Genomic DNA, 144,179 nt, shown 5'->3' with positions numbered 1-144,179 from the left:
TAAATCTGTATGTAGTGATCTCCCTCTAGTGGTGACTGTATAAATCTGTATGTAGTGAGCTCCATCTAGTGGTAGCTGTATAAATCTGTATGTCGTGAGCTCCCCCTAGTGGTGACTGTATAAATCTGTATGTAGTGAGCTCCCTCTAGTGGTGACTGTATAAATCTGTATGTAGTGAGCTCCCCCTAGTGGTGGCTGTATATACCTGTATGTAGTGATCTCTCCCTTGTGGTGCCTGTATAAATCTGTATGTAGTGTTCTCCCCCTAGTGGTGACTGTATAAATCTGTATGTAGTGAGCTCCCCCTAGTGGTGACTGTATAAATCTGTATGTAGTGAGCTCCCTCTAGTGGTGACTGTATAAATCTGTATGTAGTGATCTCTCCCTTGTGGTGACTGTATAAATCTGTATGTAGTGAGCTCCCCCTAGTGGTGGCTGTATAAATCTGTATGTAGTGAGCTCCCCCTAGTGGTGACTGTATAAATCTGTATGTAGTGATCTCTCCCTTGTGGTGACTGTATAATTCTGTATGTAGTGAGCTCCCCCTAGTGGTGACTGTATAAATCTGTATGTAGTGATCTCTCCCTTGTGGTGACTGTATAAATCTGTATGTAGTGAGCTCCCCCTAGTGATGGCTGTATAAATCTGTATGCAGTGAGCTCCCTCTAGTGGTGACTGTATAAATGTATATGTAGTGAGCTCCCTCTAGTGGTGGCTGTATAAATCTGTATGTAGTGAGCTCCCTCTTGTGGTGACTGTATAAATGTATATGTAGTGAGCTCCCTCTAGTGGTGGCTGTATAAATCTGTATGTAGTGAGATCCCTCTAGTGGTGGCTGTATAAATCTGTATGTAGTGAGCTGCCCCCTAGTGGTGGCTGTATAAATCAGTATGTAGTGAGCTCCCTCTAGTGGTGACTGTATAAATCTGTATGTAGTGAGCTCCCTCTAGTGGTGACTGTATAAATCTGTATGTAGTGAGCTCCCTCTAGTGGTAGCTGTATAGATCTGTATGTAGTGATCTCCCCCCTAGTGGTGGCTGTATTATACTGTATGTAGTGAGCTCCCCGTAGTGGTGGCTGTATAAATCTGTATGTAGTGATTTCTCCCTTGTGGTGACTGTGTAAATCTGCATGTAGTGAGCTCCCCCTAGTGGTGACTGTATAAATCTGTATGTAGTGATCTCTCCCTTGTGGTGACTGTATCAATCTGTATGTAGTGAGCTCCCCATAGTGGTGACTGTATAAATCTGTATGTAGTGAGCTCCCCCTCGTGGTGACTGTATAAATCTGTATGTAAAGAGCTCCTTCCAGTGGTAGCTGTATAAATCTGTATGTAGTGAGCTCCTCCTAGTGGTGGCTGTATAAATCTGCATGTAGTGAGCTCCTCCTAGTGGTGGCTGTATAAATCTGTATGTAGTGAGCTCCCTCTAGTGGTGGCTGTATAAATCTGTATGTAGTGAGCTCCTCCTAGTGGTGACTGTATAAATCTGTATATAGTGATCTCCCCCTAGTGGTGGCTGTATAAATCTGTATGTAGTGAGCTCCCTTTAGTGGTGGCTGTAAAAATCTGCATGTAGTGAGCTTCCTCTAGTGGTGGCTGTATAAATCTGTATGCAGTGAGCTCCTCCTAGTGGTGGCTGTATAAATCTGTATGTAGTAAGCTCCCTTTAGTGGTGGCTGTATAAATCTGTATGTAGTGAGCTCCCCCTAGTGGTGACTGTATAAATCTGTATGTAGTGAGCTCCTATTAGTGGTGACTGTATAAATCTATATGCAGTGAGCTCCCCCTAGTGGTGACTGTATAAATCTATATGTAGTGATCTCTCCCTTGTGCTGACAGTATAAATCTGTATGTAGCGATCTCTCCCTTGTGGTGGCTGTATAAATCTGTATGTAGTGAGCTCCCTCTAGTGGTGACTGGATAAATCTGTATGTAATGAGCTCCCCCTAGTGGTGGCTGTGTAAATCTGCATGTAGAGAGCTCCCCCTAGTGGTGACTGTATAAATCTGTATGTAGTGATCTCTCCCTTGTGGTGACTGTATCAATCTGTATGTAGTGAGCTCCCCATAGTGGTGACTGTATAAATCTGTATGTAGTGAGCTCCCCCTCGTGGTGACTGTATAAATCTGTATGTAGTGAGCTCCCCCTAGTGGTGACTGTATAAATCTGTATGTAGTGAACTCCCCCTAGTGGTGACTGTATAAATCTGTATGTAGTGATCTCTCCCTTGTGGTGGCTGTATAAATCTGTGTGTATTGAGCTCCCTCTAGTGGTGGCTGTATAAATCTGTATGTAGTGAGCTCCCTCTAGTGGTGGCTGTATAAATCTGTATGTAGCGAGCTCCCTCTAGTGGTGGCTGTATAAATCTGTATGTAGTGAGCTCCCCCCTAGTGGTGGCTATATAAATCAGTATGTAGTGAGCTCCCTCTAGTGGTGACTGTATAAATCTGTATGTAGTGAGCTCCCTCTAGTAGTGACTGTATAAATCTGTATGTAGTGAGCTCCCTCTAGTGGTAGCTGTATAGATCTGTATGTAGTGATCTCCCCCCTAGTGGTGGCTGTATTAATCTGTATGTAGTGAGCTCCCCCTAGTGGTGACTGTATAAATCTGTATGTAGTGATTTCTCCCTTGTGGTGACTGTGTAAATCTATATGTAGTGAGCTCCCCCTAGTGGTGACTGTATAAATCTGTATGTAGTGATCTCTCCCTTGTGGTGACTGTATCAATCTGTATGCAGTGAGCTCCCCCTAGTGGTGACTGTATAAATCTGTATGTAGTGAGCTCCCCCTAGTAGTGACTGTATAAATCTGTATGTAGTGAGCTCCCCCTAGTGGTGACTGTATAAATCTGTATGTAGTGAGCTCCCCCTAGTGGTGACTGTATAAATCTGTATGTAGTGATCTCTCCCTTGTGGTGACTGTATCAATCTGTATGTAGTGAGCTCCCCCTAGTGGTGACTGTATAAATCTGTATGTAGTGAGCTCCCCCTAGTGGTGACTGTATAAATCTGTATGTAGTGAGCTCCCCCTAGTGGTGACTGTATAAATCTGTATGTAGTGAGCTCCCCCTAGTGGTGACTGTATAAATCTGTATGTAGTGATCTCTCCCTTGTGGTGGCTCTATAAATCTGTATGTAGTGAGCTCTCCCTAGTGGTTGCTGTATAAATCTGTATGTAGTGAGCTCCCCCTAGTGGTGGCTGTATAAATCTGTATGTAGTAAGCTCCCTCTAGTGGTGGCTGTATAAATCTGTATGTAGTAAGCTCCCTCTAGTGGTGGCTGTATAAATCTGTATGTAGTGAGCTCCCTCTAGTGGTGGCTGTATAAATCTGTATGTAGTGAGCTCCCCCCTAGTGGTGGCTGTATAAATCAGTATGTAGTGAGCTCCCTCTAGTGGTGACTGTATAAATCTGTATGTAGTGAGCTCCCTCTAGTGGTGACTGTATAAATCTGTATGTAGTGAGCTCCCTCTAGTGGTAGCTGTATAGATCTGTATGTAGTGATCTCCCCCCTAGTGGTGGCTGTATTAATCTGTATGTAGTGAGCTCCCCCTAGTGGTGGCTGTATAAATCTGTATGTAGTGATTTCTCCCTTGTGGTGACTGTGTAAATCTGTATGTAGTGAGCTCCCCCTAGTGTTGACTGTATAAATCTGTATGTAGTGATCTCTCCCTTGTGGTGACTGTATCAATCTGTATGTAGTGAGCTCCCCCTAGTGGTGACTGTATAAATCTGTATGTAGTGAGCTCCCCCTAGTGGTGACAGTATAAATCTGTATGTAGCGAGCTCTCCCTAGTGGTGGCTGTATAAATCTGTATGTAGAGAGCTCCTTCTAGTGGTGGCTGTATTAATCTGTATGTAGTGAGCTCCTCCTAGTGGTGGCTGTATAAATCTGTATGTAGTGAGCTCCTCCTAGTGGTGGCTGTATAAATCTGTATGTAGTGAGCTCCTACTAGTGGTGACTGTATAAATCTGTATATAGTGATCTCCCCCTAGTGGTGGCTGTTATGTTCTGCTACCAGAGCTAAGGAAAGAGAGGAGATCTGTCCCTACGATAGAACTCAGCTGAATCCCTACGATGTAACAGGGAACCTGATCCTGCGATCAGACCTTCTAAAGTCCTAAGCTAGTCTGTACGGAGACCTATAGATGTGGGGAAGGAATCCCTACAAGTACTATGGACTGGGAGGAAAATGGGACACCTCCTAACAGAAATAGTAGCAGACAGACGAACAAACAAAATATATAGAACATAGAGGTCCGTAGACCAAGCAAACTAACAGAGTTAGATACAGAGCACAGGCTAGCTAGAAAGTAGTTATACAATGAAGTCCAGCAAAGCCAGAAGGGCGGAGCAGGATTAAATAGGCCAACAAGGTCATGTGACCAGCAAAGGAAAAAACCTAAGAGCAAGGTTCTAACAGTGGCTGTATAAATCTGTATGTAGTGAGCTCCCCTTAGTGGTGGCTGTATAAATCTGTATGTAGTGTGCTCCCTCTAGTGGTGGCTGTATAAATCTGTATGCAGTGAGCTCCTACTAGTGGTGGCTGTATAAATCTGTATGTAGTGATCTCTCCCTAGTGGTGGCTGTATAAATCTGTATGTAGTGACCTCCTCCTAATGGTGGTTGTATAAATCTGTATGTAGTGATCTCTCCCTAGTGGTGACTGTATAAATCTGTATGTAAAGAGCTCCTTCCAGTGGTAGCTGTATAAATCTGTATGTAGTGAGCTACTCTTAGTGGTGGCTGTATAAATATGCATGTAGTGAGCTCCTCCTAGTGGTGGCTGTATAAATCTGTATGTAGTGAGCTCCCTCTAGTGGTGGCTGTATAAATCTGTATGTAGTGAGCTCCTCCTAGTGGTGACTGTATAAATCTGTATATAGTGATCTCCCCCTAGTGGTGGCTGTATAAATCTGTATGTAGTGAGCTCCCTTTAGTGGTGGCTGTATAAATCTGCATGTAGTGAGCTCCCTCTAGTGGTGGCTGTATAAATCTGTATGCAGTGAGCTCCTCCTAGTGGTGGCTGTATAAATCTGTATGTAGTGAGCTCCCTTTAGTGGTGGCTGTATAAATCTGTATGTAGTGAGCTCCCCCTAGTGGTGACTGTATAAATCTGTATGTAGTGAGCTCCTATTAGTGGTGACTGTATAAATCTATATGCAGTGAGCTCCCCCTAGTGGTGACTGTATAAATCTATATGTAGTGATCTCTCCCTTGTGCTGACAGTATAAATCTGTATGTAGCGATCTCTCCCTTGTGGTGGCTGTATAAATCTGTATGTAGTGAGCTCCCTCTAGTGGTGACTGGATAAATCTGTATGTAATGAGCTCCCCCTAGTGGTGGCTGTATAAATTTGTATGTAGTGATCTCCCTCTAGTGGTGACTGTATAAATCTGTATGTAGTGAGCTCCCTCTAGTGGTGGCTGTATAAATCTGTATGTAGTGAGCTCCCCCTAGTGGTGGCTGTATATATCTGTATGTAGTGAGTTCCCATTTTGGTGACTGTATAAATCTGTATGTAGGGAGCTCCCCTAGTGGTGACAGTATAAATCTGTATGTAGTGATCTCTCCCTTGTGGTGACTGTATAAGTCTGTATGTAGTGAGCTCCCCCTAGTGGTGGCTGTATAAATCTGTATGTAGTGATCTCTCCCTTGTGGTGGCTGTATAAATCTGTATGTTTTGATCTCTCCCTTGTGGTGGCTGTATAAATCTGTATGTAGTGATCTCCCCCTAGTGGTGGCTGTTTAAATCTGTATGTAGTGAGCTCCCCCTAGTGGTGGCTGTATAAATCTGTATGTAGTGATCTCCCTCTAGTGGTGACTGTATAAATCTGTATGTAGTGAGCTCCATCTAGTGGTAGCTGTATAAATCTGTATGTACTGAGCTCCCCTCTAGTGGTGACTGTATAAATCTGTATGTAGTGAGCTCCATCTAGTGGTGCCTGTATAAATCTGTATGTAGTGATCTCCCCCTAGTGGTGACTGTATAAATCTGTATGTAGTGAGCTCCCCCTAGTGGTGACTGTATAAATCTGTATGTAGTGAGCTCCCTCTAGTGGTGACTGTATAAATCTGTATGTAGTGAGCTCCCTCTAGTGGTGACTGTATAAATCTGTATGTAGTGATCTCTCCCTTGTGGTGACTGTATAAATCTGTATGTAGTGAGCTCCCCCTAGTGGTGGCTGTATAAATCTGTATGTAGTGAGCTCCCCCTAGTGGTGACTGTATAAATCTGTATGTAGTGATCTCTCCCTTGTGGTGACTGTATAATTCTGTATGTAGTGAGCTCCCCCTAGTGGTGACTGTATAAATCTGTATGTAGTGATCTCTCCCTTGTGGTGACTGTATAAATCTGTATGTAGTGAGCTCCCCCTAGTGATGGCTGTTTAAATCTGTATGTAGTGAGCTCCCTCTAGTGGTGACTGTATAAATGTATATGTAGTGAGCTCCCTCTAGTGGTGGCTGTATAAATCTGTATGTAGTGAGCTCCCTCTAGTGGTGACTGTATAAATGTGTATGTAGTGAGCTCCCTCTAGTGGTGGCTGTATAAATCTGTTTGTAGTGAGATCCCTCTAGTGGTGGCTGTATAAATCTGTATGTAGTGAGCTGCCCCCTAGTGGTGGCTGTATAAATCAGTATGTAGTGAGCTCCCTCTAGTGGTAGCTGTATAGATCTGTATGTAGTGATCTCCCCCCTAGTGGTGGCTGTATTAATCTGTATGTAGTGAGCTCCCCCTAGTGGTGGCTGTATAAATCTGTATGTAGTGATTTCTCCCTTGTGGTGACTGTGTAAATCTGCATGTAGTGAGCTCCCCCTAGTGGTGACTGTATAAATCTGTATGTAGTGATCTCTCCCTTGTGGTGACTGTATCAATCTGTATGTAGTGAGATCCCCCTAGTGGTGACTGTATAAATCTGTATGTAGTGAGCTCCCCCTAGTGGTGACTGTATATATCTGTATGTAGTGAACTCCCCCTAGTGGTGACTGTATAAATCTGTATGTAGTGATCTCTCCCTTGTGGTGGCTGTATAAATCTGTGTGTATTGAGCTCCCTCTAGTGGTGGCTGTATAAATCTGTATGTAGTGAGCTCCCTCTAGTGGTGGCTGTATAAATCTGTATGTAGCGAGCTCCCTCTAGTGGTGGCTGTATAAATCTGTATGTAGTGAGCTCCCCCTAGTGGTGACTGTATAAATCTGTATGTAGTGAACTCCCCCTAGTGGTGACTGTATAAATCTGTATGTAGTGATCTCTCCCTTGTGGTGGCTGTATAAATCTGTGTGTATTGAGCTCCCTCTAGTGGTGGCTGTATAAATCTGTATGTAGTGAGCTCCCTCTAGTGGTGGCTGTATAAATCTGTATGTAGCGAGCTCCCTCTAGTGGTGGCTGTATAAATCTGTATGTAGTGAGCTCCCCCCTAGTGGTGGCTGTATAAATCAGTATGTAGTGATCTCCCCCCTAGTGGTGGCTGTATTAATCTGTAGTGAGCTCCACTAGTGGTGACCGTATAAATCTGTATGTAGTGATTTCTCCCTTGTGGTGACTGTGTAAATCTATATGTAGTGAGCTCCCCCTAGTGGTGACTGTATAAATCTGTATGTAGTGATCTCTCCCTTGTGGTGACTGTATCAATCTGTATGTAGTGAGCTCCCCCTAGTGGTGACTGTATAAATCTGTATGCAGTGAGCTCCCCCTAGTAGTGACTGTATAAATCTGTATGTAGTGAGCTCCCCCTAGTGGTGACTGTATAAATCTGTATGTAGTGAGCTCCCCCTAGTGGTGACTGTATAAATCTGTATGTAGTGATCTCTCCCTTGTGGTGACTGTATCAATCTGTATGTAGTGAGCTCCCCCTAGTGGTGACTGTATAAATCTGTATGCAGTGAGCTCCCCCTAGTGGTGACTGTATAAATCTGTATGTAGTGAGCTCCCCCTAGTGGTGACTGTATAAATCTGTATGTAGTGAGCTCCCCCTAGTGGTGACTGTATAAATCTGTATGTAGTGATCTCTCCCTTGTGGTGGCTCTATAAATCTGTATGTAGTGAGCTCTCCCTAGTGGTTGCTGTATAAATCTGTATGTAGTGAGCTCCCCCTAGTGGTGGCTGTATAAATCTGTATGTAGAAAGCTCCATCTAGTGGTGGCTGTATAAATCTGTATGTAGTAAGCTCCCTCTAGTGGTGGCTGTATAAATCTGTATGTAGTGAACTCCCTCTAGTGGTGGCTGTATAAATCTGTATGTAGTGAGCTCCCCCCTAGTGGTGGCTGTATAAATCAGTATGTAGTGAGCTCCCTCTAGTGGTGACTGTATAAATCTGTATGTAGTGAGCTCCCTCTAGTGGTGACTGTATAAATCTGTATGTAGTGAGCTCCCTCTAGTGGTAGCTGTATAGATCTGTATGTAGTGATCTCCCCCCTAGTGGTGGCTGTATTAATCTGTATGTAGTGAGCTCCCCTTAGTGGTGGCTGTATAAATCTGTATGTAGTGATTTCTCCCTTGTGGTGACTGTGTAAATCTGTATGTAGTGAGCTCCCCCTAGTATTGACTGTATAAATCTGTATGTAGTTATCTCTCCCTTGTGGTGACTGTATCAATCTGTATGTAGTGAGCTCCCCCTAGTGTTGACTGTATAAATCTGTATGTAGTGAGCTCCCCCTAGTGGTGACTGTATAAATCTGTATGTAGTGAGCTCCCCCTAGTGGTGACTGTATAAATCTGTATGTAGTGAGCTCCCCCTAGTGGTGGCTGTATAAATCTGTATGCAGTGAGCTCCCACTAGTGGTGGCTGTATAAATCTGTATGCAGTGAGCTCCCACTAGTGGTGGCTGTATAAATCTGTATGTAGTGAGCTCCCACTAGTGGTGGCTGTATAAATCTGTATGCAGTGAGCTTCCCTAGTGGTTGCTGTATAAATCTGTATGTAGTGAGCTCCCCCTAGTGGTGGCTGTATAAATCTGTATGTAGTGAGCTCCCTCTAGTGGTGGTTGCATAAATCGGTATGTAGTGAGCTTCCCCTAGTGGTGGCTGTATAAATCTGTATGTAGTGATCTCCCCCTAGTGGTGACTGTATAAATCTGTATGTAGTGAGCTCCCTCTAGTGGTGGCTGTATAAATCTGTATGTAGTGAGCTCTCCCTAGTGGTGGCTGTATAAATCTGTATGCAGTGAGCTCCCACTAGTGGTGGCTGTATAAATCTGTATGCAGTGAGCTCCCACTAGTGGTGGCTGTATAAATCTGTATGTAGTGAGCTCCCACTAGTGGTGGCTGTATAAATCTGTATGCAGTGAGTTTCCCTAGTGGTTGCTGTATAAATCTGTATGTAGTGAGCTCCCCCTAGTGGTGGCTGTATAAATCTGTATGTAGTGAGCTCCCTCTAGTGGTGGTTGCATAAATCGGTATGTAGTGAGCTTCCCCTAGTGGTGGCTGTATAAATCTGTATGTAGTGATCTCCCCCTAGTGGTGACTGTATAAATCTGTATGTAGTGAGCTCCCCCTAGTGGTGGCAGTATAAATCTGTATGTAGTGAGATCCCTCTAGTGGTGACTGCATAAATCTTTGTGTAGTGAGCTCCCCCTAGTGGTGGCTGTATAAATCTGTATGTAGTGAGCTCTCCCTTGTGGTGGCTGTATAAATCTGTATGTAGTGAGCTGCCTCTAGTGGTGACTGTATAAATCTGTATGTAGTGAGCTCCCTCTAGTAGTGGCTGTATAGATCTGTATGTAGTGAGCTCCCCCTAGTGGTGACTGTATAAATCTGTATGTAGTGATCTCTCCCTTGTGGTGACTGTATAAATCTGTATGTAGTGATCTCCCCCTGGTGGTGACTGTATAAATCTGTATGTAGTGATCTCTCCCTTGTGGTAGCTGTATAAATCTGTATGTAGTGAGCTCCCTCTAGTGGTGCCTGTATAAATCTGTATGTAGTGATGTCTCCCTTGTGGTGACTGTATAAGTCTGTACGTAGTGAGCTCCCCCTAGTGTTGGCTGTATAAATCTGTATGTAGTGAGCTTCCACTAGTGGTGACTGTATAAATCTGTATGTAGTGATCTCCCCCTGGTGGTGACTGTATAAATCTGTATGTAGTCATCTCTCCCTTGTGGTGGCTGTATAAATCTGTATGTAGTGAGCTCCCCCTAGTGGTGGCTGTATAAATCTGTATGTAGTGAGCTCCCTCTAGTGGTGACTGCATAAATCTTTATGTAGTGAGCTCCCCCTAGTGGTGGCTGTATAAATCTGTATGTAGTGAGCTCTCCCTTGTGGTGGCAGTATAAATCTGTATGTAGTGAGCTCCCTCTAGTGGTGACTGTATAAATCTGTATGTAGTGAGCTCCCTCTAGTGGTGGCTGTATAGATCTGTATGTAGTGAGCTCCCAATAGTGGTGACTGTATAAATCTGTATGTAGTGATCTCCCTCTAGTGGTGACTGTATAAATCTGTATGTAGTGAGCTCCCTCTAGTGGTGACTGTATAAATCTGTATGTAGTGAGCTCCCTCTAGTGGTGGCTGTATAAATCTGTATGTAGTGAGCTCCCCCTAGTGGTGACTGTATAAATCTATATGCAGTGAGCTCCCCCTAGTGGTGACTGTATAAATCTATATGCAGTGATCTCTCCCTAGTGGTGACTGTATAAATCTGTATGTAGCGATCTCTCCCTTGTGGTGGCTGTATAAATCTGTATGTAGTGAGCTCCCCCTAGTGGTGACTGTATAAATCTGTATGTAGCGATCTCTCCCTTGTGGTGGCTGTATAAATCTGTATGTAGTGAGCTCCCTCTAGTGGTGACTGTATAAATCTGTATGTAGTGAGCTCCCCCTAGTGGTGACTGTATAAATCTGTATGTAGTGATCTCTCCCTTGTGGTGGCTGTATAAATCTGTATGTAGTGAGCTCCCTCTATTGGTGGCTGTATAAATCTGTATGTAGTGATCTCTCCCTTGTGGTGGCTGTATAAATCTGTATGTAGTGAGCTCCCTGTAGTGGTGACTGTATAAATCTGTATGTAGTGATCTCTCCCATGTGGTGGCTGTATAAATCTGTATATAGTGAGCTCCCTCTAGTGGTGACTGTATAAATCTGTATGTAGTGGGCTCCCCCTAGTGGTGACTGTATAAATCTGTATGTAGTGATTTCTCCCTTGTGGTGGCTGTATAAATCTGTATGTAGTGAGCTCCCTCTATTGGTGGCTGTATAAATCTGTATGTAGTGAGCTCCTTCTAGTGGTGGCTGTATAAATCTGTATGTAGTGAGCTCCCCCTAGTGGTGGCTGTATATATCTGTATGTAGTGAGCTCCCCCTAGTGGTGACTGTATAAATCTGTATGTAGTGATCTCTCCCTTTTGGTGACTGTATAAATCTGTATGTAGTGAGCTCCACCTAGTGGTGGCTGTATAAATCTGTATGTAGTGAGCTCCCTCTAGTGGTGGCTGTATGAATCTGTATGTAGTGATCTCTCCCTTGTGGTGACTGTATAAATCTGCATGTAGTGAGCTCCCCCTAGTGGTGGCTGTATAAATCTGTATGTAGTGATCTCTCCCTAGTGGTGGCTGTATAAATCTGTGTGTAGTGAGCTCCCTCTAGTGGTGATTGTATAAATCTGCATGTAGTGAGCTCTCTCTAGTGGTGGCTGTATAAATCTGTACATAGTGAGCTCCCCCTAGTGCTGGCTGTATAAATCAGTATGTAGTGAGCTCCCTCTAGTGGTGGCTGTATAAATCTGTATGTAGTGAGCTCCTCCTAGTGGTGACTGTACAAATCTGTATGTAGTGAGCTCTCCCTTGTGGTGGCTGTATAATTCTGTATGTAGTGAGCTCCCTCTAGTGGTGACTGTATAAATAAGTATATAGTGAGCTCCCTCTAGTGGTGGCTGTATAGATCTGTATGTAGTAAGCTCCCCCTAGTGGTGACAGTATAAATCTGTATGTAGTGAGCTAAACCTAGTGGTGACTGTGTAAATCTGTATGTAGTGATCTCTCCCTTGTGGTGACAGTATAAATCTGTATGTAGTGAGCTCAACCTATTGGTGACTGTGTAAATCTGTATGTAGTGATCTCTCCCTTGTGGTGACTGTATAAATCTGTATGTAATGAGCTCCCCCTAGTGGTGGCTGTATTAATCCGTATGTAGTGAGCTCCCCCTTGTGGTGACTGTATAAATCTGTATGTAGTGAGCTCCTATTAGTGTTGACTGTATAAATCTGTATGTAGTGAGCTCCTCCTAGTGGTGACCGTATAAATCTGTATGTATTGAGCTCCCCTTGTGGTGGCTGTATAAATCTGTATGTAGTGAGCTCCCCCTAGTGGTAACTGTATAAATCTGTATGTAGTGAGCTCCGGCTAGTGGTGGCTGTGTAAAACTGTATGTAGTGAGCTCCCTCTAGTGGTGGCTGTATAAATCTGTATGTAGTGAGCTCTCCCTTGTGGTGGCTGTATAAATCTGTATGTAGTGAGCTCCCTCTAGTGGTGACTGTAAAAATCTGTATGTAGTGAGCTCCCTCTAGGGGAGGCTGTATAGATCTGCATGTAGTTAGCTTCCCCTAGTGGTGACTGTATAAATCTGTATGTAGTGAGCTACCTCTAGTGGTGACTGTATAAATCTGTATGTAGTGAGCTTCCCCTAGTGGTGGATGTATAAATCTGTATGTAGTGAGCTCCCTCTAGTGGTGACTGTATAAATCTGTATGTAGTGAGCTCCCTCTAGTGGTGGCTGTATAAATCTGTATGTAGTGAGCTCCCCCTAGTGGTGACTGTATAAATCAATATGCAGTGTTCTCTCCCTAGTGGTGACTGTATAAATCTGTATGTAGCGATCTCTCCCTTGTGGTGGCTGTATAAATCTGTATGTAGTGAGCTCCCTCTAGTGGTGACTGTATAAATCTGTATGTAGTGATCTCCCCCTAGTGGTGACTGTATAAATCTGTATGTAGTGATCTCTCCCTTGTGGTGGCTGTATAAATCTGTATGTAGTGAGCTCCCTCTAGTGGTGGCTGTATAAATCTGTATGTAGTGAGCTCCCCCTAGTGTTGGCTGTATATATCTGTATGTAGTGAGTTACCGTTTTGGTGACTGTACAAATCTGTATGTAGTGATCTCCCTCTAGTGGTGACTGTATAAATCTGTATGTAGTGAGCTCCCTCTAGTGGTGGCTGTATAATTCTGTATGTAGTGATCTCTCCCTTGTAGTGACTGTATAAGTCTGTATGTAGTGAGCTCCCTCTAGTGGTGACTGTATAAATGTATATGTAGTGAGCTCCCTCTAGTGGTGGCTGTATAAATCTGTATGTAGTAAGCTTCCTCTAGTGGTGGCTGTATAAATCTGTATGTAGTGAGCTCCCTCTAGTGGTGGCTGTATAAATCTGTATGTAGTGAGCTCCCTCTAGCGGTGGCTGTATAAATCAGTATGTAGTGAGCTCCCCCTAGTGGTGGCTGTATAAATCTGTATGTAGTGAGCTCCCTCTAGTGGTGACTGTATAAATTTGCATGTAGTGAGCTCCCTCTAGTGGTGACTGTATAAATCTGAATGTAGTGAGCTACCCCTAGTGATGGCTGTATAAATCTGTATGTAGTGAGCTCCCCCTAGTGGTGACTGTATAAATCAATATGCAGTGATCTCTCCCTAGTGGTGACTGTATAAATCTGTATGTAGCGATCTCTCCCTTGTGGTGGCTGTATAAATCTGTATGTAGTGAGCTCCCTCTAGTGGTGACTGTATAAATCGGTATGTAGTGATCTCCCCCTAGTGGTGACTGTATAAATCTGTATGTAGTGATCTCTCCCTTGTGGTGGCTGTATAAATCTGTATGTAGTGAGCTCCCTCTAGTGGTGACTGTATAAATCTGTATGTAGTGAGCTCCCTCTAGCGGTGGCTGTATAAATCAGTATGTAGTGAGCTCCCCCTAGTGGTGGCTGTATAAATCTGTATGTAGTGAGCTCCCTCTAGTGGTGACTGTATAAATTTGTATGTAGTGAGCTCCCTCTAGTGGTAGCTGTATAGATCTGTATGTAGTGATCTCCCCCCTAGTGGTGGCTGTATTAATCTGTATGTAGTGATTTCTCCCTTGTGGTGACTGTTTAAATCTGTATGTAGTGAGCTCCCCCTAGTGGTGACTGTATAAATCTGTATGTAGTGATCTCTCCCTTGTGGTGACTGTATCAATCTGTATATAGTGAGCTCCCCCTAGTGGTGACTGTATAAATCTGTATGTAGTGAGCTCCCTCTAGTGGTGACTGTATAAATCTGTATGTAGTGAGCTCCCTCTAGTGGTGGCTGTATAAATCTGTATGTGGTGATCTCCCCCCTAGTGGTGGCTGTATTAATCTGTATGTAGTGAGCTCCCCCTAGTGGTGGCTGTATAAATCTGTATGTAGTGATCTCTCCCTTGTTGTGACTGTATCAATCTGTATGTAGTGAGCTCCCCCTAGTGGTGACTGTATAAATCTGTATGTAGTGATCTCCCTCTAGTGGTGACTGTATAAATCTGTATGTAGTGAGCTCCCTCTAGTGGTGACTGTATAAATCTGTATGTAGTGAGCTCCCTCTAGTGGTGGCTGTATAAATCTGTATGTAGTGAGCTCCCCCTACTGGTGACTGTATAAATCTATATGCAGTGAGCTCCCCCTAGTGGTGACTGTATAAATCTATATGCAGTGATCTCTCCCTAGTGGTGACTGTATAAATCTGTATGTAGTGAGCTCCCTCTAGTGGTGACTGTATAAATCTGTATGTAGTGAGCTCCCCCTAGTGGTGACTGTATAAATCTGTATGTAGCGATCTCTCCCTTGTGGTGGCTGTATAAATCTCTATGTAGTGAGTTCCCTCTAGTGGTGACTGTATAAATCTGTATGTAGTGAGCTCCCCCTAGTGGTGACTGTATAAATCTGTATGTAGTGATCTCTCCCTTGTGGTGGCTGTATAAATCTGTATGTAGTGAGCTCCCTGTAGTGGTGACTGTATAAATCTGTATGTGGTGATCTCTCCCTTGTGGTGGCTGTATAAATCTGTATATAGTGAGCTCCCTCTAGTGGTGACTGTATAAATCTGTATGTAGTGAGCTCCCCCTAGTGGTGACTGTATAAATCTGTATGTAGTGATCTCTCCCTTGTGGTGGCTGTATAAATCTGTATGTAGTGAGCTCCCTCTATTGGTGGCTGTATAAATCTGTATGTAGTGAGCTCCTTCTAGTGGTGGCTGTATAAATCTGTATGTAGTGAGCTCCCCATAGTGGTGGCTGTATATATCTGTATGTAGTGAGCTCCCCCTAGTGGTGACTGTATAAATCTGTATGTAGTGATCTCTCCCTTTTGGTGACTGTATAAATCTGTATGTAGTGAGCTCCACCTAGTGGTGGCTGTATAAATCTGTATGTAGTGAGCTCCCTCTAGTGGTGGCTGTATGAATCTGTATGTAGTGATCTCTCCCTTGTGGTGGCTGTATAAATCTGTATGTAGTGAGCTCCCTCTAGTGGTGGCTGTATAAATCTGCATGTAGTGAGCTCCCCCTAGTGGTGGCTGTATAAATCTGTATGTAGTGATCTCTCCCTAGTGGTGGCTGTATAAATCTGTGTGTAGTGAGCTCCCTCTAGTGGTGATTGTATAAATCTGCATGTAGTGAGCTCCCTCTAGTGGTGGCTGTATAAATCTGTACATAGTGAGTTCCCCCTAGTGCTGGCTGTATAAATCAGTATGTAGTGAGCTCCCCCTAGTGGTGGCTGTATAAATCTGTATGTAGTGAGCTCCCCCTAGTGGTGACTGTACAAATCTGTATGTAGTGATCTCTCCCTTGTGGTGGCTGTATAATTCTGTATGTAGTGAGCTCCCTCTAGTGGTGACTGTATAAATAAGTATATAGTGAGCTCCCTCTAGTGGTGGCTGTATAGATCTGTATGTAGTGAGCTCCCCCTAGTGGTGACTGTATAAATTTGTATGTAGTGATCTCTCCCTTGTGGTGACTGTATAAATCTGTATGTAGTGAGCTCCCCCTAGTGGTGACTGTGTAAATCTGTATGTAGTGATCTCTCCCTTGTGGTGACTGTATAAATCTGTATGTAATGAGCTCCCCCTAGTGGTGACTGTATAAATCTGTATGTAATGAGCTCCCCCTAGTGGTGGCTGTATTAATCCGTATGTAGTGAGCCCCCCCTTGTGGTGACTGTATAAATCTGTATGTAGTGAGCTCCTATTAGTGTTGACTGTATAAATCTGTATGTAGTGAGCTCCCCCTAGTGGTGCCTGTATAAATCTGTATGTAGTGAGCTCCTCCTAGTGGTGACCGTATAAATCTGTATGTATTGAGCTCCCCTTGTGGTGGCTGTATAAATCTGTATGTAGTGAGCTCCCCCTAGTGGTAACTGTATAAATCTGTATGTAGTGAGCTCCCCCTAGTGGTGGCTGTGTAAATCTGTATGTAGTGAGCTCCCTCTAGTGGTGGCTGCATAAATCTGTATGTAGTGAGCTCTCCCTTGTGGTGGCTGTATAAATCTGTATGTAGTGAGCTCCCTCTAGTGGTGACTGTATAAATCTGTATGTAGTGAGCTCCCTCTAGGGGAGACTGTATAGATCTGCATGTAGTGAGCTTCCCCTAGTGGTGACTGTATAAATCTGTATGTAGTGAGCTACCTCTAGTGGTGACTGTATAAATCTGTATGTAGTGAGCTCCCCCTAGTGGTGGATGTATAAATCTGTATGTAGTGAGCTCCCTCTAGTGGTGACTGTATAAATCTGTATGTAGTGAGCTCCCTCTAGTGGTGGCTGTATAAATCTGTATGTAGTGAGCTCCCCCTAGTGGTGACTGTAAAAATCAATATGCAGTGATCTCTCCCTAGTGGTGACTGTATAAATCTGTATGTAGCGATCTCTCCCTTGTGGTGGCTGTATAAATCTGTATGTAGTGAGCTCCCTCTAGTGGTGACTGTATAAATCTGTATGTAGTGATCTCCCCCTAGTGGTGACTGTATAAATCTGTATGTAGTGATCTCTCCCTTGTTGTGGCTGTATAAATCTGTATGTAGTGAGCTCCCTCTAGTGGTGACTGTATAAATCTGTATGTAGTGAGCTCCCTCTAGTGGTGGCTGTATATATCTGTATGTAGTGAGTTACCGTTTTGGTGACTGTATAAATCTGTATGTAGTGATCTCCCTCTAGTGGTGACTGTATAAATCTGTATGTAGTGAGCTCCCTCTAGTGGTGGCTGTATAATTCTGTATGTAGTGATCTCTCCCTTGTGGTGACTGTATAAGTCTGTATGTAGTGAGCTCCCTCTAGTGGTGGCTGTATAAATCTGTATGTAGTAAGCTCCCTCTAGTGGTGGCTGTATAAATCTGTATGCAGTGAGCTCCCTCTAGTGGTGGCTGTATAAATCTGTATGTAGTGAGCTCCCTCTAGCGGTGGCTGTATGAATCAGTATGTAGTGAGCTCCCCCTAGTGGTGGCTGTATAAATCTGTATGTAGTGAGCTCCCTCTAGTGGTGACTGTATAAATTTGTATGTAGTGAGCTCCCTCTAGTGGTGACTGTATAAATCAATATGCAGTGATCTCTCCCTCGTGGTGACTGTATAAATCTGTATGTAGCGATCTCTCCCTTGTGGTGGCTGTATAAATCTGTATGTAGTGAGCTCCCTCTAGTGGTGACTGTATAAATCTGTATGTAGTGATCTCCCCCTAGTGGTGACTGTATAAATCTGTATGTAGTGATCTCTCCCTTGTGGTGGCTGTATAAATCTGTATGTAGTGAGCTCCCTCTAGTGGTGGCTGTATAAATCTGTATGTAGTGAGCTCCCCCTAGTGGTGGCTGTATAATTCTGTATGTAGTGATCTCTCCCTTGTGGTGACTGTATAAGTCTGTATGTAGTGAGCTCCCTCTAGTGGTGACTGTATAAATGTATATGTAGTGAGCTCCCTCTAGTGGTGGCTGTATAAATCTGTATGTAGTAAGCTCCCTCTAGTGGTGGCTGTATAAATCTGTATGTAGTGAGCTCCCTCTAGTGGTGGCTGTATAAATCTGTATGTAGTGAGCTCCCTCTAGCGGTGGCTGTATAAATCAGCATGTAGTGAGCTCCCCCTAGTGGTGGCTGTATAAATCTGTATGTAGTGAGCTCCCTCTAGTGGTGACTGTATAAATTTGTATGTAGTGAGCTCCCTCTAGTGGTAGCTGTATAGATCTGTATGTAGTGATCTCCCCCCTAGTGGTGGCTGTATTAATCTGTATGTAGTGATTTCTCCCTTGTGGTGACTGTTTAAATCTGTATGTAGTGAGCTCCCCCTAGTGGTGACTGTATAAATCTGTATGTAGTGATCTCTCCCTTGTGGTGACTGTATCAATCTGTATGTAGTGAGCTCCCCCTAGTGGTGACTGTATAAATCTGTATGTAGTGAGCTCCCTCTAGTGGTGACTGTATAAATCTGTATGTAGTGAGCTCCCTCTAGTGATAGCTGTATAGATCTGTATGTAGTGATCTCCCCCCTAGTGGTGGCTGTATTAATCTGTATGTAGTGAGCTCCCCCTAGTGGTGGCTGTATAAATCTGTATGTAGTGATCTCTCCCTTGTGATGACTGTATCAATCTGTATGTAGTGAGCTCCCCCTAGTGGTGACTGTATAAATCTGTATGTAGTGAGCTCCCCCTAGTGGTGACTGTATAAATCTGTATGTAGTGAGCTCCCCCTAGTGGTGACTGTATAAATCTGTATGTAGTGATCTCTCCCTTGTGGTGGCTGTATAAATCTGTATGTAGTGAGCTCCCCCTAGTGGTGGCTGTATAAATCTGTATGTAGTGATCTCTCCCTTGTGGTGACTGTATAAATCTGTATGTAGTGAGCTCTCTCTAGTGGTGACTGTATAAATCTGTATGCAGTTATCTCTCCCTTGTGGTGACTGTGTAAATCTGTATGTAGTGAGCTCCCCCTAGTGGTGACTGTATAAAACTGTATGTAGTGAGCTCCCTCTAGTGGTGGCTGTATAAATCTGTATGTAGTGATCTCCCCCTAGTGGTGACTGTATAAATCTGTATGTAGTGAGCTCCCCCTAGTGGTGGCTGTATAAATCTGTATGTAGTGATCTCCCCCTGGTGCTGAGTGTATAAATCTGTATGTAGTGAGCTTCCCCTAGTGGTAGCTGTATCAATCTGTATGTAGTGAGCTCCCTCTAGTGGTGACTGTATAAATCTGTATGTAGTGATCTCCTCTAGTGGTGACTGTATAAATCTGTATGTAGTGAGCCCCTCCTAGTGGTGGCTGTATAAATCTGTATGTAGTGAGCTTCCCCTAGTGGTGGCTGTATAAATCTGTATGTAGTGAGCTCCCTCTACTGGTGGCTGTATAAATCTGTATGTAGTGAGCTCCCCCTAGTGGTGCCTGTATAAATCTGTATGTAGTGATCTCCCTCTAGTGGTGACTGTATAAATCTGAATGTAGTGAGCTACCCCTAGTGATGGCTGTATAAATCTGTATGTAGTGAGCTCCCCCTAGTGGTGGCTGTATAAATCTGTATGTAGTGATCTCTCCCTTGTGGTGGCTGTATAAATCTATATGTAGTGAGCTCCCTCTAGTGGTGGCTGTATAAATCTGTATGCAGTGAGCTCCCTTTAGTGGTGGCTGTATAAATCTGTATGTAGTGAGCTCCCTTTAGTGGTGGCTGTATAAATCTGTATGTAGTGAGCTCCCTCTAGTGGTGGCTGTATAAATCTGTATGCAGTGAGCTCCTCCTAGTGGTGGCTGTATAAATCTGTATGTAGTGAGCTCCCTTCAGTGGTGGCTGTATAAATTTGTATGTAGTGAGCTCCCCCTAGTGGTGACTGTATAAATCTGTATGTAGTGAGCTCCTATTAGTGGTGACTGTATAAATCTATATGCAGTGAGCTCCCCCTAGTGGTGACTGTATAAATCTATATGTAGTGATCTCTCCCTTGTGGTGACAGTATAAATCTGTATGTAGCGATCTCTCACTTGTGGTGGCTGTATAAATCTGTATGTAGTGAGCTCCCTCTAGTGGTGACTGTATAAATCTGTAAGTAGTGAGCTCCCCCTAGTGGTGACTGTATGAATCTGTATGTAGTGATCTCTCCCTTGTGGTGGCTGTATAAATCTGTATGTAGTGAGCTCCCTCTAGTGGTGACTGTATAAATCTGTATGTAGTGAGCTCCCCCTAGTGGTGGCTGTATATATCTGTATGTAGTGAGTTCCCCTTTTGGTAACTGTATAAATCTGTATGTAGTGAGCTCCCCTAGTGGTGACAGTATAAATCTGTATGTAGTGATCTCCCTCTAGTGGTGACTGTATAAATCTGTATGTAGTGAGCTCCCTCTAGTGGTGGCTGTATAAATCTGTATGCAGTGAGCTCCCCCTAGTGGTGGCTGTATATATCTGTATGTAGTGAGTTCCCCTTTTGGTGACTGTATAAATCTGTATGTAGGGAGCTCCCCTAGTGGTGACAGTATAAATCTGTATGTAGTGATCTCTCCCTTGTGGTGACTGTATAAGTCTGTATGTAGTGAGCTCCCCCTAGTGGTGGCTGTATAAATCTGTATGTAGTGATCTCTCCCTTGTGGTGGCTGTATAAATCTGTATGTAGTGATCTCTCCCTTGTGGTGGCTGTATAAATCTGTATGTAGTGATCTCCCCCTAGTGGTGGCTGTATAAATCTGTATGTAGTGAGCTCCCCCTAGTGGTGGCTGTATAAATCTGTATGTAGTGATCTCCCTCTAGTGGTGACTGTATAAATCTGTATGTAGTGAGCTCCCTCTAGTGGTAGCTGTATAAATCTGTATGTAGTGAGCTCCCCCTAGTGGTGACTGTATAAATCTGTATGTAGTGAGCTCCCTCTAGTGGTGACTGTATAAATCTGTATGTAGTGAGCTCCCCCTAGTGGTGGCTGTATATACCTGTATGTAGTGATCTCTCCCTTGTGGTGCCTGTATAAATCTGTATGTAGTGATCTCCCCCTAGTGGTGACTGTATAAATCTGTATGTAGTGAGCTCCCCCTAGTGGTGACTGTATAAATCTGTATGTAGTGAGCTCCCTCTAGTGGTGTCTGTATAAATCTGTATGTAGTGAGCTCCCTCTAGTGGTGACTGTATAAATCTGTATGTAGTGATCTCTCCCTTGTGGTGACTGTATAAATCTGTATGTAGTGAGCTCCCCCTAGTGGTGGCTGTATAAATCTGTATGTAGTGAGCTCCCCCTAGTGGTGACTGTATAAATCTGTATGTAGTGATCTCTCCCTTGTGGTGACTGTATAATTCTGTATGTAGTGAGCTCCCCCTAGTGGTGACTGTATAAATCTGTATGTAGTGATCTCTCCCTTGTGGTGACTGTATAAATCTGTATGTAGTGAGCTCCCCCTAGTGATGGCTGTATAAATTTGTAGGTAGTGAGCTCCCTCTAGTGGTGACTGTATAAATGTATATGCAGTGAGCTCCCTCTAGTGGTGGCTGTATAAATCTGTATGTAGTGAGCTCCCTCTAGTGGTGACTGTATAAATGTATATGTAGTGAGCTCCCTCTAGTGGTGGCTATATAAATCTGTATGCAGTGAGCTCCCTCTAGTGGTGGCTGTATAAATCTGTATGTAGTGAGCTCCCCCCTAGTGGTGGCTGTATAAATCAGTATGTATTGAGCTCCCTCTAGTGGTGACTGTATAAATCTGTATGTAGTGAGCTCCCTCTAGTGGTTACTGTATAAATCTGTATGTAGTGAGCTCCCTCTAGTGGTAGCTGTATAGATCTGTATGTAGTGATCTCCCCCCTAGTGGTGGCAGTATTAATCTGTATGTAGTGAGCTCCCCCTAGTGGTGGCTGTATAAATCTGTATGTAGTGATTTCTCCCTTGTGGTGACTGTGTAAATCTGCATGTAGTGAGCTCCCCCTAGTGGTGACTGTATAAATCTGTATGTAGTGAGCTCCCCCTTGTGGTGACTGTATCAATCTGTATGTAGTGAGCTCCCCCTAGTGGTGACTGTATAAATCTGTATGTAGTGAGCTCCCCCTAGTGGTGACTGTATAAATCTGTATGTAGTGAGCTCCCCCTAGTGGTGACTGTATAAATCTGTATGTAGTGATCTCTCCCTTGTGGTGGCTGTATAAATCTGTGTGTATTGAGCTCCCTCTAGTGGTGGCTGTATAAATCTGTATGTAGTGAGCTCCCTCTAGTGGTGACTGTATAAATGTATATGTAGTGAGCTCCCTCTAGTGGTGGCTGTATAAATCTGTATGTAGTGAGCTCCCTCTAGTGGTGACTGTATAAATGTATATGTAGTGAGCTCCCTCTAGTGGTGGCTGTATAAATCTGTATGCAGTGAGCTCCCTCCAGTGGTGACTGTATAAATGTATATGTAGTGAGCTCCCTCTAGTGGTGGCTGTATAAATCTGTATGCAGTGAGCTCCCTCTAGTGGTGGCTGTATAAATCTGTATGTAGTGAGCTCCCCCCTAGTGGTGGCTGTATAAATCAGTATGTAGTGAGCTCCCTCTAGTGGTGGCTGTATAAATCTGTATGTAGTGAGCTCCCTCTAGTGGTGACTGTATAAATGTATATGTAGTGAGCTCCCTCTAGTGGTGGCTGTATAAATCTGTATGTAGTGAGCTCCCTCTAGTGGTGACTGTATAAATGTATATGTAGTGAGCTCCCTCTAGTGGTGGCTGTATAAATCTGTATGCAGTGAGCTCCCTCTAGTGGTGGCTGTATAAATCTGTATGTAGTGAGCTCCCTGTTATGTTCTGCTACCAAAGCTAAGGAAAGAGAGGAGATCTGTCCCTACTATAAGACTCAGCTGAATCCCTACGATGTAACAGGGAACCTGATCCTGCGATCAGACCTGCTAAAGTCCTAATCTAGTCTGTACGAAGACCTATAGATGTGGGGAAGGAATCCCTACAAGTACTAAGGACTGGGAGGAATATGGGACACCTCCTAACAGAAATAGTAGCAGACAGACGAACAAACAAAATAGATAGAACATAGAGGTCCGTAGACCAAGCAAACTAACAGAGCTAGATACAGAGCACAGGCTAGCTAGAAAGTAGTTATACAATGAAGTCCAGCAAAGCCAGAAGGGCGGAGCAGGACTAAATAGGCCAACAAGGTCATGTGACCAGCAAAGGAAAAAAAACCTAACAGCAAGGTTCTAACACTCCCCCCTAGTGGTGGCTGTATAAATCAGTATGTAGTGAGCTCCCTCTAGTGGTGACTGTATAAATCTGTATGTAGTGAGCTCCCTCTAGTGGTTACTGTATAAATCTGTATGTAGTGAGCTCCCTCTAGTGGTAGCTGTATAGATCTGTATGTAGTGATCTCCCCCCTAGTGGTGGCAGTATTAATCTGTATGTAGTGAGCTCCCCCTAGTGGTGGCTGTATAAATCTGTATGTAGTGATTTCTCCCTTGTGGTGACTGTGTAAATCTGCATGTAGTGAGCTCCCCCTAGTGGTGACTGTATAAATCTGTATGTAGTGATCTCTCCCTTGTGGTGACTGTATCAATCTGTATGTAGTGAGCTCCCCCTAGTGGTGACTGTATAAATCTGTATGTAGTGAGCTCCCACTAGTGGTGACTGTATAAATCTGTATGTAGTGATCTCCCCCTAGTGGTGACTGTATAAATCTGTATGTAGTGAGCTCCCCCTAGTGGTGACTGTATAAATCTGTATGTAGTGATCTCTCCCTTGTGGTGGCTGTATAAATCTGTGTGTATTGAGCTCCCTCTAGTGGTGGCTGTATAAATCTGTATGTAGTGAGCTCCCTCTAGTGGTGGCTGTATAAATCTGTATGTAGCGAGCTCCCTCTAGTGGTGGCTGTATAAATCTGTATGTAGTGAGCTCCCCCCTAGTGGTGGCTGTATAAATCAGTATGTAGTGAGCTCCCTCTAGTGGTGACTGTATAAAGCTGTATGTAGTGAGCTCCCTCTAGTGGTGACTGTATAAATCTGTATGTAGTGAGCTCCCTCTAATGGTAGCTGTATAGATCTGTATGTAGTGATCTCCCCCCTAGTGGTGACTGTATTAATCTGTATGTAGTGAGCTCACCCTAGTGGTGACTGTATAAATCTGTATGTAGTGATTTCTCCCTTGTGGTGACTGTGTAAATCTATATGTAGTGAGCTCCCCCTAGTGGTGACTGTATAAATCTGTATGTAGTGATCTCTCCCTTGTGGTGACTGTATCAATCTGTATGTAGTGAGCTCCCCCTAGTGGTGACTGTATAAATCTGTATGTAGTGAGCTCCCCCTAGTGGTGACTGTATAAATCTGTATGTAGTGAGCTCCCCCTAGTGGTGACTGTATAAATCTGTATGTAGTGAGCTCCCCCTAGTGGTGACTGTATAAATCTGTATGTAGTGATCTCTCCCTTGTGGTGGCTCTATAAATCTGTATGTAGTGAGCTCTCCCTAGTGGTTGCTGTATAAATCTGTATGTAGTGAGCTCCCCCTAGTGGTGGCTGTATAAATCTGTATGTAGTAAGCTCCCTCTAGTGGTGGCTGTATAAATCTGTATGTAGTAAGCTCCCTCTAGTGGTGGCTGTATAAATCTGAATGTAGTGAGCTCCCTCTAGTGGTGGCTGTATAAATCTGTATGTAGTGAGCTGCCCCCCTAGTGGTGGCTGTATAAATCAGCATGTAGTGAGCTCCCTCTAGTGGTGACTGTATAAATCTGTATGTAGTGAGCTCCCTCTAGTGGTGACTGTATAAATCTGTATGTAGTGAGCTCCCTCTAGTGGTAGCTGTATAGATCTGTATGTAGTGATCTCCCCCCTAGTGGTGGCTGTATTAATCTGTATGTAGTGAGCTTCCCCTAGTGGTGGCTGTATAAATCTGTATGTAGTGATTTCTCCCTTGTGGTGACTGTGTAAATCTGTATGTAGTGAGCTCCCCTAGTGGTGACTGTATAAATCTGTATGTAGTGATCTCTCCCTTGTGGTGGCTGTATAAATCTGTATGTAGTGAGCTTCCACTAGTGGTGGCTGTATAAATCTGTATGCAGTGAGCTCCCACTAGTGGTGGCTGTATAAATCTGTATGTAGTGAGCTCCCACTAGTGGTGGCTGTATAAATCTGTATGCAGTGAGCTTCCCTAGTGGTTGCTGTATAAATCTGTATGTAGTGAGCTCCCCCTAGTGGTGGCTGTATAAATCTGTATGTAGTGAGCTCCCTCTAGTGGTGGTTGTATAAATCGGTATGTAGTGAGCTCCCCCTAGTGGTGGCTGTATAAATCTGTATGTAGTGAGCTCCCCCTAGTGGTGGCTGTATAAATCTGTATGTAGTGAGCTCCCCCTAGTGGTGGCTGTATAAATCTGTATGTAGTGATCTCCCCCTAGTGGTGACTGTATAAATCTGTATGTAGTGAGCTCCCTCTAGTGGAGGCTGTATAAATCTGTATGTAGTGAGCTCTCCCTAGTGGTGGCTGTATAAATCTGTATGTAGTGATCTCTCCCTTGTGGTGACTGTATAAATCTGTATGTAGTGATCTCTCCCTTGTGGTGGCTGTATAAATCTGTATGTAGTGAGCTCCCCCTAGTGGTGGCTGTATAAATCTGTATGTAGTGAGCTCCCTCTAGTGGTGACTGCATAAATCTTTATGTAGTGAGCTCCCCCTAGTGGTGGCTGTATAAATCTGTATGTAGTGAGCTCTCCCTTGTGGTGGCTGTATAAATCTGTATGTAGTGAGCTGCCTCTAGTGGTGACTGTATAAATCTGTATGTAGTGAGCTACCTCTAGTGGTGGCTGTATAGATCTGCATGTAGTGAGCTCCCCCTAGTGGTGACTGTATAAATCTGTATGCAGTGAGCTACCTCTAGTGGTGACTGTATAAATCTGTATGTAGTGAGCTCCCTCTAGTGGTGGCTGTATAAATCTGTATGTAGTGAGCTCCCCCTAGTGGTGGCTGTATAAATCTGTATGTAGTGAGCTCCCTCTAGTGGTGACTGTATAAATCTGTATGTAGTGAGCTCCCTCTAGTGGTGGCTGTATAAATCTGTATGTAGTGAGCTCCCCCTAGTGGTGACTGTATAAATCGGTATGTAGTGAGCTCCTATTAGTGGTGACTGTATAAATCTATATGCAGTGAGCTCCCCCTAGTGGTGGCTGTATAAATCTGTATGTAGTGATCTCTCTCTAGTGGTGACTGTATAAATCTGTATGTAGTGAGCTCCCCCTAGTGGTGACTGTATAAATCGGTATGTAGTGAGCTCCTATTAGTGGTGACTGTATAAATCTATATGCAGTGAGCTCCCCCTAGTGGTGACTGTATAAATCTATATGCAGTGATCTCTCCCTAGTGGTGACTGTATAAATCTGTATGTAGCGATCTCTCCCTTGTGGTGGCTGTATAAATCTGTATGTAGTGAATTCCCTCTAATGGTGACTGTATAAATCTGTATGTAGTGAGCTCCCCCTAGTGGTGACTGTATAACTCTGTATGTAGTGATCTCTCCCTAGTGGTGACTGTATAAATCTGTATGTAGTGATCTCTCCCTAGTGGTGACTGTATAAATCTGTATGTAGTGATCTCTCCCTAGTGGTGACTGTATAAATCGGTATGTAGTGAGCTCCTATTAGTGGTGGCTGTATAAATCTATATGCAGTGAGCTCCCCCTAGTGGTGACTGTATAAATCTATATGCAGTGATCTCTCCCTAGTGGTGACTGTATAAATCTGTATGTAGCGATCTCTCCCTTGTGGTGACTGTATAACTCTGTATGTAGTGATCTCTCCCTTGTGGTGGCTGTATAAATCTGTATGTAGTGAGCTCCCTCTAGTGGTGGCTGTATAAATCTGTATGTAGTGAGCTCCCCCTAGTGGTGGCTGTACATATCTGTATGTAGTGAGCTCCTCCTAGTGGTGACTGTATAAATCTGTATGTAGTGAGCTCCCCCTAGTGATGACTGTATAAATCGGTATGTAGTGATCTCTCCCTTGTGGTGGCTGTATAAATCTGTATGTAGTGATCTCCCTCTTGTGGTGACTGTATAAATCTGTATGTAGTGAGCTCCCCCTAGTGGTGACTGTATAACTCTGTATGTAGTGATCTCTCCCTTGTGGTGGCTGTATAAATCTGTATGTAGTGAGCTCCCTCTAGTGGTGGCTGTATAAATCTGTATGTAGTGAGCTCCCCCTAGTGGTGGCTGTACATATCTGTATGTAGTGAGCTCCTCCTAGTGGTGACTGTATAAATCTGTATGTAGTGAGCTCCCCCTAGTGATGACTGTATAAATCGGTATGTAGTGATCTCTCCCTTGTGGTGGCTGTATAAATCTGTATGTAGTGATCTCCCTCTTGTGGTGACTGTATAAATCTGTATGTAGTGATCTCCCTCTAGTGGTGACTGTATAAATCTGTATGTAGTGGGCTCCCTCTAGTTGCGGCTGTATAAATCTGTATGTAGTGAGCTCCCTCTAGTGGTGGCTGTATAAATCTGTATGTAGTGAGCTCCCTCTAGTGGTGGCTGTATAAATCTGTATGTAGTGATCTCTCCCTAGTGGTGACTGTATAAGTCTGTATGTAGTGAGCTCCCCCCTAGTGGTGGCTGTATAAATCTGTATGTAGTGATCTCTCTCTAGTGGTGACTGTATAAGTCTGTATGTAGTGAGCTCCCCCCTAGTGGTGGCTGTATAAATCTGTATGTAGTGAGCTCCCTCTAGTGGTGGCTGTATAAATCTGTATGTAGTGATCTCCCCCTGGTGGTGGCTGTATAAATTTGTATGTAGTGAGCTCCCCCTAGTGGTGGCTGTATAAATCTGTATGTAGTGATCTCCCTCTAGTGGTGACTGTATAAATCTGTATGTAGTGAGCTCCATCTAGTGGTAGCTGTATAAATCTGTATGTAGTGAGCTCCCCCTAGTGGTGACTGTATAAATCTGTATGTAGTGAGCTCCCTCTAGTGGTGACTGTATAAATCTGTATGTAGTGAGCTCCCCCTAGTGGTGGCTGTATATACCTGTATGTAGTGATCTCTCCCTTGTGGTGCCTGTATAAATCTGTATGTAGTGATCTCCCCCTAGTGGTGACTGTATAAATCTGTATGTAGTGAGCTCCCCCTAGTGGTGACTGTTTAAATCTGTATGTAGTGAGCTCACTCTAGTGGTGACTGTATAAATCTGTATGTAGTGAGCTCCCTCTAGTGGTGACTGTATAAATCTGTATGTAGTGATCTCTCCCTTGTGGTGACTGTATAAATCTGTATGTAGTGAGCTCCCCCTAGTGGTGGCTGTATAAATCTGTATGTAGTGAGCTCCCCCTAGTGGTGACTGTATAAATCTGTATGTAGTGATCTCTCCCTTGTGGTGACTGTATAATTCTGTATGTAGTGAGCTCCCCCTAGTGGTGACTGTATAAATCTGTATGTAGTGATCTCTCCCTTGTGGTGACTGTATAAATCTGTATGTAGTGAGCTCCCCCTAGTGATGGCTGTATAAATCTGTATGTAGTGAGATCCCTCTAGTGGTGGCTGTATAAATTTGTATGTAGTGAGCTGCCCCCTAGTGGTAGCTGTATAAATCAGTATGTAGTGAGCTCCCTCTAGTGGTGACTGTATAAATCTGTATGTAGTGAGCTCCCTCTAGTGGTGACTGTATAAATCTGTATGTAGTGAGCTCCCTCTAGTGGAAGCTGTATAGATCTGTATGTAGTGATCTCCCCCCTAGTGGTGGCTGTATTAATCTGTATGTAGTGAGCTCCCCCTAGTGGTGGCTGTATAAATCTGTATGTAGTGATTTCTCCCTTGTGGTGACTGTGTAAATCTGCATGTAGTGAGCTCCCCCTAGTGGTGACTGTATAAATCTGTATGTAATGATCTCTCCCTTGTGGTGACTGTATCAATCTGTATGTAGTGAGCTCCCCCTAGTGGTGACTGTATAAATCTGTTTGTAGTGAGCTCCCCCTACTGGTGACTGTATAAATCTATATGTAGTGAGCTCCCCCTAGTGGTGACTGTATAAATCTGTATGTAGTGAACTCCCCCTAGTGGTGACTGTATAAATCTGTATGTAGTGATCTCTCCCTTGTGGTGGCTGTATAAATCTGTGTGTATTGAGCTCCCTCTAGTGGTGGCTGTATAAATCTGTATGTAGTGAGCTCCCTCTAGTGGTGGCTGTATAAATCTGTATGTAGCGAGCTCCCTCTAGTGGTGGCTGTATAAATCTGTATGTAGTGAACTCCCCCCTAGTGGTGGCTGTATAAATCAGTATGTAGTGAGCTCCCTCTAGTGGTGACTGTATAAATCTGTATGTAGTGAGCTCCCTCTAGTGGTGACTGTATAAATCTGTATGTAGTGAGCTCCCTCTAGTGGTAGCTGTATAGATCTGTATGTAGTGATCTCCCCCCTAGTGGTGGCTGTATTAATCTGTATGTAGTGAGCTCCCCCTAGTGGTGACTGTATAAATCTGTATGTAGTGATTTCTCCCTTGTGGTGACTGTGTAAATCTATATGTAGTGAGCTCCCCCTAGTGGTGACTGTGTAAATCTGTATATAGTGATCTCTCCCTTGTGGTGACTGTATCAATCTGTATGTAGTGAGCTCCCCCTAGTGGTGACTGTATAAATCTGTATGTAGTGAGCTCCCCCTAGTAGTGACTGTATAAATCTGTATGTAGTGAGCTCCCCCTAGTCGTGACTGTATAAATCTGTATGTAGTGAGCTCCCCCTAGTGGTGACTGTATAAATCTGTATGTAGTGATCTCTCCCTTGTGGTGACTGTATCAATCTGTATGTAGTGAGCTCCCCCTAGTGGTGACTGTATAAATCTGTATGTAGTGAGCCCCCCCTAGTGGTGACTGTATAAATCTGTATGTAGTGAGCTCCCCCTAGTGGTGACTGTATAAATCTGTATGTAGTGAGCTCCCCCTAGTGGTGACTGTATAAATCTGTATGTAGTGATCTCTCCCTTGTGGTGGCTCTATAAATCTGTATGTAGTGAGCTCTCCCTAGTGGTTGCTGTATAAATCTGTATGTAGTGAGCTCCCCCTAGTGGTGGCTGTATAAATCTGTATGTAGTAAGCTCCCTCTAGTGGTGGCTGTATAAATCTGTATGTAGTAAGCTACCTCTAGTGGTGGCTGTATAAATCTGTATGTAGTGAGCTCCCTCTAGTGGTGGCTGTATAAATCTGTATGTAGTGAGCTCCCCCCTAGTGGTGGCTGTATAAATCAGTATGTAGTGAGCTCCCTCTAGTGGTGACTGTATAAATCTGTATGTAGTGAGCTCCCTCTAGTGGTGACTGTATAAATCTGTATGTAGTGAGCTCCCTCTAGTGGTAGCTGTATAGATCTGTATGTAGTGATCTCCCCCCTAGTGGTGGCTGTATTAATCTGTATGTAGTGAGCTCCCCCTAGTGGTGGCTGTATAAATCTGTATGTAGTGATTTCTCCCTTGTGGTGACTGTGTAAATCTGTATGTAGTGAGCTCCCCCTAGTGGTGGCTGTATAAATCTGTATGTATTGAGCTCCCTTTAGTGGTGACTGTGTAAATCTGTATATAGTGATCTCTCCCTTGTGGTGACTGTATCAATCTGTATGTAGTGAGCTCCCCCTAGTGGTGACTGTATAAATCTGTATGTAGTGAGCTCCCCCTAGTAGTGACTGTATAAATCTGTATGTAGTGAGCTCCCCCTAGTGGTGACTGTATAAATCTGTATGTAGTGAGCTCCCCCTAGTGGTGACTGTATAAATCTGTATGTAGTGATCTCTCCCTTGTGGTGACTGTATCAATCTGTATGTAGTGAGCTCCCCCTAGTGGTGACTGTATAAATCTGTATGTAGTGAGCTCCCCCTAGTGGTGACTGTATAAATCTGTATGTAGTGAGCTCCCCCTAGTGGTGACTGTATAAATCTGTATGTAGTGAGCTCCCCCTAGTGGTGACTGTATAAATCTGTATGTAGTGATCTCTCCCTTGTGGTGGCTCTATAAATCTGTATGTAGTGAGCTCTCCCTAGTGGTTGCTGTATAAATCTGTATGTAGTGAGCTCCCCCTAGTGGTGGCTGTATAAATCTGTATGTAGTAAGCTCCCTCTAGTGGTGGCTGTATAAATCTGTATGTAGTAAGCTCCCTCTAGTGGTGGCTGTATAAATCTGTATGTAGTGAGCTCCCTCTAGTGGTGGCTGTATAAATCTGTATGTAGTGAGCTCCCCCCTAGTGGTGGCTGTATAAATCAGTATGTAGTGAGCTCCCTCTAGTGGTGACTGTATAAATCTGTATGTAGTGAGCTCCCTCTAGTGGTGACTGTATAAATCTGTATGTAGTGAGCTCCCTCTAGTGGTAGCTGTATAGATCTGTATGTAGTGATCTCCCCCCTAGTGGTGGCTGTATTAATCTGTATGTAGTGAGCTCCCCCTAGTGGTGGCTGTATAAATCTGTATGTAGTGATTTCACCCTTGTGGTGACTGTGTAAATCTGTATGTAGTGAGCTCCCCCTAGTGGTGGCTGTATAAATCTGTATGTATTGAGCTCCCTTTAGTGGTGGCTGTATAAATCTGCATGTATTGAGCTCCCTCTAGTGGTGGCTGTATAAATCTGTATGCAGTGAGCTCCTCCTAGTGGTGGCTGTATAAATCTGTATGTAGTGAGCTCCCTTTAGTGGTGGCTGTATAAATCTGTATGTAGTGAGCTCCCTCTAGTGGTGGCTGTATAAATCTGTGTGTAGTGAGCTCCCCCTAGTGGTGACTGTATAAATCTGTATGTAGTGAGCTCCTATTAGTGGTGACTGTATAAATCTATATGTAGTGATCTCTCCCTTGTGCTGACAGTATAAATCTGTATGTAGCGATCTCTCCCTTGTGGTGGCTGTATAAATCTGTATGTAGTGAGCTCCCTCTAGTGGTGACTGTATAAATCTGTATGTAGTGAGCTCCCCCTAGTGGTGGCTGTATAAATTTGTATGTAGTGATCTCCCTCTAGTGGTGACTGTATAAATCTGTATGTAGTGAGCTCCCTCTAGTGGTGGCTGTATAAATCTGTATGTAGTGAGCTTCCCCTAGTGGTGGCTGTATATATCTGTATGTAGTGAGTTCTCCTTTTGGTGACTGTATAAATCTGTATGTAGGGAGCTCCCCTAGTGGTGACAGTACAAATCTGTATGTAGTGATCTCTCCCTTGTGGTGACTGTATAAGTCTGTATGTAGTGAGCTCCCCCTAGTGGTGGCTGTATAAATCTGTATGTAGTGATCTCTCCCTTGTGGTGGCTGTATAAATCTGTATGTTTTGATCTCTCCCTTGTGGTGGCTGTATAAATCTGTATGTAGTGATCTCCCCCTAGTGGTGGCTGTATAAATCTGTATGTAGTGAGCTCCCCCTAGTGGTGGCTGTATAAATCTGTATGTAGTGATCTCCCTCTAGTGGTGACTGTATAAATCTGTATGTAGTGAGCTCCATCTAGTGGTAGCTGTATAAATCTGTATGTAGTGAGCTCCCCCTAGTGGTGACTGTATAAATCTGTATGTAGTGAGCTCCCTCTAGTGGTGACTGTATAAATCTGTATGTAGTGAGCTCCCCCTAGTGGTGGCTGTATATACCTGTATGTAGTGATCTCTCCCTTGTAGTGCCTGTATAAATCTGTATGTAGTGTTCTCCCCCTAGTGGTGACTGTATAAATCTGTATGTAGTGAGCTCCCCCTAGTGGTGACTGTATAAATCTGTATGTAGTGAGCTCCCTCTAGTGGTGACTGTATAAATCTGTATGTAGTGAGCTCCCTCTATTGGTGACTGTATAAATCTGTATGTAGTGATCTCTCCCTTGTGGTGACTGTATAAATCTGTATGTAGTGAGCTCCCCCTAGTGGTGGCTGTATAAATCTGTATGTAGTGAGCTCCCCCTAGTGGTGACTGTATAAATCTGTATGTAGTGATCTCTCCCTTGTGGTGACTGTATAATTCTGTATGTAGTGAGCTCCCCCTAGTGGTGACTGTATAAATCTGTATGTAGTGATCTCTCCCTTGTGGTGACTGTATAAATCTGTATGCAGTGAGCTCCCTCTAGTGGTGACTGTATAAATGTATATGTAGTGAGCTCCCTCTAGTGGTGGCTGTATAAATCTGTATGTAGTGAGCTCCCTCTTGTGGTGACTGTATAAATGTATATGTAGTGAGCTCCCTCTAGTGGTGGCTGTATAAATCTGTATGTAGTGAGATCCCTCTAGTGGTGGCTGTATAAATCTGTATGTAGTGAGCTGCCCCCTAGTGGTGGCTGTATAAATCAGTATGTAGTGAGCTCCCTCTAGTGGTGACTGTATAAATCTGTATGTAGTGAGCTCCCTCTAGTGGTGACTGTATAAATCTGTATGTAGTGAGCTCCCTCTAGTGGTAGCTGTATAGATCTGTATGTAGTGATCTCCCCCCTAGTGGTGGCTGTATTAATCAGTATGTAGTGAGCTCCCCCTAGTGGTGGCTGTATAAATCTGTATGTAGTGATTTCTCCCTTGTGGTGACTGTGTAAATCTGCATGTAGTGAGCTCCCCCTAGTGGTGACTGTATAAATCTGTATGTAGTGATCTCTCCCTTGTGGTGACTGTATCAATCTGTATGTAGTGAGCTCCCCCTAGTGGTGACTGTATAAATCTGTATGTAGTGAGCTCCCCCTAGTGGTGACTGTATAAATCTGTATGTAGTGAGCTCCCCCTAGTGGTGACTGTATAAATCTGTATGTAGTGAACTCCCCCTAGTGGTGACTGTATAAATCTGTATGTAGTGATCTCTCCCTTGTGGTGGCTGTATAAATCTGTGTGTATTGAGCTCCCTCTAGTGGTGGCTGTATAAATCTGTATGTAGTGAGCTCCCTCTAGTGGTGGCTGTATAAATCTGTATGTAGCGAGCTCCCTCTAGTGGTGGCTGTATAAATCTGTATGTAGTGAGCTCCCCCCTAGTGGTGGCTGTATAAATCAGTATGTAGTGAGCTCCCTCTAGTGGTGACTGTATAAATCTGTATGTAGTGAGCTCCCTCTAGTGGTGACTGTATAAATCTGTATGTAGTGAGCTCTCTCTAGTGGTAGCTGTATAGATCTGTATGTAGTGATCTCCCCCCTAGTGGTGGCTGTATTAATCTGTATGTAGTGAGCTCCCCCTAGTGGTGACTGTATAAATCTGTATGTAGTGATTTCTCCCTTGTGGTGACTGTGTAAATCTATATGTAGTGAGCTCCCCCTAGTGGTGACTGTATAAATCTGTATGTAGTGATCTCTCCCTTGTGGTGACTGTATCAATCTGTATGTAGTGAGCTCCCCCTAGTGGTGACTGTATAAATCTGTATGTAGTGAGCTCCCCCTAGTAGTGACTGTATAAATATGTATGTAGTGAGCTCCCCCTAGTGGTGACTGTATAAATCTGTATGTAGTGAGCTCCCCCTAGTGGTGACTGTATAAATCTGTATGTAGTGATCTCTCCCTTGTGGTGACTGTATCAATCTGTATGTAGTGAGCTCCCCCTAGTGGTGACTGTATAAATCTGTATGTAGTGAGCTCCCCCTAGTGGTGACTGTATAAATCTGTATGTAGTGAGCTCCCCCTAGTGGTGACTGTATAAATCTGTATGTAGTGAGCTCCCCCTAGTGGTGACTGTATAAATCTGTATGTAGTGATCTCTCCCTTGTGGTGGCTCTATAAATCTGTATGTAGTGAGCTCTCCCTAGTGGTTGCTGTATAAATCTGTATGTAGTGAGCTCCCCCTAGTGGTGGCTGTATAAATCTGTATGTAGTAAGCTCCCTCTAGTGGTGGCTGTATAAATCTATATGTAGTAAGCTCCCTCTAGTGGTGGCTGTATAAATCTGTATGTAGTGAGCTCCTTCTAGTGGTGGCTGTATAAATCTGTATGTGTACGGAGACCTATAGATGTGGGGAAGGAATCCCTACAAGTACTAAGGACTGGGAGGAAAATGGGACACCTCCTAACAGAAATAGTAGCAGACAGACGAACAAACAAAATATATAGAACATAGAGGTCCGTAGACCAAGCAAGCTAACAGAGTCAGATACAGAGCACAGGCTAGCTAGAAAGTAGTTATACAATGAAGTCCAGCAAAGCCAGAAGGGCGTAGCAGGATTAAATAGGCCAACAAGGTCATGTGACCAGCAAAGGAAAAAACTTAAGAGCAAGGTTCTAACAGTGGCTGTATAAATCTGTATGTAGTGTGCTCCCTCTAGTGGTGGCTGTATAAATCTGTATGCAGTGAGCTCCTTCTAGTGGTGGCTGTATAAATCTGTATGTAGTGATCTCTCCCTAGTGGTGACTGTATAAATCTGTATGTAGTGAGCTCCTCCTAATGGTGGTTGTATAAATCTGTATGTAGTGATCTCTCCCTAGTGGTGACTGTATAAAACTGTATGTAAAGAGCTCCTTCCAGTGGTAGCTGTATAAATCTGTATGTAGTGAGCTCCTCCTAGTGGTGGCTGTATAAATCTGCATGTAGTGAGCTCCTCCTAGTGGTGGCTGTATAAATCTGTATGTAGTGAGCTCCCTCTAGTGGTGGCTGTATAAATCTGTATGTAGTGAGCTCCTCCTAGTGGTGACTGTATAAATCTGTATATAGTGATCTCCCCCTAGTGGTGGCTGTATAAATCTGTATGTAGTGAGCTCCCTTTAGTGGTGGCTGTATAAATCTGCATGTAGTGAGCTCCCTCTAGTGGTGGCTGTATAAATCTGTATGCAGTGAGCTCCTCCTAGTGGTGGCTGTATAAATCTGTATGTAGTGAGCTCCCTTTAGTGGTGGCTGTATAAATCGGTATGTAGTGAGCTCCCCCTAGTGGTGACTGTATAAATCTGTATGTAGTGAGCTCCTATTAGTGGTGACTGTATAAATCTATATGCAGTGAGCTCCCCCTAGTGGTGACTGTATAAATCTATATGTAGTGATCTCTCCCTTGTGCTGACAGTATAAATCTGTATGTAGCGATCTCTCCCTTGTGGTGGCTGTATAAATCTGTATGTAGTGAGCTCCCTCTAGTGGTGACTGGATAAATCTGTATGTAATGAGCTCCCCCTAGTGGTGGCTGTATAAATTTGTATGTAGTGATCTCCCTCTAGTGGTGACTGTATAAATCTGTATGTAGTGAGCTCCCTCTAGTGGTGGCTGTATAAATCTGTATGTAGTGAGCTCCCCCTAGCGGTGGCTGTATATATCTGTATGTAGTGAGTTCCCCTTTTGGTGACTGTATAAATCTGTATGTAGGGAGCTCCCCTAGTGGTGACAGTATAAATCTGTATGTAGTGATCTCTCCCTTGTGGTGACTGTATCAATCTGTATGTAGTGAGCTCCCCCTAGTGGTGACTGTATAAATCTGTATGTAGTGAGCTCCCCCTAGTAGTGACTGTATAAATCTGTATGTAGTGAGCTCCCCCTAGTGGTGACTGTATAAATCTGTATGTAGTGAGCTCCCCCTAGTGGTGACTGTATAAATCTGTATGTAGTGATCTCTCCCTTGTGGTGACTGTATCAATCTGTATGTAGTGAGCTCCCCCTAGTGGTGACTGTATAAATCTGTATGTAGTGAGCTCCCCCTAGTGGTGATTGTATAAATCTGTATGTAGTGAGCTCCCCCTAGTGGTGACTGTATAAATCTGTATGTAGTGAGCTCCCCCTAGTGGTGACTGTATAAATCTGTATGTAGTGATCTCTCCCTTGTGGTGGCTCTATAAATCTGTATGTAGTGAGCTCTCCCTAGTGGTTGCTGTATAAATCTGTATGTAGTGAGCTCCCCCTAGTGGTGGCTGTATAAATCTGTATGTAGTAAACTCCCTCTAGTGGTGGCTGTATAAATCTGTATGTAGTAAGCTCCCTCTAGTGGTGGCTGTATAAATCTGTATGTAGTGAGCTCCCTCTAGTGGTGGCTGTATAAATCTGTATGTAGTGAGCTCCCCCCTAGTGGTGGCTGTATAAATCAGTATGTAGTGAGCTCCCTCTAGTGGTGACTGTATAAATCTGTATGTAGTGAGCTCCCTCTAGTGGTGACTGTATAAATCTGTATGTAGTGAGCTCCCTCTAGTGGTAGCTGTATAGATCTGTATGTAGTGATCTCCCCCCTAGTGGTGGCTGTATTAATCTGTATGTAGTGAGCTCCCCCTAGTGGTGGCTGTATAAATCTGTATGTAGTGATTTCTCCCTTGTGGTGACTGTGTAAATCTGTATGTAGTGAGCTCCCCCTAGTGTTGACTGTATAAATCTGTATGTAGTGATCTCTCCCTTGTGGTGACTGTATCAATCTGTATGTAGTGAGCTCCCCCTAGTGGTGACTGTATGAATCTGTATGTAGTGAGCTCCCCCTAGTGGTGACAGTATAAATCTGTATGTAGCGAGCTCTCCCTAGTGGTGGCTGTATAGATCTGTATGTAGTGAGCTCCTCCTAGTGGTGGCTGTATAAATCTGTATGTAGTGAGCTCCTCCTAGTGGTGGCTGTATAAATCTGTATGTAGTGAGCTCCTACTAGTGGTGACTGTATAAATCTGTATATAGTGATCTCCCCCTAGTGGTGGCTGTTATGTTCTGCTACCAGAGCTAAGGAAAGAGAGGAGATCTGTCCCTACGATAGAACTCAGCTGAATCCCTACGATGTAACAGGGAACCTGATCCTGCGATCAGACCTGCTAAAGTCCTAAGCTAGTCTGTACGGAGACCTATAGATGTGGGGAAGGAATCCCTACAAGTACTAAGGACTGGGAGGAAAATGGGACACCTCCTAACAGAAATAGTAGCAGACAGACGAACAAACAAAATAGATAGAACATAGAGGTCCGTAGACCAAGCAAACTAACAGAGCTAGATACAGAGCACAGGCTAGCTAGAAAGTAGTTATACAATGAAGTCCAGCAAAGCCAGAAGGGCGGAGCAGGATTAAATAGGCCAACAAGGTCATGTGACCAGCAAAGGAAAAAACCTAAGAGCAAGGTTCTAACAGTGGCTGTATAAATCTGTATGTAGTGAGCTCCCCTTAGTGGTGGCTGTATAAATCTGTATGTAGTGTGCTCCCTCTAGTGGTGGCTGTATAAATCTGTATGCAGTGAGCTCCTTCTAGTGGTGGCTGTATAAATCTGTATGTAGTGATCTCTCCCTAGTGGTGGCTGTATAAATCTGTATGTAGTGAGCTCCTCCTAATGGTGGTTGTATAAATCTGTATGTAGTGATCTCTCCCTAGTGGTGACTGTATAAACCTGTATGTAAAGAGCTCCTTCCAGTGGTAGCTGTATAAATCTGTATGTAGTGAGCTCCTCCTAGTGGTGGCTGTATAAATCTGCATGTAGTGAGCTCCTCCTAGTGGTGGCTGTATAAATCTGTATGTAGTGAGCTCCCTCTAGTGGTGGCTGTATAAATCTGTATGTAGTGAGCTCCTCCTAGTGGTGACTGTATAAATCTGTATATAGTGATCTCCCCCTAGTGGTGGCTGTATAAATCTGTATGTAGTGAGCTCCCTTTAGTGGTGGCTGTATAAATCTGCATGTAGTGAGCTCCCTCTAGTGGTGGCTGTATAAATCTGTATGCAGTGAGCTCCTCCTAGTGGTGGCTGTATAAATCTGTATGTAGTAAGCTCCCTTTAGTGGTGGCTGTATAAATCTGTATGTAGTGAGCTCCCCCTAGTGGTGACTGTATAAATCTGTATGTAGTGAGCTCCTATTAGTGGTGACTGTATAAATCTATATGCAGTGAGCTCCCCCTAGTGGTGACTGTATAAATCTATATGTAGTGATCTCTCCCTTGTGCTGACAGTATAAATCTGTATGTAGCGATCTCTCCCTTGTGGTGGCTGTATAAATCTGTATGTAGTGAGCTCCCTCTAGTGGTGACTGGATAAATCTGTATGTAATGAGCTCCCCCTAGTGGTGGCTGTATAAATTTGTATGTAGTGATCTCCCTCTAGTGGTGACTGTATAAATCTGTATGTAGTGATCTCTCCCTTGTGGTGACTGTATAAGTCTGTAAGTAGTGAGCTCCCCCTAGTGGTGGCTGTATAAATCTGTATGTAGTGATCTCTCCCTTGTGGTGGCTGTATAAATCTGTATGTTTTGATCTCTCCCTTGTGGTGGCTGTATAAATCTGTATGTAGTGATCTCCCCCTAGTGGTGGCTGTATAAATCTGTATGTAGTGAGCTCCCCCTAGTGGTGGCTGTATAAATCTGTATGTAGTGATCTCCCTCTAGTGGTGACTGTATAAATCTGTATGTAGTGAGCTCCATCTAGTGGTAGCTGTATAAATCTGTATGTAGTGAGCTCCCCCTAGTGGTGACTGTATAAATCTGTATGTAGTGAGCTCCCTCTAGTGGTGACTGTATAAATCTGTATGTAGTGAGCTCCCCCTAGTGGTGGCTGTATATACCTGTATGTAGTGATCTCTCCCTTGTGGTGCCTGTATAAATCTGTATGAGTGATCTCCCCCTAGTGGTGACTGTATAAATCTGTATGTAGTGAGCTCCCCCTAGTGGTGACTGTATAAATCTGTATGTAGTGAGCTCCCTCTAGTGGTGACTGTATAAATCTGTATGTAGTGAGCTCCCCCTAGTGGTGACTGTATAAATCTGTATGTAGTGATCTCTCCCTTGTGGTGACTGTATAATTCTGTATGTAGTGAGCTCCCCCTAGTGGTGACTGTATAAATCTGTATGTAGTGATCTCTCCCTTGTGGTGACTGTATAAATCTGTATGTAGTGAGCTCCCCCTAGTGATGGCTGTATAAATCTGTATGTAGTGAGCTCCCTCTAGTGGTGACTGTATAAATGTATATGTAGTGAGCTCCCTCTAGTGGTGGCTGTATAAATCTGTATGTAGTGAGCTCCCTCTAGTGGTGACTGTATAAATGTATATGTAGTGAGCTCCCTCTAGTGGTGGCTGTATAAATCTGTATGTAGTGAGATCCCTCTAGTGGTGGCTGTATAAATCTGTATGTAGTGAGCTGCCCCCTAGTGGTGGCTGTATAAATCAGTATGTAGTGAGCTCCCTCTAGTGGTGACTGTATAAATCTGTATGTAGTGAGCTCCCTCTAGTGGTGACTGTATAAATCTGTATGTAGTGAGCTCCCTCTAGTGGTAGCTGTATAGATCTGTATGTAGTGATCTCCCCCCTAGTGGTGGCTGTATTAATCTGTATGTAGTGAGCTCCCCCTAGTGGTGGCTGTATAAATCTGTATGTAGTGATTTCTCCCTTGTGGTGACTGTGTAAATCTGCATGTAGTGAGCTCCCCCTAGTGGTGACTGTATAAATCTGTATGTAGTGATCTCTCCCTTGTGGTGACTGTATCAATCTGTATGTAGTGAGATCCCCCTAGTGGTGACTGTATAAATCTGTATGTAGTGAGCTCCCCCTAGTGGTGACTGTATAAATATGTATGTAGTGAGCTCCCCCTAGTGGTGACTGTATAAATCTGTATGTAAAGAGCTCCTTCCAGTGGTAGCTGTATAAATCTGTATGTAGTGAGCTCCTCCTAGTGGTGGCTGTATAAATCTGCATGTAGTGAGCTCCTCCTAGTGGTGGCTGTATAAATCTGTATGTAGTGAGCTCCCTCTAGTGGTGGCTGTATAAATCTGTATGTAGTGAGCTCCTCCTAGTGGTGACTGTATAAATCTGTATATAGTGATCTCCACCTAGTGGTGGCTGTATAAATCTGCATGTAGTGAGCTCCCTTTAGTGGTGGCTGTATAAATCTGCATGTAGTGAGCTCCCTCTAGTGGTGGCTGTATAAATCTGTATGCAGTGAGCTCCTCCTAGTGGTGGCTGTATAAATCTGTATGTAGTGAGCTCCCTTTAGTGGTGGCTGTATAAATCTGTATGTAGTGAGCTCCCCCTAGTGGTGACTGTATAAATCTGTATGTAGTGAGCTCCTATTAGTGGTGACTGTATAAATCTATATGTAGTGATCTCTCCCTTGTGCTGACAGTATAAATCTGTATGTAGCGATCTCTCCCTTGTGGTGGCTGTATAAATCTGCATGTAGTGAGCTCCCTCTAATGGTGACTGGATAAATCTGTATGTAATGAGCTCTCCCTAGTGGTGGCTGTATAAATTTGTATGTAGTGATCTCCCTCTAGTGGTGACTGTATAAATCTGTATGTAGTGAGCTCCCTCTAGTGGTGGCTGTATAAATCTGTATGTAGTGAGCTCCCCCTAGTGGTGGCTGTATATATCTGTATGTAGTGAGTTCCCCTTTTGGTGACTGTATAAATCTGTATGTAGGGAGCTCCCCTAGTGGTGACAGTATAAATCTGTATGTAGTGATCTCTCCCTTGTGGTGACTGTAGAAGTCTGTATGTAGTGAGCTCCCCCTAGTGGTGGCTGTATAAATCTGTATGTAGTGATCTCTCCCTTGTGGTGGCTGTATAAATCTGTATGTTTTGATCTCTCCCTTGTGGTGGCTGTATAAATCTGTATGTAGTGATCTCCCCCTAGTGGTGGCTGTATAAATCTGTATGTAGTGAGCTCCCCCTAGTGGTGGCTGTATAAATCTGTATGTAGTGATCTCCCTCTAGTGGTGACTGTATAAATCTGTATGTAGTGAGCTCCATCTAGTGGTAGCTGTATAAATCTGTATGTAGTGAGCTCCCCCTAGTGGTGACTGTATAAATCTGTATGTAGTGAGCTCCCTCTAGTGGTGACTGTATAAATCTGTATGTAGTGAGCTCCCCCTAGTGGTGGCTGTATATACCTGTATGTAGTGATCTCTCCCTTGTGGTGCCTGTATAAATCTGTATGTAGTGATCTCCCCCTAGTGGTGACTGTATAAATCTGTATGTAGTGAGCTCCCCCTAGTGGTGACTGTATAAATCTGTATGTAGTGAGCTCCCTCTAGTGGTGACTGTATAAATCTGTATGTAGTGAGCTCCCTCTAGTGGTGACTGTATAAATCTGTATGTAGTGATCTCTCCCTTGTGGTGACTGTATAAATCTGTATGTAGTGAGCTCCCCCTAGTGGTGGCTGTATAAATCTGTATGTAGTGAGCTCCCCCTAGTGGTGACTGTATAAATCTGTATGTAGTGATCTCTCCCTTGTGGTGACTGTATAATTCTGTATGTAGTGAGCTCCCCCTAGTGGTGACTGTATAAATCTGTATGTAGTGATCTCTCTCTTGTGGTGACTGTATAAATCTGTATGTAGTGAGCTCCCCCTAGTGATGGCTGTATAAATCTGTATGTAGTGAGCTCCCTCTAGTGGTGGCTGTATAAATGTATATGTAGTGAGCTCCCTCTAGTGGTGGCTGTATAAATCTGTATGTAGTGAGATCCCTCTAGTGGTGGCTGTATAAATCTGTATGTAGTGAGCTGCCCCCTAGTGGTGGCTGTATAAATCAGTATGTAGTGAGCTCCCTCTAGTGGTGACTGTATAAATCTGTATGTAGTGAGCTCCCTCTAGTGGTGACTGTATAAATCTGTATGTAGTGAGCTCCCTCTAGTGGTAGCTGTATAGATCTGTATGTAGTGATCTCCCCCCTAGTGGTGGCTGTATTAATCTGTATGTAGTGAGCTCCCCCTAGTGGTGGCTGTATAAATCTGTATGTAGTGATTTCTCCCTTGTGGTGACTGTGTAAATCTGCATGTAGTGAGCTCCCCCTAGTGGTGACTGTATAAATCTGTATGTAGTGAGCTCCCCCTAGTGGTGACTGTATAAATCTGTATGTAGTGATCTCTCCCTTGTGGTGGCTGTATAAATCTGTATGTAGTGAGCTCCCTCTAGTGGTGACTGTATAAATCTGTATGTAGTGAGCTCCCCCTAGTGGTGGCTGTATATATCTGTATGTAGTGAGTTCCCCTTTTGGTGACTGTATAAATCTGTATGTAGTGAGCTCCCCCTAGTGGTGGCTGTATATATCTGTATGTAGTGAGTTCCCCTTTTGGTGACTGTATAAATCTGTATGTAGTGAGCTCCCCCTAGTGGTGACAGTATAAATCTGTATGTAGTCATCTCCCTCTAGTGGTGGCTGTATAAATCTGTATGCAGTGAGCTCCCCCTAGTGGTGGCTGTATATATCTGTATGTAGTGAGTTCCCCTTTTGGTGACTGTATAAATCTGTATGTAGGGAGCTCCCCTAGTGGTGACAGTATAAATCTGTATGTAGTGATCTCTCCCTTGTGGTGACTGTATAAGTCTGTATGTAGTGAGCTCCCCCTAGTGGTGGCTGTATAAATCTGTATGTAGTGATCTCTCCCTTGTGGTGGCTGTATAAATCTGTATGTAGTGATCTCTCCCTTGTGGTGGCTGTATAAATCTGTATGTAGTGATCTCCCCCTAGTGGTGGCTGTATAAATCTGTATGTAGTGAGCTCCCCCTAGTGGTGGCTGTATAAATCTGTATGTAGTGATCTCCCTCTAGTGGTGACTGTATAAATCTGTATGTAGTGAGCTCCCTCTAGTGGTAGCTGTATAAATCTGTATGTAGTGAGCTCCCCCTAGTGGTGACTGTATAAATCTGTATGTAGTGAGCTCCCTCTAGTGGTGACTGTATAAATCTGTATGTAGTGAGCTCCCCCTAGTGGTGGCTGTATATACCTGTATGTAGTGATCTCTCCCTTGTGGTGCCTGTATAAATCTGTATGTAGTGATCTCCCCCTAGTGGTGACTGTATAAATCTGTATGTAGTGAGCTCCCCCTAGTGATGACTGTATAAATCTGTATGTAGTGAGCTCCCTCTAGTGGTGTCTGTATAAATCTGTATGTAGTGAGCTCCCTCTAGTGGTGACTGTATAAATCTGTATGTAGTGATCTCTCCCTTGTGGTGACTGTATAAATCTGTATGTAGTGAGCTCCCTCTAGTGGTGACTGTATAAATCTGTATGTAGTGAGCTCCATCTAGTGGTAGCTGTATAAATCTGTATGTAGTGAGCTCCCCCTAGTGGTGACTGTATAAATCTGTATGTAGTGAGCTCCCTCTAGTGGTGACTGTATAAATCTGTATGTAGTGAGCTCCCCCTAGTGGTGGCTGTATATACCTGTATGTAGTGATCTCTCCCTTGTGGTGCCTGTATAAATCTGTATGTAGTGATCTCCCCCTAGTGGTGACTGTATAAATCTGTATGTAGTGAGCTCCCCCTAGTGGTGACTGTATAAATCTGTATGTAGTGAGCTCCCTCTAGTGGTGACTGTATAAATCTGTATGTAGTGAGCTCCCCCTAGTGGTGACTGTATAAATCTGTATGTAGTGATCTCTCCCTTGTGGTGACTGTATAATTCTGTATGTAGTGAGCTCCCCCTAGTGGTGACTGTATAAATCTGTATGTAGTGATCTCTCCCTTGTGGTGACTGTATAAATCTGTATGTAGTGAGCTCCCCCTAGTGATGGCTGTATAAATCTGTATGTAGTGAGCTCCCTCTAGTGGTGACTGTATAAATGTATATGTAGTGAGCTCCCTCTAGTGGTGGCTGTATAAATCTGTATGTAGTGAGCTCCCTCTAGTGGTGACTGTATAAATGTATATGTAGTGAGTTCCCTCTAGTGGTGGCTGTATAAATCTGTATGTAGTGAGATCCCTCTAGTGGTGGCTGTATAAATCTGTATGTAGTGAGCTGCCCCCTAGTGGTGGCTGTATAAATCAGTATGTAGTGAGCTCCCTCTAGTGGTGACTGTATAAATCTGTATGTAGTGAGCTCCCTCTAGTGGTGGCTGTATAAATCTGTATGTAGTGAGCTCCCTCTAGTGGTAGCTGTATAGATCTGTATGTAGTGATCTCCCCCCTAGTGGTGGCTGTATTAATCTGTATGTAGTGAGCTCCCCCTAGTGGTGGCTGTATAAATCTGTATGTAGTGATTTCTCCCTTGTGGTGACTGTGTAAATCTGCATGTAGTGAGCTCCCCCTAGTGGTGACTGTATAAATCTGTATGTAGTGATCTCTCCCTTGTGGTGACTGTATCAATCTGTATGTAGTGAGATCCCCCTAGTGGTGACTGTATAAATCTGTATGTAGTGAGCTCCCCCTAGTGGTGACTGTATAAATCTGTATGTAGTGAGCTCCCCCTAGTGGTGACTGTATAAATCTGTATGTAAAGAGCTCCTTCCAGTGGTAGCTGTATAAATCTGTATGTAGTGAGCTCCTCCTAGTGGTGGCTGTATAAATCTGCATGTAGTGAGCTCCTCCTAGTGGTGGCTGTATAAATCTGTATGTAGTGAGCTCCCTCTAGTGGTGGCTGTATAAATCTGTATGTAGTGAGCTCCTCCTAGTGGTGACTGTATAAATCTGTATATAGTGATCTCCACCTAGTGGTGCTGTATAAATCTGCATGTAGTGAGCTCCCTTTAGTGGTGGCTGTATAAATCTGCATGTAGTGAGCTCCCTCTAGTGGTGGCTGTATAAATCTGTATGCAGTGAGCTCCTCCTAGTGGTGGCTGTATAAATCTGTATGTAGTGAGCTCCCTTTAGTGGTGGCTGTATAAATCTGTATGTAGTGAGCTCCCCCTAGTGGTGACTGTATAAATCTGTATGTAGTGAGCTCCTATTAGTGGTGACTGTATAAATCTATATGCAGTGAGCTCCCCCTAGTGGTGACTGTATAAATCTATATGTAGTGATCTCTCCCTTGTGCTGACAGTATAAATCTGTATGTAGCGATCTCTCCCTTGTGGTGGCTGTATAAATCTGTATGTAGTGAGCTCCCTCTAGTGGTGACTGGATAAATCTGTATGTAATGAGCTCTCCCTAGTGGTGGCTGTATAAATTTGTATGTAGTGATCTCCCTCTAGTGGTGACTGTATAAATCTGTATGTAGTGAGCTCCCTCTAGTGGTGGCTGTATAAATCTGTATGTAGTGAGCTCCCCCTAGTGGTGGCTGTATATATCTGTATGTAGTGAGTTCCCCTTTTGGTGACTGTATAAATCTGTATGTAGGGAGCTCCCCTAGTGGTGACAGTATAAATCTGTATGTAGTGATCTCTCCCTTGTGGTGACTGTAGAAGTCTGTATGTAGTGAGCTCCCCCTAGTGGTGGCTGTATAAATCTGTATGTAGTGATCTCTCCCTTGTGGTGGCTGTATAAATCTGTATGTTTTGATCTCTCCCTTGTGGTGGCTGTATAAATCTGTATGTAGTGATCTCCCCCTAGTGGTGGCTGTATAAATCTGTATGTAGTGAGCTCCCCCTAGTGGTGGCTGTATAAATCTGTATGTAGTGATCTCCCTCTAGTGGTGACTGTATAAATCTGTATGTAGTGAGCTCCATCTAGTGGTAGCTGTATAAATCTGTATGTAGTGAGCTCCCCCTAGTGGTGACTGTATAAATCTGTATGTAGTGAGCTCCCTCTAGTGGTGACTGTATAAATCTGTATGTAGTGAGCTCCCCCTAGTGGTGGCTGTATATACCTGTATGTAGTGATCTCTCCCTTGTGGTGCCTGTATAAATCTGTATGTAGTGATCTCCCCCTAGTGGTGACTGTATAAATCTGTATGTAGTGAGCTCCCCCTAGTGGTGACTGTATAAATCTGTATGTAGTGAGCTCCCTCTAGTGGTGACTGTATAAATCTGTATGTAGTGAGCTCCCTCTAGTGGTGACTGTATAAATCTGTATGTAGTGATCTCTCCCTTGTGGTGACTGTATAAATCTGTATGTAGTGAGCTCCCCCTAGTGGTGGCTGTATAAATCTGTATGTAGTGAGCTCCCCCTAGTGGTGACTGTATAAATCTGTATGTAGTGATCTCTCCCTTGTGGTGACTGTATAATTCTGTATGTAGTGAGCTCCCCCTAGTGGTGACTGTATAAATCTGTATGTAGTGATCTCTCTCTTGTGGTGACTGTATAAATCTGTATGTAGTGAGCTCCCCCTAGTGATGGCTGTATAAATCTGTATGTAGTGAGCTCCCTCTAGTGGTGGCTGTATAAATGTATATGTAGTGAGCTCCCTCTAGTGGTGGCTGTATAAATCTGTATGTAGTGAGATCCCTCTAGTGGTGGCTGTATAAATCTGTATGTAGTGAGCTGCCCCCTAGTGGTGGCTGTATAAATCAGTATGTAGTGAGCTCCCTCTAGTGGTGACTGTATAAATCTGTATGTAGTGAGCTCCCTCTAGTGGTGACTGTATAAATCTGTATGTAGTGAGCTCCCTCTAGTGGTAGCTGTATAGATCTGTATGTAGTGATCTCCCCCCTAGTGGTGGCTGTATTAATCTGTATGTAGTGAGCTCCCCCTAGTGGTGGCTGTATAAATCTGTATGTAGTGATTTCTCCCTTGTGGTGACTGTGTAAATCTGCATGTAGTGAGTTCCCCCTAGTGGTGACTGTATAAATCTGTATGTAGTGAGCTCCCCCTAGTAGTGACTGTATAAATCTGTATGTAGTGATCTCTCCCTTGTGGTGGCTGTATAAATCTGTATGTAGTGAGCTCCCTCTAGTGGTGACTGTATAAATCTGTATGTAGTGAGCTCCCCCTAGTGGTGGCTGTATATATCTGTATGTAGCGAGTTCCCCTTTTGGTGACTGTATAAATCTGTATGTAGTGAGCTCCCCCTAGTGGTGGCTGTATATATCTGTATGTAGTGAGTTCCCCTTTTGGTGACTGTATAAATGTGTATGTAGTGAGCTCCCCCTAGTGGTGACAGTATAAATCTGTATGTAGTGATCTCCCTCTAGTGGTGACTGTATAAATCTGTATGTAGTGAGCTCCCTCTAGTGGTGGCTGTATAAATCTGTATGCAGTGAGCTCCCCCTAGTGGTGGCTGTATATATCTGTATGTAGTGAGTTCCCCTTTTGGTGACTGTATAAATCTGTATGTAGGGAGCTCCCCTAGTGGTGACAGTATAAATCTGTATGTAGTGATCTCTCCCTAGTGGTGGCTGTATAAATCTGTATGTAGTGATCTCTCCCTTGTGGTGGCTGTATAAATCTGTATGTAGTGATCTCTCCCTTGTGGTGGCTGTATAAATCTGTATGTAGTGATCTCCCCCTAGTGGTGGCTGTATAAATCTGTATGTAGTGAGCTCCCCCTAGTGGTGGCTGTATAAATCTGTATGTAGTGATCTCCCTCTAGTGGTGACTGTATAAATCTGTATGTAGTGAGCTCCCTCTAGTGGTAGCTGTATAAATCTGTATGTAGTGAGCTCCCCCTAGTGGTGACTGTATAAATCTGTATGTAGTGAGCTCCCTCTAGTGGTGACTGTATAAATCTGTATGTAGTGAGCTCCCCCTAGTGGTGGCTGTATATACCTGTATGTAGTGATCTCTCCCTTGTGGTGCCTGTATAAATCTGTATGTAGTGATCTCCCCCTAGTGGTGACTGTATAAATCTGTATGTAGTGAGCTCCCCCTAGTGATGACTGTATAAATCTGTATGTAGTGAGCTCCCTCTAGTGGTGTCTGTATAAATCTGTATGTAGTGAGCTCCCTCTAGTGGTGACTGTATAAATCTGTATGTAGTGATCTCTCCCTTGTGGTGACTGTATAAATCTGTATGTAGTGAGCTCCCTCTAGTGGTGACTGTATAAATCTGTATGTAGTGAGCTCCATCTAGTGGTAGCTGTATAAATCTGTATGTAGTGAGCTCCCCCTAGTGGTGACTGTATAAATCTGTATGTAGTGAGCTCCCTCTAGTGGTGACTGTATAAATCTGTATGTAGTGAGCTCCCCCTAGTGGTGGCTGTATATACCTGTATGTAGTGATCTCTCCCTTGTGGTGCCTGTATAAATCTGTATGTAGTGATCTCCCCCTAGTGGTGACTGTATAAATCTGTATGTAGTGAGCTCCCCCTAGTGGTGACTGTATAAATCTGTATGTAGTGAGCTCCCTCTAGTGGTGACTGTATAAATCTGTATGTAGTGAGCTCCCCCTAGTGGTGACTGTATAAATCTGTATGTAGTGATCTCTCCCTTGTGGTGACTGTATAATTCTGTATGTAGTGAGCTCCCCCTAGTGGTGACTGTATAAATCTGTATGTAGTGATCTCTCCCTTGTGGTGACTGTATAAATCTGTATGTAGTGAGCTCCCCCTAGTGATGGCTGTATAAATCTGTATGTAGTGAGCTCCCTCTAGTGGTGACTGTATAAATGTATATGTAGTGAGCTCCCTCTAGTGGTGGCTGTATAAATCTGTATGTAGTGAGCTCCCTCTAGTGGTGACTGTATAAATGTATATGTAGTGAGTTCCCTCTAGTGGTGGCTGTATAAATCTGTATGTAGTGAGATCCCTCTAGTGGTGGCTGTATAAATCTGTATGTAGTGAGCTGCCCCCTAGTGGTGGCTGTATAAATCAGTATGTAGTGAGCTCCCTCTAGTGGTGACTGTATAAATCTGTATGTAGTGAGCTCCCTCTAGTGGTGGCTGTATAAATCTGTATGTAGTGAGCTCCCTCTAGTGGTAGCTGTATAGATCTGTATGTAGTGATCTCCCCCCTAGTGGTGGCTGTATTAATCTGTATGTAGTGAGCTCCCCCTAGTGGTGGCTGTATAAATCTGTATGTAGTGATTTCTCCCTTGTGGTGACTGTGTAAATCTGCATGTAGTGAGCTCCCCCTAGTGGTGACTGTATAAATCTGTATGTAGTGATCTCTCCCTTGTGGTGACTGTATCAATCTGTATGTAGTGAGATCCCCCTAGTGGTGACTGTATAAATCTGTATGTAGTGAGCTCCCCCTAGTGGTGACTGTATAAATCTGTATGTAGTGAGCTCCCCCTAGTGGTGACTGTATAAATCTGTATGTAAAGAGCTCCTTCCAGTGGTAGCTGTATAAATCTGTATGTAGTGAGCTCCTCCTAGTGGTGGCTGTATAAATCTGCATGTAGTGAGCTCCTCCTAGTGGTGGCTGTATAAATCTGTATGTAGTGAGCTCCCTCTAGTGGTGGCTGTATAAATCTGTATGTAGTGAGCTCCTCCTAGTGGTGACTGTATAAATCTGTATATAGTGATCTCCACCTAGTGGTGCTGTATAAATCTGCATGTAGTGAGCTCCCTTTAGTGGTGGCTGTATAAATCTGCATGTAGTGAGCTCCCTCTAGTGGTGGCTGTATAAATCTGTATGCAGTGAGCTCCTCCTAGTGGTGGCTGTATAAATCTGTATGTAGTGAGCTCCCTTTAGTGGTGGCTGTATAAATCTGTATGTAGTGAGCTCCCCCTAGTGGTGACTGTATAAATCTGTATGTAGTGAGCTCCTATTAGTGGTGACTGTATAAATCTATATGCAGTGAGCTCCCCCTAGTGGTGACTGTATAAATCTATATGTAGTGATCTCTCCCTTGTGCTGACAGTATAAATCTGTATGTAGCGATCTCTCCCTTGTGGTGGCTGTATAAATCTGTATGTAGTGAGCTCCCTCTAGTGGTGACTGGATAAATCTGTATGTAATGAGCTCTCCCTAGTGGTGGCTGTATAAATTTGTATGTAGTGATCTCCCTCTAGTGGTGACTGTATAAATCTGTATGTAGTGAGCTCCCTCTAGTGGTGGCTGTATAAATCTGTATGTAGTGAGCTCCCCCTAGTGGTGGCTGTATATATCTGTATGTAGTGAGTTCCCCTTTTGGTGACTGTATAAATCTGTATGTAGGGAGCTCCCCTAGTGGTGACAGTATAAATCTGTATGTAGTGATCTCTCCCTTGTGGTGACTGTAGAAGTCTGTATGTAGTGAGCTCCCCCTAGTGGTGGCTGTATAAATCTGTATGTAGTGATCTCTCCCTTGTGGTGGCTGTATAAATCTGTATGTTTTGATCTCTCCCTTGTGGTGGCTGTATAAATCTGTATGTAGTGATCTCCCCCTAGTGGTGGCTGTATAAATCTGTATGTAGTGAGCTCCCCCTAGTGGTGGCTGTATAAATCTGTATGTAGTGATCTCCCTCTAGTGGTGACTGTATAAATCTGTATGTAGTGAGCTCCATCTAGTGGTAGCTGTATAAATCTGTATGTAGTGAGCTCCCCCTAGTGGTGACTGTATAAATCTGTATGTAGTGAGCTCCCTCTAGTGGTGACTGTATAAATCTGTATGTAGTGAGCTCCCCCTAGTGGTGGCTGTATATACCTGTATGTAGTGATCTCTCCCTTGTGGTGCCTGTATAAATCTGTATGTAGTGATCTCCCCCTAGTGGTGACTGTATAAATCTGTATGTAGTGAGCTCCCCCTAGTGGTGACTGTATAAATCTGTATGTAGTGAGCTCCCTCTAGTGGTGACTGTATAAATCTGTATGTAGTGAGCTCCCTCTAGTGGTGACTGTATAAATCTGTATGTAGTGATCTCTCCCTTGTGGTGACTGTATAAATCTGTATGTAGTGAGCTCCCCCTAGTGGTGGCTGTATAAATCTGTATGTAGTGAGCTCCCCCTAGTGGTGACTGTATAAATCTGTATGTAGTGATCTCTCCCTTGTGGTGACTGTATAATTCTGTATGTAGTGAGCTCCCCCTAGTGGTGACTGTATAAATCTGTATGTAGTGATCTCTCTCTTGTGGTGACTGTATAAATCTGTATGTAGTGAGCTCCCCCTAGTGATGGCTGTATAAATCTGTATGTAGTGAGCTCCCTCTAGTGGTGGCTGTATAAATGTATATGTAGTGAGCTCCCTCTAGTGGTGGCTGTATAAATCTGTATGTAGTGAGATCCCTCTAGTGGTGGCTGTATAAATCTGTATGTAGTGAGCTGCCCCCTAGTGGTGGCTGTATAAATCAGTATGTAGTGAGCTCCCTCTAGTGGTGACTGTATAAATCTGTATGTAGTGAGCTCCCTCTAGTGGTGACTGTATAAATCTGTATGTAGTGAGCTCCCTCTAGTGGTAGCTGTATAGATCTGTATGTAGTGATCTCCCCCCTAGTGGTGGCTGTATTAATCTGTATGTAGTGAGCTCCCCCTAGTGGTGGCTGTATAAATCTGTATGTAGTGATTTCTCCCTTGTGGTGACTGTGTAAATCTGCATGTAGTGAGCTCCCCCTAGTGGTGACTGTATAAATCTGTATGTAGTGAGCTCCCCCTAGTGGTGACTGTATAAATCTGTATGTAGTGATCTCTCCCTTGTGGTGGCTGTATAAATCTGTATGTAGTGAGCTCCCTCTAGTGGTGACTGTATAAATCTGTATGTAGTGAGCTCCCCCTAGTGGTGGCTGTATATATCTGTATGTAGCGAGTTCCCCTTTTGGTGACTGTATAAATCTGTATGTAGTGAGCTCCCCCTAGTGGTGGCTGTATATATCTGTATGTAGTGAGTTCCCCTTTTGGTGACTGTATAAATGTGTATGTAGTGAGCTCCCCCTAGTGGTGACAGTATAAATCTGTATGTAGTGATCTCCCTCTAGTGGTGACTGTATAAATCTGTATGTAGTGAGCTCCCTCTAGTGGTGGCTGTATAAATCTGTATGCAGTGAGCTCCCCCTAGTGGTGGCTGTATATATCTGTATGTAGTGAGTTCCCCTTTTGGTGACTGTATAAATCTGTATGTAGGGAGCTCCCCTAGTGGTGACAGTATAAATCTGTATGTAGTGATCTCTCCCTTGTGGTGACTGTATAAGTCTGTATGTAGTGAGCTCCCCCTAGTGGTGGCTGTATAAATCTGTATGTAGTGATCTCTCCCTTGTGGTGGCTGTATAAATCTGTATGTAGTGATCTCTCCCTTGTGGTGGCTGTATAAATCTGTATGTAGTGATCTCCCCCTAGTGGTGGCTGTATAAATCTGTATGTAGTGAGCTCCCCCTAGTGGTGGCTGTGTAAATCTGTATGTAGTGATCTCCCTCTAGTGGTGACTGTATAAATCTGTATGTAGTGAGCTCCCTCTAGTGGTAGCTGTATAAATCTGTATGTAGTGAGCTCCCCCTAGTGGTGACTGTATAAATCTGTATGTAGTGAGCTCCCTCTAGTGGTGACTGTATAAATCTGTAGGTAGTGAGCTCCCCCTAGTGGTGGCTGTATATACCTGTATGTAGTGATCTCTCCCTTGTGGTGCCTGTATAAATCTGTATGTAGTGATCTCCCCCTAGTGGTGACTGTATAAATCTGTATGTAGTGAGCTCCCCCTAGTGGTGACTGTATAAATCTGTATGTAGTGAGCTCCCTCTAGTGGTGTCTGTATAAATCTGTATGTAGTGAGCTCCCTCTAGTGGTGACTGTATAAATCTGTATGTAGTGATCTCTCCCTTGTGGTGACTGTATAAATCTGTATGTAGTGAGCTCCCCCTAGTGGTGGCTGTATAAATCTGTATGTAGTGAGCTCCCCCTAGTGGTGGCTGTATAAATCTGTATGTAGTGATCTCTCCCTTGTGGTGACTGTATAAATCTGTATGTAGTGAGCTCCCCCTAGTGGTGGCTGTATAAATCTGTATGTAGTGAGCTCCCCCTAGTGGTGACTGTATAAATCTGTATGTAGTGATCTCTCCCTTGTGGTGACTGTATAAATCTGTATGTAGTGAGCTCCCCCTAGTGGTGGCTGTATAAATCTGTATGTAGTGAGCTCCCCCTAGTGGTGACTGTATAATTCTGTATGTAGTGAGCTCCCCCTAGTGGTGACTGTATAAATCTGTATGTAGTGATCTCTCCCTTGTGGTGACTGTATAAATCTGTATGTAGTGAGCTCCCCCTAGTGATGGCTGTATAAATCTGTAGGTAGTGAGCTCCCTCTAGTGGTGACTGTATAAATGTATATGTAGTGAGCTCCCTCTAGTGGTGGCTGTATAAATCTGTATGTAGTGAGCTCCCTCTAGTGGTGACTGTATAAATGTATATGTAGTGAGCTCCCTCTAGTGGTGGCTGTATAAATCTGTATGCAGTGAGCTCCCTCTAGTGGTGGCTGTATAAATCTGTATGTAGTGAGCTCCCCCGTAGTGGTGGCTGTATAAATCAGTATATAGTGAGCTCCCTCTAGTGGTGACTGTATAAATCTGTATGTAGTGAGCTCCCTCTAGTGGTTACTGTATAAATCTGTATGTAGTGAGCTCCCTCTAGTGGTAGCTGTATAGATCTGTATGTAGTGATCTCCCCCCTAGTGGTGGCAGTATTAATCTGTATGTAGTGATCTCCCCCTAGTGATGACTGTATAAATCTGTATGTAGTGATCTCTCCCTTGTGGTGACTGTATCAATCTGTATGTAGTGAGCTCCCTCTAGTGGTGGCTGTATAAATCTGTATGTAGTGATCTCTCCCTTGTGGTGACTGTATAAATCTGTATGTAGTGAGCTCCCCCTAGTGGTGGCTGTATAATTGGTGTTTTTGCAGCAGCTCTTTCAGTTTGATCTATGTAATAACTGTTGGACACAGTAATGTTTCTGCCTTGAAATGAGGTTTATTGTACTAACAGAAAATGTGCAATCTGCATTCAAACAAAATTTGACAGGTGCATAAGTATGGGCACCTCACCAGAAAAGTGACATTAATATTTAGTAGATCCTCCTTTTGCGATAATAACAGCCTCTAGTCGCTTCCTGTAGCTTTTAGTATTTTATTCTGAAGTATAATGATTTGATATCAGCACAGAATTTTGATAACGTTGAAGACTCCGCACACAGAACGGTACATGATCCATTATGACGACACCAACAGAAAACAGGAAAATCTTAAGAATTTTATTTTTTGCTAAAAACCCTCAGGCGACCTCACAAGAGATTTCTGTTACATATTTTTGCACGTTTCCCATTAGATAACATAATTTCATTACATTAAAAACAAATTTCGTATTATGACATTGGACAAAGATGGCGGCAGATCCCACGCTGCAAGATAGTGGTCTGCAAAACTACAACTCCCAGCATGCCCTTGTAGTATTGCAAAAAGGTCCACAAAGAGGAAAACAAGAGAACCATTAGAAAAGTGCAGCGGCAGAGACATCGTCCAGCCGGGGTCCTCCAGGCACACGTAGTCACCAGTGTGCGGGCGGCCCGGGCTTGTGACTCTGCCGGAAGTTCAGCCTCCGGGCAGGAGGGCAGGTGGTCTCGGGGAGAGGTGGGCTGTGATGCTGCCGGTCTCTGTTTCGGCTCCTCCCAAGACATGTAGTAAAGGGATCTTCCTCCATCACATTCACACAACGACCGCAGTCTCGACCTAACGGTAAGTGCTGCGACTCCAACAGACGGTTTCTTATCACTGTCAAGATGTCTGCACGTAAATAATGTTCCCATTCATTGATCGCAAGCAGAGATCTTGGGAAGAACCTACTAGAAATCTGTAGAATTTTCTATCCTACAGCGGTTTGGTCCCACATGTCTGGAGAGTCCTTAGCAGATCGGGGTCCACACAGTGGGGTAGCACGGTGTGCGCTCGGTCGGGGCAGGGCAGCACGACGCGCGCTCGGCCGGGGCAGGGCAGCACGACGCGCGCTCGGCCGGGGCAGGGCAGCACGGCGCGCGCTCGGCCGGGGCAGGGCAGCACGGCGCGCGCTCGGTCGGGGCAGGGCAGCACGGCGCGCGCTCGGTCGGGGCAGGGCAGCACGGCGCGCGCTCGGTCGGGGCAGGGCAGCACGGCGCGCGCTCGGTCGGGGCAGGGCAGCACGGAGCGCGCTCGGTCGGGGCAGGGCAGCACGGCGCGCGCTCGGTCGGGGCAGGGCAGCACGGCGCGCGCTCGGTCGGGGCAGGGCAGCACGGCGCGCGCTCGGTCGGGGCAGGGCAGCACGGCGCGCGCTCGGTCGGGGCAGGGCAGCACGGCGCGCGCTCGGTCGGGGCAGGGCAGCACGGCGCGCGCTCGGTCGGGGCAGGGCAGCACGGCGCGCGCTCGGTCGGGGCAGGGCAGCACGGCGCGCGCTCGGTCGGGGCAGGGCAGCACGGCGCGCGCTCGGTCGGGGCAGGGCAGCACGGCGCGCGCTCGGTCGGGGCAGGGCAGCACGGCGCGCGCTCGGTCGGGGCAGGGCAGCACGGCGCGCGCTCGGTCGGGGCAGGGCAGCACGGCGCGCGCTCGGTCGGGGCAGGGCAGCACGGCGCGCGCTCGGTCGGGGCAGGGCAGCACGGCGCGCGCTCGGTCGGGGCAGGGCAGCACGGCGCGCGCTCGGTCGGGGCAGGGCAGCACGGCGCGCGCTCGGTCGGGGCAGGGCAGCACGGCGCGCGCTCCGTCGGGGCAGGGCAGCACGACGCGCGCTCGGCCGGGACAGGGCAGCACGACGCGCGCTCGGCCGGGACAGGGCAGCACGACGCGCGCTCGGCCGGGACAGGGCAGCACGACGCGCGCTCGGCCGGGACAGGGCAGCACGCCGCGCGCTTGGCCAGGACAGGGCAGCACGCCGCGCGCTCGGTCAGGGCAGGGCAGCACGGCACGCGCTCAGCCGGGGCAGTAAAGTGCACGGTACATTTATCAGACGTCCGGACCCTGCAGAACCGGCTCTCACTTCTTGCTCTCTGAGAGCCATTCAGCAAAGTATCTCTCCATGGCCGTGCGGGATTTCCAGTTGCCCACGTTAACGGTCGGGATGATTTTCTGCGGTTTTATAAATTGCACGAATCTCTTCATCTCAGAGAAGCTGCTGTGTTCACTGTACGGGATCCCTGCAGGGAAGCAGCGGAGATCAGACATAAGACCCACAAGTCAGTCATGTGCCACATGTATACCCTACAATGTCTGCTCCAGCCACAAGTCTTCCTATAAGTCCGAGGTCACGAGCCCGGCGGCCGCCCAGGACCGCGCTCCTCACATTTCTTAGCCTCCGGTCCTGTATAAGTGCATGCACAGACATCAGTCACTATATGGAGATCAGTCCTGTGTCGCTGTCACAGTACAGGCGTTCCAGTTATCCGCACCTCTATTCATCCGTCACCACTAGGGGGAGCTCCCTGCATACATTCACCTTGAGCTCCCCCTACTGGTGGCTCCTCGGAGTCAGAGCTGTTTCAATTTAGGTCTCTGGACGCCGAGTGATAAAAGCTGCTGTCACCGCTGAAAAAGACATGTTATATTATTCATTGGAGATGTAGAAAGGCCGGGATGTAAGAAGCGCGGCTTCACCGAGGAGCTATCCTACTGTCATACTTACCATACATAGTAATCTTCCCTCGGATCTCCGGTCTGATATCGGCCACTGAACCGCAGCCGGCAGAATACGTCCATCCTGTTGGCTTGAACGCCATGACACGGTCGTATTTCCCAGAGAATTTGTTGAGGTGGGTGGCGAGACCCTGCAAGAAAAAAAATGGAGGAGGCTTGATGGTGTCAGATTGATGCACGGTTTTCATGCAGATGGAGCAGATTTTGGTTAAAGGGGTCGTCAACTGCTACCGGACCACCCATCCCAAGCACTGAATTCCCGCGTGTAAAGCACTTCCTGCAATGTCAGCGCCGGATCTCCCAGACTCAGGGACATTGCTGTGTGCGATCGCTGACAGTGACACGTGAGCAATGGACGACCCGGCGCCGACTAAGACAACGGGGACTACAGCGTTTAGGAAGGGGCGGTATTAGTGGACAATCCCTTTAAATCAATGATGTACATGTAACATCTCAATCAATGTCGCCCCATACACCTCAATGAGAAAATAACGCAGCCGCACTATAAGCCTCCGCAGGGGAGACCCCCAAGTGATGTGGGAGCGGGGGCAGCATTGCCATTCACGGGAAATGTTCTTGTGAGACGTGTATTTAGGGCTTAGTACAGATTAGAAGACGGCCCCTAAACAAGTCCTGACCAAAGCAGCAGACACTTACCTTGAAGTTTACCTGCATCATGGGAAGGACGTGCAGCGCGGTGCTGTGCCAGTCTGTGGTCACCAGGGCTCGGATCTCTGCCGACTCCAGACACTGCATCGTCTTATACTTGTCTTGGGACATGCAAACCTTACAGCCTAAAACATCAGCAATCGCTGCAAACAGGAGAAAAACGCCAAGAAATAAATAAAAACTATAGTTTATAGATGTATGATGATCAGGAACCCAACGTCCCAGAAGAAAGTCCAAAGCTGCGCCGCACAACGACCCGAGCCGCACAACGACCCGAGCCGCACAACGTCCAGAGCAGCAAGCACAACGTCCAGAGCAGCAAGCACAACGTCCCGAGCAGCAAGCACAACGTCCCGAGCAGCAAGCACAACGTCCCGAGCAGCAAGCACAACGTCCCGAGCAGCAGCACAACGACCCGAGCAGCACAACGTCCCGAGCAGCAGCACAACGTCCAGAGCAGCAAGCACAAAGTCCAGAGCAGCAGCACAACGACCAGAGCAGCAAGCACAAAGTCCAGAGCAGCAGCACAACGACCAGAGCAGCACAACGTCCCGAGCCGCACAACGTCCCGAGCAGCACAACGACTCGAGCAGCACAACGACCCGAGCAGCCCGACGTCCCGAGCAGCAGCACAACGTCCCGAGCAGCAAGCACAATGTCCCGAGTAGCAGCACAACGTCCAGAGCAGCAAGCACAACGTCCAGAGCAGCAGCACAACGACCCGAGCAGCACAACGACCAGAGCAGCACAACGTCCCGAGCCGCACAACGACCCGAGCCGCACAACGTCCCGAGCCACACAACGTCCCGAGCCACACAACGTCCCGAGCCGCACAACGTCCCGAGCCGCACAACGTCCCGAGCCGCACAACGTCCCGAGCCGCACAACGTCCCGAGCCGCACAACGACCCGAGCCGCACAACGACCCGAGCAGCCCGACGTCCCGAGCAGCAGCACAACGTCCCGAGCAGCAAGCACAATGTCCAGAGCAGCAAGCACAACGTCCAGAGCAGCAAGCACAACGTCCAGAGCAGCAGCACAACGACCCGAGCAGCACAACGACCCGAGCCGCACAACGTCCCGAGCCGCACAACGTCCCGAGCCGCACAACGTCCCGAGCCGCACAACGTCCCGAGCAGCACAACGTCCCGAGCAGCACAACGTCCCGAGCCGCACAACGTCCCGAGCCGCACAACGTCCCGAGCCGCACAACGTCCCGAGCCGCACAACGTCCCGAGCCGGACAACGTCCCGAGCAGCACAATGATCTGCGCCGCCCACGATCTGCGGTGCACAATGATCTGTGCCGGACAATGACCTGCGCTGCAAAACGACCTGTGCTGGACAATGACCTGCGCTGCAAAACGACCTGTGCTGGACAATGACCTGCGCTGTAAAACGACCTGTGCTGGACAATGACCTGCGCTGCAAAACGACCTGTGCTGGACAATGACCTGCGCTCCGTCCACATGGTGCTCATCAGAGCCGTATTCTTAGGATCAGAGAAGGTCCCATTGATTCCAACACTTAACGCATTACCCCCCGTCCTATCGATAGGGGAACACTTACTGACTTGGTACAACCCCTTTAAGCAAGCAAGAAAAGAAGACAAGATGCCTCCAAAATATTGGGGAAAAGAGTATTAATGACAACAGCAGAAAACTGTCTTGTGCCGAAATTTCCCCACTTTAATGAACTTTCCAAAAATAGGATGAGGCATGAAAAGTTACTAAAATGTAAACCTGAAAATGGTGCAAGTCATAACGACATATATACAGGCGTGTGACCAACTGATGGGGATGCAAGCAGAAAAAGCTATTGTTCACTGGAGTCTACCACTCGCTGCCTGCAAGAAGCTGTATAACAATGCAGCAGGTTTCAGGCCAGAGGCTCCACAGTCCAATACCATGGACGGCGCCATACGACGGACAGCGCCACACAACGGACGGCGAGATACCATGGACGGCACCATAAAACGGACGGCGCGATACCATGGACGGCGCCATAAGACGGACGGCGCGATACCATGGACGGCTCGATACCATGGACGGCACCATAAAACGGACGGTGCCACACGACGGACGGCGCCATACCACGGACAGCGCCATACGAAGGACATGACACTCCTTCCCTTCTCCTCAGTGACACCAGCGATTGTCCTGGCGCTGCGGCCTCGCTGCTGTATACCCGTATCTGCTCTGCAGACAGACAGCGCTCTCAGAGCAGTAACCTAACGCTCTGTGGGGTGACGATCGCCCCCTGTTCCCCAGCAGCAGAGCAAGGACGAGAAAAGAACTGCGCCGAGACCTCCCAAGAGCCCGACTGAGTGCACCCAGCGAGACCGCTGAGAGAGGAAGAGACCCCTGAGACACACTGCGGCATCACAGCGACTGCTCCACTCCACACAGTCACCAAATAATGTGCAAAACAGGACAGAAAAAGATATAATTACCCAAAAACACCTTCTCCTTTCCAATAGAATACGTCCCGCAGACAACCAGAGTCCGAGGATGTAACGTCACCGTCTCAAAGGCAGCGTTCACTGCAAACTGCACCGTCTCCTGCTGCGGAGGGAAGGTGTACTCCGGGCTACAGTACCTGCAAGAGCCAGGACACAGTAAGGAGGAGAGCCGAGAAACCGCACGCAGCTCTGGAGTATAATACAGGACAAGTGAGGTATGTACACAGTGACTCCACCAGCAGAATAGTGAGTGCAGCTCTGGAGTATAATACAGGATGTAACTCAGGATCAGTAATGTAATGTATGTACACAGTGACTGCACCAGCAGAATAGTGAGTGCAGCTCTGGAGTATAATACAGGATGTAACTCAGGATCAGTAATGTAATGTATGTACACAGTGACTGCACCAGCAGAATAGTGAGTGCAGCTCTGGAGTATAATACAGAATGTAACTCAGGATCATTAATGTAATGTATGTACACAGTGACTGCACCAGCAGAATAGTGAGTGCATCTCTGGAGTATAATACAGGATGTAACTCAGGATCAGTAATGTAATGTATGTACCGAGAGACTGCACCAGCAGAATAGTGAGTGCAGCTCTGGAGTATAATACAGGATGTAACTCAGGATCAGTAATGTAATGTATGTACACAGTGACTGCACCAGCAGAATAGTGAGTGCAGCTCTGGAGTATAATACAGGATGTAACTCAGGATCAGTAATGTAATGTATGTACACAGTGACTGCTCCAGCAGAATAGTGAGTGCAGCTCTGGAGTATAATACAGGATGTAACTCAGGATCAGTAATGTAATGTATGTACACAGTGACTGCACCAGCAGAATAGTGAGTGCAGCTCTGGAGGATAATACAGGATGTAACTCAGGATCAGTAATGTAATGTATGTACACAGTGACTGCACCAGCAGAATAGTGAGTGCAGCTCTGGAGTATAATACAGGAGGTAACTCAGGATCAGTAATGTAATGTATGTACACAGTGACTGCACCAGCAGAATAGTGAGTGCAGCTCTGGAGTATAATACAGGAGGTAACTCAGGATCAGTAATGTAATGTATGTACACAGTGACTGCACCAGCAGAATAGTGAGTGCAGCTCTGGAGTGTAATACAGAATGTAACTCAGGATCAGTAATGTAATGTATGTACACAGTGACTGCACCAGCAGAATAGTGAGTGCAGCTCTGGAGTATAATACAGGATGTAACTCAGGATCAGTAATGTAATGTATGTACACAGTGACTGCACCAGCAGAATAGTGAGTGCAGCTCTGGAGTATAATACAGGATGTAACTCAGGATCAGTAATGTAATGTATGTACACAGTGACTGCACCAGCAGAATAGTGAGTGCAGCTCTGGAGTATAATACAGGATGTAACTCAGGATCAGTAATGTAATGTATGTACACAGTGACTGCACCAGCAGAATAGTGAGTGCAGCTCTGGAGTATAATACAGGATGTAACTCAGGATCAGTAATGTAATGTATGTACACAGTGACTGCACCAGCAGAATAGTGAGTGCTGCTCTGGAGTATAGTACAGGATGTAACTCAGGATCAGTAATGTAATGTATGTACACAGTGACTGTAGAATAGTGAGCGCAGCTCTGGAGGATAATACAGGATGTAGCTCAGGATCAGTAATGTAATGTATGTACACAGTGATTGCACCAGCAGAATAGTGAGTACAGCTCTGGAGTATAATACAGGATGTAACTCAGGATCAGTAATGTAATGTATGTACACAGTGACTGCACCAGCAGAATAGTGAGTGCAGCTCTGGAGTATAATACAGGATGTAACTCAGGATCAGTAATGTAATGTATGTACACAGTGACTGCACCAGCAGAATAGTGAGTGCAGCTCTGGAGTATGTAAGTTAATTCTACATGTACTCATCTGGCTCATTTTGTCCTCCTTTATACAGACATATGTGGTCTTACGTGGTGTCCAGGTACAAGGTGTGGATCTTCCTCCCAAGCAGCGCTGGATACCTTTCCATCGAGGTTTCTGCGCGGAAGTCTCCTGTATGTAATATTGTGGTTCCATTGGGAAGAATAAAGAGCAGCAGAACGGCCCCCGGGCAGCTAAAATGTGACATCAGAGAGAACAGAGACAAGAGACAGCTCATATACCATGGAGGGGGGTCAGCAGACGGCTCATATACCATGAAGGGGGGTCAGCAGACGGCTCATATACCATGGAGGGGGGTCAGCAGACGGCTCATATACCATGGAGGGGGGTCAGCAGACGGCTCATATACCATGGAGGGGGGTCAGCAGACGGCTCATATACCATGGAGGGGGGTCAGCAGACGGCTCATATACCATGGAGGGGGGTCAGCAGACGGCTCATATACCATGGAGGGGGGTCAGCAGACGGCTCATATACCATGGAGGGGGGTCAGCAGACGGCTCATATACCATGGAGGGGGGTCAGCAGACGGCTCATATACCATGGAGGAGGGTCAGCAGAAGGCTCATATACCATGGAGGAGGGTCAGCAGACGGCTCATATACCATGGAGGGGGGTCAGCAGACGGCTCATATACCATGGAGGAGGGTCAGCAGAAGGCTCATATACCATGGAGGGGGGTCAGCAGACGGCTCATATACCATGGAGGGGGGTCAGCAGACGGCTCATATACCATGGAGGGGGGTCAGCAGACGGCTCATATACCATGGAGGAGGGTCAGCAGAAGGCTCATATACCATGGAGGAGGGTCAGCAGACGGCTCATATACCATGGAGGGGGGTCAGCAGACGGCTCATATACCATGGAGCGGGGTCAGCAGACGGCTCATATACCATGGAGGGGGGTCAGCAGACGGCTCATATACCATGGAGCGGGGTCAGCAGACGGCTCATATACCATGGAGGGGGGTCAGCAGACGGCTCATATACCATGGAGCGGGGTCAGCAGACGGCTCATATACCATGGAGGAGGGTCAGCAGACGGCTCATATACCATGGAGGGGGGTCAGCAGACGGCTCATATACCATATACCTGTCCTGTTTGTTACAATGTATCGGTGCAGGTAAAATGTATCAGCATCACAGAGCATTATCTAGACTAGATGCAACTGTAACAAGCCCTCAGCTGTGACAAGTAACAGGTCATTGATAAATATAAAGAGAATCTAGACGATGAGAATAGCGAGAAATTGTGCCCAGCAAACTCTATTAGAAAGTTTCAAAACTTTTAATTATCTGCCGATACTTAAGTTATAACATTTTTCTCGTTTTCTTATTAACATAATTAATTTGCATCTTTTACCGTGATACGTGATATATATATTTATCATTCTGATAAAATCGTTCTTTTAGCATAAAGCGCCTGTGAAATGCATTGCTCTGTATGTTGCTTTGTGGGTGATTTCTACAAGAGATGGAAACTTTTGGGTCATCAGGGGCCGGGATACTGCGCACTTTGGACTTTTATTTTACACCCATAAAGGTGAAAGCTCAGAGGATGATTTTATAATAATCTGTATTGTCCGTTTCCCTGTGACATAGACGCGTATAAGCTTCAGTTCTTAGGGACGGTGGAGCGGATCTGAGAAGACAGCGCAGGTCATGCAGCTCCCCGGCGGTCTCCGCCGCACTGCGTGTATATATCAGGACGGCAGACCGTGCGGAGCATTACTCGCAGCTTAAAGGGGCTGTCCGAACTAAACCGCCGAGTCCGCAGTCAGTCTGTGTGACTTTCCCATAGTGCAGGCTGTGAGGATCCTCCGGCGTCAGCGCAGGGAAAGGCGTTAACGTGAGTGCAAGTGTGTGATATGCAGAATCCGGCCAGAATCCGACTCGACTGTATCCGGAGCGCTCAATGCAAGTGTATTGCATACGGCCGGAACCAGTGTACTCGGACTCTGACCGGCAGTGTGGATATCACATACGCACCTCACCGGCTTTCCCGGCGCTGACACCGGAGAATCCTCACACTGTGCAGAGCATGAGCTGTGAGGATTCACAAGTCCGCAGTCGCAGAGTGACCGCAGACTTGTCACTCCAGACCGGACAACCCCTTAAGTTATAAGGAGTCAGCAGGAAGAGCCGACATGTTTTGCTATTTTCTGTGTGATCTTACAATCAGGTTACAGCAGAAATCAGTAAATGGTAAGTGGTTTGTCGGAGGAAACGTACTGGTTGGCGTCCAGCAGCTGCACTCGGATGCCGTTCACCAGGCACTCGGTGTACATGGGTAAGCAGTTGATGAATTCCTCCTCTACTCGCAGCTTAGTCTGCACCAGGTTCCCCGTGATCTGGAAAAGACGAGAGCAATGACAGATGGCATAGCGATATCCGGCACACATGTATACAGAGCGGAGCAGAGGTTACATCCGTCCCCGAGGAGGCCGGACACACAAGAGGGCGGCCGGAGAGATGCAATGACAGGTTATAACAGCTGTGCCTTCATGTAGTTACTACAAAAGGTATAAGGATCCTCCACACAAGACCAGCGCAAATCGGCAGGATCACGTCTAGATGGAGTTTGCTGCTCTAACAACCGGAGCCAAGAACGATGACAGCGCAACTATACGGTCAAAGTGTAATGTGAACAGAGGTCTGCAACTTAACGATGTCTGCTCCGATACATTGTAGCAAGCACTGCAGCTGTGTTAGCGCTGGTCAGCATACTCAACTTTGATACTCAAGTTGAATGCAAGCAGAGATCTTCAGATTAGCAAGGAATTAATAAACCTATAAGGAAGTTGAATGGGAGTGAAAGAACCCGAGCAGACGAGGTCGCACCTTCTGCACAAACACCAGATATTTCTATCTTTATCTGTGGCACGGTTATCTGAGCAGCAGAGACAAGCGGCCCGCACCTTACTGCAAGAAACGCCCGCACCTTACTGCAAGAAACGCCCGCACCTTACTGCAAGAAACGCCCGCACCTTACTGCAAGAAACGCCCGCACCTTACTGCAAGAAACGCCCGCACCTTACTGCAAGAAACGCCCGCACCTTACTGCAAGAAACGCCCGCACCTTACTGCAAGAAACGCCCGCACCTTACTGCAAGAAACGCCCGCACCTTACTGCAAGAAACGCCCGCACCTTACTGCAAGAAACGCCCGTACCTTACTGCAAGAAACGCCCGCACCTTACTGCAAGAAACGCCCGCACCTTACTGCAAGAAACGCCCGTACCTTACTGCAAGAAACGCCCGCACCTTACTGCAAGAAACGCCCGCACCTTACTGCAAGAAACGCCCGCACCTTACTGCAAGAAACGCCCGCACCTTACTGCAAGAAACGCCCGCACCTTACTGCAAGAAACGCCCGTACCTTACTGCAAGAAACGCCCGCACCTTACTGCAAGAAACGCCCGCACCTTACTGCAAGAAACGCCCGTACCTTACTGCAAGAAACGCCCGCACCTTACTGCAAGAAACGCCCGTACCTTACTGCAAGAAACGCCCGTACCTTACTGCAAGAAACGCCCGCACCTTACTGCAAGAAACGCCCGCACCTTACTGCAAGAAACACGCGCACCTTACTGCAAGAAACGCCCGTACCTTACTGCAAGAAACGCCCGCACCTTACTGCAAGAAACGCCCGCACCTTACTGCAAGAAACGCCCGCACCTTACTGCAAGAAACGCCCGCACCTTACTGCAAGAAACGCCCGCACCTTACTGCCATAAACGCCCGTACCTTACTGCCATAAACGCCCGCACCTTACTGCAAGAAACGCCCGCACCTTACTGCAAGAAACGCCCGTACCTTACTGCAAGAAACGCCCGCACCTTACTGCAAGAAACGCCCGCACCTTACTGCAAGAAACGCCCGCACCTTACTGTAAGAAACGCCCGCACCTTACTGCAAGAAACGCCCGCACCTTACTGCAAGAAACGCCCGCACCTTACTGCAAGAAACGCCCGCACCTTACTGCAAGAAACGCCCGTACCTTACTGCAAGAAACGCCCGCACCTTACTGCAAGAAACGCCCGCACCTTACTGCAAGAAACGCCCGCACCTTACTGCAAGAAACGCCCGTACCTTACTGCAAGAAACGCCCGCACCTTACTGCAAGAAACGCCCGCACCTTACTGCAAGAAACGCCCGCACCTTACTGCAAGAAACACGCGCACCTTACTGCAAGAAACGCCCGCACCTTACTGCAAGAAACGCCCGCACCTTACTGCAAGAAACGCCCGCACCTTACTGAAAGAAACGCCCGCACCTTACTGCAAGAAACGCCCGCACCTTACTGCAAGAAACGCCCGCACCTTACTGCAAGAAACGCCCGCACCTTACTGCAAGAAACACGCGCACCTTACTGCAAGAAACGCCCGCACCTTACTGCCATAAACGCCCGTACCTTACTGCCAGAAACGCCCGCACCTTACTGCAAGAAACGCCCGCACCTTACTGCAAGAAACGCCCGTACCTTACTGCAAGAAACGCCCGCACCTTACTGCAAGAAACGCCCGCACCTTACTGCAAGAAACGCCCGCACCTTACTGCAAGAAACGCCCGCACCTTACTGCAAGAAACGCCCGTACCTTACTGCCATAAACGCCCGCACCTTACTGCAAGAAACGCCCGCACCTTACTGCAAGAAACACCCGCACCTTACTGCAAGAAACGCCCGCACCTTACTGCAAGAAACGCCCGCACCTTACTGCAAGAAACGCCCGTACCTTACTGCAACAAGCGTCTGTACCTTACTGCAAGAAACGCCCGCACCTTACTGCAAGAAACGCCCGCACCTTACTGCAAGAAACGCCCGTACCTTACTGCAAGAAACGCCCGTACCTTACTGCAACAAGCGTCTGTACCTTACTGCAAGAAACGCCCGTACCTTACTGCAAGAAACGCCCGCACCTTACTGCAAGAAACGCCCGCACCTTACTGCAAGAAACGCCCGCACCTTACTGCAAGAAATGCCCGCACCTTACTGCAAGAAACACCCCCGCACCTTACTGCAATAAACGCCCGCACCTTACTGCAAGAAACGCCCGTACCTTACTGCAAGAAACGCCCGTACCTTACTGCAACAAGCGTCTGTACCTTACTGCAAGAAACGCCCGTACCTTACTGCAAGAAACGCCCGCACCTTACTGCAATAAACGCCAGCACCTTACTGCAAGAAACGCCCGCACCTTACTGCAAGAAATGCCCGCACCTTACTGCAAGAAACACCCCCGCACCTTACTGCAAGAAATGCCCACACCTTACTGCAAGAAATGCCCGCACCTTACTGCAAGAAACACCCCCGCACCTTACTGCAAGAAATGCCCGCACCTTACTGCAAGAAACACCCCCGCACCTTACTGCAAGAAACGCCCGCACCTTACTGCAAGAAACACCCCCGCACCTTACTGCAAGAAATGCCCGCACCTTACTGCAAGAAACGCCCGCACCTTACTGCAAGAAACGCCCCCGCACCTTACTGCAAGAAACGCCCCCGCACCTTACTGCAAGAAACGCCCGCACCTTACTGCAAGAAACGCCCGCACCTTACTGCAAGAAACGCCCGCACCTTACTGCAAGAAATGCCCGCACCTTACTGCAAGAAACACCCCCGCACCTTACTGCAAGAAATGCCCGCACCTTACTGCAAGAAACGCCCGCACCTTACTGCAAGAAACACCCCCGCACCTTACTGCAAGAAATGCCCGCACCTTACTGCAAGAAACGCCCGCACCTTACTGCAAGAAACGCCCCCGCACCTTACTGCAAGAAACGCCCGCACCTTACTGCAAGAAACGCCCGCACCTTACTGCAAGAAACGCCCCCGCACCTTACTGCAAGAAACGCCCGCACCTTACTGCAAGAAACGCCCGCACCTTACTGCAGTAAATCGGAAAGCGGAATTTCTTTGTGAGGCCGCCATAATGATCGGAGTGAAAGTGGGTGAGGAAATACGCAGAGCAGCCGTCTATTTCTCCGTACTGGAAAGCGTCCACGGCAAATCCGGTGCCTAAGAGAAGATGAGAAGAGGGAAATCAGAGTAATAGAGACAAGCGAGAAGTAGCCATCACCCAAGATCACAGCAAATGTAACATCAGCGGGGGGCTCAGGAGCCCCCTAACAAGGTGGCCATAGAATCTGCTGCCGGCACTTTGGTAAAGGACCCGTCTGGCACCATCCCCCCACGCAGAGGTGAGCGGCGTCAGACAAGCACAACACCTGACCGAGCCGCGTCTCACGGTAAACCCCTTAATTGTGAGATCACTGCACGGTGTGACTAGTCCTGACTCATGGCGGACCCCACGCCATGAGGGGAAAAGCTCCAATTGGCTTCACTGAATCCGCTATTTCATTCAGCTATGTTCACATGTTGCGTTTTTGCTGAGTTTTTTTTTTTCTGCAGCAAAACCTGCTCTCTCGGCAGTAAAGAAGCTGCTTACAAAAAACAGGTTTTTCTGCATTTTTCAGGATCTCAAAGTTCAGCTTTGCTTCCAACACAGAAGCATGAACATAAGTCACCAATGAAAGACATTTGGGAAACCATAAAACCATTTTTGGGGAAAAAAAAAAGTGCAATTTGATCAAATTATTTAGTGGTAAAAGATTTTGATGCCTGAAAAAAATAGTGAAAGTGCTGAACAAAAAAGTTCATGAAAAAATACACAATTACAAATGTAACAACGGGGGAAGGTGAATTGACCAAAAATAGTTTACTTAAGACATTGACAGAGTTGGTAGGACATGGTTTACTTTCACACCTTCGTCGGGTATTGATCAATCTCACACCTTGATCAGCCAATGTTTACTTTTTAGGCATCACTAATTTAATTAAACTGCAACTCTGAGGACACCAAGACATTATGGTTTAAACTTGGGAAAAATCACAAAAATAAATGGGTTTCACATCCTGCTGTACCTGCTTTTTCACTGTGTTTTTTGCACTTACCCTTTGCTTTCTAAGGGTAAAAAAAAAATCGCTGAAAGAAGTGACAGAGAGAAGTGGTAAAAACTATTCCAATTCAATCAGGAAAAAAAAAAACACTAATGTGTTTGCATGAGATTTCTGAAATCTCACAGCTTTTGCGGGTACTGTAAAAAGCAGCTTAAAATTTGCATAAAAAATGCAGCAAAAACGCAACGTCTGAACATAGCCTTCCTCTTACTGGTCGGCCCCATTCACACGCTGCAGTGAGTATATCGCAGGATTTTCCACATATTGGGATGAAGCACAGACATGAGAAAAGCACAGGAACCTCAGCACCATTATGTCTAGGATTCAGACATGAAGAGGTAAGAGGACAGGACACGTGACTAGTGTGAACACTCACCTGGGATTTTCTTGTAGAACGGACATTGCTTCCTTCCCCTCCCGCCTTGCTCCGTGGTGGAGTTTTGCCTGAACCTCTTTCCGCCTTTCTTTTGGGTTTCGGTCGCTGCCGGAGCTGGAATCTCGTTAACGTTTCCCACCAGTCCGCCGGCGTCGCTGAGAGAACTCGCCGCCTTCCTCTTCCGGGGCGGTTTCTCGCTCTGCGAGGCGGCTGGGTTCGGGCTCTGCGTTATTAGAGGCACCTTCACCTCGGCCGCTGCTTTCACCACTTTGGGTTTCAAACCAAAGAAAACCCCGATGTCCATCTGCTTCTTGGCTTTGGATGAGGGCACGGACGTCACGGTTTGAGACCCCTGGGTGAATCTTTCCTGTAGTTGTGATGTCGGAGGCTCGGCCTCTACGGTGCGCTGTGGATGGGGGATCGGTGCACGAGGCTGAGAGTTTAGTGCTTCTTCTGTCTTGATGAGATCTATAAGGGACAGATCATCATAGCTGAGGTCGGCCGCCCCCGCTGGATGCAGCTGCTCCGGGGGCCATTCAGGGACATCTGACACAGGTGTGCTGCACCGAGACCAATGATCCTCGCCAGACTGAGTCCTCACAGAGGAGCTGCCCCCATTATCCTGGCGAGGGGGCTTATATCTGCTATTGCACTGCGGGTGGATTTCTACTGCTTTAGTGTTGTCTATCGGGGATCTGATGGGACGGGGCGTCCATCCTGAGGTCGTCACCTCGCCCTCATCATCACTGAAGAGCTCCTGATCGCTGACGAGTGGGGAGTAGGAGATGGCACTTACATGGGGGTCTTGTAGGGGAGGCAGAGGGTCCCACCTGTCCGCAGTGATGAGGTTGGAGGTTTCCTGAGAGACTTTGGATGGAGAGGAGAGCCAGACATCCAGCGACGTCCTCCTCGCCGACTCCTGGGAGCTGGAGGGAGACTGGGACTTGGGCGAGTTCAGCTTTGTCTTCTCCTTAGTGGTTGAGGGAATGAAACTATTGGAAACACTTGATTTATCGGCTCCAGGTAACGTCAGATCGGGGGTGCAGGGAGGCGAGAACGAAAGCTGATCCCCGGCCCGGCTCTGTGCCAGCAGGAAATGGGAAAATCGCTTGTAGTGAGAAGGAAAAGAGGACGAGCAGCAAAAGCCATCAGGGCATTCTGCAAAAAGATCAGAGAGACCACCCATCAGAAGGGACCGCAGCCTCGTTATCCCCCTCCCCCGCACAGTGCTGCCAACATTTACCATCCCCCGTTGTTAATGTGGCAAGTGTTACGGCTGATGTGGCTCATAGCCACCCTCGTGCTCACCGCCCGGGGGATGTGGCTCATAGCCACCCTGGTGCTCACCGCCCGGGGGATGTGGCTCATAGCCACCCTGGTGCTCACCGCCCGGGGGATGTGGCTCATAGACACCCTGGTGCTCACCGCCCGGGGGATGTGGCTCATAGACACCCTGGTGCTCACCGCCCGGGGGATGTGGCTCATAGACACCCTGGTGCTCACCGCCCGGGGGATGTGGCTCATAGACACCCTGGTGCTCACCGCCCGGGGGATGTGGCTCATAGACACCCTGGTGCTCACCGCCCGGGGGATGTGGCTCATAGACACCCTGGTGCTCACCGCACGGGGGATGTAGCTCATAGACACCCTGGTGCTCACCGCCCGGGGGCTGTGGCTCATAGACACCCTGGTGCTCACCGCCCGGGGGCTGTGGCTCATAGACACTCTGGTGCTCACCGCCCGGGGGATGTGGCTCATAGACACCCTGGTGCTCAAAGTCCTGGGGATGTGGCTCATAGACAACCTGGTGGCTAGTTTTGAATGACTTTGCACTGAAACTTACTAAAAAGATGGAGAAAAAAATCCAAGTGGCGGCAAAATGGTGAAGAATAAAAAAACTCTAATTCGACTCATCGTTGTTTTTTTAGGTTTCATCTTTACGGCGTTCATTGTGGGGTAAAAATGAACTGCTAACCTGATTCCCCAGGTCGGTGCGATCACTGTGACACCAGACTTGTATAATTGCCTTTATTATTTTAATTGTTAAAATATTCCAAATTTTGTAAGAAAAAAATGTGATTTGTGTCGTTACTTTCTGAGAAGTGTAGGTCGATGCCTCGATTTTTACATGGCGAGCCGATGCTTTTATTGATACTGCTTTGGTGACATTTAATCCGTTTTTATTCTATTTTTCTGGGAAGTGAAATTACTAAAAAAAAACTCCAATTCTAAGATTTTTATTTACAACGTTCATAATCTAGATTAATTGCCTTTATATTTCTTGGACACTGTAGTTACAAGTTTGCTGTTTTTAATTTTTACATTTTTAAATTGGGAAAAGATGGGGGGGGTGATTCGATATTTTATTTTTTTGCAATTTTATTATCTTTCACTTTTTTTGTCCTCAAAGGGACTTGAGACACAGATCTTTCTACATACTTCAGAATTGCAATATGTAGTAAAAATAGTCTTCTAAGCGTCTGAGCTTCATGGGAGCACAAAGATGGGGCGATCGGGGCCTCCTGCAGCCATGATAAGCTAGAGGCACAATGGACACATGATCACAACCATTTATTTGCATCTGTCAGACTGATTGCAGCATCTAAATGGTTAAACAGCAGTGATTGGAGCTCGCTCCGGCCGCTGCCATTGGTCAGGTGCTGCTATATGACACATCCGGAAGCTGCTATGTATGGAGCAGCCTCAGTTCCTCCTTATCCCGCACCTGACATAGGACATACATTTAGGTCCTACGTCAGGAAGGGGTTAAGGTCCTGTTCACACACCACCTCCAGACTTCATGGCCCCTGACGGGCCGAGCAGCGCAGTATTCTGCCTCGATAAGACAGTAGGATATGTCCGATTCCTGATCGATGTCACCAGTGACGAGATCAGGTGAATGCACCTGTTATATATGTTTCCTGCGGAGCTACGAGTGGAAAGTCTGTGTGAATTCTCAGAAATTTTCAGCTTGTATAATACAAAAAGTGAAATCTGCGGGAAATCTGTGGCTAAAGTGTAAAATGCACAAGTGACCCCTGCAGAGTTTGCTGCTGATTATCCCCAGGTAGGTGGTGAGATCGGCCCCATGTGCACGCACCCTGACGTGGTTATTGGTGCATGTCCTTACATTGCAGTAACGCTGTGTTTTTGCCCGCACCCCCGCCCGGGTGATCATCCCCATAAAATTAGAAAGGTAAAAGGCGTCTTCTGTACCTGTCTGTGTGGTGGACGGGGCGTCCAAGCATTCGCTGACGTGCCATCGTGGCGTCTGTACCAGCAGTATGGAGAACGGCATCTGGCAGCTGGGACAATGGCCACTGTATCTGTTTTGAGGGGTCTCGGGCGTCGGGGTCTTCACGATTTCAGCTTTTTTCCTTTTGGGTGTAGACGGTACTTCTTCCTGAGAGCCCGGCCCCTGCACGGTCATCTCGGGGACCGGCTGGGATGAGGGGAGAGTCTGGCTGTTCTTCGTCTTCTCTGGGGCCTTTCTCCTCCTGTTACCCCGTCTTTTAGCCTGAGACCCTGATTTTCTCGCTTGTTCCCGACATCCTGCTTTGTCCACGACTCGAACTTTGTGTTTCTGGAGAGATTTATAATCCCAAATTTCGTCTTCATTGTCAGACATTGCTTAACGCTGAGAAAACGAGAAGGGAAAATGATCAGGATGAATAATGACACAAGAGAAAATGGTGGCATGCCCAGTGGATAAAAAACCTATGAAGGCTGAGCAGAGGGTTTGTTACAATGTATGAGTTATGCATCCATCTGGAGTCCGGGATCTTTACCAAGGGTTGGCCAGAGTACGATTGTAACAAACCCTCAGCTGGAAATGGTATTTGGTCTGGGAAAGTTTCTAAGATCTATTACTTCTCCACAAATTAATGGGCCCTGGGCGGTGTAAGAAAACAACAAGCCTCACCTGCCTGCCTGGCGCCATTCCTCCATACCATGTCCCCCGCCAGTGGGGTCATATGACCGCTGCAGCCTTCACATTCCGTGTGAGTGGAAGAAGCCGCAAGGACAAATTGTAAAGATTACAGACGATCTCTGGGTGCTGATTGGCTGCAGCGGTCATGTAATCCCCCACTGGCGGATGTAGATGCAGTGGGGGCAATAAACCGTGTAAAAGGTGCAGCGAGGGTCATAATGACTATTCCTTTCTCCTCCCCAGCGACCATTAAGATTAACTCTCGTCCTCATGGAGAACCCATTCACTGACAGCAAGCAGAGATCTCAACAACATTGGAAAGTTGTAGAATTGTCCATTTGTGGTTCATTTTTATCGCGTTGATGTTCAGGGCGGAGTTATGTTATGTTTTAAGTTGTCGTTTTATGTTACGGATTTTTACTCCCCCCATAACTGGAAGGCTGATTCACAAGCAAACCTCATTTGTTGCAGGTTTTGCTCTGAATCAGTCACAGATCTGCAGAAACTGTGTATTAAGATTATGTGGGGCTAAGACTCCTGATGACTGAATACTTCTCACAGCTGAGGTTTTGTTACAGTGTATCCAGGCCACACATTCTTCTGGACTCCAAAGTGTTAATTTCTCACAAAGTATCAGATTAGAGAAAATGTACAGTGCATTGTGAAAGTATTTGGTCCCCTTGAACTTTTCTACCTTTTGCCACATTTCTGGCTTCAAACATAAAAGATATAAAATTCAATTTTTTGGGGGAAGAATCAATAACAAGTGGGACACAATCGTGAAGTGGAACGAAATTTATTGGATATTTTGAACTTTTTTAACAAATTAAAAACTGAAAAGTGGGGAGTGCAATATTATTCGGCCCCTTTACTTTCGGTGCAGAAGTTCAGTGCGGATCTCTGAATGATCCAATGTTGTCCTAAATGACTGGTAATGATAAATAGGATCCACCTGTGTGTAATCAAGTCTCCGTATAAATGCACCTGCTCTGTGATAGTCTCAGGGGTCTCTGCTCTGTGATAGTCTCAGGGTTCTGTTTCGAGGGCAGAGAGCATCATGAAGACCAAGGAACACACCAGCAGGTCCGAGATACTGTTGTGGAGAAGTTTAAAGCCGGATTTGGATACAAAAAGATTTCCCAAGTTTTAAACATCTCAAGGAGCACTGTGCAAGCGATCATATTGAAATGGAAGGAGTATCAGACCACTGCAAATCTATCAAGACCCGGCCGTCCCTCTAAACTTTCATCTCGAACAAGGAGAAGACTGATCAGAGATGCAGCCAAAAGGCCCATGATCACTCTGGATGAACTGCAGAGATCTACAGCTGAGGAGGGAGAGTCTGTCCATAGGACAACAATCAGTCGTACACTGCACAAATCTGGCCTTTATGGAAGAGTGGCAAGAAGAAAGCCATTTCTCAAAGATATCCATAAAAAGTCTCGTTTGAAGTTTGCCACAAGCCACCAGGGAGACCAAACATGTGGAATAAGGTGCTCTGGTCAGATGAAACCAAAATCAAACTTTTTGGCCACAATGCAAAACGATATGTTAGGCGTAAAAGCAACACAGCTCATCACCATCAAAACACCATCCCCACTGTCAAACATGGTGGTGGCAGCATCATGCTTTGGGCCTGCTTTTCTTCAGCAGGGACAGGGAAGATGGTTAAAATTGATGGGAAGATGGACAGAGCCAAATACAGGACCATTCTGGAAGAAAACCTGTTGGAGTCTGCAAAAGACCTGAGACTGGGACGGAGATTTATCTTCCAACAAGACAATGATCCCAAACATAAAGCAAAATCTACAATGGAATGGTTCAAAAATAAACGTATCCAGGTGTTAGAATGGCCAAGTCAAAGTCCAGACCTGAATCCAACCGAGAATCTGTGGAAAGAGCTGAAAACTGCTGTTCACAAATGCCCTCCATCCAACCTCAATGAGCTTGAGCTGTTTTGTAAGGAAGAATGGGCAAGAATTTCAGCCTCTCGATGTGCAAAACTGATAGAGACCTACTCCAAGAGACTTGCAGCTGTAATCGCAGCAAAAGATGGCGCAACAAAGTATTAACTCAAAGGGGCTGAATAATATTGCACGCCCCACTTTTCAGTTTTTAATTTGTTAAAAAAGATTAAAATATCCAATAAATTTTGTTCCGCTCCACGATTGTGTCCCACTTGTTGTTGATTCTTCCCAAAAAAATTAGAATTTTATATCTTTATGTTTGAAGCCAGAAATGTGGCAAAAGGTAGAAAAGTTCAAGGTGGCCAAATACTTTCACAATGCACTGTATCTGTGGAGAAACATTGTAACAATTACATCCAGTTCTGATAAATCCTATGAGCTACACCCTAAGGACTTATCTCCCTCCTGATAGCTTGTTACAATGTATCAGTCTGGGCTGTTACCTCAGAGGCCCACAGTGGATACATTGTAACTAACCATGGTCACATTTAAAAGGGTGGGAAATTGTCAGAGCTACATATATCCAAGTTATTAAAGTAATGGAAGTCTGGACCGAAGTTGAGCAGATGGCAGCAAGAGCCAGCCGTGTCCACTGGGAACCAATCAGACATTATGTACATGTGAACAGGGGCTTAAAGGGATGTATATGAATCACAAAAGCAGAAGATGCTCCAAATCTGACAGCGGCGCGTGGAGATGTCCCTGAGGGCCACAAATGTGGGACTGGCATATATCCTGCTGATGTACCATAAATGTTTCATACATAGGTAAGTGTGTATATATATATATATATATATATATATATATGAGAACGACCAGAATGAAGCGACGAGGATGAAGAACGACTGGAATGGCGCAAAGTGCGCGAGGAACGGCCGGAATGGAACGACGAGGGAGGGGAACGGCCGGAATGGAGCGACGAGGGAGGGGAACGGCCGGAATGGAGCGACGCGGGAGGGGAACGGCCGGAATGGAGCGACGAGGGAGGGGAACGGCCGGAATGGAGCGACGAGGGAGGGGAACGGCCGGAATGGAGCGACGAGGGAGGGGAACGGCCGGAATGGAGCGACCCTAAGCACAGCTGTATAGAGCGCGGCAGGTTGCAGATTTGTTATTGTCGCATAAACTGTTGTGGAATGAATAACATTAGAAACAAGAATAACAGATCTCCGAGTAGTTATCTCTGTCCGCTTCCTCCTCCCGTGGTCCCACATTCCTGCAGTGCTCTCCCCACCATTACCTTCCACCACTGCGTCCTCCGCGCTCTTTTCCCTGCCTCCCCGCTTCCGTCTGCACATCCGCGGCCGCACTTTCCTCTGATTTCCTCACATGTCAGGAATAATCATCTCTTCTTTATCCTTTGAATGTGATCCAAGTTTTTACTCTTTTTTTCGATTTAACAAGTTATCGATTATTAATTTTATCTCTGAATTTTTTTAAAACACTTTTACAATATTTTGTAGTGTCGAATCGATACAAATGGAATAGAAAATAAGTCCTGCAACGTAAATCTATTCATATTGTTCGCACATTCGCCACAACAGAGAAAATACAAACTGTTTTTACTACATAAATATGGACGATAGAACCCGTGTTTACTATGAAGTATTAATCCGGATTTTATTATGCTAATTTCTATGAATTGTAAAGGTTTACACTGAAAGTGGAGGCGCGAATAGACGGATGGGAACATGAAGTCATGGACGCTGCTACCTCAAAAGAGGTGGAGCAAGATGGCGGCTTGCAGCCTGCACGATTTGCTGGGGCTGCAGAGTCCGCTGGAGGGCGCCCTGCAGGAGGCGGAGTCTGAGGAGAAGAGGCAGAGGCTGGTGCTGGAGTATCTGGAGAAGGTGAATCTCCGGGCGGCAGCTCTCAGGGCGCCAGACTTCTCCCCAGGTACTGAGCTGCCGGCTGGACTGTGACTGTAGTTTTATGATGCTTCATAGTTACATAGTTTATAAGGCCGAAAAAAGACAAGCGTCCATCCAGTTCAGCCTATTTCTTGTGCACTGCAGCTATTCCGCAGCGTTGATCCAGGGGAACGCAAAAAAAAACAAAACAAAAAAAAAAAACATGTGGTATAGGCCAATTGACATCATTGAGGAAAAAATTCACTTCCCGACACCAATCTGGATTAATTAACTATCACTAAGCATATGCCCCTATTCCTCTTCTGATGCATGCCATGACTCTATTTGCCTTCGCAGCTGCTGCCTGACACTGGGCACTCCAATTTAATTTGCTATTAACCAAGACGCCCAGGTCCTTCTCCATGTCAGATTTCCCCAACGGTTTCCCATTTAATATGTATGGGTGACTGCTGTTTTTCTTTCCCATGTGCATGACCTTACATTTATCGGCATTGAACCCCATTTGCCATTTTTTGGCCCAACTCCCCAATTTATCTAAATCCTCCTGTAGCTGTGCCCTATCCTCATCTGTATTAACTACTTTACAAAGTTTAGTATCATCTGCAAATATTGCTATTTTACTATGCAACCCTTCCACTAGATCATTAATAAATATATTAAATAATATAGGGCCCAAGACAGACCCTTGAGGCACCCCGCTAGTAACCCTGACACCCCCTGAGCTTACTCCATTGATAACCACCCTCTGCTTTCTATCCCTCAGCCAGCTATTAACCCACTTGCACACATTATCCCCCAGACCAAGCATTCTCATTTTATAGACCAACCTTTTGTGTGGCACGGTATCAAACGCTTTGGAGAAGTCCAGGTCTACAACATCCACTGACTCTCCCCGGTCCAGCTGTGAGCTCACCTCCTCGTAGAAGGCCATCAGGAGCGATCCCTCATGAATCCATGTTGATATGGAGTTAGACAGTTATTATCATTAAGATATTCTACAATAGCATCTCTAAGAAATCCTTCAAACAATTTACCCACAACAGACGTTAAGCTGACTGCTCTATAGTTCCCAGGGTCACTTTTAGACCCCTTTTTGAATATTGGTACCACATTTGCTTGGCGCCAGTCTAGTGGGGCAGTCCCTGTCCATAAAGAGTGCTTGAATATAAGATACAGCGGTGTGTCTATCACATTACTTAATTCTTTTAGTACCCGGGGGTGTATGCCATCTGGGCCTGGTGACTTGTCTATTTTGATATTATTTATGCGTTTCTGAACTTCCTCCTGGGTTAGGTGGGTGATATTTAGCGGAGGGTTTACTTTATCACTTTGCATTTCCTCCGATAAATTGTTTTCTTTTGTGAAAACAGTGGAGAAGAAGCTATTGAGTAGGTTTGCTTTACCCTCATCGCCCTCTAGGATTTTACCCAGGTTATTTTTCAATGGGCCAACGCCATCAGTTTTAATCCTTTTACTGTTTATATAGTTAAAGAACAGTTTGGGATTCGTTTTACTTTCTTTGGCAATTAGTCTCTCTGTCTCCTCTTTTGCTATTCTTATTTGTTTCTTACAGATTTTGTTTTTTTCCCTATAAGTTATTAGCGCTTCCTCGTTGCCTTCTTGTTTAAGTTTACCGAAAGCCCTTTTTTTGTTTTTCATTGCCCTCTTGACTTCCTTATTTAGCCACATTGGCTTCCTCCTATTCCTAGCCCTTTTATTCCCATAAGGTATGTACCTTCTACAGTGACTATGTAGGACTGTTTTGAAAATTTCCCATTTTCTATCCGTGCTCCTATTACTGAAGATACTATCCCAGTCTATAAGGTGAAGGGCATCTCTTAGCTGAAGTTCAGTGTTTTTGTGCCTCCCTTGCTGGGCACCCTACTGAAGCACATGTGGAATTGTATAATGTTGTGGTCACTATTTCCCAGGTGCCCCCCGACCTGCACCTCAGTTATTCTGTCTGGCCTGTTAGTTAATATTAAGTCTAAAAGGGCCGTCCCTCTAGTTGGTTCCTGCACAAGTTGTGACAAATAATTGTCTTTGATAATTGACAGAAACCTGTTTCCTTTCTGAGATCTACAGCTTTCGGTTTCCCAGTCTATATCGGGGTAGTTGAAGTCCCCCATAATAATCACCTCGTTATTTTTTGCTACTTCGTCTATTTGTCTCATTAATAGACTTTCCGTGGCTTCTGCTATATTTGGTGGTTTATAACAGACTCCTATGATAATTTTATTATTGTTTTTTGCCCCATGTATCTCCACCCATAAGGACTCGCCCTCCTCATTTCCCTCCCATACATCCTCCCGTATTGTAGGCTTTAGACACGTCTTTACATATAGACAGACTCCAGCCCCTTTCCGATTTCTTCGATCCCTTCTAAACAGACTGTAACCCTGTAAGTTAACTGCCCAGTCACAGCTTTCATCCAACCATGTCTCGGTTATTCCCACTATGTCATAGTTACCTGTAGATATTTCTGCTTCCAGTTCATCCATCTTGTTTGTCATGCTCCTGGCATTTGCTAGCACGCAGTTTACACAGAGCTTCCTCTATGTTTGCTCTGTGTGGAGACTCTGCCCCCATCACTGTGTAAGGCAGAGGTGGTAACTGTGGTGTAATCGCTAAGCCCCGCAGGCGGGTAACGTCTTGGAGTCACCAGACCCTGATAATGAGCGGCCCAGAGCACTATCCCCCTCCACCATCTGTACAGCGGCACAATGCAGTCGGGGGGAATGTCTTCCTGGAATCACCAGCCTCTTCCATCAGACGTAGATAGAGACGTGCGATCCGTCCCTGCACAGAACACGTCTCCTCCAGAGTCCAGTGGTAGCTTTACATCACTCCATCCGACTCTCGGCATTGTGCTTGGTGATGTACGGCTGCAGGCAGCTGCTCGGCCATGAAGCTCCCGGCGGGGGCGCAGTGTTTGTGCTGATACCAGAGGAGGTCTGGACTCTGCAGTTATGGGGTCAGCAGAGCTGTGGGGACTTTTCTGCTCCTCAGCACCCCCCCCCTCCCCCACTCTGTAATTTTACGGGGTCTCCACTTCGCAGCTGAGTTGCTGCAGTTCCTTCCACCTCTCAGTAATATCACTCAAAGGTGATGGGGAAGATCCAGGAAGAAGAAATGTGATGGATGGACTTGTTACCCCAGTGGCTCCTATTACAGGACCGCGCTGGTATCAGGGAGATCGGCACCACTGGCTGATCGGTCACATGGTAGTAAAGGCGGATGGATGGGGTGAGGGGCCAGGTGTTATACACTGGGGGGGGGGGGGGTTTGGGCCGGAGGTTATACACCGAGGGGTGAGGGACTGGAGGTTATACACCGAGGGGTGAGGGACTGGAGGTTATACACCGAGGGGTGAGGGACTGGAGGTTATACACCGAGGGGTGAGGGACTGGAGGTTATACACCGAGGGGTGAGGGACTGGAGGTTATACACCGAGGGGTGAGGGACTGGAGGTTATACACCGAGGGGTGAGGGACTGGAGGTTATACACCGAGGGGTGAGGCACTGGAGGTTATACACCGAGGGGTGAGGCACTGGAGGCTATACACCGAGGGGTGAGGGACTGGAGGCTATACACCGAGGGGTGAGGGACTGGAGGCTATACACCGAGGGGTGAGGGACTGGAGGCTATACACCGAGGGGTGAGGGACTGGAGGCTATACACCGAGGGGTGAGGGACTGGAGGTTATACACCGAGGGGTGAGGGACTGGAGGCTATACACCGAGGGGTGAGGGACTGGAGGCTATACACCGAGGGGTGAGGGACTGGAGGTTATACACCGAGGGGTGAGGGACTGGAGGTTATACACCGAGGGGTGAGGGACTGGAGGCTATACACCGAGGGGTGAGGGACTGGAGGCTATACACCGAGGGGTGAGGGACTGGAGGCTATACACCGAGGGGTGAGGGACTGGAGGCTATACACCGAGGGGTAAGGGACTGGAGGCTATACACCGAGGGGTGAGGGACTGGAGGCTATACACCGAGGGGTGAGGGACTGGAGGCTATACACCGAGGGGTGAGGGACTGGAGGCTATACACCGAGGGGTGAGGGACTGGAGGCTATACACCGAGGGGTGAGGGACTGGAGGCTATATATTTGGGAGGGTTGTCAACAGGGCCAAAGGAAAATCTGTAATTTTATGATTAAGACGTGGAGAACGTGTCTCCATATGGATCCAAGGTGTAACATTTCTCCTTGTGGAAAGTGACATGACAAGCCTGGCATGACAATGTTAGGAGACTTTTAAGCCTTGCAATGCTCCTCTGGGAAATTAAATATGCAAATTGCCCCTTCAGACATGAAGAGGACTAGAACTCTAGCGACACCTATTGGAAGTAGCAATCCTACAATATATATTGTATCTCATGTGTTTGACCAACTTTAGGTCTGTATGCGTGTGTTTGTTTTTTTTCTACTTCTGAATTTAAACAAGAATATTTCACGTCACTGACAGCAAGAAGAGATCTTGAAAATGGCAATACCCTCATAAAATACAATGTCGTTTTGTCTCTTAATAATGCAGTTTTTCAGGACCTCTTCCACATACCTCACGGTTTACATTAGCAGAGCGGATCCATCACCAGAAGATAATATGGTGACCAGTCCTAGGCACAGAATAATTCTGAGATGGTTATAAGTTGGAGAGGACAATGTGCTGTAATGTTGTGTAGATGTCGCAGGCCTTCAGTGCTTAAAGGTAACCTGACATATTAACGCTGCTCGAACCCCTGGTCGCATGAACCAGACATTGGCTGTATAGTTGCTGTCAGGTGTTTCTTATTCTGATAAGCACAAATTTAACCAGCTCCCGTACATTGGCTGTGAAGATCCTTAGCGTAGAAAGTAAAATCCTCTGCTTGACTTGAGATGCCGAAAAGAGAAACAAAGGTATCCAGCCGTTTGGATATAAAACTTCACCAATTTATTAGTACAGCTTAAAAGGTTCCAGGTACATTAAAAATATTGCATCAAGTCGAAAACAGAAGCGTTTCAGACATAGAATGGGCAATGATGAATTACCGTTCTTTGTCCGAAACGTGTCACTTTTTGCCTGGTCTTAATGCAATAATTTTAATGTGCCTGGAACATTTTAAGGTGCACTAATAATTGGTGAAGTTCTAGATCCAGATGGCTGGATACCTTTGTTTGCTTTGTCGATTTCTTACTCTGATGCCCTTTGGTTTTTAAGAGAAAACCTAGCTTGAAGAGCCGGCTTCTCACTCCACTCCAGGTGATGGACAGGTCTCCCCTGTGTTTGTACGTAGTGAGAGGTCTGTCAATCATCTGGAACGAGGCGGGGAGAAGTCAGCTGGGGGCCCAGTGGTTTAGTCAAGTTTCTCCCTATGATCCCTGGACGGCTTTTCAAAATGTTTTCTCATACCTGGCTGTAGTCGGACTCTGATTCATACTGCTCAGAGTTTGGGCAGCATAAATATAATGCCAATAATAACCAGGGCTGTGGAGTCGAAGTCTGAGTCGGTGTCTATTTTGGTGGAGTCGGAATCGGAGTTGGTATAAAATGGACCGACTCCAACTCCTAAAATATATAATAAATTGGGTACAGTAGTTCAATGCAGTTTGTGGGGAATATTTTTTCATAATAATTTGGTTAGTTATGAAATGTCCTATTCCTGATCTGAGGGTCTGGACTTTTAGCTGAGATGAATCTGTGCTGCAGTAAATTCATCACTTAAACATGAACCATGTATGAGGGAGTCGGAGTCATGGAAATTGAGGAGTCGGAGGTTTGGCTTACCGACTCCACAGCCCTGATAATAACCCCTTTAAAGAGAAGCGAACATTGAAAGTGATCACTGATCAGAAATGATCAATTTCCCCGTTACAGGCAGTGAGTGAATTAGTGATTATCTCCTTTCTGATCAGTTTTCTGATGATGTTTCAGTTCTGCCTTTGATCATTGAGACGTTGTTCACTGATCGGGACTCTCTCAGCCAAGCTGCTCCCAGGAACTTAATCCCTTTGGTTAAGAAATAAGGATATGTTTGTCTCGCTTTACAGAGGCACATGTGAGGATGATCGTACGGTGATACATAGGTCCCCAGCCCACAGATTTTATAAACGGCACTATCCTTCCCCCATAAACAGATGCTCCAGATGGGGTCAGAATGGCCACAAAAGCTACAAAGAATTTACCAATGACAATGAAACTTTCCACCATCGCCACCATTTGTAATTTGCCCCTCTGCTGTTTTGGGGGAAAAAAAAAACTCCATACCCGCCTCCAGCCGCTGTGCGTAGTGCACACATAAGCCGCACGGTGCAGCTGGTGCGTCCCTGAATCTGCACCCCCGGGCAGCAGACAGTGGCCGTCCGATTATGAAACAATATGTGTGGCCATCAGCCCGCTCCAGGTGGGTGGAAATTCAGGCGCGCAGTCGATCAGACCACGTGGCCTCACATACAGAATATAGGCAGATGCGGTGATGGGACTGGAGGGAATGCTGGGAGATTTCAGCTCTGCAGGATTGTAAACTCAACAGTGTAACCTGCTGTTCATTTTCAGGCCTAGAATCCAGCAGGTTACACAACGCATCTTGCTCACTTCCACTTTTCTTTCCGATAAGAGCAAAGCCCTGTCTCTACTCTTCTGTTGTGCTGCCGGTTACCAGGACCCCCATCATTATGTACATGACCCTCCTGGAGTTATGATGCTGCTTTGTGCCACTCCGCAAAATAATCTTCACTTTGCACAATTTGTAGACATCGGCAGGGAACGCTGGGATTATAAGAAATCAGATGTTCTCCGTACTGTTGTGCTGCTTGTGACGGAGCGTTCACTGCTGCTTTTATCTTACTTGTATTTTATTAGTCTCTTTTGCACTTTGCAGGATTAGAATGGCTGAATACGGACGGCGCCATCTCCCTACACACGGACCTCGCAGGGAAGGTTGTGCTGTTGGATTTTTTCACCTATTGTTGCATCAACTGCATGCACATCCTCCCTGACCTGCACGCCCTGGAGCAGCGGTTCTCGGACTCAGGTACTGGTTCTGCGGCTCTTCAGTGGACAGTACCACGAATGCTCCCATCCTATCTATATCCTGCCTAGCGCAGGAACCAAGGGCCGGGGGTCACTGCATAACTGCAATCTGTACTGTATCATCGTACAGTCTGTAAGGTTATTTCAGCAACATATAGAGTATATACTAAAACTAGACTATACATGTGGTATATAGATCCTGCGGTACTGATGCGTTATACTGTGATACAGACTCCATCACACCCGAGAATAGTTATCCAGCAACCTTCAGGTGTGTACGGCCTCCTGACTCTTCAGAGATGAGGATCAGGGAACCTGTAGGGAGCCGATGTGCCAGTCAGGAGAAATCTAGCAAAGAAGCCATAAATCGGACAGGAAGTGAAAAGTGTCGTGTCAGTGCACTTAGACTGCATCTTCTACACACATCGACACGCCCCTTTGCACTTACAGCTTGATTTGCATATGGCTCTTATGCTGGATTTCTCATGACTGCCACTTTGGATATTATTACCTACATGGCCGAACCGCTACCTCAGTATGTAAAAACCTTCTGACAGGTTCCTTTAAATGCCAGTCCTTTGGGCTTCATCTATATAGCGGTCTGGGAGAGGGGATTAGAGGGGTCCTAGAAAACACACGAATGCTCAGCTGAGCGTCCATGTCTACAGATGGCAATGTGGCCTATCAGAGATTGACTGATGACTGTCTCATCCTTCTGAACGCTGACACTTAAAGCCCCCATGTCTGCAGAAGGGGACAAGAGTTGTAGGATATGTCTGCAGGACAGCAGGGAACTAGAGGGAGGCAGTATGAAGGACGAGGAGGTTATAGCTGTGCCCACTTCTCATCACGGCCTCCATTATCCTCCACCATTCACCATCACTTAAAGGAGGACTCCAGCAGCGATTCTACAAATATATGAGCCCCTGCAGGTTCTGATGTAATTGCGCTAATAAAATCTGAAATAAAAAGGAAAATACCAGGAAATGCGCCCCCTTGGTTCCCTCGGCCATTTCTTCCATTGATCGGTGGGGATGTTCTGTTTTACTTCTCACATTGAAGCTCTGGTAGATCTAACGTTCTTTCTTCCTCCAGACGGACTGGTCGTTATCGGGGTGCATTCAGCCAAGTTTCCTAACGAGCGCGTCCTGGATAATATAAAGAGCGCCGTTCTGCGGTACAGCATCAGCCACCCGGTGGTGAACGACGCTGACGCCACCTTGTGGCAGGAGCTGCAGGTGTCTTGCTGGCCCACCCTCGTCCTGCTCGGCCCTCAGGGAAACCTCTTGTTCTCTCTGGTCGGAGAAGGACACAAGGAGAACTTGTTCCTCTTCACTTCTATGACGCTTAAGTTCTACAAGGAGAAAGGTGAAATAAAGGAGGACCGGATACCGCGGCGGCTGTACAAGGACTCGCTGCCTCCGTCACCGCTGCTCTTTCCCGGGAAGGTGGCCGTAGATCCGTCAGGTGACACCTTGGTGATCTCTGATACCGGACATAACAGAATCCTGGTCGTGTCCAGGGACGGCCGAGTCTTGCACACTGTAGGAGGTGAGGACGGGATAATAGTGGTCTGTATTTCCAGAACACAGTGTTGTACTACCACCATTTATTTTATTTTATAAATTATATCTCACAGCTGAAAGTTTCTTAAACCCTGTCCTAGCTCAGCTAAGACTCCAAACTATTTACCTTCACTGACACATTGGAGCAAACTGCTTCTTAGCTCTGCTCTATTATGACTCGGTCACGGTTAATGTCATCGTTACTATGAACTGCAGCATCCTAAGGGTTAATGAGCTGATTCCGGCTGTTTCTACTTATGACACTGCCACTGCTCCCCACAAAAGTGCATGGATGTCCTAAATGTAAAGGGGTTACACCAAATCTCCACCACGAGCGATGCCGAATCATTACTTATATCATTAAAGGCGTCAGAGCTCCAAATCCCCGGCATAGTGTAAAATATATTGTCTGCCCACCACCACCACTAGAGGGAGCTCCGTGTATACTCTGTATATACACTGGATAATAATAGTCTCTTCAGGAACTTCTCCGAGCTCCTGCGCCCTATACCCCCGCAAGTGAATATGAAATTTGCACAGGAGCCGTCTTCCTGGATGAAAGAATCAGTGATGGGTCCAGTCTGTGAATACAAAGCCTTAATGCCACATGACTGTAATGCTTATTAGCCTGTTAATGTGCCCGGATGTTGTGTTGTGTGCAGGTCCTGACAGCGGCTGGAGGGATGGAGGCTTCTCGCACTGCTTATTTAATTCCCCCCAAGGCGTCGCCATACGAGATAAAACCATCTACGTGGCCGATACGGAAAACCACCTCATCAGGAAGGTACAAATTATCTGTCCATCCAAAATGCCCCGGGTCGCTGTGTCCCCAGCTCGGATCATCGGGCCACTGTCATAGGAGGGGGACAATAGATAAGATTGTTGGCGAATCCTCTGTTTGGTGGTCATTTGTCTTGTGTGAATTTGCCTCTATTTTAATGGGGGGTTTTTATATTGGGGGTAATCTATAGGTATTTTGATATCTATAGATGTGAAATCTTCCCCTAATACATACACTGTATATGTTCTTTGCTCAGTCCTTTCTTTTCTTGCTGCTAGGTTGATCTGGACGCCCTATCGGTGAGCACCGTGGCTGGGACCGGCAGTCAAGGTGTAGACAAGGAAGGCGGCGCTCCAGGAGAACAGCAGCCGATCAGCTCGCCATGGGATGTTGCTTTTGGCTCTCAAGGTGCGTCTGTTTTATCTTATACAGTTATTTATGTTGAACAGATGGTTTGGGATCAATGAAAACTTTATTGGGGTCATGGATGTGGTAAAAATAACATGCTGAGCTGTACTCGCCTGATGTCCCCCCTGGATCCAGCACTGGCCGCTTTCAGCACCTGAAGAGATGATGTTTTTGTGTCCCAGATCTGTTGTGATTGGTTGCAGCGGTCCTGTGACAGAAGAAAAGTATTGTCATCACTTCCAGTACGAGCGCAGACAGCCAGAGCAGCCAGTTTTCTCAACTTTCATGCTCCTAGTAAAGTTTTTTGTTTGGTTCTGTGACGACCCGGGGTCTTCCGTGGGCGTAACACTACTCGGACAACACAGGGTGAGGGTAACACTGTGTGGCAATACTTTACTGAACCACAAAGCGGACAATAAACAGATAGAACAGTCTCAGCAAATACCCAAGATGGTGCAACATTACACAGTCTCACCCTTCCGCTCCGCCCGCCCGCCTGGGATAGAACAGCTGCAACTTTGAGACTTCCAGGGCCGACTACCTCAACCAGTGGCCCCCCGCTTCGGGCGGGCCCCCACAGAGAGAAGATAGTGGCAAGCTTAGGAAGCTAGCAGTCCATCGAGGTACAAGGCCAGGAGACCCGAGGATCCCACCCTGGCCTCTCTGAGAGTTTCCATGGGGCCAGATGACTGGTGGGTCCCAATCTGGCTTCTCCGAATGTCTCCATGAGTTCCAGGCAACTGGTGGGTCCCTCCTGACAACCCCAAACACCAGATCAATGGGTTCAGGTAACTTCATCGTCCCAACCTGGTCTCTCCAAATGTATCAATGGTCTCTCTGATGGTCAATGGAGCAGATCTGTATCTTTCCAGTCAGGGCCGATACCCTTAGGCTAGAATCATGTAGAATCCAAATCTTTGTCTTTTTGGTTAAAGCCATACTACCAAGCTGATGGTCTGAAGAGAGTCTGAACTTTGATACTCCTTGTAAAGTCTCTTTGCATCAGGATAGAAAACCCCTTTTTATATTTACATATGTGGCTAAGGTCATCAGTCACAGGTTGGGGGTAAAGTGCCGTGCTCACAGGGCTCAGGTCTCATTGTTTGAGCTAATCTATTTACATAGTTTGTATTCATCCTGCTTTATACATTCACTGCTAGCTGGCTTAGTACAATATGTCATTAGCATATTAACAAACCTCATTGTTTTCCAAACGAAGAGAAGTCATCATTCAGTTTTATACAAATACTGGTCTGTCCTTCTTGACCAGCCACAGAAATACACATACATTCACAAGTCAACATAAGGATAATAGTGTATTTCTTAACAAATCTATTTGTCTAGCTGATTAAGATTATAAGCTGTATCGCCACAGGTCCAGTCAACACTTTTAAAGGGATAGAAACAAGTGCGACCATTGGAATCAAACTTAGGTGAAGTTTAATCTGGCATAGCCTCTGATCCTGGCAGTGACCGTGCGCCCGGCTGCGACTATGCTCCATATTTACCATGCACCTTGCTCGGGTCGGGTGAGATGAGTGAAGATGCCAGGAGTCGCCTCAAGTTCCAGAGCTTTGCGTGAATATCAGTAAGTTTCCTTGTCGCCTCCTTCATGTGCGGGAGAAATAATGGTAAAATCGGCAACCAATACATGGCTGGTGACAAACCTCCTGTAACTGGGATCACATCCACAATATGTGTAGGCCGCCTCCTGCAGGGACACGTGCCCTTATCGCCATACTGGGCCTCATCATGTGCCGCCGATATGCCACCATCCTGCAGATACAACTGTGCCGGCTGCAGGAACGACATGGCAGGAAAGCTCAGAAGCACCGAGCAGCTTGTGCTCATGGACGACCCTGCGAGGATGTCCGGCCGCTGACCGGTCAGTAGTGTCCCTGATCGGGGTCCTCGCAGGCCTGGATGCTCGGCATTCGCTCCCATTCACTTCCTCCGGAGCTGTAATCTTCCTGCATTGTTCCTGTACCTGCGATGGCGACTTGTTCTTCACACCGTGATAAATATAAATATTCCCTATGATTAAACGGCACAATGAGCTGTCAGCAAGTCGCCAATTACATCTGATGGGGGAAGCAGCCGTCACGATTCCTCACATCGACAAACAAGACCCGGGGGAGGGGACGATGGGAGACGCCTGATATCAGAGACTCTCCGCAGACTATCGCAGCACGGATTATCTGTAATTAATGAAAGCTCTGCACATACAGATAACAGATGCATATCACCAGGACACGTCTGCTGCCCCCACGGGACATCCAAGAAGCCCCCCGCCCTCAATAAAGCAAAGCAGGGAGCGGAGGAGGATGCAGCGGGACTGTATTACGTAACAGCAGCCATTATAATGACATCATGTGACATCTCCTGGCGCTTTCCCTGGTGTCACCGCTGCTCGGCGTCCGGATGGTGAAATCCCAGGAAATAAACGATCCGCGTTAATAATAGCGCCGAAAAAAATTTAACTAACAGTGGAATATGTTATATTACAGCCCCGCCCGTAACCAGGCCACACCCACCATCAGACCACACCCACCATCAGGCCACACCCACAGCCAGGCTCCTGCCAATTTCTGATTTTATTTCTCGTTAAATTGCTTCTAGTTTAATCATTGTGTTCACTGTAATAAAAATCTGTGTCATTCTCTACTCATTTCCAACTACATTAGTAACCCGTAACCAATTTGAGCAAGCAGAGCTGCAGTGTAAAGCATGGGAGAAAGGATAGAACACTCCTACTGACAAAGCAGCTGAGCTGGGGGCGTAGATCATGGCTGTGTCCTAATAATGTAGAGATAAAATGCACTGGTATAATCTCCAGACATTGCATCAAAGATGATAAAATGTAAAAGATGACTATAAGAATATATATATTTATTTATTTATTTTTTGGCTAAAATACAAAGGAAATGTGTCATTTTTAACTTTAGGCCTTTTAGATCATTTCATCTTCAACTTGCTGAACTGTTCACAATAACAATAATTTTGACCAGGGATGCACAAACTTTTACATGCCTCTGTAAGAGGAGCTGATATCAGTCTATGATGTAATGTCTGGAGGTTATATGTGACTGATATCAGCCCCTCTTATAACTCTCCAGTACTGATATAACCTCCAGACATTACATCATATGTGACTGATATCAGCCTCTTATAACGCTCCAGTACTGATATAACCTCCAGACATTACATCATATGTGACTGATATCAGCCCCTCTTATAATGCTCCAGTACTGATATAACCTCCAGACATTACACCATATGTGACTGATATCAGCCCCTCTTATAACGCTCCAGTACTGATATAACCCCCAGACATTACACCATATGTGACTGATATCAGCTCCTCTTATAACGCTCCAGTTCTGATATAACCTCCAGACATTACACCATATGTGACTGATATCAGCCTCTTATAACGCTCCAGTACTGATATAACCTCCAGACATTACACCATATGTGACTGATATCAGCCTCTCTTATAACGCTCCAGTACTGATATAACCTCCAGACATTACACCATATGTGAGTGATATCAGCCTCTTATAACGCTCCAGTACTGATATAACCTCCAGACATTACACCATATGTGACTGATATCAGCTCCTCTTATAACGCTCCAGTACTGATATAACCTCCAGACATTACACCATATGTGACTGATATCAGCCTCTTATAACGCTCCAGTACTGATATAACCTCCAGACATTACACCATATGTGACTGATATCAGCCTCTCTTATAACGCTCCAGTACTGATATAACCTCCAGACATTACACCATATGTGAGTGATATCAGCCTCTTATAACGCTCCAGTACTGATATAACCCCCAGACATTACACCATATGTGACTGATATCAGCTCCTCTTATAACGCTCCAGTACTGATATAACCTCCAGACATTACACCATATGTGACTGATATCAGCCTCTTATAACGCTCCAGTACTGATATAACCTCCAGACATTACACCATATGTGACTGATATCAGCCTCTCTTATAACGCTCCAGTACTGATATAACCTCCAGACATTACACCATATGTGAGTGATATCAGCCTCTCTTATAACGCTCCAGTACTGATATAACCTCCAGACATTACACCATATGTGACTGATATCAGCTCCTCTTATAACGCTCCAGTACTGATATAACCTCCAGACATTACACCATATGTGACTGATATCAGCCTCTTATAACGCTCCAGTACTGATATAACCTCCAGACATTACACCATATGTGACTGATATCAGCCTCTCTTATAACGCTCCAGTACTGATATAACCTCCAGACATTACACCATATGTGAGTGATATCAGCCTCTTATAACGCTCCAGTACTGATATAACCCCCAGACATTACACCATATGTGACTGATATCAGCTCCTCTTATAACGCTCCAGTACTGATATAACCTCCAGACATTACACCATATGTGACTGATATCAGCCTCTTATAACGCTCCAGTACTGATATAACCTCCAGACATTACACCATATGTGACTGATATCAGCCTCTCTTATAACGCTCCAGTACTGATATAACCTCCAGACATTACACCATATGTGAGTGATATCAGCCTCTCTTATAACGCTCCAGTACTGATATAACCTCCAGACATTACACCATATGTGACTGATATCAGCCCCTCTTATAACGCTCCAGTACTGATATAACCTCCAGACATTACACCATATGTGACTGATATCAGCCCCTCTTATAACGCTCCAGTTCTGATATAACCGCCAGACATTACACCATATGTGACTGATATCAGCCTCTCTTATAACACTCCAGTACTAATATAACCTCCAGACATTACACCATATGTGACTGATATCAGCCCCTCTTATAACGCTCCAGTTCTGATATAACCTCCAGACATTACACCATATGTGACTGATATCAGCCCCTCTTATAACGCTCCAGTACTGATATAACCTCCAGACATTACACCATATGTAACTGATATCAGCCTCTTATAACGCTCCAGTACTGATATAACCTCCAGACATTACATCATATGTGACTGATATCAGCTCCTCTTATAACGCTCCAGTACTGATATAACCTCCAGAGATTACACCATATGTGACTGATATCAGCCCCTCTTATAACGCTCCAGTACTGATATAACCTCCAGACATTACACCATATGTGACTGATATCAGCCCCTCTTATGACGCTCCAGCGCTGATATGACGCTCCAGCGCTGATATGACGCTCCAGCGCTGATATGACGCTCCAGCGCTGATATGACGCTCCAGCGCTGATATGACGCTCCAGCGCTGATATGACGCTCCAGCGCTGATATGACGCTCCAGCATTGATCGGACGCTCCTGCTCTGATCGGACGCTCCTGCTCTGATCGGACGTTCCAGCTCTGATATGACGCTCCAGCACTGATATGACGCTCCAGCACTGATATGACGCTCCAGCTCTGATATGACGCTCCAGCGCTGATATGACGCTCCAGCGCTGATCGGACGCTCCAGCATTGATCGGACGCTCCTGCTCTGATCGGACGCTCCTGCTCTGATCGGACGTTCCAGCTCTGATCGGACGTTCCAGCTCTGATATGACGCTCCAGCTCTGATATGACGCTCCAGCTCTGATATGACGCTCCAGCACTGATATGACGCTCCAGCTCTGATATGACGCTCCAGCTCTGATATGACGCTCCAGCTCTGATATGACGCTCCAGCTCTGATATGACGCTCCTGCTCTGATATGACGCTCCAGCTCTGATATGACGCTCCAGCTCTGATATGACGCTCCAGCTCTGATATGACGCTCCAGCTCTGATATGACGCTCCAGCTCTGATATGACGCTCCAGCTCTGATATGACGCTCCTGCTCTGATATGACGCTCCAGCATTGATCGGACGCTCCTGCTCTGATATGACGCTCCAGCACTGATATACCGCGTGTCGGTTCTTTCCTGTATTTCAGGGCTGCTGTGGATCGCGATGGCCGGGACTCATCAGATTTGGGCTCTTTTATTAGAAGAGGGGTCGTTGCCCAGGGGCAGGTGAGTGATCGGCGTCTCAGCGACGGCTCCTGTGTGGAGGGAGGAGAATATATTATAATGTGGGCGTCTCCTCGTCACCCGGCAGCGCGGACCTCTCATAGTGGCGTCCATAAGATTTATGTATAGATCTTCACCCTTTATCACTTTTCCCCTATTGGTTTCTCTTGTTACAGTTTATGTCTCGTACATCACAGGATCTGAGGTCATTTAGTAAGAAAGACAGAAAGCGCAGATCAGACGGAAAACAGATCGCCATCTCCAGGCAGATCACTGTGACAGGTGTATTGTTTATCCGATGGCCGCTGCTCCTCCCGCTGGATCCCGTCCAAGGATCCAGAGATACCTTACAAATTAAAAGGAAATTGGTGGCTGCATTTAGCCTGATGAAGGAGCTGGAATAGCTGTGAAACGTATAGCAAAACATTAAAGACCCGTTCACATGACAATTTCTCCAGTGATGTCGCTTGTTTTAAACCTTGGCAGCGCTAAATACAGCCACCGCTTTCCTTATAATTTCTTAGGAGCTGAGGTCAGGAGACGTTTTTCGAAATAAAAGTCTGGAGGCTATTTCTTCTGAAATTGCTTTATTCTGCCTTTTCATGGATTACATCCTGAATTACACCCCAGAGCTGCGCTCACTATTCTGCTGGTGCAGTCACTGTGTACATACATTACTGATCCGGAGTTACATCCTGAATTACACCCCAGAGCTGCGCTCACTATTCTGCTGGTGCAGTCACTGTGTACATACATTACATTACTGATCCTGAGTTACATCCTGTACTATACTCCAGAGCTGCACTCACTATTCTGCTGGTGCAGTCACTGTGTACATACATTACTGATCCTGAGTTACCTCCTGTATTATACTCCAGAGCTGCACTCACTATTCTGCTGGTGCAGTCACTGTGTACATACATTACATTACTGATCCTGAGTTACCTCCTGTATTATACTCCAGAGCTGCACTCACTATTCTGCTGGTGCAGTCACTGTGTACATACATTACATTACTGATCCTGAGTTACCTCCTGTATTATACTCCAGAGCTGCACTCACTATTCTGCTGGTGCAGTCACTGTGTACATACATTACATTACTGATCCGGAGTTACATCCTGAATTACACCCCAGAGCTGCGCTCACTATTCTGCTGGTGCAGTCACTGTGTACATACATTACTGATCCGGAGTTACATCCTGAATTACACCCCAGAGCTGCGCTCACTATTCTGCTGGTGCAGTCACTGTGTACATACATTACATTACTGATCCTGAGTTACATCCTGTACTATACTCCAGAGCTGCACTCACTATTCTGCTGGTGCAGTCACTGTGTACATACATTACTGATCCTGAGTTACCTCCTGTATTATACTCCAGAGCTGCACTCACTATTCTGCTGGTGCAGTCACTGTGTACATACATTACATTACTGATCCTGAGTTACCTCCTGTATTATACTCCAGAGCTGCACTCACTATTCTGCTGGTGCAGTCACTGTGTACATACATTACATTACTGATCCTGAGTTACATCCTGTATTATACTCCAGAGCTGCACTCACTATTCTGCTGGTGCAGTCACTGTGTACATTCCTTACATTACTGATCCTGAGTTACATCCTGTATTATACTCCAGAGCTGCACTCACTATACTGCTGGTGCAGTCACTGTGTACATACATTACATTACTGATCCTGAGTTACATCCTGTATTATACTCCAGAGCTGCACTCACTATTCTGCTGGTGCAGTCACTGTGTACATACATTACATTACTGATCCTGAGTTACATCCTGTACTATACTCCAGAGCTGCACTCACTATTCTGCTGGTGCAGTCACTGTGTACATACATTACATTACTGATCCTGAGTTACATCCTGTATTATACTCCAGAGCTGCACTCACTATTCTGCTGGTGCAGTCACTGTGTACATACATTACATTACTGATCCTGAGTTACCTCCTGTATTATACTCCAGAGCTGCACTCACTATTCTGCTGGTGCAGTCACTGTGTACATACATTACATTACTGATCCTGAGTTACCTCCTGTATTATACTCCAGAGCTGCACTCACTATTCTGCTGGTGCAGTCACTGTGTACATACATTACATTACTGATCCTGAGTTACATCCAGTATTATACTCCAGAGCTGCACTCACTATTCTGCTGGTGCAGTCACTGTGTACATACATTACATTACTGATCCTGAGTTACATCCTGTACTATACTCCAGAGCTGCACTCACTATTCTGCTGGTGCAGTCACTGTGTACATACATTACATTACTGATCCTGAGTTACATCCTGTATTATACTCCAGAGCTGCACTCACTATTCTGCTGGTGCAGTCACTGTGTACATACATTACATTACTGATCCTGAGTTACCTCCTGTATTATACTCCAGAGCTGCACTCACTATTCTGCTGGTGCAGTCACTGTGTACATACATTACATTACTGATCCTGAGTTACATCCTGTATTATACTCCAGAGCTGCACTCACTATTCTGCTGGTGCAGTCACTGTGTACATACATTACATTACTGATCCTGAGTTACCTCCTGTATTATACTCCAGAGCTGCACTCACTATTCTGCTGGTGCAATCACTGTGTACATACATTACTGATCCTGAGTTACCTCCTGTATTATACCCCAGAGCTGCACTCACTATTCTGCTGGTGCAGTCACTGTGTACATACAGTGCCTACAAGTAGTATTCAACCCCCTGCAGATTTAGCTGGTTGACACATGCGGAATTAACTTGGCATTGTGACATTTGTACTGTAGATCAGACTGGAAGTGGGAAATGCACTGCAGCAACTTTTGTTTTTGTTTTTTTTTTTTTTTTTTTTTATTTAAAACGTTAAAAGTTAATTCAGAGTGTCATTTATTATTCAACCCCTCAAACCACAAGAATTCTGTTTGGTCCCCCTAAAGTATTAAGAAGTAGTTCAGGCACCAAGAATAATGAGCTTCACATGTGTGGATTAAAGATCTCTTTTGCCAGCCTTTTCTGACTATTTAAGACCCTCCCCAAACTTGTGAACAGCACTCAGACATGGTCAACATGGGAAAGACAAAGGAGCATTCCAAGGCCATCAGAGACAAGATCGTGGAGGGTCACAAGGCTGGCAAGGGGTACAAAACCCTTTCCAAGGAGTTGGGCCTACCTGTCTCCACTGTTGGGAGCATCATCCGTAAGTGGAAGGCTTATGGAACTACTGTTAGCCTTCCACGGCCTGGACAGCCTTTGAAAGTGTCCTCCCGTGCCGAGGCCAGGCTTGTCCGAAGAGTCAAGGCTAACCCAAGGACAACAAGGAAGGAACTCCGGGAAGATCTCATGGCAGTGGGGACATTGGTTTCAGTCAATACCATAAGTAACGTACTCCACCGCAATGGTCTCCGTTCCAGACGAGCCCGTAAGGTACCTTTACTTTCAAAGCGTCATGTCAAGGCTCATCTACAGTTTGCTCATGATCACTTGGAGGACTCTGAGACAGACTGGTTCAAGGTTCTATGGTGTGATGAGACCAAGATCGAGATCTTTGGTGCCAACCACACACGTGACGTTTGGAGACTGGATGGCACTGCATACGACCCCAAGAATACCATCCCTACAGTCAAGCATGGTGGTGGCAGCATCATGCTGTGGGGCTGTTTCTCTGCCAAGGGGCCTGGCCATCTGGTCTGCATCCATGGGAAGATGGATAGCACGGCCTACCTGGAGATTTTGGCCAAGAACCTCCGCTCCTCCATCAAGGATCTTAAGATGGGTCGTAATTTCATCTTCCAACAAGACAACGACCCAAAGCACACAGCCAAGAAAACCAAGGCCTGGTTCAAGAGGGAAAAAGTCAAGGTGTTGGAGTGGCCTAGTCAGTCTCCTGACCTTAACCCAATTGAAAACTTGTGGAAGGAGCTCAAGAATAAAGTCCACATGAGACACCCAAAGAACCTAGATAACTTGGAGAAGATCTGCATGGAGGAGTGGGCCAAGATAACTCCACAGACCTGTGCCGGCCTGATCAGGTCTTATAAAAGACGATTATTAGCTGTAATTGCAAACAAGGGTTATTCCACAAAATATTAAACATAGGGGTTGTATAATAATTGACCCACACTTTTATGTTTAAAATTTAATAAAATTCAACTGAGCAACATAACTTTTTGGTTTGTAAGATTTATGCTTCTGTTCATAAAACCTACTCTCGTTTGCAGTTTGAAGGCTCTAACTTATTTGCATCTTATCAAACCAGCTAAATCTGCAGGGGGTTGAATACTACTTGTAGGCACTGTACATTACATTACTGATCCTGAGTTACATCCAGTATTATACTCCACAGCTGCACTCACTATTCACCTGTGTTACTTTTTCTCTTCAGAGTTGTACTCCTGTTCTGTGGCTCCACCATGCTTTACACTACAGCTCTGCTGCTTTAGAACACGTTCACCTTAGCTTACATTGTAAGGAGTGTGAGAATTGCGTCTTGTCTTCATAGTCTCCAGCTGCTGCTGTGCTCTTCCACCTTACTTTATACTGCAGCTCTACTTGTTCAGATTGCCTTAAAGGAATGGATACGAGCACGGCAGATATTCAGACCATGGAGACAATGTAGAGATGGAAAATAATAATTATCAAGATGCTACAGTAAAGGGGCGGAGTTTTACTGAAGGGTGGAGCCTAGGAAATCCCTATAAGTTGGGACTTTCTGATGATGTGGTGGACTCGGGGTCTTCTGGCGAGTGCTGCTCTTTTTGGCGAGTGCTGCTCTTTTTGGCTAGTGCTGCTCTTTTTGGCGAGCGCTGCTCTTCAGGGTCTTGGTAATCTCGTCCTTACTTCTCTCCCCCTGCAGCCTCCTCCCTCCAGGATCCTGCATTCGCTTTGCTGGGAGTGGAAACGAGGAAAATCGTAACAATTCGTACCCCCACAAGGCGGGCTTTGCTCAGCCGTCCGGATTGGCCGTCTGCAGTGGTGACCCCTGGAACTGCCTGTTTGTGGCCGACAGTGAGAGCAGCTCCATCAGGAGCGTTTCCTTGAAAGACGGAGCCGTGAAACATGTCGTAGGCGGCGAGCGCGATCCACAGGTATGTTCTCTTAAAGGGGCCTCCACCCTAATATAAAGAGAGAAGCGATCTGTGCCATCAGCTACATCTCTGTGCGCCGGTTGGAAGTGAGGGCAGTTATAGGCCAAGCCCTGTGCCCGCGACCCATAACTGCTCTGTTTGTACAGGGGGGAAATAAGTATTTGATACAACGACAATTTTGCAAGTTTTCCCACCTATAAAGAATGGAGAGATCTGTAATTTTTATAGTAGGTCACTTCACCTGAGAGACAGAATCTAAAAAGGAAAAGCAGAAAATCCCATTGTATCATTTTTACATAATTACTTTGCATTTTATTGTATGAAATAAGTATTTGATCACCGACCGATCAACAAGAATTCTGGCTCTCACAGAGCTGTTAGTTTTTCTGTAAGAAGCCTCCTACTCTGCACTCATTACCTGTATTAATTGCAGCAGTTTGAACTCGTTACCTGTATAAAAGACGCCTGTCCACACACTCAATCACACTCCAACCTCTCCACCATGGCCAAGACCAAAGAGCTATGAAAGGACACCAGGGACAAAATTGTAGACCTGCTCAAGGCTGGGATGGGCTACAGGACAATAGGCAAGCAACTTGTTGATTAGGCAATAACTGTTGACACAGTTATTAGAAAATAGAAGAAACACAAGATGACGGTCAATCTTCCTCGGTCTGGGGCTCCATGCAAGATTTCCCTCATGGGGGTAAGGATGGTTCTGAGAAGGGTCAAGAATCAGCCCAGAACTACACGGGAGGACCTGGTCAATGACCTGAAGAGAGCTGGGACCACAGTCTCAAACATTACTGTTAGTAACACACTAAGCCGACATGGATTAAAATCCTGCAGGGCACACAAGGTCCCCCTGCTCACGCCAGCACATGCCCAGGCCCGTTTTTCACCAATGTCCATCTGGATGATCAAGAGGAGGCATGGGAGAAGATCATGTGGGACCAAAATAGAACTTTTTAGTATCAACTCCACTCGCCGTGTTTGGAGGAAGGAGGATGAGTACAACCCCAAGAACACTGTCCCAACCATTAAGCATGGTGGGGGAAACCTCATACTTTGAAGGGTGCTTTTCTGCAAAGGGGACTGGGCGACTGCACCGTATTGAAGGGAGGATGGATGGGGTCATTGTATTGTGAGATTTTGGCCAACAACCTCCTTCCCTCAATAACAGCATTGAAGATGGGTCATGCCTGGGTCTTCCAGCAAGACAATGACCCGAAACACACAGCCAGGGCAACTAAGATGTGGCTCTGTAAGAATCATGTCAAGGTCCTAGAGTGGCCTAGCCAGTCTACAGAACTGAACCCAAGAGAAAATCTTTGAAGGGAACTGAAATTCCATGTAGGCCAGCGACAGCCCCGAAACCTGAAAGATGTGGAGAAGAGCTGTATGGAGGAGGGGGCCACAATCCCTGCTGTATTTTTCTAAATAGGGGCAGAATTATACTAGTTATATTCTTGTATATAGGGGGCAGTATTATAGTAGTTATATTCTTGTACATAGGGGTAGTATTATAGTAGTTATATTCTTGTACATAGCAGTCAGTATTATAGTAGTTATATTCTTGTACATAGGGGGCAGTATTATAGTAGTTATATTCTTGTACATAGGAGCACTATTATAGTAGTTATATTCTTGTACATAGGGGTAGTATTATAGTAGTTATATTCTTGTACATAGGGGGCAGTATTATAGTAGTTATATTCTTGTACATAGGGAGCAGTATTATAGTAGTTATATTCTTGTACATAGGGGCAGTATTATAGTAGTTATATTCTTGTACATAGGAGCAGTATTATAGTAGTTATATTCTTGTACATAGGGAGCAGTATTATGGTAGTTATATTCTTGCACATAGGAGCAGTATTATAGTAGTTATATTCCTGTACATAGGGAGCAGTATTATAGTAGTTATATTCTTGTACATAGGGAGCAGTATTATAGTAGTTATATTCTTGTACATAGGGGCAGTATTATAGTAGTTATATTCTTGTACATAGGAGCAGTATTATAGTAGTTATATTCTTGTACATAGGAGCAGTATTATAGTAGTTATATACTTGTACATAGGGGGCAGTATTATAGTAGTTATATTCTTGTATATAGGGGCAGTATTATAGTAGTTATATTCTTGTACATAGGAGCAGTATTATAGTAGTTATATTCCTGTACATAGGGGCAGTATTATAGTAGTTATATTCTTCTACATAGGGGGCAGTATTATAGTAGTTATATTCTTGTACATAGGAGCAGTATTATAGTAGTTATATTCTTGTACATAGGGAGCAGTATTATGGTAGTTATATTCTTGTACACAGGGAGCAGTATTATAGTAGTTATATTCTTGTACATAGGAGCAGTATTATAGTAGTTATATTCTTGTACATAGGGAGCAGTATTATGGTAGTTATATTCTTGTACACAGGGAGCAGTATTATAGTAGTTATATTCTTGTACATAGGAGCAGTATTATACTAGTTATATTCTTGTATAAAGATACAGTATTATAGTAGTTATATTCTTGTATATAGGAGCAGTATTATAGTAGTTATATTCTTGTACATAGGGAGCAGTATTATAGTAGTTATATTCTTGTACATAGGGGGCAGTATTATAGTACTTATATTCTTGTACATAGGAGCAGTATTATAGTACTTATATTCTTGTACATAGGGGGCAGTATTATAGTAGTTATATTCTTGTACATAGGGGGCAGTATTATAGTAGTTCTATTCTTGTACAAAAATACAGTATTATAGTAGTTATATTCTTGTACAAAAATACAGTATTATAGTAGTTATATTCTTGTACATAGGGAGCAGTATTATAGTAGTTATATTCTTGTACATAGGAGCAGTATTATAGTAGTTATATTCTTGTACATAGGAGCAGTATTATAGTAGTTATATTCTTGTACATAGGAGCAGTATTATAGTAGTTATATTCTTGTGCATAGGAGCAGTATTATAGTAGTTATATTCTTGTACATAGGGGGCTGTATTATAGTAGTTATATTCTTGTACATAGGGGGCAGTATTATAGTAGTTATATTCTTGTACATAGGGGGCAGTATTATAGTAGTTATATTCTTGTACATAGGAGCAGTATTATAGTAGTTATATTCTTGTACATAGGAGCAGTATTATAGTAGTTATATTCTTGTACATAGGAGCAGTATTATAGTAGTTATATTCTTGTACATAGGGGGCTGTATTATAGTAGTTATATTCTTGTACATAGGGAGCAGTATTATAGTAGTTATATTCTTGTACATAGGGGGCAGTATTATAGTAGTTATATTCTTGTATATAGGGGCAGTATTATAGTAGTTATATTCTTGTACATAGGAGCAGTATTATAGTAGTTATATTCTTGTACATAGGAGCAGTATTATAGTAGTTATATTCTTGTACATAGGGTCAGTATTATAGTAGTTATATTCTTGTACATAGGAGCAGTATTATAGTAGTTATATTCTTGTACATAGGGGCAGTAATATAGTAGTTATATTCTTGTACATAGGGAGCAGTATTATAGTAGTTATATTGTTGTACATAGGAGTAGTATTATAGTAGTTATATTCTTGTACATAGGAGCAGTATTATAGTAGTTATATTCTTGTACATAGGGGCAGTATTATAGTAGTTATATTCTTGTACATAGGGAGCAGTATTATAGTAGTTATATTCTTGTACATAGGAGCAGTATTATAGTAGTTATATTCTTGTACATAGGGGGCAGTATTATAGTAGTTATATTCTTGTACATAGGGGGCAGTATTATAGTAGTTATATTCTTGTACATAGGAGCAGTATTATAGTAGTTATATTCTTGTACATAGGAGCAGTATTATAGTAGTTATATTCTTGTACATAGGAGCAGTATTATAGTAGTTATATTCTTGTACATAGGAGCAGTATTATAGTAGTTATATTCTTGTACATAGGAGCAGTATTATAGTAGTTATATTCTTGTACATAGGGGGCAGTATTATAGTAGTTATATTCTTGTACATAGGGGGCAGTATTATAGTAGTTATATTCTTGTATATAGGGGCAGTATTATAGTTATATTCTTGTACATAGGGAGCAGTATTATGGTAGTTATATTCTTGTACATAGGGGGCAGTATTATAGTAGTTATATTCTTGTATATAGGGGCAGTATTATAGTAGTTATATTCTTGTACATAGGGAGCAGTATTATAGTAGTTATATTCTTGTATATAGGGGCAGTATTATAGTAGTTATATTCTTGTACATAGGAGCAGTATTATAGTAGTTATATTCTTGTACATAGGAGCAGTATTATAGTAGTTATATTCTTGTACATAGGAGCAGTATTATAGTAGTTATATTCTTGTACATAGGGGGCAGTATTATAGTAGTTATATTCTTGTACATAGGGGGCAGTATTATAGTAGTTATATTCTTGTATATAGGGGCAGTATTATAGTAGTTATATTCTTGTACATAGGGAGCAGTATTATAGTAGTTATATTCTTGTACATAGGGGGCAGTATTATAGTAGTTATATTCTTGTATATAGGGGCAGTATTATAGTAGTTATATTCTTGTATATAGGGGCAGTATTATAGTAGTTATATTCTTGTACATAGGGAGCAGTATTATAGTAGTTATATTCTTGTACATAGGGGGCAGTATTATAGTAGTTATATTCTTGTATATAGAGGCAGTATTATAGTAGTTATATTCTTGTACATAGGGAGCAGTATTATAGTAGTTATATTCTTGTACATAGGGGGCAGTATTATAGTAGTTATATTCTTGTATATAGGGGCAGTATTATAGTAGTTATATTCTTGTACATAGGAGCAGTATTATAGTAGTTATATTCTTGTACATAGGGTCAGTATTATAGTAGTTATATTCTTGTACATAGGAGCAGTATTATAGTAGTTATATTCTTGTACATAGGGGGCAGTAATATAGTAGTTATATTCTTGTACATAGGGAGCAGTATTATAGTAGTTATATTCTTGTACATAGGAGCAGTATTATAGTAGTTATATTCTTGTACATAGGGGCAGTAATATAGTAGTTATATTCTTGTACATAGGGAGCAGTATTATAGTAGTTATATTGTTGTACATAGGAGTAGTATTATAGTAGTTATATTCTTGTACATAGGGGGCAGTATTATAGTAGTTATATTCTTGTACATAGGGGCAGTATTATAGTAGTTATATTCTTGTACATAGGGGCAGTATTATAGTAGTTATATTCTTGTACATAGGAGCAGTATTATAGTAGTTATATTCTTGTACAAAGATACAGTATTATAGTAGTTATATTCTTGTATGTAGGAGCAGTATTATAGTAGTTATATTCTTGTACATAGGGGGCAGTATTATAGTAGTTATATTCTTGTACATAGGAGCAGTATTATAGTAGTTATATTCTTGTACATAGGGAGCAGTATTATAGTAGTTATATTCTTGTACATAGGGAGCAGTATTATAGTAGTTATATTCTTGTACAAAGATAACAGTATTATAGTAGTTATATTCTTGTACATAGGGAGCAGTATTATAGTAGTTATATTCTTGTACATAGGGAGCAGTATTATAGTAGTTATATTCTTGTACATAGGGAGCAGTATTATAGTAGTTATATTCTTGTACATAGGGGCAGTATTATAGTAGTTATATTCTTGTACATAGGAGCAGTATTATAGTAGTTATATTCCTGTACACAGGGGCAGTATTATAGTAGTTATATTCTTCTACATAGGGGGCAGTATTATAGTAGTTATATTCTTGTACATAGGGAGCAGTATTATGGTAGTTATATTCTTGTACATAGGGAGCAGTATTATGGTAGTTATATTCTTGTACATAGGAGCAGTATTATAGTAGTTATATTCTTGTACATAGGGAGCAGTATTATGGTAGTTGTATTCTTGTACATAGGAGCAGTATTCTAGTAGTTATATTCCTGTACACAGGGGCAGTATTATAGTAGTTATATACTTCTACATAGGGGGCAGTATTATAGTAGTTATATTCTTGTACATAGGAGCAGTATTATAGTAGTTATATTCTTGTACATAGGGAGCAGTATTATGGTAGTTGTATTCTTGTACATAGGGAGCAGTATTATGGTAGTTGTATTCTTGTACATAGGGAGCAGTATTATGGTAGTTATATTCTTGTACATAGGGGGCAGTATTATAGTAGTTATATTCTTGTACATAGGGGCAGTATTATAGTAGTTATATTCTTGTACATAGGGGCAGTATTATAGTAGTTATATTCTTGTACATAGGAGCAGTATTATACTAGTTATATTCTTGTACAAAGATACAGTATTATAGTAGTTATATTCTTGTATATAGGAGCAGTATTATAGTAGTTATATTCTTGTACATAGGGAGCAGTATTATAGTAGTTATATTCTTGTACATAGGGGGCAGTATTATAGTAGTTATATTCTTGTACATAGGAGCAGTATTATAGTAGTTATATTCTTGTACATAGGGGGCAGTATTATAGTAGTTATATTCTTGTACATAGGAGCAGTATTATAGTAGTTATATTCTTGTACAAAGATACAGTATTATAGTAGTTATATTCTTGTATGTAGGAGCAGTATTATAGTAGTTATATTCTTGTACATAGGGGGCAGTATTATAGTAGTTATATTCTTGTACATAGGAGCAGTATTATAGTAGTTATATTCTTGTACATAGGGGGCAGTATTATAGTAGTTATATTCTTGTACATAGGGAGCAGTATTATAGTAGTTATATTCTTGTACAAAGATAACAGTATTATAGTAGTTATATTCTTGTACATAGGGAGCAGTATTATAGTAGTTATATTCTTGTACATAGGGAGCAGTATTATAGTAGTTATATTCTTGTACATAGGGAGCAGTATTATAGTAGTTATATTCTTGTACATAGGGGCAGTATTATAGTAGTTATATTCTTGTACATAGGAGCAGTATTATAGTAGTTATATTCCTGTACACAGGGGCAGTATTATAGTAGTTATATTCTTCTACATAGGGGGCAGTATTATAGTAGTTATATTCTTGTACATAGGGAGCAGTATTATGGTAGTTATATTCTTGTACATAGGGAGCAGTATTATGGTAGTTATATTCTTGTACATAGGAGCAGTATTATAGTAGTTATATTCTTGTACATAGGGAGCAGTATTATGGTAGTTGTATTCTTGTACATAGGAGCAGTATTCTAGTAGTTATATTCCTGTACACAGGGGCAGTATTATAGTAGTTATATTCTTCTACATAGGGGGCAGTATTATAGTAGTTATATTCTTGTACATAGGAGCAGTATTATAGTAGTTATATTCTTGTACATAGGGAGCAGTATTATGGTAGTTGTATTCTTGTACATAGGGAGCAGTATTATGGTAGTTGTATTCTTGTACATAGGGAGCAGTATTATGGTAGTTATATTCTTGTACATAGGGGGCAGTATTATAGTAGTTATATTCTTGTACATAGGGGCAGTATTATAGTAGTTATATTCTTGTACATAGGGGCAGTATTATAGTAGTTATATTCTTGTACATAGGAGCAGTATTATACTAGTTATATTCTTGTACAAAGATACAGTATTATAGTAGTTATATTCTTGTATATAGGAGCAGTATTATAGTAGTTATATTCTTGTACATAGGGAGCAGTATTATAGTAGTTATATTCTTGTACATAGGGGGCAGTATTATAGTAGTTATATTCTTGTACATAGGAGCAGTATTATAGTAGTTATATTCTTGTACATAGGGGGCAGTATTATAGTAGTTATATTCTTGTACATAGGGGGCAGTATTATAGTAGTTATATTCTTGTACAAAAATACAGTATTATAGTAGTTATATTCTTGTACATAGGGAGCAGTATTATAGTAGTTATATTCTTGTACATAGGAGCAGTATTATAGTAGTTATATTCTTGTACATAGGAGCAGTATTATAGTAGTTATATTCTTGTACATAGGAGCAGTATTATAGTAGTTATATTCTTGTACATAGGGGGCTGTATTATAGTAGTTATATTCTTGTACATAGGGGGCAGTGTTATAGTAGTTATATTCTTGTACATAGGGGACAGTATTATAGTAGTTATATTCTTGTACATAGGAGCAGTATTATAATAGTTATATTCTTGTACATAGGAGCAGTATTATAGTAGTTATATTCTTGTACATAGGAGCAGTATTATAGTAGTTATATTCTTGTACATAGGAGCAGTATTATAGTAGTTATATTCTTGTACATAGGGGGCTGTATTATAGTAGTTATATTCTTGTACATAGGGAGCAGTATTATAGTAGTTATATTCTTGTACATAGGGGGCAGTATTATAGTAGTTATATTCTTGTATATAGGGGCAGTATTATAGTAGTTATATTCTTGTACATAGGAGCAGTATTATAGTAGTTATATTCTTGTACATAGTAGCAGTATTATAGTAGTTATATTCTTGTACATAGGGTCAGTATTATAGTAGTTATATTCTTGTACATAGGAGCAGTATTATAGTAGTTATATTCTTGTACATAGGGGGCAGTAATATAGTAGTTATATTCTTGTACATAGGGGGCTGTATTATAGTAGTTATATTCTTGTACATAGGGAGCAGTATTATAGTAGTTATATTCTTGTACATAGGGGGCAGTATTATAGTAGTTATATTCTTGTATATAGGGGCAGTATTATAGTAGTTATATTCTTGTACATAGGAGCAGTATTATAGTAGTTATATTCTTGTACATAGGAGCAGTATTATAGTAGTTATATTCTTGTACATAGGGTCAGTATTATAGTAGTTATATTCTTGTACATAGGAGCAGTATTATAGTAGTTATATTCTTGTACATAGGGGGCAGTAATATAGTAGTTATATTCTTGTACATAGGGAGCAGTATTATAGTAGTTATATTCTTGTACATAGGAGCAATATTATAGTAGTTATATTCTTGTACATAAGGGCAGTAATATAGTAGTTATATTCTTGTACATAGGGAGCAGTATTATAGTAGTTATATTGTTGTACATAGGAGTAGTATTATAGTAGTTATATTCTTGTACATAGGAGCAGTATTATAGTAGTTATATTCTTGTACATAGGGGGCAGTATTATAGTAGTTATATTCTTGTACATAGGGGGCAGTATTATAGTAGTTATATTCTTGTACAAAAATACAGTATTATAGTAGTTATATTCTTGTACATAGGGAGCAGTATTATAGTAGTTATATTCTTGTACATAGGAGCAGTATTATAGTAGTTATATTCTTGTACATAGGGGGCAGTATTATAGTAGTTATATTCTTGTGCATAGGGGGCAGTATTATAGTAGTTATATTCTTGTACATAGGAGCAGTATTATAGTAGTTATATTCTTGTACATAGGAGCAGTATTATAGTAGTTATATTCTTGTACATAGGAGCAGTATTATAGTAGTTATATTCTTGTACATAGGAGCAATATTATAGTAGTTATATTCTTGTACATAGGGGGCAGTAATATAGTAGTTATATTCTTGTACATAGGGAGCAGTATTATAGTAGTTATATTCTTGTACATAGGAGCAATATTATAGTAGTTATATTCTTGTACATAAGGGCAGTAATATAGTAGTTATATTCTTGTACATAGGGAGCAGTATTATAGTAGTTATATTGTTGTACATAGGAGTAGTATTATAGTAGTTATATTCTTGTACATAGGAGCAGTATTATAGTAGTTATATTCTTGTACATAGGGGGCAGTATTATAGTAGTTATATTCTTGTACATAGGGGGCAGTATTATAGTAGTTATATTCTTGTACAAAAATACAGTATTATAGTAGTTATATTCTTGTACATAGGGAGCAGTTTTATAGTAGTTATATTCTTGTACATAGGAGCAGTATTATAGTAGTTATATTCTTGTACATAGGGGGCAGTATTATAGTAGTTATATTCTTGTGCATAGGGGGCAGTATTATAGTAGTTATATTCTTGTACATAGGAGCAGTATTATAGTAGTTATATTCTTGTACATAGGAGCAGTATTATAGTAGTTATATTCTTGTACATAGGAGCAGTATTATAGTAGTTATATTCTTGTACATAGGAGCAGTATTATAGTAGTTATATTCTTGTACATAGGAGCAGTATTATAGTAGTTATATTCTTGTACATAGGGGGCTGTATTATAGTAGTTATATTCTTGTACATAGGGGGCTGTATTATAGTAGTTATATTCTTGTACATAGGGAGCAGTATTATAGTAGTTATATTCTTGTACATAGGGGGCAGTATTATAGTAGTTATATTCTTGTATATAGGGGCAGTATTATAGTAGTTATATTCTTGTACATAGGAGCAGTATTATAGTAGTTATATTCTTGTACATAGGAGCAGTATTATAGAAGTTATATTCTTGTACATAGGGTCAGTATTATAGTAGTTATATTCTTGTACATAGGAGCAGTATTATAGTAGTTATATTCTTGTACATAGGGGGCAGTAATATAGTAGTTATATTCTTGTACATAGGGAGCAGTATTATAGTAGTTATATTCTTGTACATAGGAGCAGTATTATAGTAGTTATATTCTTGTACATAGGGGCAGTAATATAGTAGTTATATTCTTGTACATAGGGAGCAGTATTATAGTAGTTATATTGTTGTACATAGGGGGCAGTATTATAGTAGTTATATTCTTGTACATAGGGGCAGTATTATAGTAGTTATATTCTTGTACATAGGGGCAGTATTATAGTAGTTATATTCTTGTACATAGGAGCAGTATTATAGTAGTTATATTCTTGTACAAAGATACAGTATTATAGTAGTTATATTCTTGTATATAGGAGCAGTATTATAGTAGTTATATTCTTGTACATAGGGAGCAGTATTGTAGTAGTTATAGTCTTGTACATAGGGAGCAGTATTATAGTAGTTATATTCTTGTACATAGGGGGCAGTATTATAGTAGTTATATTCTTGTACATAGGAGCAGTATTATAGTAGTTATATTCTTGTACATAGGGGGCAGTATTATAGTAGTTATATTCTTGTACATAGGGAGCAGTATTATAGTAGTTATATTCTTGTACAAAGATAACAGTATTATAGTAGTTATATTTTTGTACATAGGGAGCAGTATTATAGTAGTTATATTCTTGTACATAGGGAGCAGTATTATAGTAGTTATATTCTTGTACATAGGGAGCAGTATTATAGTAGTTATATTCTTGTACATAGGGAGCAGTATTATAGTAGTTATATTCTTGTACATAGGAGCAGTATTATAGTAGATATATTCCTGTACATAGGGAGCAGTATTATAGTAGTTATATTCTTGTACATAGGGAGCAGTATTATAGTAGTTATATTCTTGTACATAGGAGCAGTATTATAATAGTTATATTCTTGTACATAGGAGCAGTATTATAGTAGTTATATTCTTGTACATAGGAGCAGTATTATAGTAGTTATATTCTTGTACATAGGAGCAGTATTATAGTAGTTATATTCTTGTACATAGGGGGCTGTATTATAGTAGTTATATTCTTGTACATAGGGAGCAGTATTATAGTAGTTATATTCTTGTACATAGGGGGCAGTATTATAGTAGTTATATTCTTGTATATAGGGGCAGTATTATAGTAGTTATATTCTTGTACATAGGAGCAGTATTATAGTAGTTATATTCTTGTACATAGTAGCAGTATTATAGTAGTTATATTCTTGTACATAGGGTCAGTATTATAGTAGTTATATTCTTGTACATAGGAGCAGTATTATAGTAGTTATATTCTTGTACATAGGGGGCAGTAATATAGTAGTTATATTCTTGTACATAGGGGGCTGTATTATAGTAGTTATATTCTTGTACATAGGGAGCAGTATTATAGTAGTTATATTCTTGTACATAGGGGGCAGTATTATAGTAGTTATATTCTTGTATATAGGGGCAGTATTATAGTAGTTATATTCTTGTACATAGGAGCAGTATTATAGTAGTTATATTCTTGTACATAGGAGCAGTATTATAGTAGTTATATTCTTGTACATAGGGTCAGTATTATAGTAGTTATATTCTTGTACATAGGAGCAGTATTATAGTAGTTATATTCTTGTACATAGGGGGCAGTAATATAGTAGTTATATTCTTGTACATAGGGAGCAGTATTATAGTAGTTATATTCTTGTACATAGGAGCAATATTATAGTAGTTATATTCTTGTACATAAGGGCAGTAATATAGTAGTTATATTCTTGTACATAGGGAGCAGTATTATAGTAGTTATATTGTTGTACATAGGAGTAGTATTATAGTAGTTATATTCTTGTACATAGGAGCAGTATTATAGTAGTTATATTCTTGTACATAGGGGGCAGTATTATAGTAGTTATATTCTTGTACATAGGGGGCAGTATTATAGTAGTTATATTCTTGTACAAAAATACAGTATTATAGTAGTTATATTCTTGTACATAGGGAGCAGTATTATAGTAGTTATATTCTTGTACATAGGAGCAGTATTATAGTAGTTATATTCTTGTACATAGGGGGCAGTATTATAGTAGTTATATTCTTGTGCATAGGGGGCAGTATTATAGTAGTTATATTCTTGTACATAGGAGCAGTATTATAGTAGTTATATTCTTGTACATAGGAGCAGTATTATAGTAGTTATATTCTTGTACATAGGAGCAGTATTATAGTAGTTATATTCTTGTACATAGGAGCAGTATTATAGTAGTTATATTCTTGTACATAGGGGGCTGTATTATAGTAGTTATATTCTTGTACATAGGGGGCTGTATTATAGTAGTTATATTCTTGTACATAGGGGGCAGTATTATAGTAGTTATATTCTTGTATATAGGGGCAGTATTATAGTAGTTATATTCTTGTACATAGGAGCAGTATTATAGTAGTTATATTCTTGTACATAGGAGCAGTATTATAGAAGTTATATTCTTGTACATAGGGTCAGTATTATAGTAGTTATATTCTTGTACATAGGAGCAGTATTATAGTAGTTATATTCTTGTACATAGGGGGCAGTAATATAGTAGTTATATTCTTGTACATAGGGAGCAGTATTATAGTAGTTATATTCTTGTACATAGGAGCAGTATTATAGTAGTTATATTCTTGTACATAGGGGCAGTAATATAGTAGTTATATTCTTGTACATAGGGAGCAGTATTATAGTAGTTATATTGTTGTACATAGGGGGCAGTATTATAGTAGTTATATTCTTGTACATAGGGGCAGTATTATAGTAGTTATATTCTTGTACATAGGGGCAGTATTATAGTAGTTATATTCTTGTACATAGGAGCAGTATTATAGTAGTTATATTCTTGTACAAAGATACAGTATTATAGTAGTTATATTCTTGTATATAGGAGCAGTATTATAGTAGTTATATTCTTGTACATAGGGAGCAGTATTGTAGTAGTTATAGTCTTGTACATAGGGAGCAGTATTATAGTAGTTATATTCTTGTACATAGGGGGCAGTATTATAGTAGTTATATTCTTGTACATAGGAGCAGTATTATAGTAGTTATATTCTTGTACATAGGGGGCAGTATTATAGTAGTTATATTCTTGTACATAGGGAGCAGTATTATAGTAGTTATATTCTTGTACAAAGATAACAGTATTATAGTAGTTATATTTTTGTACATAGGGAGCAGTATTATAGTAGTTATATTCTTGTACATAGGGAGCAGTATTATAGTAGTTATATTCTTGTACATAGGGAGCAGTATTATAGTAGTTATATTCTTGTACATAGGGAGCAGTATTATAGTAGTTATATTCTTGTACATAGGAGCAGTATTATAGTAGATATATTCCTGTACATAGGGAGCAGTATTATAGTAGTTATATTCTTGTACATAGGGAGCAGTATTATAGTAGTTATATTCTTGTACATAGGGGGCAGTATTATAGTCGTTATATTCTTGTACATAGGGGGCAGTATTATAGTAGTTATATTCTCGTACATAGGAGCAGTATTATAGTAGTTATATTCCTGTACATAGGGGGCAGTATTATAGTAGTTATATTCTTGTACATAGGAGCAGTATTATAGTAGTTATATTCTTGTACATGGGGGCAGTATTATAGTAGTTATATTCTTGTACATAGGGGGCAGTATTATAGTAGTTATATTCTTGTACATGGGGGCAGTATTATAGTAGTTATATTCTTGTTCATAGAGGGCAGTATTATCGTAGTTATATTCTTGTACATGGGGGCAGTATTATAGTAGTTATATTCTTGTACATAGGGGGCAGTATTATAGTAGTTGTATTCCTGTACATAGGGGGCAGTATTATAGTAGTTATATTCTTGTACATAGGAGCAGTATTATAGTAGTTATATTCTTGCACATAGGGGGCAGTATTATAGTAGTTATATTCTTGTATATAGGGGACACTATTATAGTAGATATATTCTTGTACATAGGGAGCAGTATTATAGTAGTTATATTCTTGTACATAGGGGCAGCATTATAGTAGTTATTTTCTTGTACATATGAGCAGTATTATAGTAGTTATATTCTTGTACATAGGGAGCAGTATTATAGTAGTTATATTCTTGCACATAGGAGCAGTATTATAGTAGTTATATTCTTGTACATAGGAGCAGTATTATAGTAGTTATATTCTTGTACATAGGAGCAGTATTATAGTAGTTATATACTTGTACATAGGAGCAGTATTACAGTAGTTATATTCTTGTAAATAGAGGCAGTATTATAGTATTTATAGTCTTGTACATAGGGGCAGTATTATAGTAGTTATATTCTTATACATAGGAGCAGTATTATAGTAGTTATATTCTTGTACATAGGGAGCAGTATTATAGTAGTTATATTCTTGTACATAGGGAACAGTATTATAGTAGTTATATTCTTGTACATAGGGGACAGTATTGTAGTAGTTATATTCTTGTACATAGGGGCAGTATTATAGTAGTTATATTCTTGTACATAGGGGGCAGTATTATAGTAGTTATATTCTTGTACATAGGGGCAGTATTATAGTAGTTATATTCTTGTACATAGGGGGCAGTATTATAGTAGTTATATTCTTGTACATAGGGGCAGTATTATAGCAGTTATATTCTTGTACATAGCAGTATTATAGTAGTTATATTCTTGTATATAGGGGGCAGTATTATAGTAGTTATATTCTTCTACATAGGGGGCAGTATTATAGTAGTTATATTCTTGTACATAGAGGGCAGTATTATAGTAGTTATATTCTTGTACATAGGGGCAGTATTATAGTAGTTATATTCTTGTACATAGGAGGCAGTATTATAGTAGTTATATTTTTGTACATAGGAGCAGTATTATAGTAGTTATATTTTTGTACATACGAGCAGTATTATAGTAGTTATATTCTTGTATATAGGGGACAGTATTATAGTAGTTATATTCTTGTACATAGGAGCAGTATTAGAGTAGTTATATTCTTGTACATAGGGGGCAGTATTATAGTAGTTATATTCTTGTACATGGGGGCAGTATTATAGTAGTTATATTCTTGTACATAGGGGCAGTATTATAGTAGTTATATTCTTGTACATAGGGAGCAGTATTATAATAGTTATATTCTTGTACATAGGGAGCAGTATTATAGTAGTTATATTCTTGTACATAGGGGCAGTATTATAGTAGTTATATTCCTGTACATAGGGGAGTATTATAGTAGTTATATTCCTGTACATAGGGGCAGTATTATAGTAGTTATATTCTTGTACATAGGGGCAGTATTATAGTAGTTATATTCTTGTATATAGGGGGCAGTATTATAGTAGTTATATTCTTGTACATAGGAGCAGTATTATAGTAGTTATATTCTTGTACATAGGGGTAGTATTATAGTAGTTATATTCTTGTACATAGGTGTCAGTATTATAGTAGTTATATTCTTGTACATAGGTGGCAGTATTATAGTAGTTATATTCTTGTACATAGGAGCAGTATTATAGTAGTTATATTCTTGTACATAGGAGCAGTATTATAGTAGTTATATTCTTGTACATAGGGGTAGTATTATAGTAGTTATATTCTTGTACATAGGGAGCAGTATTATAGTAGTTATATTCTTGTACATAGGGGCAGTATTATAGTAGTTATATTCTTGTACATAGGAGCAGTATTATAGTAGTTATATTCTTGTACATAGGAGCAGTATTATAGTAGTTATATTCTTGTACATAGGAGCAGTATTATAGTAGTTATATTCTTGTACATAGGGAGCAGTATTATGGTAGTTATATTCTTGTACATAGGGGGCAGTATTATATTAGTTATATTCTTGTACATAGGAGCAGTATTATAGTAGTTATATTCTTGTACATAGGAGCAGTATTATAGTAGTTATATTCTTGTACATAGGAGCAGTATTATAGTAGTTATATTCTTGTACATAGGGGGCAGTATTATTGTAGTTATATTCTTGTACATAGGGGGCAGTATTATAGTAGTTATATTCTTGTACATAGGAGCAGTATTATAGTAGTTATATTCTTGTACATAGGAGCAGTATTATAGTAGTTATATTCTTGTACATAGGAGCAGTATTATAGTAGTTATATTCTTGTACATAGGGAGCAGTATTATGGTAGTTATATTCTTGTACATAGGGAGCAGTATTGTAGTAGTTATAGTCTTGTACATAGGGAGCAGTATTATAGTAGTTATAATCTTGTACATAGGGGCAGTATTATAGTAGTTATATTCTTGTACATAGGAGCAGTATTATAGTAGTTATATTCTTGTACATAGGAGCAGTATTATAGTAGTTATATTCTTGTACAAAGATACAGTATTATAGTAGTTATATTCTTGTATATAGGAGCAGTATTACAGTAGTTATATTCTTGTACATAGGGAGCAGTATTATAGTAGTTATATTCTTGTATATAGGAGCAGTGTTATAGTAGTTATATTCTTGTACATAGGGGGCAGTATTATAGTAGTTATTTTCTTGTACATAGGGGGCAGTATTATAGTAGTTGTATTCCTGTACATTGGAGCAGTATTATAGTAGTTATATTTCTGTACATAGGAGGCAGTATTATAGTAGTTATATTCTTGTACATAGGGAGCAGTATTATAGTAGTTATATTCTTGTACATAGGGGGCAGTATTATAGTAGTTATATTCTTGTACATAGGGGGCAGTATTATAGTAGTTATATTCTTGTACATAGAGGGCAGTATTATAGTAGTTATATTCTTGTGCATAGGGGCAGTATTATAGTAGTTATATTCTTGTACATAGGGGGCAGTATTATAGTAGTTATATTCTTGTACATAGGAGCAGTATTATAGTAGTTATATTCTTGTACATAGGAGCAGTATTATGGTAGTTATATTCTTGTGTATAGGAGCAGTATTATAGTAGTTATATTCTTGTACATAGGGGGCAGTATTATAGGAGTTATATTCTTGTACATAGGAGCAGTATTATAGTAGTTATATTCTTGTACATAGGAGCAGTATTATAGTAGTTATATTCTTGTACATAGGAGGCAGTATTATAGTAGTTATATTCTTGTACATAGGGGGCAGTATTATAGTAGTTATATTCTTGTACATATGGGGCACTATTATAGTAGTTATATTCTTGTACATAGGAGGCAGTATTATAGTAGTCATATTCTTGTACATAGGGGGCAGTATTATGGTAGTTATATTCTTGTACATAGGAGGCAGTATTATAGTAGTTATATTCGTGTACATAGGGGGCAGTATTATAGTAGTTATATTCTTGTACATAGGAGCAGTATTATAGTAGTTATATTCTTGTACATAGGGGGCAGTATTATAGTAGTTATATTCTTGTACATAGGGGCAGTATTATAGTAGTTATATTCTTGTACATAGGGAGCAGTATTATAGTAGTTATATTCTTGTACATAGGAGCAGTATTATAGTAGTTATATTCTTGTACATAGGGGGCAGTATTATAGTAGTTATATTCTTGTACATAGGGGGCAGTATTATAGTAGTTATATTCTTGTACATAGGGGACAGTATTATAGTAGTTGTATTCTTGTACATAGGGGGCAGTATTATAGTAGTTATATTCTTGTACATAGGGGGCAGTATTATAGTAGTTATATTCTTGTACATAGGGGACAGTATTATAGTAGTTGTATTCTTGTACATAGGGGGCAGTATTATAGTAGTTATATTCTTGTACATAGGGGGCAGTATTATAGTAGTTATATTCTTGTACATAGGGGACAGTATTATAGTAGTTGTATTCTTGTACATAGGGGGCAGTATTATAGTAGTTGTATTCTTGTACATAGGGGGCAGTATTATAGTAGTTATATTCTTGTACATAGGGGACAGTATTATAGTAGTTGTATTCTTGTACATAGGGGGCAGTATTATAGTAGTTATATTCTTGTACATAGGGGGCAGTATTATAGTAGTTATATTCTTGTACATAGGGGGCAGTATTATAGTAGTTATATTCTTGTACATAGGAGCAGTATTATAGTAGTTATATTCTTGTACATAGGAGCAGTATTATGGTAGTTATATTCTTGTGTATAGGAGCAGTATTATAGTAGTTATATTCTTGTACATAGGGGGCAGTATTATAGGAGTTATATTCTTGTACATAGGAGCAGTATTATAGTAGTTATATTCTTGTACATAGGAGCAGTATTATAGTAGTTATATTCTTGTACATAGGAGGCAGTATTATAGTAGTTATATTCTTGTACATAGGGGGCAGTATTATAGTAGTTATATTCTTGTACATATGGGGCACTATTATAGTAGTTATATTCTTGTACATAGGAGGCAGTATTATAGTAGTCATATTCTTGTACATAGGGGGCAGTATTATGGTAGTTATATTCTTGTACATAGGAGGCAGTATTATAGTAGTTATATTCGTGTACATAGGGGGCAGTATTATAGTAGTTATATTCTTGTACATAGGAGCAGTATTATAGTAGTTATATTCTTGTACATAGGGGGCAGTATTATAGTAGTTATATTCTTGTACATAGGGGCAGTATTATAGTAGTTATATTCTTGTACATAGGGAGCAGTATTATAGTAGTTATATTCTTGTACATAGGAGCAGTATTATAGTAGTTATATTCTTGTACATAGGGGGCAGTATTATAGTAGTTATATTCTTGTACATAGGGGGCAGTATTATAGTAGTTATATTCTTGTACATAGGGGACAGTATTATAGTAGTTGTATTCTTGTACATAGGGGGCAGTATTATAGTAGTTATATTCTTGTACATAGGGGGCAGTATTATAGTAGTTATATTCTTGTACATAGGGGACAGTATTATAGTAGTTGTATTCTTGTACATAGGGGGCAGTATTATAGTAGTTATATTCTTGTACATAGGGGGCAGTATTATAGTAGTTATATTCTTGTACATAGGGGACAGTATTATAGTAGTTGTATTCTTGTACATAGGGGGCAGTATTATAGTAGTTGTATTCTTGTACATAGGGGGCAGTATTATAGTAGTTATATTCTTGTACATAGGGGACAGTATTATAGTAGTTGTATTCTTGTACATAGGGGGCAGTATTATAGTAGTTATATTCTTGTACATAGGGGGCAGTATTATAGTAGTTATATTCTTGTACATAGGGGACAGTATTATAGTAGTTGTATTCTTGTACATAGGGGGCAGTATTATAGTAGTTATATTCTTGTACATAGGGGACAGTATTATAGTAGTTGTATTCCTGTACATAGTTGGGGTTTCGGTGTCTTCCTTGTTACTTACCTCTCTGCTTGTTGCTTTCTCAGAACCTCTTTGCGTTCGGTGATGTGGATGGAGCGGGGATTAATGTGAAGCTGCAGCATCCTCTGGGGGTGTCGTGGGCGCAGACTGTTGGGGTCTTGTATGTGGCAGATTCTTACAATCACAAGGTGAGGCTGTTTTCCATTTTATTTTTTAAGTAAAAGGCCGGAAATAAAATGTAAGTATTTGATCTGATTTTGGGTTTTGATAGAAATAAATAGCATTAGTGAAACATCAGTGAATCCAGACTTCTGTGAATATAATCGGAGTCCATCATACTTGCAGTGAGCTCGGTCTGTGGTGTTACATAGGACTGCAGGTCAGGTGTTACATAGGACTGCTGGTGTTATCAGCTGTTTTGAGCAGTTTGCGTCCGCGGTCGGATCGGGCGCCGTTCTCCGTTTCTTGATGGTGTCGGGGGGCTAGAGATGAATATTTCCCTCCCCCGCCTCGTCCTCCATATTGACCGTGTTTCGGAGGATAATATCATTCTTGGTTTTCGTTCTTGTAGATCTGCTGCAATTAATCACAAAATCGAGTCCTTTGTGCACAAATCTTAATCCTGAATCTTTAATGGTTTTTTTATAATGAGGTGTCAGACTGCGCTGACGTCTTTGGAGGCCGCACGTTCTCATCGTGATGGCGTCCTATTGTTGTTTTATTATGCGAATAGTGAAGTTTTTTGTTGTTTTTTTTTTTAAATATAATTTTTTTCCATTAAGGAAAATCCATTGTGTAATGTGACATCACGCCCAGCATTCATATCATACGGGAAGAATGGGAGTGATTGTCTGTGGGGGAAGCTTTTCCAATTCTTTTCCAGGTGTAGACAATGTTCCTAGACTATTCGTCAGCCGCGGCCCGTTTTGCGCGAGCCCAATGGCCGTGCGTGGTCATGTATTACTTTTGTCCTGTTCGCTTGATTGGCAATGGCAGAGACAACCACTCCTTTCTTTTTTTCGAATGTTGGAAACCCCTCTAACATCAGCGCCATGTGCAGGAGCCTGCGTATTAACCCTCCGAGTGCTGCATGCTGCTGCTGTGTTGGTTGCTCCGTGCTGCAGCCATTCTTCCTCCCCGGTGGCAGCGCTGCCCTGTATCGCTGTAGTTCAGCCATTATGGCAATGATGCAATATTTATCTGTCAGATTAGTATGGAATATAGAAGAAGAAATGCTGTGAGAGCGGAGGTTTCTGCAGGGAGCAGAGCTGCATAGATTTCTATGGGTACTGCTCATACAGCTTAGAAGGTGTTTATTGGGTAGGGTGGGGTCTGACACCTGGGACCCTCCCCGCTCAGCTGTTTGCAGCCCCCCTGGATGAGCACAGCTCCCTTCACCGTGCAGTGGCCATTCTCCGTTCTGCAGCTCACATTCACTTCTATAGGAGCGGAGCTGCAGCGCCTCTGGAAAAATCCTGCAGCCCCAATCAGATGGAAACCATCACCCACTGACTGAATGCTGTTTATGGATCCAGTCCCCTGCAGGTCAGACCTGTATCACTAATGATCTGCCGCCGATCTCCAGAGACATTTCCTGAAATCGCGTCAATGAAATCAAAGTTTTTATATTGATCCGTTTTCTTTTCAGATTAAATCCGTGGATCCGAAATCCAAGAGCTGCGTCACGTTGGCGGGTACAGGGCAGGCGGGCAATGCTCCGGGCCCGAGCTTCATGGAGACATCGTTCAGTGAGCCCGGAGGTCTCTGCGCCGCGTCAGATGGACGGGTACTGTACGTGGCCGATACCAATAATCACCAGATAAAAGTTCTGGATATGGAGACCAAGATGGTGTCTGTGGTGCGTGACTCGCGTATCCTCTGATTCTTCTTCCATGTCTTATTTAAGCTTCACACTTTGTGGATCACGGGCCGTGCTCGGATCGGATTATCTGTCCCGACTGCCGAATCTCCTGACCTGAGACAAGGCTTCACCGTCACACATGAGACCGGACGTCTGGCGGTCGGTCTGGGTATTCCGATCCGTGTTATACAATATGTAGTTCTGTGTCCGGTCACAGTATATGGCCCCCTGGGGTCGGGTCAATCGGGTCGGTAGAGTCCGGCCCCCCGGGGTCGGGTCGGTAGGGTCCGGCCCCCCGGGGTCGGGTCGGTAGGGTCCGGCCCCCCGGGGTCGGGTCGGTAGAGTCCGGCCCCCCGGGGTCGGGTCGGTAGGGTCCGGCCCCCCGGGGTCGGGTCGGTAGGGTCCGGCCCCCCGGGGTCGGGTCGGTAGGGTCCGGCCCCCCGGGGTCGGGTCGGTAGGGTCCGGCCCCCCGGGGTCGGGTCGGTAGGGTCCGGCCCCCCGGGGTCGGGTCGGTAGAGTCCGGCCCCCCGGGGTCGGGTCGGTAGAGTCCGGCCCCCCCCCCGGGGTCGGGTCGGTAGAGTCCGGCCCCCATTACTCAGCCCAGCGGCGGCCGGATATAGCCATGTTGTGCTGTGCTGCAATGCTCCCCTCACTGCACATCGGCCGTTCTGGTTACTGCACAGCAGCAAGTGGCCGGTTCAGAGCTCCCAGCTGATCTTTACCGGGACGGACATCGATCTGATTCCCGGTGTAAATTTCCGTTCCCCATTCCAGCTGCCGTCCTGCAGGACTCTGCCTCTGTCACCAGATCTCTCTCGCGCCTTTAGTGTGTAGCGATACATTACACATCAGCGGTATGATGCCGTATGTGTGATAGTCAGGAGCAGGCGGTGATCATACACCGTGCACACGGTCGGTGCTCACAGCCTCGTACCAGACCCCGACACCTGCACATAGACCAGACCGATGGAAAATGCTATAAACCTCGTGCACACCGAGTCTTTTTGCTTAGTTTTCGGAGCAGAAGCTTCAGGTGTTTGAGGAATATTCAGATTTGGAGTTTCTGCTGTAAGACCCCCTGGATAACCTCGGTGCACGACGCTCAGACTGACGTCCTCTCCCCATTTGCCTCTTTCTCTCGCGCCTCCTCTTCTCTAGAGGATGTCACTTGATTTCCAATTTTGATGGAAACTTCCACAAAAAAATGGATTTTCTGTGTTTTTAAGGTATATTTTATGTAAGTAAAGTATTCCATTCCTCTGCGTTTGCGTTGGGTCGGGCTAATGAGCGCTGTCGGCGTGCGTCTCCCGCCCCGGTGCTGCTTTATATAAAGACTATTTGTGTGTTCATCCTAAATATCATATAAAGAACATTTTTGCAACTTTCTAGTACTTTTTTTTTTTCGTTACCATTTTAAGATCTCTGCTCTCTGTCATTGAATGAAAAAAAAATCATTATTACACCCAGTGGCAAAAAAAAGAAAAAATGCTCCCTTGACCTTGTACTTTTATTCTTAAGACTGAATGTTTGTCTGATACAATTGTATCCAGCCTGGCCTCACTTTACCTGCACTGACACATTGTACCAAACTATCAGGACACATTGTCTCCTCTCAGTATAAAATGTTTACAGAAAACCCTCCTCTGTGAGAAGCACAAGATCTGCCGAGTCCCCAATATTGGAGGTAAAAGTGTTTTCAGTCACTGGCGGCAAGCAGAGGTCTTAAACATGGTGACAAATTGTGACACAAGGGTGGAATCTGAGGATTTTCGGCCAGAAAACTGACATTAAAAAAAAAACTTTCTGCAACATGTAGTTAGAAAAGTTTTTGGCCAACTTTTTAGAAACTGGGCGGAGCTTATTCAGAGGGCGTGGCCTGACATTATAATTTATGCCATCAAAGTGGTTAAAATCTATATAGCAAGAATAGCAGCTATCGATGCATCGACTTAAGCACGACCCCGGATTACGAGATGACACCGCGCCTGATAAATCCCCCCCAGTCTATTAGAAAGTTGCAGGGCTTCTCTATATACAAATAATAAGCCTCATTTACATAAAGCGCACCGCCCTTAAAGGAGTATTCCCATCAAACACATTTATGGCATATCTATACATGAGACGTTTAACCCTTGTCAGGTTCCACCTGAGAACGCTACCCAAAAGACGGTCGTCTCATGGACCCCTTACAGATATGAAAATAATACACATATCTACAAGATATATGCAGTATATCCAATAAACTCAATGGGAAATTCAGCTGCAAACCTGCTTGGGGGTAAACTATTCCTTTAAGACATGTGTATATTATATGGCTCTGTCTCTTTAAGAAGTTGCTGTTTGTGACCCCCGTGAGCGGGTTCGGTGAAGCGGTGCCGCTCGTTACGTTTTGTGCTCGCCGTCCTGCCTGACAATTGAATTCTATGAGTTTCTATTGGATCACTCCGCGCCGCAGCAAAACTTTCCTGTAATTCAGGGGTCTTTGTTTCCTCGGCGAGGTGGGCGTCCGCACATCAATCCGGCAGACGGTGCAGAAATCTGGGGTGAGCTGCATCGCAGGACCTGCCAATATAATGAGACGCATCAGTCATAAAATAAAGGCGCCCTCCCCCCGCTGACACCCACACACGCATTGTACTGTATGGATGTGTACATCTGCTTCCCGGATCCCACAATATGCAGATCCGCCGCCGCCGCGGTGAACTCCGCACGCCGCTGCCGGGCTTCATCTCGCTGTCAGCACAGAATCGGCGTCTTTTGTTCTGCAGAAATCTTCTTCTTTTATTGTCGACTTTTATAAACTCCTCGAACTTCTCTAAACAGCAAAACTTTACCAGACACTGAGTCTGATGCACCGGGGAGACATGCACTGCCATTCTAGGTCTCCGGGGGTCCAAGCCCCTCCAGTCACCGGACATCCCCAGTCTTATTTCAGGGGAGGATAAGCAGCGGCCAGACAATGTTGGCGGCGCTTATCTGACGGTATCCCAGAAATAGTCACTATAGATCTCCAGTCCATGGCGGTAGATAAAGGGCAGATGTAGCGCTGAACGAAGATTGCACAAGAAGTGATTAATATAACAAGACGCCACTATATCTGCATTCATAATTCTGCAGGCTTCGGAGCTGAAATCTCCCATCGGTCCCTGGTTTTTCAGGGCCTACACAGAGCTTACTCTAGTCATATCATACGGGCATTATTGTAGCTCAGCAGGAAAATTCAGTGAGTATGCTTGTGCACAGTTTCCAATGAGCACCATTATGATTGCAGCTCTGGAGCATAGATGTTAAATATAAATTTTCTGCTTAATGTGCAATCATTTAGTTGCGCAGCTTTAATTTTACCAAATATATGTGTCCGAAGTGTTCACATCCAGGCAGTCACTCGTACAAACGGCATCACGCGGAGCGAAGATCCGAGCACAGAAAATGGGCAGTCGGAGCGTGGGGAGGGGACGGGGCAGAGCGGTTTTAATTCTCTATTTTGGTAGATGTTCAATTAGTAACGACAGAGACCAATATAAAAATATTGCAAAACTTTACACACCCCTCGACTACAGTGCAAGTATATCAATAAAAGGAGATTGGAAAATAGTTATAAGTAATAATCTATGAGGTCTCCCTCCCTGACGGTCTCCCTCCCCGGCGGTCTCCCTCCCCGGCGGTCTCCCTCCCCGGCGGTCTCCCTCCCCGCCGGTGTCCCTCCCCGCCGGTGTCCCTCCCCGGCTGTGTCCCTCCCCGGCTGTGTCCCTCCCCGGCTGTGTCCCTCCCCGGCTGTGTCCCTCCCCGGCTGTCTCCCTCCCCGGCTGTCTCCCTCCCCGGCGGTCTCCCTCCCCGGCGGTCTCTACGTATCTTGCCTGCCTTTGTTTCTGCCATCTGTAAGTTATCTTGACTGCAGAACCAGAGGGCACCAGGGTTTGACATTGGTCACCATGGAGACACACTGCTCCGCTAGGAGCTGTAGACACAAAACGGCAGGGGATTGAGGCCATTGCAGTAATTTGCATGCTCTGTGTGAACATGGTCCGGGCCATATCTGCTCAGTGGGCTTTTTTTTGCCCCCCCAGGGTTAGGGGTAATTATGTATACTTGGAGATTGACTGATATTTGCGCCTCTCTTGCAGCTTCCTGTGCTCTGCAGGGAGCCGGGCGATGATGTGGTCGACAGTGCGCTGCCGATACTGATCAAGAAACCAAAGCTGCCGAAATCTACCCCTAATGTTCAGCTGCAGCCGGCACCGGTATCCCCCGGCCAGACCCTGCAACTTGTCCTGAATCTCCAGCTTCCTGCAGGGGCAAAGCTGACGGAAGGGGCCCCCAGCTTCTGGTTTCTATTCACCGAAGGTAATCCACATATAATGCTTACATCATGGTTTCTGCTCCAATCACACCCAAAGCTGCAATCACAATTCTTCTGCTTTTTTATCAGGATGCATTAACTCCCCGCCGCCCCCTGCTGGCTGACGTCTAATGTTGTGTCCATTTGTGATGTAGTAACCGCGCACATACTCCACATTTTCTAGAGATCCGGAATAACATCATGTCTTGTACTGTAGTCACTTCCAAAGCTGCACTCTCACAAACCATATCCAGTATACAGACCTGCCTGCAGAATGACCGGGAGCTCCGAAGAGCAGCTTGTAGAATTGTGAACGCAGCTCTGGATGTGACTGGAGTATAACATGTGCTTGTATGTAGCTTCTGTCAGTCTGTGCTGCGGAAAATCACGGTCTCATCGCTGATTTAAGTTATTTGTAGTATTTTTGTGTGATAGACACATTAGCACAGCTACAGACACTAATGAAGCTGAACTGCAGTGTAAAGCACAGGGGAGGAAAAAAGAAGCTCAGCCTATAATGAGAGTGAATTTAACTCTATGCATTGCATGCATTTTGCATTCTCTAGATTGTCAGCTCACGTGCCCAGGTGCCATTGTACCTGTAGTAAGAGATCTGCTTTTCATCCCCAGGTCATGATTGGCTCCTTGCTGGACAGAGAACCTACGGTGAGATCGGGAGTGTGACTGAACCCGGCCGTGTGGAGGTGACGCTGCCCCTGCAGTTCCCCTGCGCTGATCCTGAGCTGCGCCTCGGCGTCTGTGTGTATTACTGCACCCAGGACACAACGTGTATGATGAAGTCCGTGTCCTTCTCGCAGCCGCTGCTGGTTACCCCCGGGGAGAAAAGCAGCGCCGCTCCGCTCCCCCTGCCCTACACCTTCTAGCTCACTGCGGGCGGGGGGCAGATGGGGGGAGGCAGCCTGGGGAGCCCCTCATAAATCCTTATTTATTACTAGTGCCTTAAAACTGCCCCCACATCACTTGATATTTGTGGACCCAAGTGCCTTACATGTCAGCAGAATCACAGTCACCGACCGAGCCCATAATATGTGACGGGTGCCCTTTAAGACTTCTCCAGTCCTATGTAAATATGGCTTCATCATTGCATTATGAAAAGTTCTGCTTCTATCTAAAAAAAAAAAAAAATCATTGTGCTTCATAAGATCTCTGCATCCTGTCCGTGAACGTGGATAACGGAGTCCAGTCACAGAGCTGAAGGTTTGTTACAATGTATCTGTAGGAAATGTCTTCTGCACTGAGCACTGGAATGTCATCACATTCTGATCCTTTTACCGATACATTGTAACAATCCCATCCCGTGAGGTTCAGAATTAAGCCAGACTGCTCCTCCGTCCTGACAGCAAGCAGAGATGTTACCAGTGATCCGGTATTGAGGCGCAGAGCAAGTTTCCGGGCCTTCCATTATACAATGAGATGTGGACCTTTGCAGCTACCTTTATTGTGTATACAGCTCCTATGCAAACCTGCATGTCTCCATGGTTACAGACTAGAAAGAGATCCCATGCAGTCAGATCCAGCACTCATATATTGGATTCTGTATCTGCCATAGAGACAATAACACGGTGCTGGACGGACCCCCTGACTTACAGCAGGCCCCCCCTGTCTGAGGGGAAGGATAAAGCATCGCCGTTACCTGGTCACACACGATGGGATCTGAGGATTTCGGGGCCTTGTTTCTGCTTCTTGCTCTCCTCCTGCTTCGCTCCGCAGCGCCCTCTGTGCTCACAGCTAATCAGTGACATGGAGAGAAGGGGGAGCAGAGCAAGCAGCTTCACGGGGAAGGCCCACTGAGGTCTCACCCTGCAGCTCCACCATACAACATCATAAAGAGCCAGAAAACAAGCGAACCCAGTAACAGCAGCCGAAGTCTCAGCAGATACATAGAGACGAGGTGCACATCTGCCTTATTTACATACGTCTGGATGAGCCCCCCCAATACCAAAGTCTCACTGCACTAACACCGCTCTTCTATGTTCCCCTCCCTTACTGTGCACTGTTAAGATTTTGATAATTAAAGGCAAAAATGCAGCTTTAAGGTTTGGTGTAAAAACTGGTTCCTCTGGTGTCTTTACAGGACGGATGCAGCAGTCTGACGCCACATTGCTGCACATTATATCTGCACTGATACATTGTAACAAACTGTTAGGACAATCATGAAATCTGTGCTGCCAAAGAGAGCTGTCTACTGTACAGTTGTACCTGGTGACAAGCGCTCTACTGTGCGAGACGCTCTAGAGACAAGGATCTGTCACACAGCACCAGAGCGTCCATATGGAATACAATGGCTTCTGTCAGTATCAAAAGTATTATAGTAGTTACTAGCTATTGAACCCGTTCTACGCCCGGGTGGCGAGCATTTTTATTGGTATATGGTCTCCCATGCTGGTATGTGCTGCCCCCATCCTGTCCCCACCATCCAATCCCGGTATGTGTGGCTCCCCTCATCCCCGATCCCGGTATGTGTGGCTCCCCTCATCCCCGATCCCGGTATGTGTGGCTCCCCTCATCCCCGATCCCGGTATGTGTGGCTCCCCTCATCCCCGATCCCGGTATGTGTGGCTACCCTCATCCCCGATCCCGGTATGCGTGGCTACCCTCATCCCCGATCCCGGTATGCGTGGCTACCCTCATCCCCGATCCCGGTATGCGTGGCTACCCTCATCCCCGATCCCGGTATGCGTGGCTACCCTCATCCCCGATCCCGGTATGCGTGGCTACCCTCATCCCCGATCCCGGTATGCGTGGCTCCCCTCATCCCTGATCCCGGTATGCGTGGCTCCCCTCATCCCCGGTATGCGTGGCTCCCCTCATCCCCGATCCCGGTATGCGTGGCTCCCCTCATCCCCGATCCCGGTATACGTGGCTCCCCTCATCCCCGATCCCGGTATGCGTGGCTCCCCTCATCACCGATCCCGGTATGCGTGGCTCCCCTCATCCTCGATCCCGGTATGCGTGGCTCCCCTCATCCCCATTTCCGGTATGCGTGGCTCCCCTCATCCCCATTTCCGGTATGTGTGGCTCCCCTCATCCCAATTTCCAGTATGCGTGGCTCCCCTCATCCCCATTTCCGGTATGCGTGGCTCCCCTCATCCCCATTTCCGGTATGCGTGGCTCCCCTCATCCCCATTTCCGGTATGCGTGGCTCCCCTCATCCCCATTTCCGGTATGCGTGGCTCCCCTCATCCCCATTTCCGGTATGCGTGGCTCCCCTCATCCCCATTTCCGGTATGCGTGGCTCCCCTCATCCCCATTTCCGGTATGCGTGGTTCCCCTCATCCCCAATCCTGGTATTCGTGGCACCCCTCATCCTTATCCTGGTGTGTATGGTATCCCTCATCCTGGTATGCATGGCACCCTATCCCTCACTCCCAATCCCGGTATGCGTGGCACCCCTCACCCCCCAAATCCTGGTATGCGTGGCACCCCTCACCCCCCAATCCTGGTATGTGTGGCCTCCTCAACCCCCCAATCCTGGTATGTGTGGCCTCCTCAACCCCCCAATCCTGGTGTGTGTGGCCTCCTCAACCCCCCAATCCTGGTATGTGTGGCCTCCTCAATCCCCCATTCTTGGTATGTGTGGCCTCCACAATCCCCCATTCCTGGTATGTGTGGCCTCCTCAATCCAAGTATCCTGGTATGTGTGGCCTCCTCAATCCCCTAATCCCTGGTATGTGTGACCTCAATCCCCCATCCCGGGTATGTGTTGCCTCCTCAATCCCCCATTCCTGGTATGTGTGGCCTCCACAATCCCCCATCCCTAGTATGTGTGGCCTCCTCAATCCCCCATTCCTGGTATGTGTGGCCTCCTCAATCCCCCATTCCTGGTATGTGTGGCCTCCTCAATCCCCCATTCCTGGTATGTGTGGCTTCCTCATCCCCCATTCCTGATATGTGTGGCCTCCTCAATCCCCCATTCCTGGTATGTGTGGCCTCCTCAATCCCCCATTCCTGGTATGAGTGGGCGCCTCAATCCCCCATTCCTGGTATGTGTGGCTTCCTCATCCCCCATTCCTGGTATGTGTGGCTTCCTCATCCCCCGATCCCGGTATGCGTGGCTCCCCTCATCCTCGATCCCGGTATGCGTGGCTCCACTCATCCCCATTTCCGGTATGCGTGGCTCCCCTCATCCCCATTTCCGGTATGCGTGGCTCCCCTCATCCCAATTTCCAGTATGCGTGGCTCCCCTCATCCCCATTTCCGGTATGCGTGGCTCCCCTCATCCCCATTTCCGGTATGCGTGGCTCCCCTCATCCCCATTTCCGGTATGCGTGGCTCCCCTCATCCCCATTTCCGGTATGCGTGGCTCCCCTCATCCCCATTTCCGGTATGCGTGGCTCCCCTAATCCCCATTTCCGGTATGCGTGGCTCCCCTCATCCCCATTTCCGGTATGCGTGGCTCCCCTCATCCCCATTTCCGGTATGCGTGGCTCCCCTCATCCCCATTTCCGGTATACGTGGCTCCCCTCATCCCCATTTCCAGTATGCGTGGTTCCCCTCATCCCCAATCCTGGTATACGTGGCACCCCTCATCCTTATCCTGGTGTGTATGGTATCCCTCATCCTGGTATGCATGGCACCCTATCCCTCACTCCCAATCCCGTTATGCGTGGCACCCCTCACCCCCCAAATCCTGGTATGCGTGGCACCCCTCACCCCCCAATCCTGGTATGTGTGGCCTCCTCAACCCCCCAATCCTGGTATGTGTGGCCTCCTCAACCCCCCAATCCTGGTATGTGTGGCCTCCTCAATCCCCCATTCTTGGTATGTGTGGCCTCCACAATCCCCCATTCCTGGTATGTGTGGCCTCCTCAATCCAAGTATCCTGGTATGTGTGGCCTCCTCAATCCCCTAATCCCTGGTATGTGTGACCTCCTCAATCCCCCATCCCGGGTATGTGTTGCCTCCTCAATCCCCCATTCCTGGTATGTGTGGCCTCCACAATCCCCCATCCCTAGTATGTGTGGCCTCCTCAATCCCCCATTCCTGGTATGTGTGGCCTCCTCAATCCCCCATTCCTGGTATGTGTGGCTTCCTCATCCCCCATTCCTGGTATGTGTGGCCTCCTCATCCCCCATTCCTGGTATGTGTGGCTTCCTCATCCCCCATTCCTGATATGTGTGGCCTCCTCAATCCCCCATTCCTGGTATGTGTGGCCTCCTCAATCCCCCATTCCTGGTATGAGTGGGCGCCTCAATCCCCCATTCCTGGTATGTGTGGCTTCCTCATCCCCCATTCCTGGTATGTGTGGCTTCCTCATCCCCCATTCCTGGTATGTGTGGCTTCCTCATCCCCCATTCCTGGTATGTGTGGCCTCCTCAATCCCCCGATCCCGGTATGCGTGGCTGCCCTCATCCTCGATCCCGGTATGCGTGGCTCCCCTCATCCCCATTTCCGGTATGCGTGGCTCCCCTCATCCCAATTTCCAGTATGCGTGGCTCCCCTCATCCCCATTTCCGGTATGCATGGCTCTCCTCATCCCCATTTCCGGTATGCGTGGCTCCCCTCATCCCCATTTCCGGTATGCGTGGCTCCCCTCATCCCCATTTCCGGTATGCGTGGCTCCCCTCATCCCCATTTCCGGTATGCGTGGTTCCCCTCATCCCCAATCCTGGTATACGTGGCACCCCTCATCCTTATCCTGGTGTGTATGGTATCCCTCATCCTGGTATGCATGGCACCCTATCCCTCACTCCCAATCCCGGTATGCGTGGCACCCCTCACCCCCCAAATCCTGGTATGCGTGGCACCCCTCACCCCCCAATCCTGGTATGTGTGGCCTCCTCAACCCCCCAATCCTGGTATGTGTGGCCTCCTCAACCCCCCAATCCTGGTATGTGTGGCCTCCACAATCCCCCATTCCTGGTATGTGTGGCCTCCACAATCCCCCATTCCTGGTATGTGTGGCCTCCTCAATCCAAGTATCCTGGTATGTGTGGCCTCCTCAATCCCCTAATCCCTGGTATGTGTGACCTCCTCAATCCCCCATCCCGGGTATGTGTTGCCTCCTCAATCCCCCATTCCTGGTATGTGTGGCCTCCACAATCCCCCATCCCTAGTATGTGTGGCCTCCTCAATCCCCCATTCCTGGTATGTGTGGCCTCCTCAATCCCCCATTCCTGGTATGTGTGGCTTCCTCATCCCCCATTCCTGATATGTGTGGCCTCCTCAATCCCCCATTCCTGGTATGTGTGGCCTCCTCAATCCCCCATTCCTGGTATGTGTGGCCTCCACAATCCCCCATCCCTAGTATGTGTGGCCTCCTCAATCCCCCATTCCTGGTATGTGTGGCCTCCTCAATCCCCCATTCCTGGTATGTGTGGCTTCCTCATCCCCCATTCCTGATATGTGTGGCCTCCTCAATCCCCCATTCCTGGTATGTGTGGCCTCCTCATCCCCCATTCCTGGTATGTGTGGCTTCCTCATCCCCCATTCCTGATATGTGTGGCCTCCTCAATCCCCCATTCCTGGTATGTGTGGCCTCCTCAATCCCCCATTCCTGGTATGTGTGGGCGCCTCAATCCCCCATTCCTGGTATGTGTGGCTTCCTCATCCCCCATTCCTGGTATGTGTGGCTTCCTCATCCCCCATTCCTGGTATGTGTGGCTTCCTCATCCCCCATTCCTGGTATGTGTGGCCTCCTCATCCCCCATTCCTGGTATGTGTGGCCTCCTCATCCCCCATTCCTGGTATGTGTGGCCTCCTCATCCCCCATTCCTGGTATGTGTGGCCTCCTCATCCCCCATTCCTGGTATGTGTGGCCTCCTCATCCCCCATTCCTGGTATGTGTGGCTTCCTCATCCCCCATTCCTGGTATGTGTGGCCGCCTCAATCCCCCATTCCTGGTATGTGTGGCTTCCTCATCCCCCATTCCTGGTATGTGTGGCTTCCTCATCCCCCATTCCTGGTATGTGTGGCTTCCTCATCCCCCATTCCTGGTATGTGTGGCCTCCTCATCCCCCATTCCTGGTATGTGTGGCCTCCTCATCCCCCATTCCTGGTATGTGTGGCCTCCTCATCCCCAATTCCTGGTATGTGTGGCTTCCTCATCCCCCATTCCTGGTATGTGTGGCTTCCTCATCCCCCATTCCTGGTATGTGTGGCCTCCTCATCCCCCATTCCTGGTATGTGTGGCTTCCTCATCCCCCCCCAATCACTGCACACATAAAACAATGAACACTTATACTCACCTTCCTTCCTCACCTCTGCTCCAGCGCTGAGTCCTGTCTGCAGCAGCTCATGTCGGCATCTGAGCTGCTGTCAGCACATTCACTCCTCTCCACGCCGGGACTATGGGCGTGGAGAAGCGTGAATATGCTTTCTCTTTAGCGGCGGCCACTGACAACAGGAGCCGGGGCTCAGCGCTCCTCCGTGGCCGCTACTAAAGAGAATGAATATTCCATCTTCTCCACGCCCATGCGAGTGGCCTCAGAGGGAATATTCATGTCCTTTAGCAGCGGGCACGCGTGGTACTGTGCTCCGCTCCTCCACTGCCGTAACCCGCTCCTCTGCTGTCGCCACCTCCTACTCGCCTATCCTCCTCGTTCCCACGCTGCTTGGGGCCCTCACGGGCCCCCTCCGGCCACGGGCCCAGGCCCCATAGCAGTGGCTGTCTTACCTGTAACGGCTGGATGCGAGTCTTCTGTCTGGAGCCAGACTGCGCGTCACGCATGCTCAGTCTATCGAGGCTTCGGACAGAGACACGCATCTGCCGTTATATTATAGCTATTCTTGTACATAGGGGCAGTATTATAGTAGTTATATTCTTGTACATAGGGGGCAGTATTATAGTAGTTATATTCTTGTACATAGGGGCAGTATTATAGTAGTTATATTCTTGTACATGGGAGGCAGTATAATAGTAGTTATATTCTTGTACATAGGGGCAGTATTATAGTAGTTATATTCTTGTACATAGGAGCAGTATTATAGTAGGTATATTCTTGTACATAGGAGCAGTATTATAGTAGTTATATTCTTGTACATAGGGGGCAGTATTATAGTAGTTATATTCTTGTACATAGGGGCAGTATTATAGTAGTTATATTCTTGTACATAGGGGGCAGTATTATAGTAGTTATATTCTTGTACATAGGGGCAGTATTATAGTAGTTATATTCTTGTACATAGGGGGCAGTATTATAGTAGTTATATTCTTGTACATAGGGGGCAGTATTATAGTAGTTATATTCTTGTACATAGGGGGCAGTATTATAGTAGTTATATTCTTGTACATAGGGAGCAGTATTATAGTAGTTATATTCTTGTACATAGGGGGCAGTATTATAGTAGTTATATTCTTGTACATAGGGGCAGTATTATAGTAGTTATATTCTTGTACATAGGGGGCAGTATTATAGTAGTTATATTCTTGTACATAGGGGCAGTATTATAGTAGCTATATTCTTGTACATAGGAGCAGTATTATAGTAGTTATATTCTTGTACATAGGAGCAGTATTATAGTAGTTATATTCTTGTACATAGGGGGCAGTATTATAGTAGTTATATTCTTGTACATAGGGGGCAATATTATAGTAGTTATATTCTTGTACATAGAGGCAGTATTATAGTAGTTATATTCTTGTACATAGGGGGCAGTATTATAGTAGTTATATTCTTGTACATAGGAGCAGTATTATAGTAGTTATATTCTTGTACATAGGGGGCAGTATTATAGTAGTTATATTCTTGTACATAGGAGCAGTATTATAGTAGTTATATTCTTGTACATAGGGGGCAATATTATAGTAGTTATATTCTTGTACATAGGGGCAGTATTATAGTAGTTATATTCTTGTACATAGGGGGCAGTATTATAGTAGTTATATTCTTGTACATAGGGGGCAGTATTATAGTAGTTATATTCTTGTACATGGGGGCAATATTATAGTAGTTATATTCTTGTACATAGAGGCAGTATTATAGTAGTTATATTCTTGTACATAGGGGGCAGTATTATAGTAGTTATATTCTTGTACATAGGGGGCAGTATTATAGTAGTTATATTCTTGTACATAGGGGGCAATATTATAGTAGTTATATTCTTGTACATAGAGGCAGTATTATAGTAGTTATATTCTTGTACATAGGGGCAGTATTATAGTAGTTATATTCCTGTACATAGGGAGCAGTATTATAGTAGTTATATTCTTGCACATAGGGGGCAGTATTATAGTAGTTATATTCTTGTACATAGGGGGCAGTATTATAGTAGTTATATTCTTGTACATAGGGGGCAATATTATAGTAGTTATATTCTTGTACATAGGGGCAGTATTATAGTAGTTATATTCTTGTACATAGGGGGCAGTATTATAGTAGTTATATTCTTGTACATAGGGGGCAGTATTATAGTAGTTATATTCTTGTACATAGGGGGCAATATTATAGTAGTTATATTCTTGTACATAGGGGGCAGTATTATAGTAGTTATATTCTTGTACATAGGGGCAGTATTATAGTAGTTATATTCTTGTACATAGGGGGCAGTATTATAGTAGTTATATTCTTGTACATAGGGGGCAGTATTATAGTAGTTATATTCTTGTACATAGGAGCAGTATTATAGTAGTTATATTCTTGTACATAGGAGCAGTATTATAGTAGTTATATTCTTGTACATAGGGGGCAGTATTATAGTAGTTATATTCTTGTACATAGGGGCAGTATTATAGTAGTTATATTCTTGTACATAGGGGGCAGTATTATAGTAGTTATATTCTTGTACATAGGGGTCAGTATTATAGTAGTTATATTCTTGTACATAGAGTGTAGTATTATAGCGGTTATATTAAGTGAATCTTTACTTGCCAGCAGAGCATTTCGGTAAGTTGAGCAGAGTGAGTGCATTCATTAATCCAGTGATGTCAAACTTAAACACACAGAGGGCTAAAATGAAAACCTTGGACAAAGTTTCGGGCCAACCAGCATCCAGTATAATGGGAGCCACATAGGGATGGCTGTTCTGGTGTCTACGGGCCAGAGTTTGACATGTATGCATTAACCACTTGTGGCACTGACTGTAATTACTATTTTTTGCTTTCTGGGGAGAGTTTCAGGTGCCCAGTTTGTCCTCACTGGAATCAGCACAACCAGTGATAGTGATGGCCGGAGCAGCGTTCTGACATTGCCGCTTTCTCTGGAGCCGTCTCCCTTCAGTAGAGAAATAGCCAGAAATATAAATACTGTTGTGAAATGCTCTGGGGAATATTAATCACAAGAGAATTGTGGGCACAAATCCCGGCACGGCCGATGTTCCTGTGAGCAGAGTTTGCAGTGTTCCTTTTTTGACAATTAGAGGCGTTATTCTTGTACCGGCGCCCCAGATCTTTTCTTGTCGGTGGTCTCGCGACCCCCCGGCTTGGGGATTGGCTTGTTCCTTGTTCTTCTACCCATCATTCAGTTTTTGCTCCTCTCTCCCTGGGAAAGTCTCTGCTGCCGTCCTTTCCCAGGGTGGGCTTTGGTGGCGCTGTGCCATCCGGAGCGGTCTGTGGGGTGTGGAATCGACCTTAGACCCTGGTGCACAGGGTTCGGCCACCGTCGGGCTCTGCATGGTTTTTGGCCCCAGGCTATGGGGTATTTCTGCCCCCACTAGTCCTCCGCTCCCTGCTCATAGTCACCTGTACAGGAGGCCCGAGGTTCAGATCTGATGTATCTTGTTAGAAGTGTTTTACACGTTTATGGAATCATCTAATATATATATAATCGTCTTATCCCGTCTGTCTGTCCAGGAAATCCCACGTCGCTGATTGGTCAGGCCGCGGGCAATCAGCGACGCGGGATTTCAGAACAAGATGGCGGCCGTTAGCGGCTTACCCTCACACGCTCGCGCTCTGACGCTCTGAACCTCACCCTCGGACGCTCACCCTCGGACGCTCACCCTCGGACGCTCACCCTCGGACGCTCACCCTCGGACGCTCACCCTCGGACGCTCACCCTCGGACGCTCACCCTCGGACGCTCACCCTCGGACGCTCCCACCCTCACCCTCCCACCCGCTCCCACACTCACCCTCACACCCTCACATTCTCACCCTCCCACGCTCACCCTCACCCGCTCCCACGCTCACCCTCATATTCTCACCCTCCCACGCTCACGCTCACCCTCACATTCTCACCCTCCCACGCTCACGCTCACACGCTCACCCTCACATTCTCACCCTCCCACGCTCACGCTCACACGCTCACCCTCACATTCTCACCCTCCCACGCTCACGCTCACACGCTCACCCTCACATTCTCACCCTCCCACGCTCACCCTCACATTCTCACCCTCCCACGCTCACCCTCACCCGCTCCCACGCTCACCCTCACATTCTCACCCTCCCACGCTCACGCTCACACGCTCACCCTCACATTCTCACCCTCACATTCTCACCCTCCCACGCTCACCCTCACATTCTCACCCTCCCACGCTCACGCTCACACGCTCACCCTCACATTCTCACCCTCCCACGCTCACGCTCACACGCTCACCCTCACATTCTCACCCTCCCACGCTCACGCTCACATTCTCACCCTCACATTCTCACCCTCCCACGCTCACCCTCACATTCTCACCCTCACATTCTCACCCTCCCACGCTCACCCTCACCCGCTCCCACGCTCACCCTCATATTCTCACCCTCCCACGCTCACCCTCACCCTCACATTCTCACCCTCCCACGCTCACGCTCACACGCTCACCCTCACATTCTCACCCTCACATTCTCACCCTCCCACGCTCACGCTCACACGCTCACCCTCACATTCTCACCCTCACATTCTCACCCTCCCACGCTCACCCTCACATTCTCACCCTCCCACGCTCACCCTCCCACGCTCACCCTCACATTCTCACCCTCCCACGCTCACGCTCACACGCTCACCCTCACATTCTCACCCTCCCACGCTCACCCTCACATTCTCACCCTCACATTCTCACCCTCACACGCTCACCCTCACACGCTCACCCTCACACGCTCACCCTCCCACGCTCACCCTCCCACGCTCACCCTCCCACGCTCACCCTCACACTCTCACCCTCCCACGCTCACTCTCACACGCTCCCACGCTCACCCTCACACTCTCACCCTCCCACGCTCACCCTCACCCTCCCACCCGCTCCCTCCCACCCGCTCCCACACTCACCCTCACACCCTCACCCGCTCCCACACTCACCCTCACACCCTCACATTCTCACCCTCCCACGCTCACCCTCACCCGCTCCCACGCTCACCCTCATATTCTCACCCTCCCACGCTCACGCTCACCCTCACATTCTCACCCTCCCACGCTCACGCTCACACGCTCACGCTCACACGCTCACCCTCACATTCTCACCCTCACATTCTCACCCTCCCACGCTCACCCTCCCACGCTCACCCTCACATTCTCACCCTCCCACGCTCACGCTCACACGCTCACCCTCACATTCTCACCCTCCCACGCTCACGCTCACACGCTCACCCTCACATTCTCACCCTCCCACGCTCACGCTCACACGCTCACCCTCACATTCTCACCCTCCCACGCTCACCCTCACATTCTCACCCTCACATTCTCACCCTCCCACGCTCACCCTCACCCGCTCCCACGCTCACCCTCATATTCTCACCCTCCCACGCTCACCCTCACCCTCACATTCTCACCCTCCCACGCTCACGCTCACACGCTCACCCTCACATTCTCACCCTCACATTCTCACCCTCCCACGCTCACCCTCACATTCTCACCCTCCCACGCTCACCCTCACATTCTCACCCTCCCACGCTCACGCTCACACGCTCACCCTCACATTCTCACCCTCCCACGCTCACGCTCACACGCTCACCCTCACATTCTCACCCTCCCACGCTCACGCTCACACGCTCACCCTCACATTCTCACCCTCCCACGCTCACCCTCACATTCTCACCCTCACACTCTCACCCTCACACGCTCACCCTCACACTCTCACCCTCCCACGCTCACCCTCCCACGCTCACCCTCCCACGCTCACCCTCCCACGCTCACCCTCCCACGCTCACCCTCCCACGCTCACCCTCCCACGCTCACCCTCACACTCTCACCCTCCCACCACACGCTCCCACGCTCACCCTCACACGCTCACCCTGTGCTAGCCGGTCATCTCCCGGCTGCTCGCATCAGAAGTACCCCGACCGGCGGCCTCGCTCCCCGGTCCTCCAAAATTCATTAGGGGCCCTGGGGGGATACATTTGGCAGTTAATTTAAAGTAGTGCACAACCCATTTAATCACCGCTTTGCTGATTGCGCCCGGTCGGACACATACATATTCTAGAATACCCGATGCGTTAGAATCGGGCCACCATGTAGTTAAACATATTAGTTACATGTTACTCAGCACCACCTGCGCTCCTTAACCCCTTCATGTCACAGACAGTTTTTTTTTTATTTTTTATTACCTTCGGGAGTCATAGGATCTCTCTTATTTTTGTGTCGACATTTAAGACGCCGTTCACTTTAAAGGGTTATTCTCATCGTCATAATTAGGTAAAAATTGAAAAGCGATGTGTAAAAACCAGCAGCGGAGCAATGTACCTCTTATTAAAACGCCTCTTCGTTCTCAAGAACATATTTTATTATTTTTACTGTTCGTTGCTTAGCGCTCGACCACTTCTGTAGTTTATCAGCCCTGGACGAATGTGCGCACTGCTTACCCAGGGTCTTGCTATAGACCTTGCAAACACAGCTTTGTGCTTTTCTGATGCCGCAGCGGGAAAGTAGCTTCTGCTTGCAGTGTAGAGTTGGTGTAACTCTGCTGCTTGTCTGTCCATCATTAGGAGAGCGCGGCCATCGGCCAGCAGGGGGCGGTACAATAAATGAGAACTCAACCCCCAGAATTGGAGATTGTCAGCAGTGGTCCCAGATGTTAGAGGCAGGTGCCGGTTGTATAACGCAGCGCCTGAGCCCGCACCGTCACACACACTCGATCTGTATGTCAGGAAGGGGTTAAAGCAACTGACTCTTCATAATATTTACTAATATTTCACTGTTGCTGCAAATGAATGCGGCAATTGTTCCAAGAATTCTCATCGTTTGTTCAAGCCGTATCAGGTCTTAACCCGTGAAATGGTGCAGCGAGTGCGGCTGTCCTGGTAAACGCGACGTTCTCGACCGGCTGTAAGGACCAAATTACCTGCAAAGACTGACAGCCGGTGCGGCGCCTGCATGCTGCTGAGAACGGATCAGACACCTGTACCTGTGTGCTCTCTACCAGCAGAATCATGAATGCAGCTCTAGATGTGACCAGAGTATTCAGCATGGTCCAGTGCAGGCTCCACCAGTCTAGATGATCAGTGGTCATGTGATGACTTGACGTCTTCAGGTGGGGATCACGTCTTCCCGCAGCCGCTCACTGTGACTTCTAGCAGTAAGATGCGTCCTACAAATCGATGATTTCAGAAAAATATTTTGCTTCCTAATAAGATGTGGAGTCACCCAACTTTTCTAGACTCCTGAATAGCAGATTTTGTGCCCTGATACATTTCCCACTTTTGTGCATTGCTGCATGACCAAGAAAGGAGGCGACTTTGCCAGAGGGACATGACCTCTATACGCAGCTTTACTGGCCGGGCGAGGGTTAATATATAGAGGCTGCTGCCCCCTCTTCTGGCAGATCAGGATCTGGTCCAGTGATCTGCAGAGATCCTGGGCTTTCCTGGTTTCCTACTAAGGCCATGGCCCCACTATCAGTATCTGGTCATTGTTCGGTCAGTATTTTTTCTCAGGAGCCAAAACCAGATGAGGAACAATCAGAGAAAAGGTAGAATAGAAACAAGTCACCAATTATGCATTTATCACCCACTCCTGGTTATACATGTACTGCTGCTATAACCTGGGCATCTCCTGGTTATACATGTACTGCTGCTATAACCTGGGCATCTCCTGGTTATACATGTACTGCTGCTATAACCTGGGCATCTCCTGGTTATACATGTACTGCTGCTATAACCTGGGCATCTCCTGGTTATACATGTACTGCTGCTATAACCTGGGCATCTCCTGGTTATAAATGTACTGCTGCTATAACCTGGGCATCTCCTGGTTATAAATGTACTGCTGCTATAAACTGGGCATCTCCTGGTTATACATGTACTGCTACTATAACCTGGGCATCTCCTGGTTGTACATGTACTGCTGCTATAACCTGGGCATCTCCTGGTTGTACATGTACTGCTGCTATAACCTGGGCATCTCCTGGTTATACATGTACTGCTACTATAACCTGGGCATCTCCTGGTTGTACATGTACTGCTGCTATAACCTGGGCATCTCCTGGTTATACATGTACTGCTGCTATAACCTGGGCATCTCCTGGTTATACATGTACGGCTGCTATAACCTGGGCATCTCCTGGTTATACATGTACGGCTGCTATAACCTGGGCATCTCCTGGTTATACATGTACTGCTGCTATAACCTGGGCATCTCCTGGTTATACATGTACTGCTGCTATAACCTGGGCATCTCCTGGTTGTACATGTACTGCTGCTATAACCTGGGCATCTCCTGGTTATACATGTACTGCTGCTATAACCTGGGCATCTCCTGGTTATACATGTACTGCTGCTATAACCTGGGCATCTCCTGGTTATACATGTACTGCTGCTATAAACTGGGCATCTCCTGGTTATACATGTACTGCTGCTATAACCTGGGCATCTCCTGGTTATACATGTACTGCTGCTATAACCTGGGCATCTCCTGGTTGTACATGTACTGCTGCTATAACCTGGGCATCTCCTGGTTGTACATGTACTGCTGCTATAACCTGGGCATCTCCTGGTTATACATGTACTGCTGCTATAACCTGGGCATCTCCTGGTTATACATGTACTGCTGCTATAACCTGGGCATCTCCTGGTTATACATGTACTGCTGCTATAACCTGGGCATCTCCTGGTTATACATGTACTGCTGCTATAACCTGGGCATCTCCTGGTTGTACATGTACTGCTGCTATAACCTGGGCATCTCCTGGTTGTACATGTACTGCTGCTATAACCTGGGCATCTCCTGGTTATACATGTACTGCTGCTATAACCTGGGCATCTCCTGGTTATACATGTACTGCTGCTATAACCTGGGCATCTCCTGGTTATACATGTACTGCTGCTATAACCTGGGCATCTCCTGGTTATACATGTACTGCTGCTATAACCTGGGCATCTCCTGGTTATACATGTACTGCTGCTATAAACTGGGCATCTCCTGGTTATACATGTACTGCTGCTATAACCTGGGCATCTCCTGGTTATACATGTACTGCTGCTATAACCTGGGCATCTCCTGGTTGTACATGTACTGCTGCTATAACCTGGGCATCTCCTGGTTGTACATGTACTGCTGCTATAACCTGGGCATCTCCTGGTTATACATGTACTGCTGCTATAACCTGGGCATCTCCTGGTTATACATGTACTGCTGCTATAACCTGGGCATCTCCTGGTTATACATGTACTGCTGCTATAACCTGGGCATCTCCTGGTTATACATGTACTGCTGCTATAACCTGGGCATCTCCTGGTTATACATGTACTGCTGCTATAACCTGGGCATCTCCTGGTTATAAATGTACTGCTGCTATAAACTGGGCATCTCCTGGTTATACATGTACTGCTGCTATAACCTGGGCATCTCCTGGTTGTACATGTACTGCTGCTATAACCTGGGCATCTCCTGGTTATACATGTACTGCTGCTATAACCTGGGCATCTCCTGGTTATACATGTACGGCTGCTATAACCTGGGCATCTCCTGGTTATACATGTACTGCTGCTATAACCTGGGCATCTCCTGGTTATACATGTACTGCTGCTATAACCTGGGCATCTCCTGGTTATACATGTACTGCTGCTATAACCTGGGCATCTCCTGGTTGTACATGTACTGCTGCTATAACCTGGGCATCTCCTGGTTATACATGTACTGCTGCTATAACCTGGGCATCTCCTGGTTATACATGTACTGCTGCTATAACCTGGGCATCTCCTGGTTATACATGTACTGCTGCTATAAACTGGGCATCTCCTGGTTATACATGTACTGCTGCTATAACCTGGGCATCTCCTGGTTATACATGTACTGCTGCTATAACCTGGGCATCTCCTGGTTGTACATGTACTGCTGCTATAACCTGGGCATCTCCTGGTTGTACATGTACTGCTGCTATAACCTGGGCATCTCCTGGTTATACATGTACTGCTGCTATAACCTGGGCATCTCCTGGTTATACATGTACTGCTGCTATAACCTGGGCATCTCCTGGTTATACATGTACTGCTGCTATAACCTGGGCATCTCCTGGTTATACATGTACTGCTGCTATAACCTGGGCATCTCCTGGTTGTACATGTACTGTTGCTATAACCTGGGCATCTCCTGGTTATACATGTACTGCTGCTATAACCTGGGCATCTCCTGGTTATACATGTACTGCTGCTATAACCTGGGCATCTCCTGGTTATACATGTACTGCTGCTATAACCTGGGCATCTCCTGGTTATACATGTACTGCTGCTATAACCTGGGCATCTCCTGGTTATACATGTACTGCTGCTATAACCTGGGCATCTCCTGGTTGTACATGTACTGCTGCTATAACCTGGGCATCTCCTGGTTGTACATGTACTGCTGCTATAACCTGGGCATCTCCTGGTTGTACATGTACTGCTGCTATAACCTGGGCATCTCCTGGTTGTACATGTACTGCTGCTATAACCTGGGCATCTCCTGGTTATACATGTACTGCTGCTATAACCTGGGCATCTCCTGGTTATACATGTACTGCTGCTATAACCTGGGCATCTCCTGGTTGTACATGTACTGCTGCTATAACCTGGGCATCTCCTGGTTGTACATGTACTGCTGCTATAACCTGGGCATCTCCTGGTTGTACATGTACTGCTGCTATAACCTGGGCATCTCCTGGTTGTACATGTACTGCTGCTATAACCTGGGCATCTCCTGGTTATACATGTACTGCTGCTATAACCTGGGCTTCTCCTGGTTATACATGTACTGCTGCTATAACCTGGGCATCTCCTGGTTATACATGTACTGCTGCTATAACCTGGGCATCTCCTGGTTATACATGTACTGCTGCTATAACCTGGGCATCTCCTGGTTGTACATGTACTGCTGCTATAACCTGGGCATCTCCTGGTTATACATGTACTGCTGCTATAACCTGGGCATCTCCTGGTTATACATGTACTGCTGCTATAACCTGGGCATCTCCTGGTTATACATGTACTGCTGCTATAACCTGGGCATCTCCTGGTTATACATGTACTGCTGCTATAACCTGGGCATCTCCTGGTTATACATGTACTGCTGCTATAACCTGGGCTTCTCCTGGTTATACATGTACGGCTGCTATAACCTGGGCATCTCCTGGTTATACATGTACTGCTGCTATAACCTGGGCATCTCCTGGTTATACATGTACTGCTGCTATAACCTGGGCATCTCCTGGTTATACATGTACTGCTGCTATAACCTGGGCATCTCCTGGTTATACATGTACTGCTGCTATAACCTGGGCATCTCCTGGTTATACATGTACGGCTGCTGTAACCTGGGCATCTCCTGGTTATACATGTACTGCTGCTATAACCTGGGCATCTCCTGGTTATACATGTACTGCTGCTATAACCTGGGCATCTCCTGGTTATACATGTACTGCTGCTATAACCTGGGCATCTCCTGGTTATACATGTACTGCTGCTATAACCTGGGCATCTCCTGGTTATACATGTACTGCTGCTATAACCTGGGCATCTCCTGGTTATACATGTACGGCTGCTATAACCTGGGCATCTCCTGGTTATACATGTACGGCTGCTATAACCTGGGCATCTCCTGGTTATACATGTACGGCTGCTATAACCTGGGCATCTCCTGGTTATACATGTACGGCTGCTATAACCTGGGCATCTCCTGGTTATACATGTACTGCTGCTATAACCTGGGCATCTCCTGGTTATACATGTACTGCTGCTATAACCTGGGCATCTCCTGGTTATACATGTACGGCTGCTATAACCTGGGCATCTCCTGGTTATACATGTACGGCTGCTATAACCTGGGCATCTCCTGGTTATACATGTACTGCTGCTATAACCTGGGCATCTCCTGGTTATACATGTACTGCTGCTATCACCTGGGCATCTCCTGGTTATACATGTACTGCTGCTATCACCTGGGCATCTCCTGGTTATACATGTACTGCTGCTATCACCTGGGCATCTCCTGGTTATACATGTACTGCTGCTATCACCTGGGCATCTCCTGGTTATACATGTACTGCTGCTATAACCTGGGCATCTCCTGGTTATACATGTACTGCTGCTATAACCTGGGCATCTCCTGGTTATACATGTACTGCTGCTATAACCTGGGCATCTCCTGGTTATACATGTACTGCTGCTATCACCTGGGCATCTCCTGTTGTTGTTCCTCCTATTTGAGTTTGATTGAGACCCTCATTGATTATTGTACTTGATATCTTTTGCCCGTTGTGCGGCTATTTCTGTTTTTCTGTGCACATTCCTTGTGACTAATAAAAATCTTTATATTTTTATATATAAAAAAAACTCTTGAAGGCGAAATATAGGAGATATATATATACTGTGGAGTCCTCTCCATAATCTAATTCTGTACTAATGGGCCTGAAATTATTTAGATTAATGATTAGAGGTTATATCCTGGCCTATACTCCAGTCACCTCCAGAGCTGCAGTCACTATTCTGCTGTTACATCGTGTCCTATCCTCCAGTCACATCCAGAGCTGCAGTCACTATTCTGCCGTTACATCGTGTCCTATCCTCCAGTCACCTCCAGAGCTGCAGTCACTATTCTGCTGTTACATCAGGTCTTACTCTCCAGTCACCTCCAGAGCTGCAGTCACTATTCTGCTGTTACATCGTGTCTTATCCTCCAGTCACATCCAGAGCTGCAGTCACTATTCTGCTCTTACATCGTGTCTTATCCTCCAGTCACATCCAGAGCTGCAGTCACTATTCTGCTGTTACATCGTGTCTTATCCTCCAGACACCTCCAGAGCTGCGGTCACTATTCTGCTGTTACATCAGGTCTTACTCTCCAGTCACCTCCAGAGCTGCAGTCACTATTCTGCTGTTACATTGTGTCTTATCCTCCAGTCACCTCCAGAGCTGCAGTCACTATTCTGCTGTTACATCGTGTCCTATCCTCCAGTCACCTCCAGAGCTGCAGTCACTATTCTGCTGTTACATCAGGTCTTACTCTCCAGTCACCTCCAGAGCTGCAGTCACTATTCTGCTGTTACATCAGGTCTTACTC

The 144,179-nt window shown here is 44.9% G+C and overlaps 2 protein-coding genes across 2 annotated transcripts; one reads left to right on the top strand and one right to left on the bottom strand.

The window, feature by feature from the left end:
- Positions 1–54,345: 54,345 nt before the first annotated feature.
- DCLRE1A (DNA cross-link repair 1A) lies at positions 54,346–76,687 on the bottom strand. The gene is made up of 10 exons (XM_073684666.1): positions 76,304–76,687; positions 72,382–72,802; positions 69,166–70,323; positions 67,714–67,847; positions 64,062–64,180; positions 61,860–62,003; positions 59,887–60,032; positions 57,425–57,579; positions 56,757–56,898; positions 54,346–56,271 (listed from the first exon to the last, which is right to left on the bottom strand). The coding sequence occupies exons 2-10, from the start codon at positions 72,791–72,793 to the stop codon at positions 56,111–56,113; spliced, it is 2,571 nt and encodes an 856-aa protein (XP_073540767.1). The 5' UTR covers positions 72,794–72,802; positions 76,304–76,687; the 3' UTR covers positions 54,346–56,110.
- Positions 76,688–76,783: 96 nt separating this feature from the next.
- NHLRC2 (NHL repeat containing 2) lies at positions 76,784–125,892 on the top strand. Its single transcript, XM_073684665.1, has 11 exons — positions 76,784–76,959; positions 83,805–83,957; positions 85,052–85,507; positions 86,184–86,305; positions 86,581–86,710; positions 92,680–92,758; positions 97,622–97,853; positions 117,702–117,824; positions 119,285–119,494; positions 123,622–123,841; positions 124,467–125,892. The coding sequence occupies exons 1-11, from the start codon at positions 76,797–76,799 to the stop codon at positions 124,718–124,720; spliced, it is 2,142 nt and encodes a 713-aa protein (XP_073540766.1). The 5' UTR covers positions 76,784–76,796; the 3' UTR covers positions 124,721–125,892.
- The last annotated feature ends 18,287 nt before the right edge of the window (positions 125,893–144,179 follow it).

Source organism: Phyllobates terribilis, unplaced genomic scaffold (assembly GCF_046119375.1).
Source record: "Phyllobates terribilis strain yellow unplaced genomic scaffold, ASM4611937v1 Scaffold_5__5_contigs__length_657084704, whole genome shotgun sequence".
Taxonomy (NCBI): Eukaryota; Metazoa; Chordata; class Amphibia; order Anura; family Dendrobatidae; genus Phyllobates; species Phyllobates terribilis.
Note: the sequence above shows the minus strand (reverse complement) of the source record. Positions and strands in the feature narration are given on the sequence as shown.

Bases quoted from the DNA above. Each gene is read 5' to 3' on its own strand.
- DCLRE1A (XM_073684666.1), bottom strand. From the start codon at position 72,793: ATGTCTGACAATGAAGACGAAATTTGGGATTATAAATCTCTCCAGAAA. The intron at 67,848-69,165 runs GTGAGTGTTCAC...ATCTTCTCTTAG, and splicing joins GTTCTACAAGAAAATCCCAG to GCACCGGATTTGCCGTGGAC. The intron at 60,033-61,859 runs GTAAGACCACAT...TGGCTCTTGCAG, and splicing joins ACCTTGTACCTGGACACCAC to GTACTGTAGCCCGGAGTACA.
- NHLRC2 (XM_073684665.1), top strand. From the start codon at position 76,797: ATGGCGGCTTGCAGCCTGCACGATTTGCTGGGGCTGCAGAGTCCGCTG. The intron at 86,306-86,580 runs GTACAAATTATC...TCTTGCTGCTAG, and splicing joins AAAACCACCTCATCAGGAAG to GTTGATCTGGACGCCCTATC. The intron at 92,759-97,621 runs GTGAGTGATCGG...CTCCCCCTGCAG, and splicing joins GGGTCGTTGCCCAGGGGCAG to CCTCCTCCCTCCAGGATCCT.